The following is a 122488-nucleotide window of genomic DNA, read 5'->3' as shown; positions in this document are numbered from 1 at the left end:
ATTATGTCTATGCTCCTCTAAACAGTGGATTACATGTGGTATATAGTCTCTCGTAAACACTGTTCATTTGACGAGCAAGATTGTTGTACTCCTTGCCTTAGTCTCTGCCAAAAGATAATACAGTGATCATACAGTGATGTATGTGGTGTGAGAACAGCGGCAGCAGAGAGTAGAGAACTAAACAAGTGAAGGATTTGAGGAGGTGGAGCAAAATAAACAGGATAAAAAGTATTAGCAGAACAAGTTCCTAACACTGCTTTTGAAAAGTTTTCTTCTTATCATTTCTTCCCATCTTCAGTTTTCCCTGTCTGTGACTTGCAGCTTGTTTGCCTGCTGTATAAACTGGCAGTTATCTGTCATTATGTGAATGAGGTGTATGAAGCACAAGAGGATGAGTGGGTGGTTTCCTTGGCATGTCTACAGTATGGAGAAAGATAGAAAAGGGTTGACAAAGTCTTGCAGTCAACTGAGGATCTGGGATATTTAATACTAATAGGGCTTAATTACAAACATTGTATATATACAAACGTCTTTTCAAATACAGTATTACGTGACCAAGTAAACTTATCAAAAGACACAGACATCCAGCACTGGTGGATGACATTTCTAGTAGGCATAACCACCACCCTTCTTTATATAGTATATCAAACTATCAAAGAGGCCCAATCACCAATCCAGTGGCATTAGAGCTGAGCTTTGACATGGGCTCTTTGTTTTATCGAGTCAACTACATTGGCTTTCTTTAGCTGCTTTATCAGAAAAAGAGCTCTAGCCATCAGCAATTTGTCTCCTTTTGTTTTGTCATACCAGCTGAAGCCTGCACTCTTTCACCACGTTGGCTATCCATGTCTGACTCAAAACAGAGCCTCAACTAATGAGCAGAGCTGAAATATTATCCACAAACCCACGCATACAATTATTAAGCAAGGCATTTCTATTTGACGTAGCTGTGCACTGCAATGGAATATCTGACACCGGGCCTGTTTTGATTAGTCCACGCTGAGCTGTTGATGTGAAAGAGACACGTACCTTTTTAGTATGTAGCATCCTCTGCATCTGGCATTTGTCTAGAAATGAAGGGGCAGCTTACATGTTTTCAACAAAAAGAAAATGTTTATGTCTTGCCATAGCATATTAGACCCTGAAGAACAGTGAAGGAGTAATGGTCTAATTGCATTGTTTCTGATGAATTAACAAGCATTTTGAGTACTGTGGTTTAACTAGCAATTTCAATTTTGGCCAGGTATTTGTCAACACTAAAAAGAACTAAATACTTTCATTAATTTGTGTTGGAGTAGGTCTCATGTGCTATCTGTTCCTGATTTGGCAGTTGCTGAATTGATTTGCCAATTGTTTTGCTCTAAATTAAATATTACCTTCATCTCCACAATTCTTCTTGCCACCAGAATCAAGCCTGTACAAATGGCATCAATTTGTTGCAGAAAGACAGCAATCGTTCCAACAGCACTTGCATCCAAGCTTATAATGAAAGAAGAATGGAAATCTGAGCAGTGAGCACTGAAATAGAGGCTGTCAAGGTTTGGCTTGGCAGCACTCAATGAAATATACTTAGTGTGTTAGACAACAACAGGATGAAATTCAGAACCATATTCTGAAATCTTTAACTTTTCTGTCTTTGCCATTCCCAATATGAAGGTGGTACAGGAATGATTGCTTCAAGTTTAAACATAGTGAACAGTTTCACTCTTAGAATCTACAGTGACATCTTTATCCCAAGTGAAAATAAACACTCTGACCATTGTGTAAATAGCTATAATAGTTTAGTAGATAAACATGCAGGCCTAACCAGATTTCACAGAACATTCTGCTTAGGGCACTGGAAGCACAAGAAAGACAAATGTGTGCCTTCCTGAAACTGTAGTATGAAAATCTCTGCTCTGCAATAAAATATGTCAGTTTGGGTATGGAGTGAATAAACTGAATAATGATTTTCTGTCAACCTGTCAGTGTAAGACTGATGATGGCTATCCATGGGACCCATAACCTGTTGCCCAGTCCAGTGATACTGATTGATGGGGTACAAGGTAGTCTACATAAATCCTCCTAAAGGTCAGAGATACACAAAACGTAGAGATTGTTGCTATCTCAATGTATTTTTGCTTTCTCCTGAATGGCTGCTAGATTAGCTGGCAGCTCAGAAAATCTATTTACTGTGCACCAAGAGGAATGCCATGACCCTGCACATTGCCAATCCAAAAATAAAATAAATTTAAAAAAAGCTATGTTTCCAGCACTGTAAGGCAGTAGGGTCCTAGATGGTATACCAGCTTCTTGTATATAATTCAAGAGCTCACAAGCCTTTATTGTCTGCAACTGTTGTCTAGTCATATAAAATATAATGCTAAATGTTTTATTTCAGAATCACACTAAATATGCACTGATTTAGAGCTGCAGTTGGCTACTACAATCAATTAATTCTTACTTTCAGCTTTGATCAATTAATAATTTGTGTATTGTCTTCCTCCATAAAGCTCTCAAAGAATTTACATGATTTACTACATTATTTACTATTATATATATATATATATATATATATATATATATATATATATACACACACACATACATACATACACACACACACATCATGTATACAAATACAAAAGTTCTATGTAGGAGTTGGAACCAGAAATATTTGTACTTGTAAACTGTGACTTGTTGATATACACTGGTTTAAGAATATAAAATTGATTCTCTTTAGGCTAATTCATGTATTACAAAGTAAGAGAGCTTGGGGCTCCCATGTGTTTGCTGATGATTTTCAGTGGTTTAGAGAACTAACAGCATTGATGAATATGCTGTTCTGTCTACTAGCTTTTTTCCACAGGCTGTAATACAGCATAGTGGTACTGCTGTGCTGTGTAAGTTCAGCTTTTTTAAACTGTCTTCTTCAAAGACTTCAATGTCAAGTGTAAGACTTCTCCCATGCACCACTTTGCACAGCCTCTGCCCATCCTACAAATGATTTCCCCCTCTCAGTGAAGTAACAATTCTATGAAGCAACCTAACTGTAAAAAATATTTTAAATAGACATTTGTTGCCAACAATTGTTTTATCATTGTTAGAAATGAATGTTGCTCATTCCCTTCTGAGAGAGAGTTGAAAACATGTCAATGTATGAAGCTGGCTCAATATATGTTCTTCAGAATAATGTGATCATTCATTCACTGTAAGCAAGAAAAACACCGGAAAAAATTACACAATATATTTAAACTCAATAAATCATACAGCAGATGCTTTATTAGTAATCATATGCTGTAAATTCAAGTACTGCAAATTACAATTTCTTCAGTATGCTTAAGCAGAATTTTTCATTCTCTATAAAGTGAAATTAAAACCCTTTTCACAAAGTCTTTACGTAAAATATATTAATTGTCCATCAAATAATATGACCATGTGGTATAGGCTTCTGCCACGTAGATCTGGCAAGTCTGTATGTAGATCTGTGGACTATCAGTCAAACCAAAACAAACCATTGATTTGATCCCTCTGGATTTTTGAGGCACTGCTTTGCATTTACTCAGTGACTGATAAACAGAAGGCCTGCAGTTGCTATATACGTGTTAAAAAAGGTAAAATTGTATATGATAAGTTACTCAAATACAAATTTCGTTTAGGCAATATCTATGGACTCCCAGGAAAAGCAGATGGATTTTAGTTTTGCTTTAATCTAGTTTTAGTTTTTCTCTATATTTTTGTGTATGCAATTTCTTGTTTACTAAATGGATGTTTAAGAAATATTATCTTAGAAAGAGAAAAAAAAATAATCGAAGCGGGCTTTCTTGCTTGAATAAGAATATGGCATTTACTTGGCAAAAAAGTACAGTTGTCATGTCTGAGATTTGGGGTGCATTCGCAGTGCATTTCTGATGCTGTCACTTTCAATCTTGTCCAATATGAAACTGAACAGAGAACATTCCATGGTCTGGACTAATCTACTGTAGGAAACTGAAGCTGTCTCTAAGTTGAAAACTGTTTGCACTGTACCATTAGTTAATTCCCCCAAATGTTGTTTTGATGCTGTGCATAAACTAAGGAAATCTACTGCCATTGTAAAAAGTGCACAATGAGAAAACAACATTTCTTAATCACAACCATGTGGGGAAGTATCCTCACAAGTGTGTTGGGATGACTATGTCAAACATCATGCTATCTCTGAAAATCAACAAAACAAAAATTCCTCCCAAAGGCACCAACAATCACCGTCATTTGTGGTTCAACTTTGCTGTGACACAGCAGGCCTGTGGTCACTGACTCACTTCTTTTGGGAGTCTCCATACAGCATGTTTCACATCCAAACTAAATTTAACACACGTCACCCATCTTAATGAACTGAACAAGAATAATTTAGTAGATCATGTGTGATGGCTTAGGATTGGAGCTAAACACTTTGTAGAACAGAGAAGTAGCCTCTGTAGCAGGCCATACGTTTGAGAGGATAAAAGTGAGTAATTACTAGACCTATGCATGTGTGCCCTCTTCTGGATACACTGAAGTTCTGTGTAAGAATCTCATTGTGGAATCTCCATAAAGCATTTTACAAATACTAACAGCCAGTAAATCATCAATAGGTTGAGTTTCCTGTTTATGTTAAGAAAATTAGTCTTTATAGAGAAAAGAAGTGTGGGCTATGGCTGAGGTGAATCAAACTGCATAATTGTACCCTATAGATGTAGGGCCAGATGAAGCTTTGCTTTGACCACATAACCTTTTAAGACTTAGAAAACTTATATAGCATACACTGTGCACTATCCTTTAAGGTCTGTTTATTTTTAAATTGTCATTTGAAAAAAACTACACTGACATTTTGACACTTAAGTTGATTTCAGTTATATTATCAGTATGTAATTTGCTTTACTAAGTAGTCTTAGGATTCTACAAATACATGTCTGGATGAAAGAACATGGTCTTTTCTAAACCAAAAATCAAGGGGAAAGACCTAAAGAATGCGTAATTACCAATCTTATAATTGCGCTCATTTGCCCAAAGGGATTACTAACGTGCATAAGCACCTAGGCCTACGCTAACTCCTTGGTCCTTGAAATATGCCAAACTGTTTACGTGTAAATGTAGGCCTATTAAATTAGCAATAGCCTACAGTGCACCGATTAAGTGATAACATATGGCATAAAGAAAAAAGAAACAGAACACCTAACCGATTATGTTTTGTCTACGTCTTCTCTTAGCTCGTTCAGTCAATCTAAACTCTAATATTTCGTTTGAAATTGCAAAAACACGAATTTATAGCAACAAAAAAGGCAAGTTTTTTTTTTTTCTATAATAGTCACCAGTCTGATGACGTACTTCCGTGTTGTACGCGGAAGTTGGTAACACGTGGATTTTAACGGGGAGAAGAAAATCTCAATCTGTTCTTTATTTTCATAAAACAAGGACTATCCTTAGTTGAATACGAAAATGACGAAACCAAAATTCAAGGGGAAAAGTTCTATAAATCCGTCAAATTCCAGCAGCAATCCTGGTAAGTTTTTGCCTTCAGTCTGAATGTAAACATCCAATGTTATATCACGTTAACTAGCAAACCGCTATCAAGTCATGGCAAGAACACGCAAATATCAATGCCTAATTGAAGTTGTTTGTATAGCTAAATACAATAGAGTTTACTCATTTTTGAAATGTGTATTTACATTATACAATGAAGGAGCTTATAAGTAAATATTTTTCTTTTAAACTTATGCAGTCGCATTTCAGTATGTAGGCAATTACCGACCCAATAAATGTCCTCGAGTGAAGAATCTGACCATTCACGAAACAAATCAGTGTTGTCTCATTCCATTGGGAAACCAAAGATCACGGCTTGTTTCTATTGTTAATTTTTCCTCCGCGTTCAGACAAACACTCGTCACTCCCGCAGCTAGGACAAGTCGTTTAATGATGCACGGGCACATAGTTCTTAAGCTTTCCTATATAGATTCAAGATACGAGAATAACTGTACAAAGACGCCCCATAGATGCTGTCGGTAAATAAATAAATAACGTAAATGTCATAAAATTAATTACATTGTTTCGATCAGTGTTTACAGAAACGTTTGAAAGTGCCACGTTATTTCTTGCGTTATCTCAACAGCACCTGTGCCAATGAAATGTTAGCTGTGAGCTAGGAAGAGGGTTCTCTTAATGAGCAAAAGGGTATATAAAAGTGCTTGATCTGACTAACATAACCATTGCTCATTATCCGAGAATTTATCAGGGAAAACACATATGGAAAGTTCTTGCCTAGGATATTGATCGATTACTGTTTGTGGTTTGCGTGCAAACACTAACAGAAAAAGAGTAACAGGGCAAGACTAACAGAAAAAGAGAGATGGGCAAGACTTTAATTGTATGCCTTCTGGCTTGTGTGTGCAGCTACAAGGACCAAAGTACGATGCTGTGTGTGTGTGTGTGTGTGTGTGTGTGTGTGTGTGTGTGTATATGTGTATATAATATGTATATGTGTATGTGTGTATATATATATATTTATATGTTTATATATATATATATATATATATATATATATATATATAAACATATAAATACATTTTTTGGTTCAGTCATAACTTGCGACTGTTGGATACTACTTCCATGGTGGTAAAACTGTTATGCCTATTTAATAAGTAAGTACTTGCAACCAGTTAGCCTGCACTGAACTTAGCAGCTACTGAGTGCCTTTTCTTGTTTTTCAAAGATCGAGTAAGGGGCGCCGGAGGGAACAACATGAGGGACCGGGCCACTATCAAGCGTTTGAATATGTACCGACAGAAACAGAGATGGTAATAAGATGGTGCTTATACCTGTATGATTTTAAGCTAGCCTGTAAATTTAATCACAGTTATCACATGTTATTGTTAAAAGAACATGATAAAATATTGCAACTGAAAATGTAAAATATACTGTATTTGTAACATTTAATAGTGAACACAAATATAACATAACCTGATGTTTCTGCAGTAACAGTCGGGGAAAGGTCATCAAGCCATTACAGTACCAGTCCACTGTTGCCCCTGGGACTGTGGCCAGAGTTGAGCCAAACATTAAGTGGTTTGGTAGGTAACTACTCGTGTTTTTGGAAAAATATGCCCAAGTATCTGTATACAGTTATCCTTTTCAGGGTTGGGAGAGAACCCCAATAAAGTGCATGCTGGCTCAGGCTAAATTAGAGGAGAAAGGGCAATGGTAGCTCAGTGGTTAAGGTACTTGAATTTAAGTCGCTTTGGATAAAAGTGTCAGCTAAATGCCATAAATGTAAATGTAAAAAAAAAAAAAAAAAAAAAAAAAAAAAAATTTAAATGTGTGATGCCAAAAGCCATGCTATAGTTCTCATACATTCAGACTTGCCATGATACTATTTTGTCTCCCCTGGTCCCTGTGCAGCCAACACTCGGGTTATCAAGCAGTCATCCCTGCAGAAGTTCCAGGAGGAGATGGGTGCTGTGAAGACAGATCCATACAGAGTGGTAATGCGACAGAGCAAGCTGCCCATGTCCCTCCTGCACGACCGAATTCAAACACACGTATGTATGCACCCAAACACCTTTGTGAAAGGCTTCAGAATGTCACTGCAAGTAGCACATTGTTGGTTGAAACCAGAAGTTCTTTGCGGAGAGGTGTCGCACCTATTCTCCACTGGATAAGAGCCCAGAGGAAACCTTGTGCTTTGGCATCTCAGATTGTGTCTCTGCCAGTTCTAAAAACGGAGAGTAAAATGTGCTTGAAATAACACATTACGTTGTGGTTGATTCCTTGTGTTGCCTCTACAAAGGTTGTTGACTTTCAGTGAGATTTTCTGCCAGCTTAAACACTTCCATGTGTTGGTAAGACTGTTCAAGAGCTCAGTGTCTGCTGCTACACCCAAGACACTCTTTTTCTTTTGGTACACCTTGGGATGTTGCTAGCAGAAAAAAAAACCTCATGTTCCTCCTTTTGTAGTTTCTAATGCTCATGTTTGTTGGTGATGAATATGTTTAAGCTCTCACCAGCTGTCTTAACCTGCTCTGATCCAGAGTGTTTCCATTGTGTTGGCTAGGTGTCAAAGGTGTGTCCGGTGGGTTTGGCATTCTTGGAATATGATGATTTGGGGCAGAGGGGGCGGTTTGTAACTTCCTGCTTGGAGATGTGTATGCATGATTTGGTAGATTTAGCACAAATCGGGCTGTTTATAGCTTTGTTTTTATTGGGTTATTTACATATATTATATGTTTTATATACATATTTAAAATTAAAAAGTGTGTGTGTGTTTATAATTCATATCTGGATTTGGTGAAGTATATTTTTACCTTCTCTTTCAGGCCTCAACATTAAGGCTGGCATGCTGGCCATGTGGTATTTTTTAAAACCACCTGTAATGTTAATTCTGCCCTCTAATAAACAGGTGTTCTTTCAGGTTTTTTTTTTTTTCTTTCAACTGTGGAACAACTTACTCTGCTTTTGTTTACCTTGCCAGATGCCTACAGATGCTGTATGATCTACATGGACCATTAACACAATGGTTTTCTGAGAAGTAATAATAACTTAAAGATCAGTGAATCTGAACAAATGTTCTTATACTTCTATGTATGAGACTACTACATCATTCATGTTTGATTAGTAGGATAGATAAAGGCTATAATGTCAATGAACATTTGATCTTTGTGTCTAAACTCATGACCAAGTTTATTAGAAACAACCACTTACGACTTAGTCCCGGTGACCACCTTGTTAAGGCTTTAGAAATGCATTTTACAGCACACCAGATGCAAATTTTTGGCTGCTCATAAAGAAATTACAATATAGAAATCATAAACAGATCACCAGATGCTGACTGTCTTTCCTGGTGATGTTTTGGCAGGCCTTTAATGGAGTCATTGTTTGTTTTAGGGGCTTTTTGCCTTTTGACTAGAAAAACTTCGTAGTCGTTTTATGTTTCCAGTCTTTGTCCTGCTACAGGTGCCATATTTTGAGTCATTTAATTGTATCTGAACAGTTAATGTGCTTCTGTACACTTACTGCTGCTGTCAGTTGTCACGTCATCAATAAAGGCATGTGCACCAGTTTTCCCTTGGTGGGTCATAGATATTCATGCCCACACTTCACAAATGAAGTGGCATGCTCTGATGCCTATACTTCACAATTGAAGTGGGCTGCTTTGGGTTATAGTCACATCCCTTTCTCCACACTTTGTTCATTCCAGCCCTTTAGTACAGGATAATATTTATCTCATTTATCAGTGAGACTTTCTCAGGCTACATTGTAGGCATTTTTTATGTACTTTTTCACAAACTGCCATGTGGCTTTTCTGTTTTTGAGCCTTACTGGTGGCTTGCATCTTATAAACTCTCTGCAGCCGAGCTTACTTACTTGCCTCCATCAGCATGCATTTGTTTTGTTCATACCCAGTGTTCTGTCTATGTTTGATTGATTCTTTTCAGTTCTGTGATGGTCTGCTATATTGGAAATGGCATGTCTTTTGGTTCTCATGCTGAGAGACAATAGCAACAATAGCAACAGATTGTTTTCTTAAGTCCATCATGCATGCCCAAATGATGTAACAGCATATAACTAGCCAAGAAATGACAGAGAAGCCCAGTGTCCATCTACTTTCGGTCCCCTAAAATAAGAGGAATGTGTATAAAATGGATTGTAATTTCTACACTTTTTACATGACGTGGATGTATGGACCCCAAATTAAAACTGGAAATCTGTACTCTATTCTTCATCAAGTCCGGTGCGCTAGATTTTAAGCCAGAACAACAAAAGTTGTCACTGTCCCATTTCTAATGTCTAACGTAGACAGACAGCATGTACAAAACTACAGATAATGTAACGTAACTATGGCGTACTTCAGTTGTCCCAGAGTGATGTATTACAACTCACCACACATAACCATTTGCTATGTTTTCATATGTCACCCTTTCTCCTAAATCTTTTATGTGGTTCCAATGGTAGGGAAGCTAGATGGATGCTAGCAAAAAAGTCACAATACCATTCACATTTTCATGTTTCTCAGAACTCCAAAGTCCATATTCTGGACACAGAGGCATTTGAGACCACATTTGGGCCTAAAGCTCAAAGGAAGAGACCTAACCTGAGTGTGGGTGAGCTGAAAGAGCTAGCCGAGCAGGCTGAGGATTCAGCACAGAACTACAATGCGGAGAACGACCGTGATTTGGTGACTGAAGATAGTGGGGTGAGGTGAGGAGACTATAAATGTCACTTGTGTACCCCTTGTTTCTAGCAAACAGTAATTCAGATAGCCTTCATGATATAGGAATGGAAATGTATTTAAATCTGTATGTGTGGCTAAATTAAACCTGTGATTCAAACATGTTGCTGTAGGGAAGAAACCCGTGAGGAGATCTTCAAGAAAGGACAGTCAAAGAGAATATGGGGAGAACTCTATAAGGTATTTTTTTGACTAATATTGAGGTATTTAGGGGGCTCAAGGCTCATGGCTCATGGATACAGTGGCCTAGAAGATCTTTATAGCCTCATTTGTTTTCTGGTGGGCTACACAACCTCACTAAAGGCTTTTCTCTTTAGGTGATCGACTCCTCAGATGTTATCATCCAGGTGCTGGATGCTCGGGATCCCTTGGGCACCAGGGCCCAGAACATTGAGACCTATTTAAAGAAGGAGAAGCCCTGGAAGCATCTTATCTTTGTGCTCAACAAGTGTGACCTTGTTCCTACCTGGGTGACGGTAAGCCCTTCACAGGCCTTCTGTGCTTGTGTTTGCAGTCTTTAAATCAGGAATTCTCCCAACCTGTCTTTGCAACTCCCAGCATAAGTACATCAGATAGCTTGCTTGTTAGTGGGTCCCCAAGGGCTTATATTATATTATTCTTTTTGTGAGCTAGGGTCATTGAGTGTTTTTATCAGGCTTAATCATTGTGTTATAGCTTTAAGATGTTGAATTTAGGATCTGGTGTTAAAATAAGTATTTTCCCTGACCAGGTTTTGACTATAAAAGCAGGAGTATTCATGGGTCATTAAAGAACCAAGTAATGCTTAACAGATATGTTTGTTTGCAAGTGACATGCTTTTAAATCCAAGTGTGTGTGTGTGTGTGTGTGTGTGTGTGTGTGTGTGTGTGTGTGTGTGTGTGTGTGTGTGTGTGTGTGTGTGTGTGTGTGTGTGTGTGTGTGTGTGCGCGCACGGGCACGGGCGTTTTCTTCAGAAACGCTGGGTTGCTGTGCTCTCTCAGGAATACCCTGCACTGGCCTTTCATGCCAGTCTCACCAACTCCTTTGGGAAGGGCTCTCTCATACAGCTCCTTCGGCAGTTTGGAAAGGTGAGAGCTTGGTTGTCTCCAAGTAGAAGAGGGTTTCATATATCCATTCTCATTCCAAGGGAGCAAAGGGTAATGGGGAAAGACTGCATGCTGCAGTCTCATCAGACTGGTTTTTGTTTTATTTTTTTTAAGATGCTATCTGTTACATAGCCACAGAATAGTAACAAACCCCAGTCACCCGACCACCCAAGCCTCATCATCACTCTGCACAGACACTGAGTTCTGCTTCTGTCTTCAAATCTGCTTCAGGACTATTTTTGTTACCTTAGCCATAAACAAAGCCTTGGAAACACACAAAATGAGATTTGAAAATTTGGGGTTTGAAAAATATAAATTAATTTAAAAGTTACACAACATGAGTACTTGTTTCTGCTCAGGGAAACAGTGCAAACATATCCTGAGGGGCTTATAAACCAAACAATCTAATGGCTTTTAAGAGGTTTTTGTTGTTTGTTTGTTTGTTTGTTTGTTTGTTTGCTTTGGTATGTCCTGTATAAATGGTTCCATGAATAATGGGGAAAGTATTCAAATGTTGCTGTTTTGATTGACCTTTTGGTTCATTACTTAAGGTGTGGTTTTGGACTGTGCTCACCAAGCAAACCATTACATACTTCCTTCCCTAGTAGAAAAGAACATGCTCCGTTGTGGGTGGGTGTGTGTGTGTGTGTGTGTGTGTGTGTGTGTGTGTGTGTGTGTGCGCGTGTGCGCGCGTGTGCGTGTGCGGTCTCATTTACAAACCTGAACACCACTTAAACCAGTTCAATTAACTTGAGTGTAATGCGTCAGAGGCATAGTTCTCTCCTTATTAACTTGACTTGTTTATCTGCAGCTCCACACGGACAAGAAGCAGATCAGCGTGGGCTTCATCGGCTACCCCAATGTTGGAAAGAGCTCCGTCATCAACACCCTGCGCGCCAAAAAAGTCTGCAGGGTGGCACCTCTTGCTGGTGAAACCAAGGTAGGAACTTCATTGCATGCTTGCATGTTTTTCCTCCTTATGCCTAATTAGACATCATTAGCTAGATCGTGGACATTGAACGAATAATTAACTTTTCTTACATATAACATTAAACAACTTTGACTTTGTTTATTGCAGAGTACACTACTGATCAAAAGGTTACATGCGAGCAAAACTCAGCACAAACTCCTCACACGTGTTAACATTGTGGCTATCTTATCTGTCTAGCAGTCAGATTTTGGCTGTGGCATGCACGTATTTCTGCATGGTGTGACAATGACTTGTTTACACTTCCTCGGTTTGTCATACTTTTGCTTCCACTGTGCAAACAGGGAACTGAGTAATGGTTTAGAGCATTAGGAAAGAGATTATTTCCAAGTTCAGACTGAAAACAGGCATCCTTCTCAGAGTTCCTCATAGTTTGTCCAAATTACATTGTTCTGGATATCATGAGACCACCTTGATCCACCCTTTTTTTGTTCTGTTTTCTGCTATAAAACCAGATGAGTAAGTGTATTCTCATGATTAGCATTAAGTTTTTAATCACAAGTACTGTATGGATGGCATGGCACTGCTATTAAAATTTGCAAGGATAAAGGTCTGATCCAGCCAATCAAACTTTTCTTTAGTAACCTCATTTTAAATGTATCAATGGGGGAAAAATTCTCTTCATTCTCTCAGTAAGCGTGTGACCATACAGCCATGTAATTGTATAAGAGTGTTACCATATAACCCTAAATTCATATCTTGTCCTTTAACCTAGTATATTGATACAAATGGAAAATATCCAAAAGTGGATTGTGTAATGCTGTTAAGTCATTTATTGTTTTTTCCTTTTAGGTGTGGCAGTACATCACATTGATGAGACGTATTTTTCTAATTGACTGCCCTGGTGTTGTCTACCCCTCTGAGGACAGTGAAACTGATATAGTATTGAAGGGAGTGGTAAGACCTTTGTCATTCTGGTCCTGCTTTCTGCTTCTGCACTGTTCCATGCAGCTCCCTCTGACTTTGTGCTTCATCTGTCACACCTGTGTCCCAGGTTCAGGTGGAGAAGATTCGTAACCCAGAGGATCACATCGGAGCTGTGCTAGAGAGAGCTAAGGCTGAATACATACAGAAAACGTATCATGTCCCATCCTGGAACTCTGCCGAGGACTTTCTGGAAAAGCTGGCCTTCCGCACGGGAAAACTACTCAAGGTCTGGCTTCTGATTGTCGAGGAGCGCACAGCATGCCGAAGTGGTGTTACAGCTCAGTGGTTGTTTATTCTGACCTCTCAGTAAACAAGTCCACATATGCTAGAGCATGCCAGGGCAAGAAGTAGAACACAGAACAGGGCTGGAATCAGTTTGAGCATCAAGATGTGGATTTTTACTGCTGATTATGAAAACCTGCTTTTCACTACGTGAATGTTTTCCAGTTAAATGAGCAAGGCATGTGTTAATTAAAATCTGAGTTACAACTTTCGTAGCTCATGCAGGTCTTTGTAACCAGTGTAGGCAATTGTAGCAGGTATTGGTATTTGTAACAAATGACCCTTGTTGCTTAAAAAAAATGTATTTGGCTTGATATCGCACATGGTAAATATAATTCCAAGTTCTCATAAAATATAATGACTGCAGTGACGGTGTTCTGTGAATCATGAATACAAAATCTCTGTTTGGTGTGTAGGGAGGAGAACCTGATTTGTCCACAGTCTCTAAAATGGTCCTAAATGACTGGCAGAGGGGGCGCATTCCCTTTTTTGTGAAGCCACCTGGATTTCAGACGGATGAAGAGGTAAATGGAGAAACATTTATAAATTATATGCAGTCTTTGCAGCAAAGCTTTGCACTGTGATTTCCTTCAAGAACAAACTTATCAAATGCAATTATAAATTTGTGAGCAATCCAGTCTCTTATGTCTGAAACATTTTATATCAGACTGGTTAAAAATTTTAGCTTGATGTATATGGGGCAGTATTTTTTTTTTGTCCTTCTTCTCAGGGTAAGACACAGGTGCCAGTGGAAGTGTCTGGAATGGAAACAGAGGAGCTAGCCAGTGAAGACGGGCCCGAGCAGCAGAGCATTCATGCAGCAGAGTCCACTGACCAGGATTCTACACTACTGCAGAAGCAGAAACAAGAACCGGTGCAAAGGATCCTTTATGCCGTTCGGCAAAACTTTGGCAAAATCAACGTTGCCCCCACGTTCAGCGAGGAGGATCTTGTGCCAGTGGAAATGCCTGATCTCGACTTCCCTGAGTCCATAGAGGATGAAGAGAGGGGAAGTGAGGAGGAGGAGGAGGAGGAGGAGAGTGGAAAGCAAGAAGGAGAAAGTAGAAATGAATTGTCTGCAGATGGTCAATCTGACAAAGAGGCCAAAAGTGCACACGAGGTGAACAAAGAGTTGGACGAGAAGATAACCAAATTAAAGCATTTCCTGGATCGCGCCAAGTCTAAGCGCTTCTCTGCCATCCGGTCTGTGTGCCCCTCTATTTTTCATTTGTGCATTCCTTTCTACAATTTTAATTCTGTCTGAGTGTTCTGACAGCGATCCATGTCTGCCATCTTTGCGTTCAGCAGATCACTGGCTTTGGCCATTGATTTGTGCCCTGTTTTCCAGTACACTCTGCATCACTGCATTATTGCTGTTTTTTGACTTTCAGTGCACAAGTCTGAATCAGATTTTGCTGCACCTCTAAAACCTTAATACGTTAGGTGTCCTGTAAGTAATAAGCACACACTGTTTTAATGTTATGTTCAACAGAATTCCCAAGAGCCTTTCTGAAATGGCTTTTGTTTCAAAGGAAACAAAAATGGAACAGGCGGTCGTGAAGAATTCACAACAAAAAGGTAAACATTCAGTTCCTATCTCCAGGACACTAAATGTTTTATATGCACTGTATATTGGTATATAATATATAATAATACAAGTTAAAATTGTATTTTTTACAAATCATGTAACTTTTAAAATCTGTTTTGGACAAATTCTGCATTTTCAAAATTCTGAGTGTGTTGCCCAGTGTTTTGAGTGTTTTTTGTTTAAAAACTATTAAAATAATTTCCAGAACCAAGTAGCCAACTCTAACAGGAAAAGAGACCAGAAGATGCCACCACATTTTGTATGAATCCTTTAATAGAGCAGTACCGGAGCAGTGCAGACATAGGTTGATGTTATCAGTGATGAGAGGAAAGGTTTTCATCTCCCTTTTGTTTTTCAGCTGTGAGGAATGTCGGGAGAAAGAGAAAAACTCTGGAAGATGAGGAGCCAGTGCGCCCGACCAAGCTCACATCTAAAGAGGTACATGCTGTTCTAGCTCCCATCCAGGCAGGCACACTCATTTATCTAAGCAGACACTTCAGATTGATCTGTGCTCTTACTAGTGTACTAGAGTACAGAGAATGCTTCTGGTGTTCCTCAGCTCAAATAACCTACATTATTCTTCTCTAGCTCATTTTTGTTTTTCTTCCCTCCCCAGAAAAGAAGAAGGGAGCGTGCCCAGAAAGTGAAGAAGATTGGCATGCGCTATTATGATACACACAACGTGAAAAACAAAAATAAAAACAAGAAAACAGCTACTGAAGGGCATAAAGGGAAAAAAGCCAAGTGCTAAGAACATTTGCTTAGTCTGTGGGCTGTATAAGTTTCCATGGACCCATCTAGTTTGGGACATTTGGGGGGTGTGGGTATGTATGTGTGTTTGAGTCATATGTGACTGAATCTCTAAATGACCTTTATTCAGTGCACCATCTTTCAGCATAAAAAATGGTTATGGGTCAGTACAATTTTTAGCCGTAAAACCCTAGTAAGTTACTTAAACTTACCTCTAAAGAATATTTTTGTTAAGCAATACTACAACTGAGTGTTCTGAAGAATAGGAGAAAACCTCAATAAAGTAGACAGGAGTGAACATGTAGATTGGTAGTATTTTGAGAGCTAGAAAATCATTGACCATCATTTATAAGTCTGGAGAATGAATGCATTATTTCTTTGGGGCAATTATTCCTTCCAGCTGGGCCTAAAAAAATAGAAAATGTATTTTTATATTCCTGTTTGTGTCGCACTAAGGCATTTTTTTGATAGTAGTTTGTGGCTTTTTAATTGCAATACCTTGAGTTGCTGGTTGGTGCGTTTGAGGAACTGGGTCTCTTCAGTGTGCTTCTTCTCCTCAACCTGTCGTCGTTCAGTTTCTCGTCTCTCAATCGCCTCACATTTAGCCTTCTGCTCGTTCACCTGCCTTTCCAGGTCCCTCTTCTCATTCTCCAAGTCTGAAATCTGCCCAGTTATATCAGGATGCTAAATTTTACAGCCAAGGTAAAAATTGAAACTTTAACCCATTAAAAATTAGACTAAGGAGAAGGGATGGAGCAGATAGTTTTGTCAGATGTGTTATGCAGCAGTGCCTACCCTCTTGGCCATATCTGGCTTATCTTGCTCAGCCTGCAGGGCTTTCCTCATGCCAAAGGCCATACTGCTCTCGTATAGGGTCTGGTAGGCAGCAATAGTCATGCGAATCTCATCCCTTACTCGTAAAAGCAGTAGCCCCCTCTCAGCACAGTTGATAGTAACTTGCCTGATTAACTCATCTATGGGACAAAAAAAAAAGTGTGTGTGTGTGTGAGAGAGAGAGAGAGAGTATTGCTGGGGTTGTGAACCTTTGGCCTTTCAGTGATCCTATACTATAAATCACAATACTATAAATTGTTCCTTTCTTGACAATACAGACCTATTTCAAATGTATTAACATTGTCAATATTAAGCTGTTGTCCAATTTGTTTTATTGTGTTTTTAATTTTAACAACACAACCTGGACAACAAAACTAACAAAGCATTTATGCCCTTTGTTGGTCGTGGCTTTCGGTACATTTTACATCATTTTTGCTATGGATAATATTTGCAATAACTTTTTTTTTTTTATTATTATTATTTTTTTTTTTTTACTAACCAAAGCACTGTGAATAAAGTTCTCTGCGGACAGGGCAAATGCCAGTTTCTCTGGCCTGCCTCTGCTGCAGTTTAAGATCCAGCTGCTCCTGCAAATGAACCAAGTCCATTCGCGTGCAGGGGGTACTGGACACCTGCTGCACCCACAGCTGGTTGTTCTCCATCCATTCCCTGAAACAGTGCCGCTTGCAAAGTTGATATACAAACGTGCTTAAACGGACATGAATGAGCAGGAATGAAGAGCAGTAAACCGGTACCTTGGTGGTAGGATGGAATTAAGTATCTCCCCGGTTTGTTGTATGATTGCATCGGCTGAGGGCGACTTGGGCTTTGGTGGAGGTGGGACTGGGCCAGTGATGGCTGGATCTTGTGGACTGACTTTCAAAGGCCGAGCCTGAATTTATTGCAGTGTGCGAGACAGTAACAAGTTGGATAGCTAGGTTAGCTAACGCTAGCTAGTTGGCTTAACTCGGGTATAAATTGCATTTCAATCAAATGCATTTAAATCAAATTCCCGAATATGGGTTTGATGTCATCGAATAAGTTAACTTTGGCTAACATTTGTAGGTTAAGTCGCTCTTATCCAGAGCGTCTGCTAAGTGCCATAAATGTAAACGTAAACTAAGCGTACGTAGATACATCGCTACCTTGTAGCTAAATTCGTTACCTTTAGTGGTTTCTTCTCCGTGTTCCTGCTTACCAGCACCGGATTGTCATACTTCAGCAAAGACTCGCCAGGAGGAATCATGTTCACACTGTGAAACTGATAAATTTTTCAAAAATCTCAAGGGATGCGATATCGACAAGAAATTGTTTAAGCTAGCTGTAATCAACCTAGAAAAGCTCGCGAACTTTGTTTATAGTTACTATGACGACCGTTTTTCCCTCATCGCCTACTTTCGACACTTAATTAAATGTGTTCTAAAAAGAAGACCCTCAAATTTTAACAGTGACCATCAGGTTTGTTTAGCAAGGTTTTCAGTAGCCATCCTTTTCAAGTCCATATGTGGTGTTTTGAGCTGTAACGTGGCATGATCCTGGACAATGCATTTGATTCTCTGTCCATGTACCACCATGACCACATATATAAAATAAATAAAACAATATAATTAGATAATTCAGCCATGTATTGCCAGAGATGCTACTCTGTATTATTTTTTAAAAATGAATTGTGTGCATTTCCTTTGTGTGTATTCCCTGTGACAATGTTCTATCTTAAATGTATCGTAAGAATTTCTTCCATGCAGGCAACTAAGCATTATTGTGGATCGCTTTGGGTAAACTCAGGCCAGAGTAAATGCATGTTAACATACAGGGCCACCAGATGGCACTAAGTGTCGACAAAGCGGAACTAAAGTGCTTTCCTTTGTAAGAGGAACGATTTCGCAGGCGTACAGGGCACAGTGGCCAGTATGCATGGACGTTATTTTTGTATGTCGCTAGCTGGCATTTTCAACGTGAGTTTTTTGGCGTTTGTTGATATGAGATAATCTTTAGCACTGGTAGTTGACAATCAATTGGTGTTCGCGATGGATAACAGAAAACGAGACAAAAAGTCTCCTGTTCGTGATAAGATCAAAATAAAGGAAGAAAAACTTAGCCCCGTTAGGCCTCACAGATCACGCCGTTCGAGTTCCGGCTCAAACCATAGCAGTACCAGCCCTCCGCCGAAGAGACGGGGATCTCGGTTTGTATTAAAGAATTACATAATGTTTCAAGATTGGAGATAATAGGCGTACTTTTTCTTTCCCTTTGTATGTGTGCATGTTACCTGTTGTTTTCAGGAACTCGATCGTCGATGTCTCCGTATCTGAAGCGGGTGCAGCACCAGAACTTCTCTAGCAGAAGTTTTCGTGCTGTTCACCTGTTAAAACGTCGCAGCGGTATTGTGTTAAACTTTCTCTGGGGTGTTCTTTTTGTAATTATAGATCGCCCGTCAGAGGAAAAGACAGATCGCTAGAAAGAAAGGCTCGGTCGTCAGGACGACAACGGGACAGGTCCCCGCGAGGCCGGAGAAGTCCGAGTCCTAATCACAGCACTGATGTTCGGATAAAGCGGGTGACGTGAACCACAAATGATAGCTCTATTTCCAAATAACTAATTCTAATTTATAGCGAATAATGGATAAACTATATTATACATTTTAAATGTTTTTAATCATTTATTTTTTTGTTAAAACGTATTTGAATCTAACTATTTACGTAGTTTGTTACACAATTTGTTACACGTTTTGCAACACGTTAAGTATGAATAATCATTATGAATGCTAATCATAATCTGATGTTTCTCTTTCAGGAAAAAGATGACCAGCGTGAACGACGGAATAAGCCCAATGAGCGGCGGGCCAAAAGAGAAGGAGACTCGCCTCATCAGAGACAACGTGAAGGAGTGCAGCAGCGGCATAGAGAGAGGTCACGTGAGCGGCAATCACAACTCCAGCAGGAAGCTGAAAGGGAACAGCACAATGAGCGTCGCAGAGAAAACCGTCTTAGGCAGGAGGAAAACAGTGGAAATGAGTCGCATGCCTTTGGTGGTGAACAGAGCGAAGAGTCTGCTCCTGCTGCTGAGAAAGAAAAACCCAACTTTGAACTCTCAGGTGCCCTGGTGGAGGACACCAACACATTCCGAGGAGTGGTTATTAAGTACAATGAGCCACCTGAGGCTCGAATCCCTAAGAGGAGGTGGCGATTGTACCCCTTCAAAAATGATGAGCCACTGCCAGTGATGTACATCCACCGGCAGAGTGCCTACTTGCTTGGAAGACAAAGGAAGATAGCTGATATACCTATTGACCACCCTTCTTGTTCCAAACAGCATGCTGTCTTTCAGTACAGGTGAGAGAATAATTTAGTGATCCATATATTACTGTACATGTGTGGTTAATTTTAATGTCTGAGAGCATTAAGGCTTATAGTTCCAGTATTGGATTGTTTCCTGCTTAGAGAATTACTAGCCTCCATCAACTTTCATGTTGCTTCCAGCTCTCGACAAATCTGTTGGGTGTCTTGATGGAAAACACTATTTTCTAAAAAGCATCACACTTCTTCACACGGCCTTAAATTGCTTTACATATACACAAAGACAGCGTACTGTGGTAGGCAAATGGAGGTATTGGCTAAACTTAAATCAGTTTAAAAAAAAAAAAAATTTCTACAAGCTGGCTTTGCTTTGTTTATTCAATAATAAATTGCATAGTAATATACTTGTTTTAGTCAATAAAACTAAACATATGTTCCGAATGGCAGAATCGGAAAATATTTGTAGTTATATTTTGTAACCCAATGCCAGGATAATAAATGCGCTGTAACTGACATTTGTGTCATAAAACGAAACAATTTTATGATCAAAATAAACAAATAACAATTGTACAATTTTAAACCAACAATCTTGGTACCAGCACTGATTTCACTGGTCAATAACGCTTCTTGCGAAGAAAACAACTTTTTTTTTTTTTTTTTTGGTGTGTGTGTGTGTTTTTGCATGCTAAATCCAAATGTTTTCAGAAATTCTCCCATAGTTTCTCCAGTCACTCATTGTTTATCTGCATACGGTATACTTGCTTGTTATTATGTATAGTATGGAAAAGCGGTACCAAGAAAAATGTAGACCCTCTGTTGGCCATCTGTTATTGGACATCAAAGAGGGATACTCCTGAGGCCAAGTATAGGCAGCTGTCATACATTGTACATAAGTATAATAAGTCTTATTTATGAATAAGTAATATATACTTAATGTAAAGCTTAGGTGCCCTGTCACTTAAAACCATGCACAATAGAAAAATTCTAAAAACAGATTTGAATTCAACATAAATTTTACTGTTATGTTAAACTGTTTTAGTTTTGGAAGTAAAAAGTAAAAAGATCAGATTTTGTTTTTCATTGAATGTGAGAGTATGTGGATTTAAAGGGAATGCGAATTTGAGGGGCACTGCACTACAGTGCAAGATGGCCCCTGTGACCTATAAACAAACAAAATAGCTAATGTTATTTGAATTTAAACAATTTTGCTGTTTAACTGTGTGAATGAACACATTGTATTTAATTCAAATGGGGAATTAAATTTTTTATTTTAATAAAACATGCTTTAATGTGATTGTCATTTTCTTCAATCATTAGAACTACTGAAAATGCCTATGTTTGTAAAAATTTTGTTTGAGACAGTTGACGGCACAATACACAGGATAATACCACCTCGTATGCAATCAGGAAAAACGATGCCAATACTGACTGTTTGCAGATAAATTTAAAGAATTTAATCAGCGTGATTACTCCGGCAAATAGAAAAATAGACAGTTTATATTTACATTTATGTCATTTAGCAAGCGCTTTTATGCAGAGTGACTTACACAAGTGCTTTAGTTTAAAGCTTTCTGCTTTAGTTACTTACTGAGACATTTTCTTGTTTACTCTTCAGCACTTTGTAATGTAATGTTTTTGGTATTATTTTTCAGGCTTGCAGAGTTCACCCGAGCAGATGGCACCACAGGCCGGAGAGTGAAGCCCTACATTATTGACTTGGGCTCAGGCAATGGCACGTACCTAAATAATCAGCGCATAGATCCACAGCGGTACTACGAGCTGAAAGAGAAGGATGTGCTGAAGTTTGGCTTCAGCAGTCGCGAGTATGTGCTCCTGCATGAATTTTCTGACACAGCTGAGGTTGATGCTAAGAGAGAAGAAGAGGATGAGGATGAAGGCCTTGATGAGTAGTCACCATTGAAAGGGCAGCAAAGTACTGGACTCTTAAAGTATTGGACTCTTAAAGAGAGCTATGTCTGTTTAGTTAAGATCAGTGATTTGACCAGATGTTTGCTGATGGAGGGTATTTTTGTTTGTTTTGAGAGGACCTTTGTGTTGTGGATGAGGTTTGTCAAAAAATATACTGATAAGCTTCAGCCTGACAAGTTTCTGTGCATAACATTCTCAGGTGGACAGCATAAGCATGGTATCGGCTATGTATTGTCTGGTACTGCCCCATGTTGTCCCTTCAAACCAAGAACCAAGTGCTCAATGCCAGAACAATTTACTTTTTATATATTTATATATATATATATATATATATATATATATATATATATATATATATATATATATATATATATATATATATATAAAATTAAAAATGTGTATATTTAGCATAACCTGGCAGTTCTGTTACTGTAAATATGCTGGATATAGTCAGTGAGTGTTGGACTACTTATGTTTTAGTTTGCAGTTTTTGTTGATTGAAGTTTGGTGTTTTTAGTTTTTAGAAATTTATTTTACTAAATGCCACATAGCAGTTAATTGTCTTCACTGTAAAAATTAGCAAGTATTCTAGTCCACTATTGACATTATTGCTTGGAAAATTGGGTTGCAGAGTTGCATAATCTGTATACATTTTAGATGTTTTGTACTGTTAAATAAAAATAGACATATGAGTATTTTACTTTAACATTGGGAATGTGTTTGAATTATAGAAAATAATTGTTTATTATGTGAAAAGCAATCACTGGTAATTCTACAGCTCAAATGCAAGTACAAAATATTCTGGTCAGAATGCTGACAGTTTATTATTCCACAAACATATTTAAACATTTTTGACCACTGCTATACATGGTCTGTTGTCAATATTTGCTAATACATCACCACTTATAAGCTGTTCAGTCAAAATATAAACTGAACTTCATAAAACATTTGGTATATTTATCCCCTCATCATTAAATTTTCACTCTTATGGGGGATCAAATGTTTCAGGCAAAACCCATTGTATGTTTTTACCTGTGAGGTAGACTGCCAAGTAATTTTGAACATTGAGATAAAATGAAACTTGTAATTTTGCTATGTTATGTTAATGTCTCCATTCTAAATGGCCACACAGGTTTAAATCTTGAGTACAACTGCAGTTTAAGATTATTCTGTGATTTAGGTGCTGTTCATTTTCATTGTTCATGACTCAGGCTAAAATAAAGCTAGCCTATTTCCAGAGGTGAACTTTAACATGTATGACCAACGTTGTTTAATACCTCTGCATTACCTACTTACGTACAGTTCTTATATACACTTCCTATCATTTAACTTTAATTTAAGTCAGAATTCATGTCCAATATATCGGCCCTTTTAAGGGGACTTTTAATTTAATGCCGAGTAATGACCCGGATGTAATCTTTGTTGCGTTTACTCATGTTGTAACTGTTGAAAGTGATAGCCAGCTAGCTGGTATCTTGGTTTATCGTCGTTATATGTTTCTTTTTTCTTTTTAGTTAACTTCATTGTGAAGTGAGCTTGCTATTCTTCGCGGCCGATATTTGATATTGTAATGTTTCACAAATGCTGAATAGATTCGTGTTCGTTGTTTGTAAAGCGCCTTAATGTTTCTAATGACACGTTTTTTTCCGTGAACTCTATAAATGTGTGAATTAGTTTTTAGATTTCTTCTGTGTGATTGTGAATCTACGGTTTAGCATGTGCTCTCGACGGCCACAGTCATCTCTGTGCTTTGGTCAAGTTGTTATTGGGCCACCCGGCTCAGGTAAAACAACCTACTGCCGTGGCGTGCAAGAGTTCTTGAACCATCTTGGACGTAAAGTTGTAGTGATAAACCTCGACCCTGCAAACGAAAAACTTCCATACCAGTGTGCAGTGGACATATCGGAGCTTGTTACCCTTGATGATGTGATGGAGGGTCTGAAACTAGGTCCTAATGGTGGCCTTATTTATTGTATGGAATACTTAACGACCAATTTGGACTGGTTAGAGAGTAAACTGAATGAACATCGTGACTGCTATTTCCTTTTCGACTGTCCTGGTCAGGTGGAGCTTTATACTCACCATAGCTCAATCAGAAGTATATTTGCCCAGCTAACAAAATGGAATTTCAGGGTGAGTATCTAGTGACATTTATGCTGCTCAGGTAAATCTCCTAATCAGTGTGTTAAAATATGTAACAAAATCATTGATAGATAGTTCACTGGCTCTCATTCATGTCTCTAGTTGACTGCAGTGCATCTGGTGGACTCTCATTACTGTGCTGATCCAGCAAAGTTCATATCTGTGCTCTGCACATCCCTGTCCACTATGCTTCATGTAGAACTGCCTCATGTCAATGTTCTCTCCAAGATGGATCTTATTGAGCAGTATGGAAAGCTTGGTGAGTAAACGTCTGATCTAATGAAATATGGAATTGCATTTTGTGTGCCAACATGGGAATAGTTAATGGCAGCATGATTTAAAACAGTCTGATTTGGTAAATCTATTTATAGAGATAGAAGCTAGGCCCTCAACATTTGAGGGATTGTGTGGATCTGCACGTGTTGAATGTTGATTATATGGTAATTAAAAAATTATAGACATGATTCTTCTGGTTGCCGCCAATCTATAGCCATACATCTACGAATGTGACATGATCGATATAACTCCACCTGCTATCTTCAGCCTTAGCCTATATCAAAGCAATTGGACTAGGTCACATTACTCACAGTTCTCATAGTAATGTTTACTATACTTTTAGCAGGAATATCATAATCTTGTTACCTTTGAACAGCATGTACTTCCTAAAGGAGGATTTTGTGAGCCAGCTTAATCAAATGTCTGTTTCCTGCTTTATTAAACTTCAAAGCCTTCAACCTTGATTTCTACACGGAAGTTATGGACCTGTCATACTTAGTGGAACATCTAGCATTTGACCCATTTTTTAAGAAGTTCCACCATCTAAACAAAAAGCTGGCTGAGGTGATTCAGGACTACAGTCTGGTGTCCTTCGTGCCTCTCAATGTGCAGGCAGGTGCTCTCCTTCTCTTTCTCTCTTCCACTGATTCAGTAGCATGAGGACTGGCAGACAAAAGGTTAAATTATAACCCTTGACTTTTTCACAACAGGACAAGGGAAGCATGATGCAAGTCCTGCGCACAGTGGACAAGGCAAACGGCTACTGTTTTGGTGACTTGGAGGAAAGGAATCTGCAGGCCATGATGTCTGCTGCTGTCGGTGCAGATTTTCAGTTCAACTCGTATCCTTATTAGATAAGCTATTGTTTTGACATTTTGTATGGTGTTTTTTTTCCCCTCCTTTGCTTAACTGATTACATTTCCTGCAGTTCATTTGGGGTCGGGGATGGTATGCACTTTATTTTTTTTAAGTCAAAACACATTTCCGTAGAGTTGTTAATACACTTTTATAGCCAAAACATCTTTATAGTTTTCTTAATGATTTATTCCAGAACCCTTGGGGTACAAGAGAGATATGTGGAATCCAACAAAAAGACTTTGGAAGAAGAGGTCATGGAATTGTAATTGTGTCTGTATGGAGAACAAAAACTTGTCTTGGTACCAGAAAGATGCCCAATAAAGGACCCGTTCTGATAACACTTTAGCTGTTTGTAAATATTTACACTTTTATTTGCTGTTTAAAATGCATTCATAGGTCACTCAGGATGCTAGCCACAAGGCTTATATAACATAATAAAATGCTTTTTTTGTTTATTTTCATGTTTTATGGCTCATTTTCAAACACTTATGGAAGGGGTGAGATTAAAAGGTATATATGGTAAAATTATAAATATATAAACAAGATAGCTATAGCCTTTAAGCATTGTGAAATTCTAAGGTGGGTTGCCAACTAGGTTAGCCAAATGATAAAAATTCTCCACAAAAAAAATGTTTATTATTTCAACAAAAAAACAAATTCTGCTGCCCAACCCTATGGTACTCTTTATAACAGATTTTTAAAAGCCATTCATCAATTCTTTTAAGAACACTTGCAGGCATTTATAGTCACAAGGAATTCTTGCTACGGACAGTTTCATTTTAACAGCCGTATGAGTAATATGATTGCTGCAGTTAACACATTTTCAATAGCTGTGTCCCTTTGCATCAGCAGTCATCAGTGAGCTAGTTAAGTGAGGCTTTTATCTCAACTACAGGCTCTCTCTCGCCTCATATTTGAGTCCGTAAAAAATGAAATGGGCCAACGGAGAGGGGAAAAAATGGCAAAGACGCACGATGTTCACCCATTGTGGAAGTGAGGTTTTACCGCGGTTAAGGACAAAACTTTGTGTTATAGCCTAGTAGTTTGACAGACAGGTCACATGGGGCACTATCACTCAACCATGCATACGACGTTCAATGACATATCCTCCGAAAAGTCGATTTTAACAAGCATAAATGAATGTTGCTTAACATTTGGGTTGGTAGCTCTTTATTATGGACTGATTTCTAAAGGACATCTTATTCTTAAAGAGGCTGGTGACCACAGTTGTAAAGAATACTTTCTATAAAGGTCTGTTTTGTGGTGGGCGTAATGTAAGCCCTTATAAAGTTTAGCTACCAGAGGGCGCTGTCAGACCAAATACGTTTGTGCAAAGACTGGGTCGACAGGATGTAGAGATGTATAGTTATTTTAGGTAGATCCATAGAAATTCTAGGATATATGATTTATAGTGTGCTCTGAATTAAAGGCTCAATGGATCGTGTTTCTGAGCGTCTGAAACATCAGTCAGTGGTCAAATGTTGTATGCGTTGCTAGGCTGTAGCTTTCCTGTTTGTGTGTGTGTGTGTGTGCAAAATGTATACATATACCTACTGTCTGAACCTATGACAGTTCCTCAAGTTAGTACGTGGCCTTGCATACTTGGAATACGGTGTTCATTCCAATTTCTCGCAGACTGAGCACTGCAACTGGGACACCTTCCCTATCATATGTAGCCTGGACCTTGGAAAGGCCCTATCACAAGCGGAATAACACAGGAATGCATTGTACACGCGAGGGAGAGATGACAACTATGTTACATAGTGCCTTTTGGTTTTAGAACTTGCCTTTTCGTTTTTTATGTTTAAAGGTTCGTGCTTTTTAAGCTGTTCTTATCGAGTCGGGGTACTCTGTAAACCTCTGTCACGCTGTACATTATTAAAGCTTTTGCGCAAATAATCACCTTAACGCATACTTGTGTGATTCGCGGAAGTATTTGTGGGACTAAAGAGTTGTGCTTCGCTTCTTAGCGCACTCTGTGCATCTGAGTCTTGGTAAAACACGTAGTGGAGCAGAGTGGTAATGGAATCCAAACAGTAGTTACATTGCTTAAACATTATAGTACCTTAATGAAATGCCAGACGACTTTTGTGTATTAACACGGATATGTACAAAGATGTATTAACCGACTTTATAGGCCTAGTTTAAAGAAATGGCAAAACAACAACATTATTTCTATCAGGATTGCACAAAATTCTCTGAGAGAAAAGGTGTTTATCCTTCTTCTAAAGATGTAATATATTATTTATTATTTAGAACATTGCTTATACCATTGCATTTTAGGAGTGGTTGAATGAAACAGCTCATATTTGACAACTATACATATGCATATTTACAATTTGAACTTCTTGCTGTGACTACTCCATATGTATTAGTCCTATACACCATAGACTGTTGTTTAGTCATAGTTATCACATTGTTGGCAATAATATCACTGCATTATACAAACATGTCCTCTAAGAAATCACTTTTTTTGTGTGTGACTAATCTCAGATGTTCCACATAAGTAGGTGTTGATGAATCACAGCATTCACGTGATACAACAAACCTAAATAATTTTGTTAAATATAATTTAGGACAATCAGCTATCTAGACATTTTACAAATGGATAGGTTTTGTAATAGCAAAAATAATTACAATGGTTTGTTTGTGTCATTCTCTATACATATGTAAAAAGAGCTAAAATAGATATCTGCATGCATTTAAAAGTCGAACTTAGATATGTAGAAGTCAGTTATGTACAATAAATAGTTTAACCTTGTACAGCTTTTCTACAAATTCTACATTTTCTTAATAGATTAATTTAGTCACTTAACATATTTCCGAGAGGATTAAATACAGTAGGGTACAGATGGGTACCCATGCATGGACAACAACATAGCTAACTGTGGACAACAACATCTATATATATATATATATATATATATATATATATATATATATATATATATATATATATATATATATATATATATATATATATATATGCGCCCTGTAAAACCACATCTTAGACTTAGTTTGGGCCTTACATGTTTTTCTGGTTACAATGTGTTTGGTCCCTAATCTTAGCCACAGCTCTAAGATATCACTGATGATGATTATTGTAAAAGCAAGTTCTGCAACGAGTGTCAAGTTTAGATGTGACTAAAGCAGGTAGGACATGACTAAAAAATACTAAATTGCTGTGGCTATGCATACCAGCTATTGTCTCAATCCAGAATCCAGTTCACATTTTAGCAAGATCTACACAGTAAAAACAGAGGCCAGACAGGCAGAAGGAGTTAGCAATGTGAAATTTGTTTCTGCTATTATAGGCTTAGGAAGGCACTAGTTTAACAAATAGTGCTGTTGTCGTTTTTATTTTTGATTGAATTTTACTGTGCTTTCTATACACACACACACACACACACACACACACACACACACACACACACACACACACATATATATATATATATATATATATATATATATATATATATATATATATATATATATATATATATATATATATATATATATATCTCCAAGATTTATTTTCTCTTTTCTCTTTTAAATATATTATGCTGTAATAATATATTGTAAATTAAGAGAATATTTGTGCTCATAAAATAAGCATTAGGCTGATAATGTAGTGTGAAAATAACATCCAAACATATCCAGATATTATTGTTTTAAATGATTATATATTAGCTAGAAATATATATTATTTTAGAGAACTATTTAGGCCTGTAAAATGATAGTGTTCTCATGTTTTTTTTTTTACAGGTTTGTTGTGTGTGTTAGGGGGTGGTTGGGAAAGGGGTGTGTTCACGCATGCACATTTATCCTTCGCAACTATGGCTCCCCAGAGCGCTCCTTCTTTGCTTAGCACACTTCAGCGAATGAGTCTGTGTGTGTGACTGCTGCCCAGCAACCTGCTGGCCAAGGCCCAACTTCCCTGCGTCTGCTCTGGTTACTTTGTGGATTCCCATGTGGGGGTGTGCCTGAAAGCAAGCGATTGAATGAACCACTGATTGAATGGTGCGCTCCACAGAGCAGTCTCTTCCCTCTGCCTTGGGTCTAGTTTGTGTGTTGCCTATTGGCATATTTAGGATCATGGGAGAGTTTGGCGTATGAAGTTTACATGTTATACCATATATTCTGAGAGTTCTTTAACTAGTGGTTACTTTTTTCAAAGTTTTTGTTTTATTACCTTTACATATATCTCTCATAAATTATTAGGAATCAGCATTCAAGGTTTTCTAACTCATGAAGTATAACAGAAAACAGGACTGTTTCTGATTTTGACCTAAACAAATCCTTTAATATGCTTTTAATTTCATTTGTCATATATGGCATATTATTACTGTATTGTATTTAGAATTTGGAAGATTAAATTTCACTGTTAAATCAGCACCAGTGTTACTACAACAATCCAGAAGAGATATGTTGGTTTAATACTTAAAATAATGCATTCTTTAATTGCATTAACATTGTATAAATAAGAAAAATGTTGGTTTTTTTGAAAAAATAGAAATAAAACGAAGTTTGTGTATTGAATTGCATAGTTGCTTTTACACTACACCAAAAATTGTATTTATTAACATTGGATTGTGACCAGAACTTGGATTAAAAGAAAAAAAAAATTTATTTGTTGTATCTAAAAATAATTTGTTATTCAATTAAAGTGTCAGGATGCAAGAGTAGAATTATCTGTAGCAAGCTTTTTTTTATGGTATAGAATAATATTTGCTCACATTTCAAATTAAACCTAGCTCCCTTCTGCAGTTACAGGTCTTCTGCAACTAAAGTTAATTATCTATGGTTGAACAAATTTACAGGAAAATAGGTTTTTAGAAATGATTGCAATTATGTGTTTAAATAGGACCAAGAAATATTTTACTGTATTGTTATATAGCTGTGAAAAGTATTCAGATATATAAAAGTACAAATTCAATTCCTAAAGCCTATCCTCAAATGTAGCTTTAAAATAGCTGTGTAAGATCTCCCTATTTCATAGAGCACAGCTAGAGTAGGCCAGCACTAGGCTGCTAGCAGCACTGCACTGCATTAAGGCTGTTCTATGCTGCCCATCCCCCATGCTCACTACCAGAGTTGTGCTTCTTTTTCAGCCAGCAAGGCTTCAGCTAGAGAGGCAGGCAGAGAGGGGAGAGACGAGGGGGGTGGGGAGATGTGAGGACATGAGACCATGTTATTCTTAAGAGGAATATTTTCTTCTGTGAGATCCCTGCTCTGTTTCTTTCAGGGTCCAAACTGCACCACAGTGTAAAACACAGAGGTTATTTTGTGATGATAATGTATTCTCCCTTTCAACTGCTTGCCGTGGGTTATCTGATTTTCTTCTCACCCGTCTACCTCTACCTCCCTCTCTTTTTTTTTTTTCAATTTTCACTTCCTGCTTGCAGACTAGCCCAGCCCACCACTAACCCTATGTTTCCTATGTTTCACTCAACGAGCAAAGCTCTGGCTCTCTCTAGTTTTATTATTCTCTCTGTGGCACCCAGTCTTTTTTTTTTTAAATCAGCATTTCAGACTCTTATGTGGTATTCTCAGCTGACATTTTATAATAATACAAATAAAAGTGTGTGTGTGTGTGTGTGTGTGTGTGCGTGCGTGTGCGTGCATGCATACCTTAATAGCAAGTGCAATACACTTAATGTCTTTCAATGGCAACACTTTATTAGATGGCAGGACAACACTTAGCCACTACAAACCCCACTGGAGTGATGGAGGCAGTCAACAAATTAGTAAACCTTAATATAAATCCACTGCACTCATGCTTCATGTCAGTATATTTTATTACAAAAACTGCTTTACTTGCTGTTATGCAACGTCAAGAACCACCCCCCCGCGCGCGCACACACACACACACACACACACTGCCAGCCAAATCCATTCCGTACTTTGGTGAGAATCCAATCCGTGTTTCTCATGTTCCAGTGTATCTCGGTAAAATGGCTGTATGAGCCTCGTGCTGGTGTGATCCGTTCCTCCGCTGTAGTCTAGTTCTGTAATAGAACCCCCACAAATTCTGTGTTGGTTAAATTCATTAAGAGGAACTGAATTTAAATTAATAGTTATTGTAAAAACTGTGCTGACGGTGCAGTCCGGATTCGGTCCGGCGTAAGGGGTGGGGATGACTCGGGTCACGGGTAAATTGGTGTAAAACTATTGTATTTACATTCAATGTTGAGCGTTTGATTGTGAGTGACTTGCCGAGAGGGAGAGAGGGGTATCATGGCCGCTCAGGTCGCCAGCGCTACCTCTCTCAACACCAGCCCGCCTTCCGAGCTAAAAAAACCGGATCGAGACCCAAAGGAGGAGTCGGTACCGGGGGAGAAGCAGCAGGAAAATAAGGAGCCGGGACTGGAGAGCGGATCTCCGGGCCGTGGAGAACTGCACGACCGGGCCGATGTTGGAAATGCTGGGGGAGGAGGGGAATCGGAGATGAAGAACGGGAACGGGAATCCTAGGGTAAATAATAATCAAAATGATACCACGGGATCCGAGGGGAATAACCACCCCGGGATGGTACATCATCACGCGTCTGCTTTTCCACCACCTTCCTACGGTTACAGTCAGCACTATGGACGGGCCCCTTTTCATCAACATGGCGGACAACAAAGCCCTGGCATGGCAGCTGCAGCGGGGCCAGCCGCGCTGTCGAGCAACATGATGGACCCGTATCAGCCAAACTCCCACGAACACGGCTTCACTAACCATCAGTTCAACAGCTACAACCCATTCTCCAACCGAGCACCATACCCAGGCCAAGGATACGCCATGAACTCCCCGCGTAATACTCAAGCTCAGGCGGTAGGGGGGCAGTCAGCCAAGCAACAGCCAGCGGGAGGATCTACAGCTATGGCTGCATCGTATAATAATCAGAGGTATAATATGGGAAATCCACAGCCAACATCCACACCAACTCTAAACCAGCTTCTAACTTCCACAAGCTCGACCAGGGGATACGCTAACTACCCACCGAACGACTACAACAACCAGGAAGGTGCTAACAAGGGACCAGCAGATATTGGCAGTAGTGGCCAGTATGGTGGGGGCCATCCGGGTTGGCAACAAAGAACCCATCACCCGCCGCCCATGAGCCCGGGAAGTACAGTGCAGCCCCTTGGTAGAAACCAGGTAAATTGACAATTATGTTTTTAAAAGTGAATTTCCATTTGCCTTATTTCTGTCAAACGTGAGCCGAACACGCCAGGCTAGCTATTGTCTAACCAAGACATACTCTAAAATGGCTGCCTCCTTAGTTCTTCATACACCACCTCATTTAACATCTTATATTTATGTGGAATAGTACGTATTTGCGACTTTAATAGATGTTTGTATATTTTTAAGGGGACGTACGGTCCACCGCAGAGTTACAGTAGTGCAAGACTTGTGGAAAAGCGCGAAAATGTGTATTTGTAGCCACTTGCTTTTCCAGGACCAGGGGGCTAAAACGTAATTAGCCGAATGTTAGCTAGCTAGCTAACTAAGGCTGGCTAGCTAGCTGTCTGTTCGGTTTGATGCTTTTGCGACGTTGAATAAACTATTGGCGGTCCAAGGAAAGCGGTGTGGTGTGGATATCAGATAACCATATTCAAGTGTCAGTTGACCAGATTTTGCTAGTTTATTTTGGAGGCTAAACGGATGTTTCACGCCTACGTTGTTTTAAGGACTTAGCTAGCTAGCTATTCGTTTCATAACGTTAATAGTTAGCTAGCAAGCGTAAGTCCAGAACACACAAATAGGATAACCTAGATAGTTATTATACACATTGAAGAGGTTTCTTTTATTCTGGGGGAAATGCCCTCAGAATTCTCTGACATGCTCGGAAAAAATGGAGATTGAAACACAGGCCTGACTGGATGATTAGTCTCTGCATGTAAACGCAAGCCAAGTGGTTTGCGTAAGTGTGGATTGCTTTGCTTTGGGATTTGAATTGTGGAGGTAAAATCCTTCTGTCAAAGCCAGGAGACAGTTGGTCTTGGGTTGACATGCTCGCCGAGATCTGATTGGCTCTTCATCCTGTGCTCTTGGCCATTTATAATTGCATATGATGTAACGCAGAAACAATGCCTAATTAGTTAATGTTGCTTGCCCTCCCATGCTTTAAGTGGAACGTGCAATTTCTGAGAGTGGTAAATAAAACTGACACCTGCCTATATATGTGCATTTTGGATGTGTGATTGCAATATTTTGAATCATTAAATTTTCGGTTGTATGGTGAAATAATTTGGCATAATTCATTTTCAAACAGTCGGCCTTATCTTGTAGTGAAAATGGACATTAGAATACTATTTGACTAATTGCTATTATGCATACTTATTTTGTTAGGCTGCAGCTCTATATTGCATTCCAACATACAAATTAGGAGTTTATATACAGACCTTTTCCTGAAGAAAAGAGATAAATATTAACTTTAATACCCATAATGGTTCATTGGTAAAGCAGTGTGCTGTTAAACACTAAACAGTGGTTCTATGAAGCCATCCATTAAATCCACCATTATCCTCAGTCCAGATTGCTGCTTGTATACTTAACATGAGCTAAATGCAACAAATGTGGAGTATTCTTCTATATGAAAATAAAGTTAAAACATGGGCAGAATGTCTTGTTATAATTGGTCTGTGACTTGCAGTATGATGAAACATTTTTACGGCGTTTGGCCAACACCATAATTTAATACATTTTTATGGCAATTGACAGTTGCGTGATAATTTTTGGGTCTGTTTTCAGACTGCAAAAAAATGCTAACTTTTTTTACATTTTATTTTTATCTTGAGGTACATCTGACATTGTTTTCATACAGCTTGCATTGGTTGTTTGTGTGTTGAGCTCTCCTGTGAACATTGTGGCCTTCTGCAAATGCCTCTGATAAAGCCCACAGTGCTATAATGACTGGTAAATGGTGATTTGGTTTAGGCCTTTGCAGTCAGTTGTGCGGATGATTGCTAATATTTTTGTGAACTCTTAGGCAAAAGTAGGCAATTCTTTCTCTTTTATGGTAAAAGTACAGTGATGGTATTTATATATATATATATATATATATATATATATATATATATATATATATATATATATACACACACACACCCCACAGTTTGTTTGGTTTTTTTGTTTTTTTTACATTGATTACACTAAATCACAATATTTCAAAGGATGACTGTATAATTTCATATCAATAACACTGGTACAGACCAGTGAACAGCCATACTAACTGGACCCCACTAGTGGACAAAATGACAATTTTAATCTAATATCAGTTTAATTATTGTACTAGCATAGTTTTAAAACCAAGAATAATAACAAATGACAGCATAAGGCAATGGCACCATGGCCGTAATGCCTAAGGGAAGTGATGCATGTCTGTGAAAAACAAAATATTTAAAATGATACTTGCTTCCTATATACTGTCGCATGGTTAAGAATATATTTGGAGAACATTATCTGAATCCCTTATAGCACTAAAATGATATAGGCTACCTTAAACATATTAAGTGTTTTATATTGTTTTCTTATGGCTCTGTGACCATTGGTTAAATCTAAATTCTTTTGCATTAGTTTTTTTTTTTTTCTTTTTTCTTTTGTTCTATTTAAAAACTGATCATTCAGGTTTTTAGAATTTTAATCATGTTAATTACATGTCAAAAAGTTAATTGCACTAGTGTATGTTTGTTTACTATCTGGTGTGTTGTCCATGCCATTTAATGAGTTTGTCATTCCTTCTTACCACAGATATGTTTATGAGGAACAAAAAAATAGGCTAATTTCTCAAGGGCACAGATATTGGGCATATAACAGCGGCAAACAGTGCAAATACAGAAAATGGTACAATTAGACATTAAATACGTGCTATAAACTGTACCAACACTATTAAAAACTCACAAGGGACAGGATGGGCATAACAGTAGAAGGAACAGAAGGTAGTGGGTAACGGGGTGGTTGGACTGCTGTTTTACAGCAGACAGTGTGTACATGTTTTAAAGTGAGCAAAGTTTCATTTCAAGTATAATTTCTTTTTTTGCATCCCTACATTTGCTACATGAGTGAACAAGGGAGTTACTCACCTGCTGCAGTGTAGCTTGGAATTCAAATCCTCATCTCTGTATTCAGCCAGTGCTTTGGCCTAGAGTCCAGTACAGATGCAGTGGGCTGCAGGTTGCTGCCTGTTGTTGCTAGTTGTATTTGTTTCACTATGACTTGCATACTCAGCACACCCATGTCCACTAGGTCCAGCTTCATTTATGGGATACAGAAAAGCAGTTTCATCGGGCCAGTTCCAGGCTCTATGGCATAAAGTACTATTGACTGATTGTCATTGACTGATTGAGTGTACTACTGCAGACTATAAATGTTTTCTCTTTGTAGATTTAATCAAATGAGCCATCTTAATTCATATAATGAGCTGTAGGAAGACTCCACGTGTCTGACATATTTTGAAAAGGCTTTACATTTTCTGCCTAATGAGGATTACTGGAGGCAGTTAAGTTACTGTTATCCTATTGTTGCTAGATTTTGAAATCTTTGCAATGGCTTGTAAGGATATCATGAAATGCACGATTTGCTAATCGTTATTGCCGTGTTCTTGGAATATTGAAATGAGCATACAACAAATCTTTTTTTTTTTTTGGTTGAGAGATGAGCATCCTGATGAATATTAGCATATCAGATTTTGCAGATGAATTATTAGTTGTTTTAAGGAACAACATTCACATGATCCAGCAAATATATTTTAAGCTTTTTTTTGTCCAGAAATGCTGGTGAGCTTTTCATGATATCACACTGAGTTCACTATTGTGATTTAGTGGCAGCCGCAGTAGATGGCAACATAATCAGTGCAATTGTTATTTATATATTTGTTTATTTTGTGGAAGTGTTCAGCCCAGTCTTGACAACACATTATCATGGTTCCTCTTTAAAAAGATCTGATTTATTCATTCTAAATGTCCTTCAGTAACAGTCAAGTCCTGTTTGCTGGACTGATCAAGGTCGATAGTTGGTCTAATTGTGTATTACATTTTTTTTCATTCATTCCAATGCTCAGTGTCTTTACAAAGTTATTTGCCTGTTATAATTACCAGTAAGAGGAATATTGCTATACTTACTTAAGCATTGTCATGTACCTGTTTTTGAAGTTGTGGTGTGGATTATGTTGAATAGAGCTTTTGGTGTAGAGCTGAATGGTTTCATCCCTGCATTCAGTTTATCTGCTGGAATTTCCACCCCATCCCCCACAGCCAATCAAAGAGCTAGTCCAGTGGCGGCTCCTGCCAGGGGAGCATTTGCTTTATCTTATGCAGATTAGCCATGTGCTGCTTTGACTTATTTTATTTTTTCATTTGGACACAGGAAAATGTCAAGCACTGCTTTGGATCACCCACTTTTAACTAGAGCTTGTTTACCAAAGGGGACCCCCTCCCCCCAACAAGTTGGTATTTAAATCAGAACTTGTATGGATAAACAGATTCAGATATTTGTAGAATCTTGTTGTTTGTTTGTTTAGTACTCGCCTATGTTTTGTAAATCACGGTAAATAGGTTTTGACTTCCAGTGGGGGTGGTTCTTTGGCCAGATCTGTTGTGATTGTAAAATGATGCTGGAAAGTCATCTTGGATGTCAAATGTTAAAGGTGGCACAATACCAATTGTTCTGTCCCGAAACAGAAACATTGCATTTGAATATTGCACAGTGTTGATGCAGATCTTTTTATTTTTTCATTAAAAACCACTGTGGAGCTGTGAAACTGTGTGAAATTTAAGATTGTTGGAATTTGTTGTGTTGTTATATGCTATATTTTTACAGATATTGCACATGGATATGACACAAATACCAAAATATGAAATTATATAAAAACATACTTTGTTTACAATTGTTTATGATGTTTAAATACTTTGTTTACAAGCATTAGTTTACAATGCAACTAAGGCATTCAATTTTTTTCCCTTACATTGCTATACAGCACTTGTTAGTGAGATGCAATTTAATGCCTTGGACATACCCATTTGGTTCTCAGCTGTACTGTACTCACCGCCAGCACCAGTATGTGCGTGTGTATACACACACACACACACACACACACACACACACTCACACAGTGCTGCCTCACTCACTGACTCCTGAAATGTCTATTACGCTATAGTTTGTCTGCATTTTTCCTTGATATTGAATGCTACTGCAATTCCACATCACCACCTTAATGTTGACCATATATAATTATTCTTCTTGGGAATTTCAGCAGTAAATTGCTGTTCTACCCGCTCCACATGCCCACACACACACCAGGCACTAAATGAGCAGACAGAAAGAGGCTACCAAAAGTATGAGTCTGTCTTCAGCTTTCTGATTTTTCATGTACTGTGAATATACTAATGCCATAAAATGATTAACTTCATGAGTTTAGAGAAGGAATGTGCTTGCTGAGATATTCTTTCTCCTCTGTGTGGCTCTGTCAGTTTTATGCCTTTTTGTCTCCTTTCCCTGACCCAAATTGGAAACAATGTGTTGTTGTTGTTGTTTTGTTGTTGTTGTTGTTGTTTTAAAAATAACGGCTTAATAAATAAATTCCTGTTCATCACCGATCCATGGTGGTGAACAGTGCTGAAACACTACTTTGTCTTGTTTAATTAAATGCTCTCAGTAGAAAATGGATGACCCATACACTGGGTTATCAAAACTAGCTTCTTAGTTGCAATGTAAGTCATCACATACGTGCAAATTCATGGGTATTTACATTTGAACATAGTTTTAATCGTTACTCTAAAGAAAACTCCACCGCTGTAGTGTATAAACTGTGCTCAAACTAACCTAGCTGTTATCACATGACCCACTGTTGCCACATGACCTGCAGAGCACTGCTGTTGTATTTTCAGGCATTGTTTTCCTATTCTCTCAATATCCGACCAAGCATTTTTTGCTGATATTGACCCTATTCCAATACATGGTATCGGCTCAAAGCCATTTCTATCTAATTTTGTATGAAAATTGTGAGGTTGTGTATAGGTTATTTTATTTGTTTTGTTTATTTTTTTATTTATTACCCCCACTGTTATGGTGTATGGACTTTTAAATATTTTGTAATGGCACAATTTAAATGGAGAGCAGGGCTAGTGTCCTTTTAAGTTTGTTCTGCCGTAATGCTTTGTTTGTTCTGATCAGGGGTGTTAAATTTTTCATTTTCTAATTCTTTCTCAGTTTGAAAGTTGCTAGGTCAGGTTTTATATTATCTATATGGATGTCCTTATTCAGAGTGAATTTATCTCAAGTATATTGGTAGTTGTCGATTTTTGCTCTGCTGTTACTTTCAAGACTCGCAGAATGAAGACCAGAACTTCCATTTGCACTGTTCAGCATCTGTAACATGCTTGTAAGCACAGAAATTACCTGTTTAGTTGACACTGTGAGTTTTTCCTTATCATAGAATATTGAAGGAAAGTGTTTAATCATTATACCATCAGTTGTGCACAAGGCGCTTTCTGCACTTGTCTGCTAATACTGCTATGGTTTGTTCATTCATTCAGTGCCAAACTTTGTTTCTTTTTTCCCTTTTTTAAAAAGGATTAGCTGCCTTGGCTCAGTCTCAATTACAAGTACAGCTGGGATGTGTTAAATATTCGGCAGACTGCCCTCCATTTGAAATAAGTTATATATAGCTAACATGCTCGATGTCCTTAACTAAGGCAGAAAAGGGTACAATGCAGGTTAATAACTGTGGGAAACGAGGGTGTTTTCTACTGACTGTCCAACCCCTCCCCCCACACTTTTTTTTTTTTTTTTTTTTTTTTTTTTTTTTTGGCTGTGGTCATGTTTCTCCTCTTCTCATACATGCCTTGGCTTTGCTGTTTGTTTGTTTTGTTTGTTTGTTTGTTTTTTTAAATACAATATGGAACATTTTCTGGAGCCCAATTAACCTGTGTCAATACAAATTACATTTGAAATCCAACCTGTCTAGACTATGTCTCTCACTCTGTTACTTTCTTAAATCATTGAAATAAAACTATTGCTTGGTTCAGATCCATGGTTCTCAAAGAAATTCTGGTTTTGGTTGAAATGGTGCAGATCAGTCTTTAATAATGCTGTATCAAGGGTTCTCTGGGAGTTTTTAATGTATTGTAAAGTAGTTCACAGTTACAATATATAGCAGTATGATCACAGTGTAGTATTTTTGAGTGCACTAATACTTGGTAGCGGTATACATTGTGCATAATAAATGCTGACTTATCTTTAACAGTTCATTCTGAAAAGATGTGTGCATCAATTGTGTGGTATTGAGGTCAGGGTATGATGCAGTATTTAACATGGTCTTCATTGTGTAGCCCTGCTGTCTGCTTTTAGTTTAATGTCAGGACTATGTTAACAGTATCCAATCACATTACAAAGTATTCAGTAAAATGGTCAAATTAAAATAGTCAAATATTTTATGTCACAGGACTTGCTATGCCTGGTTGTGTTGATGCGCAACACCCTACCTACAAATGCCCATGACCATAACAAAATATGTTGAATGCATACTCAGAACTTATTTTTCTCTCTGGTTACACAGGCGCCAGGCTCTATGGATCAGATTGGAAAAATGCGCGGTCCGCTATATGGAGCAGGAAACCCTTACTCCCAGCAGCCTCACCAAGGCCCTCCAGGTGGTCAGCAGGGACCTGGTTATCAAGGCCAGAGCTATGGGCAACCTGGCCCTCAGAGATACCCCATGGGCATGCAGGGGCGCATGCAGTATGGACAGCAGGTCAGTGCTGGCTCCTGCCCGTATTAAACCATGCTTCTTCAATGTAAATGGGCACATATGTTGTGTACGGGAGAAATTCCAGATTCAGGTTTGCAGAATTTAGTTACACTTTCGCTGATCATGTAGATTGGTCACAGCAGAGCACATGGGTTTGATTTCAGTTTTCTGATGTTACTCTTTGCTGCAAAGCAATCCTACCATGGCATGGTGAAGAAAAGAGAACATTAGACAATTGCAAAAAAATTGAGAGTTCTGGTGTAAAACAAAAAGCTTCTGTTGCTGTCTCCTCAAACTCATTGTGATTTAACTTGGCATAATCAGTGATTTTAAAAGTTATTTTAATGTAATAGTACATTTTGACTATAAATGTATTGGAACTTTCTATAGTTTCTGTAAATCAAACAGCTTGGCTTTATAGCTAATGAGTGTTCCTCTGTTTTTCTGTGCAGATGGCACCATATGGACAACAGGCACCAGGGGGCTATGGACAACAGGGACAGCAGCCCTATTACGGTCAGCAGGCCCAGGGTCCTCACTCTGCCCAGCAGCAGACACCGTACCCTCAGCCTCCCCCTAGCCAACCAGTCAGCACAGCCCCCTACTCCCAGCAGCCTCACCCACCCCAGCCATCTGCCCCTCACGGACAGGGTGGCCCTACCTACCAACAGCCTCACATGCCACAGCAGTCCCAGGGGCCAATGTCAGGCCCACCACAGGGCCAAACCCAGTCGCAGCCCCCATACTCTCAGCCCCCTTCAGCACCGCCCAGCCAGTCTCCTTACCCCCAACAGCAGGCACCCTCGTCTCAGCCTACACCACAGGGTGCCTCCCAGGTGCCACCGGTTTCACAGGGCCAACCCAGCTACCCACCCGGACAAGGTCCCCAACAGCCATCTTCACAGCAGCCTCCGCAAGCCCCTGCTCCTGCTTCACAGCAGCCCCCCGGGCATGGCCAGCCCACGTCATACCCCCAGAGTGCTTCGCAGCAGCAACAGTCTGCTTACCAGCGCTTTCCTCCTCCTCCTCAGGTGACTTGGGAGCTTCTATAGAGTACTTGATGGGGCTGAAATATTACTGGTGTTCAGACACAATACATGTAGCTGAGTGAGGTGTATATACTTGCACTTGCAAGTGATGAGTAGACTCATCCTGCCCTTCTGTGTACTGTAGGAGATTTCCCAGGAGTCCTTCAGCTCTCAGTCCAGTGCTCCTCCCTCTAGCCAACCTGTGGCCTCCACCAAGAGTGGCTCTGACGACATGCAGGGCAGGCCTTCCAGTCTACCTGTGAGTCCTCTGTCTTTTCTTATTTTTTCATGGCAATCCCAAAGATCTGTTACTCACCAAGGGGAGTCACATGTTTGACTTAATATGAATTGAGCTGCAAATTGGTACAATTAATTGGATAATTTCTATTTCTGTATAATTACTTAAAAAGTGAGAGATATCATTAAAGAGCCCCCTCATTAACTACAGTGTCAACTGAGGGGATTCCTAATGACTGAAAAATGAGTACGTCAGGTGAGTGTTTTACTGACTCTTCAGAAGCAAACCTGAGAAAGGGACCTGTCCTGGACCTCTTTCTCATGGCATCTTTACTAGGCACATGACATGGGTCTGAATTTTGAATGCTTTGAGCTGCTGACGCAGTGAATGCATTGACCTCCAAGCCTCTAAAGCAGATGGAGAAACTTGTGTGTGCTGAATTAGCACACGTGCAGTCACTATGGCTACAGTGGTTGACTTGTGCGACGCTTTGTGATCCACACTCCCCCGTCCCGGATGAGATGAATAAAGGCCAGTGGAGTGGGGAATGTCTGTGGCTCAACACCCAGTGCTAGAATTGTGTGCCTGTGGTAGAGATGTTGATTTGGAAATAAAGTACAGTTGAATATTCACTTTTTCTAATATTGACAAGTCTTTTTGTATGGGTTGAATAGACATTCCAGGTTAATTCACCATCACAGAATCTCAGTGCCTTTCAATATAAAATTATTATTTAGGAATTTTTGGTTTAAAAACCAGTAGTGGCTTTTTAACTATAATAAAAATTATTTTCCTTAGTCTGTTCATTTTCAAACGTATGGCTTGTTCATGCTAGATATACAGTAGATAGATTTTTTTTTTTTTTTTTTTACTTCTTTAGGTAATTTAGCTGGATGGCTTGGCATGATACATTTGAATAAACTCAACTATATCAGTATTTTTGGAAGTTGCAAAATCCGCACAACATCTTTCTCTGGTGTTTGTGTGCGAACAGTGGGAAGTAAACTTTTAAAATTGACTTGATATGAGGAAGCGCTGTCTCTGCACCTGTTATTTTTCCATGTGTATATATGTGGTGAATATGGCAAGATGTCTTTAGTCCTCATGTCTGTATACCTGGCTATCTTCTTTCCGTAGGACCTGTCGGGGTCTATCGATGACCTGCCCACAGGTACAGAGGGAGCTCTTAGTCCTGGTGTCAGCACGTCTGGAGTGTCGAGCAGTCAGGGCGAGCAGAGCAATCCAGCCCAGTCACCCTTCTCCCCCCACACCTCCCCTCACCTGCCTGGCATCCGAGGCCCTTCGCCCTCTCCCGTCGGCTCACCCGCTAGTGCCACAGCCTCTCGCTCCGGCCCCCTCTCTCCAGCCACCATGCCAGGTAAGGTCATGGAACAACAGTGACCTGGGAAAAACGATGAAAAGTTTTCTTTTTATATTTCCATTTTGTTTGAAGTGAGCTTTACCTTGTTACAGATAAACTGCTATTTTTTCCATTTGCTCTGTGGCAGATATAAAATTAACTCGATGTGCTTTTTTTGTTTGTTCCCCCCACCCCCTAAATAGGAAACCAGATGCCTCCTCGCCCCCCTAGTGGTCAGTCTGATGGCATCTTGCACCCTTCTATGAATCAGCCTGGCATGGGCCAGGAGAGAGGTAAAACCAACCAGAAAAAAAGTGCGGTAATGACATTTTCCAATTTCCTCACTCTTAGCTGATGCTTTTGTTTTGTTTATTTTTTTGTTTCTACCAGGATTTATGCAAAGGAACCCTCAGATGGCACCTTACAGCTCTCCCCAGTCTGGCTCTGCCCTGTCCCCCCGCCAGTCGCCTGCGACTCAGATGCATGCTGGGATGGGGCCTTATCAGCAGAATAGCTCAATGGGTAGCTATGGGCCTCAGGGTGCCCAGTATGGTCCACAAGGTGAGCAGGTCAAAACTAAGGCTTTCTGTGTGTGTTCCTGTTTTCAACACATTATACTGAAAACAGAAGAGATTGTCTGGCATAGATAGAAGAAGAAACATTCTCTGTGAAACCTGACAATGTAAATTCATAATGGCATACAAAATAAAATTATTGTAATCCTTCAATTGGATGTGTTTCCATGTATTAAAATTAAAATCTCACAGCTAACAGAAAAATATTAAAGCAAAGAAGGGATTATATAGGTCACCCAATTCTGCCTTTTATTTTAAGAGCAAATAACTTGTTTGACTATGATACAGATTTCTCACACGTGCCACTCCCTACCCTGAAGCTTGAACACTCATTTTGGTTTCTGTCTGACATTTCATTGTTTCAAATTGTATATGGGAGTAGCTGGTAGATATAAAGCAAAATTTGTTTTGTGGTTTAGTTTCAAATCTGCTTCAATAACTGTTGTTAAGTTTGTTTATAACAATCTGTTTGGTCAATATTTGCTTCACTTCTTTGTGATGAATAAAAGGTTTAAGCTAGTCAGTGCCACGAAGTTCAACACCTAGAGCTCATCTCATTTGGATTGGGCTTTAGTTTGCTTTCTCACTCCCTCAGTCTCGCTCTTTGAGAGCCCAGTGGATCACAGTGCAGCTATTTTTAGCCTGGGTGAAAAGAGGCAGCTGACGTAGCACAGCCCACGTCAGTTGAGCTGCCGCTATGACTGTGCTGCAGCGCTCCTGCCTGCAGCGCTCCTGCCTGCTAGTGTGCTCTGGGGACTCTGAGCCTTTGCACAGGACTGCTAGTGAGGAAGCATTTACAGTGGGATGCTTAATGTCTTAATGAAATGTGTATTAGGAATATAAATATACTATAAAATGTGTCAAGGGTATGGTAGAAAGAAGATGTAGTGGGATTAAGAAATCAAATGGAGTCAGGTCTGTGTGTGTGTGTGTGTGTGTGTGTGTGTGTGTGTGTGTGTGTGTGTGTGTGTGTGTGTGTGTGTGTGTGTGTGTGTGTGTGTGTGTGTGTGTATTTATAAATAAAATTAACATTACACATCCATGTAGAAGTGTAGTTAGGTTGTCTTCACTACTGATACTACAACCTGATTAGTTTAAGGAAGTATTATTTGTAGTCTGAGTTTATCTGAAACAGCTTTGGTATTATCTGTGCATTCATTTGTGTTTGCTGCTGGCATTTTAAACATAGCAGTATACAAATGTGAGGAACAACTTGTCTGTATAAAATATACTGAATGTGTAATATCTACATGAAAATACAAATACAATGCATACGATATACTAAGTACAGCCTACCATAGCGTATTAAGATGCCTTTCTCTGCTGTCTCTACAGGTTACTCCAGGCAGCAAGGATACAGTGGCATGCCCAATGCCAACTATCCAGGCCCTGGCATGGGTGGCTCAATGAATCCTGTTCCTGGACAAGGAGGAGGGGCAACGTTTAGTGGCATGCCACCTGGTAGGATGCCCCCTGGACAGATGGGTGCCCGTCCCTATGGTCCCAACATGGGTCCCAACATGGGTCCCAACATGGGTCCCAACATGGGTCCCAACATGGGTCCCAACATGGGCAATATGCCCCCACAGGTGGGTTCTGGGATGTGCCCACCACCAGGCCTCAACAGGAAGCCCCAGGAAGCAGCTGTTGCCATGCAGCATGGAGCTACTAATTCTATACACAACAGGTATGTTGATCAAAAATAGCCCAACGCACATAGAGAAATAATCATATCCAAGTAACAGTAGTGCTAAACGCGAGGCCTCATCAGCAGATCTGTGGGCATATGTATTTGTTCTTAACCATAACTAGATGACCATACACTGGCCATGCAAGTAGAAGCTGAGGTTCTGTGAATCTCTGCAAATTATTAATTGATAGTATTACTTCCCATCACAGAATGCACGGATTGTTACATAGTGTTCTCTCGGGTTGTATTGTGTGTTGGTTTTGTGACAGTGGCCTATAGTTAGAGCAGATGAGCAGAGGCAGAGCTGCAGCTCTCAGGCATAGCAGGTCAGCTCAGAGGTAGAGACAGACAGCTGAGGGACAGAGCGCTCTGCACTGTGTACCATTGGACATTCTAGACACGCTTCTCAATGCTGTTGGAAAGAAACGGATACAGGTACTTTTCACTAGCACTAAACTCTGCAGCTAGCAGTTCAACAGTTAATAACCCCAGCTATCTAATGCGGTTACTTGATAGTTTAACTAGTGTAGAAAGTGTTCAAGAAGGGCCAGGCCTTAATCTTGTGTTGATAAAGGCATACCAGTTTCTCAATGTAATTCTTGCCCAATAAATAGTGTTTACAGACTGTTATGTTTTGCATTGCAGACTGCCTGGTTACCCCAACATGTCTCCTAGCATGATGGGGTCAGGGCCTCCATATGGGCCCTCCATGAACAATATGGCAGGAATGATGAACACCCAGGGAACGCCCTACCCCATGGGTGGAAACATGCCCAATAATAATAGTGGTGAGCACCAAGTGTGTTTATCTCTTCCATGGATGATAAAGCAGTATTCCTGTGCTAGCACTAACATCCTGTTGATTTATGAATAAATAAAAAATTACATTTATTTGTCCTGCTTATTGAATTAGTTGTTTTGGGTTCTTTTATTTGTTTATAGGCATGTCCCCTGGTCCAGAATTTGGTATGGATGGGAAACTGAACCAGGCACAGAAAATGAATAACAAAGTCGAGGGGACACCTAAGGCAGATTCGAAATCCAAGGTTTGCAACCTGTTTTCTATGCAATTGAGCCTAAGGATGATCTTGGTGATTCCTGTTAAGAAAGAACAATGTTTTTGAATAATTGTAGTGCAGCCAGGCATGGGCTCAGTATTAATGGCAACCCAGATCAATGTTGATGCCAGAATACTGTAATTTTGTTCCCCTGCACAGTGTAGTGCCAGTTCTGCTGAGGTTTACTGGCATTTTGGTGAGTGCCACCTGTACCGTGTGGTATCGGGCATCTCCCAGGGTTGCAAGTTAGTTTAGTATTTGGCTGAATGCAGGTTTCATGCACATCAGTGGAGGTGCGTTTAGGACGTGTCCCTCTGAAACAGTGGGAGTCAGTATTGCAGACAAAAGGGGGGGGGATTACAGTGACAACGTGGGGCAGTATACTTGTCTGATGGCTTCATATCCTAATATGGTATCAACACAGCACTGAAAAGAGGGAAAGTAAATCTTCCAGCAATATTAATCAATCTTTTACCTGCTTTAGCCAGCTTGCTACCTGCAAATGTAAGGCAACCAGCAGCTGTTTAAGGAGAATGATGAGTTACTGTACAATTTAAAGGTGAAAACCATCATTTAGTACACATTTAGTTCAGCAAATTTTGAAGTAGTTTGCTATTTTTCAAGAGTAGCCAGCCTGCCATTGGTTTTGTGGGTGTGTTGGCATTGGAATGGGACTTAACGGTGAGCAATACAAAGAGCTTGTAAATTTTTATTATTGATTGCATAGCAATTGCATGTTTGTTTTTTTTTCTTCCGGGTAAGGATTAATGTAATAATGCAATGTGAAATAAAAAGGCCAAGAGTTCATTAGAACAGTGGGAAAAAATTACACACATTTGATTCTTGTTAAGACCATAGCTTTAGGTATGGTTGGGTGTTGAGTTTTGTGTTTTGATCGGCTGAGAGGACTGGAGAAGAAAATGTTTGGCCAAGCAGAAGTGCAGTGGAAACAGGGGAACAAGGAGAACGTAACATTGTATCTTATTGACTTATTAACAAAGTAGCCAATGAACACCAGGCCAGGAATGGCCTAAATAGCTGACAGAGAGCTCTTGTGGAACTTGCTGCTTTTCCATGAGCATTGTAGGCTGTCCCAAAACTTTAAATAAAGTGAAAGCATATACAGTGAGAGTAAAATAATAAATAGATAATGTGATCTCCCATTTAAATTATTTTCAGCCTTCAGCACATAAGTGACACAGAGCATATTAAATGTCTCTGTTAGAGAGGCTGGATTATTGCAACCTCCCCAGCTCTGAAAGTGTTTAAGCCTCCAGTGCTCCTCAAAATGGATCCTATATATAATGTTCTCTAAAAATAATAAGGTGCAGTAAACAAGTACATCAATCATTTTTGCTTTGAGCTACTTGTGTAATTCCTTTCAAAAAATGTGCTTGTGCCTAGAAGTCAAGTTCATCCACAACAACCAATGAGAAGATCACACGTCTGTATGAGCTGGGCTCTGAGCCAGAGCGAAAGATGTGGGTGGACCGTTATCTAGCATTCATCGAGGAGAAGGCCATGGGCATGAACAACCTGCCTGCCGTGGGCCGCAGGCCCCTGGATCTCTTCCGCCTCTATGTGTCTGTCAAGGAGATTGGAGGCCTCACACAGGTTAGTGTCCTAGATGGGGAGGTTGTACACATGTTTACATATACACCAGCATAGATTGTAAAGTATGGTAGCGGTTCGCCACATCAAAATAGCTGTTCATTTACATGTGATATAGGACTTTAACCTGATGAGTACCAATCATCAGTCAAGTAATAGTTTTCTCTGATATTTCCTGCTTGCAGGTGAACAAGAATAAAAAGTGGAGGGAGCTTGCTACAAGCCTGAATGTTGGTACTTCCAGCAGTGCAGCCAGCTCGCTAAAGAAGCAGTACATTCAGTGTCTGTACGCTTTTGAATGCAAGATTGAGCGCGGTGAAGATCCACCGCCTGACATCTTGTCTACAGAGAGCAAAAAGAACCAGGCAAAAGTTCAGCCACCCTCCCCAGGTAAAGACTTGGCCTCCTTAGCTAGTCATGCTATTTAACTTGGTCTATTATTACCCTTCTTCATCCTTACTTTCTTTCTAACTGGCTTTCCCCCTTCTCTCTCTGTGGTCCAGCCGGATCTGGTTCCCTGCAGGGACCTCAGACGCCTCAGTCTACAAGCAGCTCCATGGCTGAGAGTGGAGACCTGAAGCCCCCTACGCCTGCTTCAACACCACACAACCAGATGCCCGCGATGCCAAGCGGCAGGTGAGTTTGGCTCATTCTGCAGTGGTCGTGTGTCATTTGACTATGAACAACTCCTTATCTAGCCTGTTTCATAGGAGCAGTGTGAACCTTCAGGATCCATTTGCAGAGAGCAATGATCCAGCCTTCTCTAGGAGAAACACTATGACCCCCAACTCTGGCTACCAGTCTGGCATGAGCACTCCTGAGATGCCTGGTCGCATGGGCCCTTATGAGCCCAACAAGGACCCATTCAGTGGCATGCGCAAAGGTAAAGACTTTATATGGCGCTGTATGAATTGTTCTTGAAAATTGCCAGATTTGATTTCTTTTGGGTATTTTGGGATACTGCAATGTCCTTGTCAAAGAGAATAAAATCCCTTATGGTAATGATGTGCACAGATTGTTGGAAAAGTCAGTTTAATTGTTAAATTGTGGAATTAGTAATCAAACCACATTGGTGTAAATTATATATTAGAATAAAGCAAAACCAAATAAAATAAAACAGTTATAGAAAACTAATTTTGACTACTAAGGTTTATTGCTTCTCATTTTGTTTTTCTAGTGCTGGTCCTTTGGTAAACACTCCAGACTTGAGATTTTGTACATTTCCTAACATGCCTGTAACACTTGGTAAAGGTTAAGGTGTGTATTTGTACTTGTAGTTGGGGAGCCGTTCATATCTGGTGGACAGGGTCCCAACAGCAACAACAACCTTGGAGAGCAGTTTAACCGTGGACCGGGTGGTGCCATTGGGAATATGCCCATGGGCCAGAGACCACAATATCCATATGGGCCAGGTTTTGACAGAAGGTAAAACCACAGAAGATCTTCACCTCGTCACACACACACGGTGTGTGTGTGTGTGTGTGTGTGTGTGTGTGTGTGTGTGTGTGTGTGTGTGTGTGTGTGTGTGTGTGTGTGTGTGTGTGTGCTTGCATATATGCGTGTTGGGTTTGTGAAGCGAATGCAGTAGATTTATTTCCAGGTGATTTTGTATGGGATATGTTACTTGTTCTTTCTGTGGGGTTATAGGCCAGAGTCAGGAATGGGCCCAGAAGGCAATATGGGGTCTGCAGTAACACAGCCAAACATGATACCTTCCAACACTGACACTGGGATGTATTCACCAAATCGCTACCCTGGACAGCAACAGCGGTCAGTTTAGTTGGATGTGGTGTTGATTCTCTCCCCCCCCTGCCCTTTTTTTTTGTAACAGTTGTATGTTTATATTAATTATTTATTTTTAATCAAGACTCTGCTTAATGTTCGTGAATGTTCAGTTTGATGCATGGTGTCATTTGCAGGATTGATTCCTATGGTAATCAGTATCCCGGTCAGAGTGCGCCTCCTGGTGGTTCATACCCAAATCAGCAACCGGGAATGTTTCCACAGCAGCAACCGGTAAATGATGATGATCATAATAACTCTATAATTTGGTAAATGTCCAGTGAGTTTGTTTATTAATATATTTACTTATTGTTAGCATGTAATGTATTTGTCTGTATGCATAAGTGTGCATGTATGCATTTGCATATCTGTCTTGGAACAGTTTTCTTAAATAACTGGACAGAAAACTAGAGCAAACTAAGATAGTGTTAGAGACTTGGAAATAATAGCCATCCTATTGCACAGTAAACCACTCAAAATGGACCCATTTTACTCAGTATGATTCATTTTCCATTTTGTTATGATAAACACTTAATTATTTTAACAATTTGTTTCCAATCAGAACTACAAGCGACCAGGGGAGGGAGCCTACCCTGCTGCCAAGCGACATCACGACAGTGAGATGTACAGTGGGCCGTTCAGTGGCCAGCAGCAACAGCAGCAACCTCAGGTTCCTCCTACCGGTCCCTCATCAGCTCAGCAGGAGATGTTCAACCAGTATAGCGGATCATACCCCGGATCAGAACGCCGCCCTACTGGACCACAGAACCAGTTCCCCTTTCCCTTTGGGAGGGATCGTATGCAAGCTGCATCAGTCCCTAACTCCCAGGGCACCATGCCCCCTCAGATGATTGGCAGCTCCATGCAGCCTGGCCCCGACGGCCCCCAGGCTGGGATGTGGCAAGGCCGAGGCGAGATGGCATTCCCCAACTATCCTAACCGACAGGGTCCCCCAGGTGGCCCCACACAAGGCCCTGGCTACCATGGCATGAATCGTTCTGAAGAGATATTGTCATCTGAACAGCGTGTTAATCACGAGGGGCAGTGGGCAGGGCCGCGGCAGCCTCCCTACGGCCCAGCCGGGGCAGGCCCGCCCATGAGTCGTCCCTTGCAGTCCAACTATCAACCTCCCCAACCCATGCAGAACCACATTCCGCAGGTGTCCAGCCCAACACCAATGCCCCGGCCAATGGAGAGCAGGACTTCCCCCAGTAAATCCCCTTACATGCACAGCAACATTAAGATGCAGAAGGCAGGTCCCCCAGTCCCTGCCTCCCACATCATCCCCTCCCCTGTCCAGCCCCCGCTAATGAGAAGAGACCCTCCATTCCCACAAGGCTCTGTGGAGGCTACACAGCCTGTTCTCAAGCCACGCAGGCGGCTTACCATGAAGGATATTGGTAAGTATTTTTCCATTTCAGAGTGTAGAAACATGTCGAGGGGAGTTTAAAACATTGTGAAATAAGAACAGTATCAGAATAAGTCTACTACAGGCTGTTGAGTTGTGTGTTCTTGTCTAATGGTAGATTACAAGATTTTAGCTCCATTTGTTTTAAGTATTCCAGCATTTGCTATGTTCACACAAGTAACGTACATTTCTTGAAACTGATGTCTAGTGATAAATACAGTACAGCCTTATGTCTCCATGTTTTATATTCGTTCTACATTAAGATTCTCTTAGTATCTTTCCTGAAAAAAAAATGGAGAGAGAGCTTCATGTCTGTGCATAATCATTTTCACAACCTTTATGAAGTTTGTTTTGTGAAAATAGATTGTAAAATTATTATTGCTAATATCATTACATCTTTTTTATTCTTTAAAACTATAGCTTACCCACCACTTAATAATTCATAGCCATGGAAAGCAAGGTGCTCAGTGTAATTTCTGTCTTGTGTTGGTGATTTTCCTGTACTGATTTGCTTAAGGCTATTTTAATCTTTGCCTTGCTGAGATACTTTTTTATATTTTTCTAGGTACACCAGAGGCATGGAGAGTTATGATGTCACTAAAATCTGGTCTGCTGGCTGAGAGCACATGGGCTCTTGACACTATTAACATCCTTCTGTATGATGACAACAGTATCTCCAATTTTAACCTTATTCAGGTGATTATTTTTCTGAAATTTATATACAATATCAGTATTATCACAAAGACATCTATAGACATGTTATCCTAATCACACATCTGTCTCTTTCACAGCTCCCTGGCTTCTTGGAATTGATAGTGGAGTATTTCAGGCGTTGCCTAATTGAGATCTTTGGCATTCTGGGGGAATATGAAGTTGGTGACCCAGGACAGAGAACTCTGTTGGACCCCAGTGCGCTCCAAAAAGAAGTGAATGGTGAGGATGAAGAGGAGCAAGTGATGGAGGCTATGGAAGACAATGGTGAAACAGAAGAGGAAGATGAAGACGACTCATCACCACAGCCAGAAGAACGTTTGTCAGTACCACAGCCTCAAGTACAACTAGAGCAGAGGATGGATGAGTCAAAGAAAAATGAGGATGGTAAAATGACTGTCAAGGTCTTGCCTACAGAGTTGAAAACATTAGAGCCACCCTCCCTGGATCCAGCTGTAGCACAAGAGAAGCCAAAACAGGCCAGCAAGTTTGACAAGCTTCCACTAAAGGTGGTGAAAAAGAAAGATCCATTTGTGGTGGACTGCTCTAACAAGCTGGGCCGGCTTCAGGAGTTTGATAGTGGCCTAGTGCATTGGAGTATTGGTGGGGGTGACACTACAGAGCACATTCAGACCCATTTTGAGAGAAAGACAGATTTGTCGCAGCCACACATGCAGCTGCTGCCCACCAAAACATCTGGAAGGAGGGTGTCTGAAAATAGGGAGAGTGAGGTGCTTGGAGTGCCCTCTGTTAGTGCAGAGCGAAGGAAAGAAGAAGAGCAGAGGTCCTCTCAGCAGTCTTCCTCAGGGAAGCTGACAGATGGCATTTCAGATGCAAGGGAAGAGAAGCCGTCTAATGGTCCTGAGACTGCCCTGGAGGCACTATTGCTGAAGGATAAAGAGAAAGAGGGACCAGAGAGAACAATCCGGGAAATCAGCAAGCTGTCTCTCCCCCACTCCAGCTCTCCCTCACCAAATCAGTACTTGGTCACCATTTTGGAGGATGAGCCCCACAGCAAGGATGAGGCGCCGCTGATCATGCTCTCCAGTTGGCAGGACTCACTCACCCGCCGCTGCGTCTGTGTCTCCAACATCGTTCGCAGTCTCTCCTTTGTTCCGGGCAACGACTTGGAGATGTCCAAGCATCCGGGACTGCTGCTGCTCCTGGGCCGTCTTGTTCTGCTTCACCACTGGCACCCCGAGCGCAAGCAGGCGCCACTGACCTATGAGAAAGAGGAGGAAGCCGACGAGGACGTGGGCCGCTTCAAGGAGGAGTGGTGGTGGGACTGCCTGGAGCTTCTAAGAGAGAACTGCTTGGTCACGCTGGCGAACATCTCAGGCCAGCTGGACTTCTCCATCTACCCGGAGAGCATCTGCCTGCCGCTGCTCGACGGCCTGCTCCACTGGGCGGTCTGCCCGTCGGCCGAGGCCCAGGACCCCTTCCCTACTCTTGGGCTCAATGGGGCTTTGTCTCCACAGAGACTGGTCCTAGAGACCCTCAGTAAACTCAGCATCCAGGACAATAATGTGGACCTTATTCTAGCAACGCCTCCCTTCAGTCGACTAGAGAAGCTTTTTGGGAACCTTGTACGCCTGGTTGGGGAACGAAAGGTACCCGTATGCCGAGAGATGGCCGTAGTGCTGCTGGCCAACCTCGCCCAGGGTGACAACATGGCAGCCCGAGCCATTGCGGTACAAAAGGGCAGTATAGGGAACCTTTTAGGCTTTCTTGAGGACAGTTTAGCAGCCACACAGTTTCAACAAAGCCAGGGGTCCCTGCTGCACATGCAGGGTGCGCACTTTGAACCTACTAGTGTGGACATGATGCGTCGGGCTGCTCGGGCCTTGCACGCCCTCGCTAAGGTGGAGGAGAACCACTCTGAATTTACGCTCTACGAGTCACGGCTACTGGACCTCTCTGTCTCTCCTCTTATGAACTCTTTAGTGTCCCATGTCATCTGTGATGTACTCTTTCTGATTGGCCAGTCATGACAGCTGTGGGGAGCGGTGGCTCCACATTCTCTGATTTTCGTTCTCTCCTCTCAGCCGTTCTCCCTTGGTGTGCAGGGAATGAAAAGCAGAGAAAAATGACTGTTTCCCTTTTTTAATTTATGCAAGCCCCTTCGGATTCCACCCTTTTGTTCCCCTTTTTGCTGTGTCTCACTTTGGGGAGGATATCACAAATTAGCTGTGGATCATGAACCAGAGCCTCAAAAAGCCGACACAAACTGTAACCCTGATGCCAACTAAATGTTATGGACAGGGACCCAAGTTTTATGTGCTGCCCAAGGGGTGGGAGGGTGGGTTACTTTTTATAGCTAAATAAATGAATGAATAAAACAAATAGCATAAAATGTCTTGACCAAAGTTGCTGTCTCGTTTACAGTGAGTTTGGGGTAAATTGTGCCCTTGCTCTCCCCTGGAGGGTACTATGATCACACGTATCTGGTTCGTATTTGGAGTCCGATTAGACAAGTGAGGTCTCTGTGGGGTGGTAACTATGTGTGATACTGCACATTCAGCCCCACAGGAGCCACTTTATCAGCCGTGAGCAGGATACTCTTACGTTGGGGGCCTGTGCAGTAGATTGTAGACATTTTCTGTACAGCTCTGTGCTCCATTTTCCTTATGACTGTAAACATACTGCAGCACTGTTTCACATGGAGAAATGTTGGCTCAGCAGCTCCACTAGTTTTTAAAAAGTTTTTAAAATTTAGTTTGATGGTAAAGAGAGAAAGGCTTTCTCCCCAAAGTATCGAGAACCTCGGACATCCTTACCTCCTCTCTCTAACCCCTTGATTGTATGACTTGACCCTTAATGAAATCACTTCCTAGGACTGATTTTCAACTTAAGATACAGCCCAGGCTGTGATGTATATAAGATGTTGTACATTACACTTCTTTTTTCTCTGTCTCTTTCTTGCCCTCTGTCTTTCACTCTTATGCTTCACACTTTTTATCTATGAAGAATGAAAGTGAACACTCAAGTTGGGTTCATTGCATAAAATCCTTGGGTATATAAAAGGAACCACCTTTTGGCCTCCCCACAGTTTTACCATAGTACAGCAAACACAAATATTTTAATTTCATCTCCTGGTACAACAAAAATAAACTCTAGATGAAGAAACACAGTTCAGTTTGTTTTTTTGTTTTTTTTGTTTTTTGTTTGTTTTTTTTTTTCCTCCAGTGATATGATTTCTGCATATTTGTATTTCAGACTATGTAGCTAAAACTTAATGTAAATTCCTCCTTTCCCCCCTTTTGGCTCAATGAATATCATTTATTCAGTATGAAATCTTTATACTATATGTTCCATGTGGTAAGAATAAATGTACATTAAATCTTCGTAAGATGTTTGTGATTGTTTTATTCATTTTAATGGGTGGTCACTGGTGAACAAGTATGAGTTCTTATGAAATTTCAATACTGCTTCATTTATTATAAAAGGAAAGCAAAAAGTCAATAATGAAAATATTTATACTAGGTTTTCTATGTTGAATTCTTTTTAAACTGGCCTTAAATCCAGCAAATCAGTGGTAGTCACCAGTGGTCATGTCTGAGTCCAGGTAATCAAATGCAGTGCAGTCTAAAAGAAAATGAACAAACTGAATTTTATTTTTATTTTTATTTTTTAAGATCTGTATTCTCATTTGAATTTAAAATGGTTGTGAAGTTACAGATACCACCTATAATTCATAGCCACTTATATTGGGTCAAATAAGAATTATAGCCTTTTTATATAGTTCCACAGTTCAAGATACAAAGTAAATTAACCATTTTAAATAAAATTGGCATGTTGGTACTTTATTGCAAATCATCTGTTGTTAATGGAAGTCTGCAACCCATAAACCTCGGTACATGTTGGCTTCTATGGTGATACTGTGAAGGCTTTAATGCAGCCATTTTCAGTTTATACTAGTTTTGGAGGTTTTTGCCTTCTGTCTTCAGTGTTATTCGGTTTGGTTGACAGCCACCAACATGCCACATTTTGTTTCTAAAATTAATTGCTTTGGTAGTTCAACTTGATTTACAGATTGTAAACGAAAGAGACTTTTATTTTGACGTTGTCGTAATAGACGCGCCGGAAGTACAGACCACTTGCTTTCAAATGGTCTTTTTTACCGTTTTGAATTAATGTAGTGTTTCATGCTCGTGTGCTGTGGTACATATTTATATATTAGTGCGATTATTTTAATCTAAATATATAAATTTCTAAAAGTAACATGTTATTTCTTTAAGTGAAGGTAGCTAACTAGCTAGGTTGGCTAGCAAATCTCTCATAGCTAGCTGGGTAAGGTAGTTAGGTTACCTGGAACACAGTTCGGAGGACGTCAGTTATGCTGTCTTTAAGAAGTCATACAAGGGTGGACATACGGATAGTTGTACAATTTGCTATTTTTACACGAGCGTTATCACTTGTTTTACAGGTATGAGCGTTGGGACATAGAAAAAAATGCACAAGTAGTTTTCTCTTTTGAAGATGGCTTAATTAGATATTAAACTAGCTATCTTAGCTAACTAACTATAACCTGCATGAATGTTCATGTACTGGTATGCCTCCTTGTACTCAGACTAATTACTTCATTTATGAGGTGTATAAATGTTACGAGTATGTTACAATATGCAAGTGACAAAGAACCTTTGTATTTATTTATTTTTTGTTTCCCATCTAGGCAGCGCTAAATGCAATTATTCCTGACCATGAAGCAGATGCCTTCAGTCCTCCCCGCACAGTGAAGCCACGCCTCTTGGACTATACAACAGATGTGCTACTTGGTGGCTTAGGACGCTGGGATGCAGAACATTTTCTCTTCATTGCAGAGCATGGTTATGTGTATGAGCACAATTTTGCTTTTTTCCCACTGTTTCCTCTGGTCCTGTATTCTGTAGCATCTACCTTGTTGTGGCCTCTGAGTCCCTTTCTCACACTTCATGGACGTTTACTTCTTGCAGTGGCCATAGCTAATACCACGTTATTTGTGCTAAGTGCAGTGGCACTGTTTGGACTGAGTTGTGCAGTTCTACAGGACCGAAGTCTTGCCCTTCTCTCAAGCCTTATCTACTGCCTTACACCAGCCAATGTTTTTATGTTATCAGGCTATTCAGAAACCCTCTTTGCAGCTCTCACTTTTGGGGGTTTGTGGTTTTTGGAGAAGGGCTTCACACTTAGAGCATGTCTTTTTCTATGTTTAGCTACTGGTGCACGTGCTAATGGACTTGTGAATGCCGGTTTCCTGCTGTACCTTCCCCTGCAGAGGAGTCTTGCCCAGGCCTGTGTCCTCAGCAAAGGGTCTGTTTGGCACAGTAGATGCCATTACTACATTGTGGCAGCTCTTAGATATTCCCTCACATCAGCCCTTTGCATCACAGTTGTTGTGCTGCCATTTGGACTCTTCCAGCTCTATGGGTACTACACATTCTGCAGACCAACTGTGACTCAGGAGCAGGTTCCTGATGTGCTGCTTAACCTTGCTGACAAGAAAGGATACCGAGTCCCAGACGAAGCTGCACCCACACCAAGCTGGTGCCTGATGCGCATCCCAATTCTGTACTCTTACATCCAAGACGTTTACTGGGATGTGGGATTTCTCCGGTATTTCAAATTAAAGCAGATACCCAACTTTCTTTTGGCACTACCTATCGCTACACTGAGTGTCATGGCATTATACATGTATATAAAGGCTAATCCGCTATTTTGTTTGCATCTTGGTTTGGGGAAGAGTGCAAAGAAAGGGAAAGAAGGAAAACCACCAGCAAACTTCTACAGCTCAAAGGTGTTCGTGTACATTGTACATTGCTTTTCCTTGCTTATATTTGGCATATTTTGTATGCATGTACAGGTAAGTTTCCTTAAATCAATATGAGAATGTAGAGTTTAGATTATCTAGCCTAAAAATAATATCATCATAATATTATTTCCATGTCAGTTGGCTCTGCAACATTAACCTTTGTAGTACACACACATTGTTTTTTAAGTATGATGATATTGACAGCTACTGCTAAGGAGTTCTACAGTTAAAGAACAATTTGAACTATTCATAGCACAGGAAGATGAATTTTGAGTGAATATAGGCCATCTGTGTGACAGGTAATACTAAACTCTCCTGTGTCAATGTTTCCATAGGTCCTTACCCGTTTTCTAGCCTCCTCTTCACCTGTGGTCTACTGGATCAGTGGCCACGTTCTTCTATGCAATGAACCCTCATTACTAGAAGAAAAACACTTTGCTTATGGCAAGCCACAGGACAACCTCAAACAATGCTGTATTCATTCTTACTTGGTATCCATTAACAATCCTATCACTCAACTACTTATGCACTGGAACACATGCTCCTTTCGCACACGTTGCATACTCGGATATTTTGTTTCATATTGGCTGCTGGGCCTGGTTCTTCATTGCAACTTCTTGCCTTGGACTTAATGTAAATTCTTTAATTGGACTCAATATTCTTCCACAAAACACTCCAGCAGCTGGAGTATCTTGTCTGCAATTTGTAATTGTTTTTTGGATGCTCATGGGGGTTTGTGTATTTTATAGAAGTGAGTTGGCCTACAAATAAAGATATTTTAAAGAACTGCAAAATGTAAACTGGTCAGCACGAGGGGACCATTTCTTTGGCTACTTGAAAGTATTCTTTAATATTCAAAATATTTGTTAGAAATATGCTTAACATTGGGTAGCACTCTATAGGCATCCTTATGCTCAGATTCACAGTATTAATATTAATTTGATTGAGAACCTGTGGTGGAACAAATCAAATCAAAATTCTGTATAGTTGTGTCATGCTGCTGTAAAGCTGTCGGGTATTGTGCCGGTTACTAAGGCTGTCATCTTAAGATAACTTTCAGTTTCTTTCATATGAATTATATTAACCAGGTTAAGCAAACTACCTATGAGACTAGGTCTGTCGATTGTAACGTATTGTTTTGGCGCCATCTTGTGTAACAAAGAATTTATACGTGTAGTTTATATTTTCATTTAGCAGATGCGCTTGTCCAGAGCGTCTTTACAGAAGTTCTTTGTAATCTCTATTAAAATATATCTTCAAGAATACAATCAAGCTAAAGCCCTGACTATAATGGGGAAAGGAAAACAAAGAAGTGCATATTTAATTTCCCCGTGATACTGAATATGTGACTTATCATTTGAGGACAGGGAAGTTCATCAGTGTAAACAGAGCATGTTTAATATTTTACAGTTATGGATGTAAGATCACTTCTCTTATTGCTGAAAGAGAGAAAGATGTTCTTTGGGGCTGTATGGTTCCCCCCAACACAACGAGTTGGTGTTTATTGTTATCCAAGGAGCTCCCAATGTTTAAAATTACTACATAAAATGTTAGACTCTAATAATTTAAGAAAATAAATGATAACCCAGCTCCACTGAAATTCTCTTCCATTCTTCATAGTATTTTGTAATGTTTTGTCTCAGTTCAGCAAAAATGTGACTTTGAGTTAACAGATCCATGTATATAAAGCAGAGCTCCTATATAACTGCCTTTATTACACACAATAGGGGCTGCTTGTACCTGAAAGATGTTCATAGATACCGGATCAAGGATAATGGTGTCAGTGTTAATTTTTTAGGGAAAATTCACTTACATAGAAAAAATCCTGAAAATATTTAAATGTTTAGATTAAACTAACATGTCAAGATGTTTTTTAAAATTTCTAATTATTTGCTATCTTAACATGCAATTTTGGGTTTGGGCATTTTTTTCCAATCAGAATTGTGACAAAGTATGTTGCTAATCAGAGTATGAACTAATTACTGATTTTTTAATACTGATTTCTACTTAATTATAACCAAACATACAGCCTTTTACATATGAGTGACAAGGGATGGTCTGAGCCTGTGTTCAAAGCAGACACACACCAATGTAAGGAGACCCTCTGCAGGTTTGGTGGCAGCCAGAATGAGGAAGTCCATCTGGTCTTACTTGGTGAATTCCAGTGGGTATGGTATTGTTAAAGTCTAAGAACAACGTGATATAAATTGTATCATTTCTGGTTCTAATTTGAGATGAACTTAATTGTAAATGAAATTGTAGCCCATCACAATCACTGATTACTATAAATTAACTCAAACTGTACTAATTGCAGAATATGCTAAGATAGGCCAGCTATCTGAAACATGTGCCATGCTCGCACTCCTGTGCTACAGATATATATGAGATAAAATAATGGTATCCAGATTATGTAAAAGTGTGGATAATTTTTAGTACATGCAGGTTTGGAGTGGACTAAACAGCTCTCCTTATTAACCACCTGTTAAGCATTTAACCCACTGTATTTATCAATGGTTTCAGCTTTGTAAGAACTATGCTAATAAAGTACAAAGAAACAATACTATGTGGTATATATTAATACTTAAATAAATAAATCATCTAATATGAGTTATTAGGCATTTAAACCATGCTAGGAATATTTTTAGAAATTGCCGTTTTCTATGGCAAATAGGCCAAGTTTAAAAAATGAAAAAGTAGTAATAGTCCATTTTGTAAAAATTAGAAAATTAAGAGTTTGGCTCTTGTGAAAATATATAAATTCTAACCTAGACGCAGTTAATTTGTTGCAGTACCTGTTTAAAATTTACACGGCGATTTCGACAATCCAAGAATGCCGAAACGTAATTTGTAATTGGGCCCAATGACTTATCAGATGCCTCCTGAGGAAGTGTCGTAAGACGTGTTAATTAACAAGTAGTTTGTTGGCTAGGTAACACCCGTTGACAGTCTAAACCACATAAATATTTTATAGACAAACTAGCTCATTCAGATCACCTATACGACACAAAGCATTACTTTTCTCGTTGTAAATTAAGCGACGAATGATTAAAGGAGGTTTACGACGTCTGGTAACAAAAGGTCGGTAGAAAGAAGCCAGATCCGGTAGCTGTAGCTTAGCTGCAGTCCGAATGGAATCGGCTGTCAGATAATTCCGTCTGTGATGGATAGCAGGTGACTTTTGGCCATCTAGCTAACGTTAGCTAGCTAGCCAGCCGGATATGGTCTGGTTTGTAATGATGATGAAAACATGTCTTGACTATAACTAGCTAGCTAACTGTCGCCGTAGACTGTTGGCTTATGGTTGTCCGGTTAGCTGTAGTAATTAAATACAAGACGCTGTCTTATTTAGCGTTATGCCTTGGGCCACCCTTACTATCTTATGTTATTGTTGTTAGCTAAGTTTGCTTGTGTAATACTATGACAAGCTAATTTAGCTGGCTAGGATAGCTACCCAGGTAGCTAAATTGTGTACAAGTGTCTATAGAGATTAATTAAACGGGACAAGGGACCCAGTTCCTTTAATGAAGAGCATCACGCTTGAAGAAAACGCATTGCTTTCTAGTGTAAATGATAAAGCTCGCAAAAACGCCCCTGGCGTTTAATTGTGCTAGCTGTGAACAGGTAATCCTAGTTAACTACACGAGTAAGTTTGCTTCTATACGATTCTGAAGCAGGTAGCTAAGCTAATGATTTTGGTCCTAAACGAGTGGGGGGGATTTTCGTATTTGTAAGATCACGACAGCATTGTTGCATTTCACAAGTTACCTAGGTTAACTTGCTAGCTAGACGTCTACCTCCATTACGGTTGGTCACAGTCGCTTACAATGAAAAACTGTGAATATCAACAAATCGACCCCCTAGCACTGGGAACACCAGCCTCAACACCAACGTCCACTCAGTGTGCGAAAAACAAATCACATCGCCCACGAAGAAAATGGGAAGTATTTCCTGGGAGAAATCGTTTCTACTGTGATGGACGTATCATCGTTGCCCGGCAGTGCGGTGTGCTGCCATTGACACTCGGCCTTATTGTGGTCACGAGTGTGTTATTCTTTATATTTGAGTGAGTACTTGACTCCTCGATAATATTGAGCGTGTTTCTGTTCATAGTAGCAGTACAGCAACAATGACGTTACATTGTCTGTGTTTACTGAGATTTTAAGATGGTGCAAGATTTGATCAGCTTAAACGAATATTTAAAAACGTCCTTGTCGTGTTGGGATGTTAACAGTCCAATGGTTTGTCGAGATATTGTCCAGTTACCTACTTTGATAAACAGTGACAGTTTTGATAATTTAACATCTTTCCCCCCCCCATCCCCCCTCCCCCCAACAGTTGCCCCTTTTTGGTGACTCACCTTACTATCTGCATCCCAGTGGTTGCTGGAGTGCTGTTTTTGTTTGTGGTCATTACCCTTCTTCAGACCAGTTTTACAGATCCAGGGATATTACCAAGGGCTTTACCCGAGGAGGTCACCAACACTGAACGGCAAATCGGTAAGACTTTTGAGATGTCTAAACTGTTTTAAATTTTTGTTGTTCTTTAAAAATGTTTAACTTGGTGCATGTAATTTTAAAGGTAATGCATAAGGTAAATAAGTTTACATCCCTATGTATTCTTTTTAAAAACTCTTAGATAACTCTGGGTCAGTTACATACCGCCCCCCACCTCGGACTAAGGAAATCATTATAAATGGGGAGGTAGTCAAGCTCAAATATTGCTTTACCTGCAAGATGTTTCGTCCCCCCCGTACTTCACACTGTAGTCTGTGTGACAATTGTGTAGGTAAGACCATATTTAACAATTTGTGAGTTCCAATTTTAAACATGGAATTGCATTGAAAGTGGTTACCCAGACATGCACAATATTAAAATTTTTACCCATGTCTTTTTACTTTTTGTTTAGTAAAACGATCAAAAAATTTAACTTGCTGTATTTATGGCATTAAAAATTGTAATGCAATAAGTTATGCATGTGTGTTCTCAAAAACAGAGCGTTTTGACCACCACTGCCCATGGGTGGGGAATTGTGTTGGGAAGCGCAATTATCGCTTTTTCTACACCTTCATAGTCTCATTGTCCTTTCTCACCTCCTTCATTCTGGGCTGTGTGATCACACACCTTACTTTACGTAAGTCATCTTAAAATACCATGTCTGTACACTGCCTAAACGAATGCAAACACAAACGCCAAAAAGGTTTGTGCTAGAGTTGGAGCAATTTTTGTGTATCTTTTGGATAATTCTAATGTTAAATTACTATACTGGAAAGTCATGTCACTGACCATGGTCTCAAGTAACTAAGAAAGTTGTTCAAATGACAAAATCCAGTGCACATTGGAACAGCTAATTATATCGCACAGTCACCTTAGTAGTGGTGGTTGTAGGGTTAAACTCTTCTTAAACATGTCTGGTATAATATAACTGTCAACAGTTACTTTCCTGATCATAAATCTGCAGCTTTGCTGTATATAGATGAATTATTGAATAATAATTTCTACTACCCATCTACAGGATCACAAGGTGATAAAGGTTTCTTACAAGCCTTACAGGAGAGCCCAGCAAGATATCCTTTCTGTCCATGTCTACTACCTCACGTCTGGCATAAACCATTCACTACTGCCCTGCATATTCATCCTGTGACCATGCTGAAGAAGCTTGGATGTCTGGTTGCAGGACTGCAGATCACTGCTGCTTCTAATCCCATTCATTCTTAGACTCATTTCATCTCAGTCATTTCTCTGGCATATAGGCGGCTGCTGCTCGAGACAGGATGCCAAACGGCACACAGTAGAGTGGGTGTTTAAGTGGTTGAACTTATCCATAGCACAATATGCTATTGGTCTGTATGTTTTAGCAGAGTTTGAGTTTTGGTCCTCCCAAGGTTTCTTCCTTAAATCCTCCCAGGGAGTTTTTGCTTGCCACCATCACCTTTGGCTCGCTAATCAGAGATCTGGACCCATACATTTTGTAAAGCAGCTTTGTGACATGTAAAAAGAGCTATATCAATACATTTGACTTAACTTTAGCAGAGGCCCCTTGAGTTGTTGGCTTGAGGACATGGATAGTCTTGAGCACAGCTTTCACAAATGTTTAATTATGTTGGTACTGCATTAAAGTTTAGACTTAAATGTGTCATGATGAATATCACAGATTAATTCTTACCCTCTAGTGTTTGATATCGAGAGTCATTCACTTGTAACCATATTTCAACCTTAACCCCTCCAGTAATGTTGTGGAGCTGGTTGTTTGTTTCTTCTCTATCTGGTCTACTCTGGGCCTTTCTGGCTTTCATACTTACTTGGTGGCCTCCAACCTCACAACTAATGAAGATGTAAGCATTACCACATAATAAAATGCTATATTTGTGAAAAGATGTGCAATACATTCAAGTAGGAATTGTGATTTATTTAGATAAGTGAAACAGTTATGAAGCATGTAATGTCGAACTTGTCATTTAAAATCGATATTTGTCATTAGAACTCAGACATCTTTTGTTAATAATTCGTTTCAGATAAAAGGCTCTTGGTCAACCAAAAGAGGAGAAGAATCAGGAAACCCTTACAGCTACAACGGCATCTTCCGTAACTGTTGTGCAGTGCTGTGTGGACCCATGCCCCCGAGGTCAGTACTAGTATGAAGGGTGGTAGAATATCTTGGGGATGTCATGGCCAGGTTCTCAGACGCAGCTTGTAACTAACCCTTGGCTGAAAGAGACTTTCAATGTTGAATTATATCTGGCATTCCACTTTGGGACTAGACTTAATCATGTCTCGGAAGTTTAGTTCTGAGGGTTTATGGGGTAGAAAAGCCACACAAATGGAATGCTGCAAACACGAACCAGTTGATTTGTTGTGTTTTTTCTGTAGCGCTAATAAACATTAGTTACACACTGTTATTCTAAATGTTTTTCGTTCAGTTTAATTGACAGAAGAGGTTTTTTACCTCCTGATGTGATCCCTCGAACGGTCGCCTCTGGGTCTGAGCTCCATCCTTTCATGGCCAAAAATGACACCAACATGGTAAGGGTGTTTGCCTCTGCTCCTTCATTCTTGCACCCTAGATATCCCAAAATCAACATTTAAACCTGTGTATCAGGATTATCAAAGTCAAACTGGTTATTTGATTAGTATTTAATAATTAAGCTATTTAACAGGGTAGTTCATCTTATCTTGATCCTTTGTGTAGGTTCCTTTGGCATATATTAATCACTTGCTGGTGATTATTGTAAAATTGATTCTCTATAGCCAAGAAAAAATCCCATTTCTGAAACATTTTTTACTAATGAAAGTAAGAGCGTTTCCACATGCACAATACGACGGAAACTCAAGGGATTGGGACTAAACAGCTGTGTAGCCTTAAGAAAACCCCTCGTCATTGAGGATAACTAGCAAAAACGGCTTCAATTTGCTAGGGAGCATAAAGATTGGACTCTGGAGCAATGGAAGAAGGTCATGTGGTCTGAGTCCAGATTTACCTGTTCCAGAGTGATGGGTACATCACTTCAGACTCCTCTCTTCTTACCCTGATGGGCCCATCATGCATAGTACCTACCGTACAAGCCTATGGGGGCAGTGCTATGATCTGGGGTTGCTGCAGTTGGTCAAGTCTAGGTTCAGCAACATTGTGCCCAAAGAATGAGGTCAGCTGACTTACTCAATGACCAGGTTATTGCATCAATGGTTTTTTTTTTTTTTTTTTCTTCCCTGATGGCACGGGTATATTTCATAATTCATCAGGCTCAAATTGTGAAAGAGTGGTTCAGGGAGCATGAGACATCATTTTCACACTTGGATTGGCCACCAGAGTCCAGACCTGAACCCCACTGAGAATCTTTGGGATGTGCTGGAGAAGACTTTGCGCAGTGGTCCAAATCACCCATCATCAATACAAGATCTTGGGGGGGGGGGGGATTAATGCAACTCTGGACAGAAATAAATGTTGTCATTGCAGAAGCTTGTGGAAACCATACCACAGCGAACACATGCCATAATCAAAACTAAAGGCGGTCCAAAGAAATATTGGTGTGTGACCTTTTTTTTTTTTTTTTTTTGGTGTGCGTGCGTGTCTTTTTTACCACAAAAAAAAAAAAAAAAAAAAAATGCTGTTGGCCGGATTAAAAATTTTTTTTTTTTTAATTAATTTTTTTAAGGCAGTTATAGTAGCAGAGGGTGTAAATGCACGTTGAACACAATAGTAAAATGTATCTGAATGGGAAATTTGAGCCTACAGTGTAGGTGTTTCTATGTATTATGATATGATGGGAGCTCAGTAATGCTGCAGTCATCTGGTTTTTCCTGAAACTGCCATACTGCTATGAATTTGAATCATTAACAGGAAACATTTTTGATCAGAGTAGTAAAAGATAATTGTATTTTTAAATGCAATATAAAATGCATCTTCAGGGAATCCTGGCTAGATAATTGAACAGTGCAGTTTGCAATATGATGTAATGAGCTGATTTTAACAGGAGGACAACTGTCAGGACTTTGCTTTCTCCTGCACTGCCTGAAGGTTCTGGCAGGTCTCATTATTTTTGGTAAGAGTGTTGGATGGTTTGCATGCTACCTCATCACCCTCTTCTCCACTCATGGCATAACTACCATTTCCATTAGCTCAGACTCTGTATTTTCTTTTCATTTGCCAATTCTCTTCTACATGCTTAACTGTGATTTCAACTAAATGTCTGAATCTCTACCCTAAATATGTAATGTGTGTATCTATGTATACATCTAAAGTAGCTACTTTCCAGGAAAAGAATAAAATGTTCATGGTTTAGACCTAATTGGATTTCTAAGTAGACTCCTGCAACAGTGACACAAGCCTGTTTTCAGTTTGATTATTTGTATATATAGTCCCACACATTATATTACTTGTTCTGATACTCTTACAGCCTTGCCCAGCTTCATAACCTTTTCATGTAAATACATACTTTTTTTTTTTTCTCCTCAGTTTCTGTCATTCCAGAGGGTTCTACCTGCAGGCATTTTTGAACTCGCTCTTGTGTGGTATTCATTCACTTGTAATTCTTTTCTAATATAATGTATAGGTCATCTCTTCACCCCCAGTGATGCTGGGGAAGCCATTCACCATGAAACATGCTGCCTCCTCCTTTCTCTACTGCTCAATAAAAAGCCCCTAAGTTCTTTGGAAGGATTTCTTTACAGTGTATTTTGAAGTGAACCTAACCCTACTGTATTGATTAATGTTTTGACTCATTTGTTCTGTATGTGGGTTTTTGTTTCTTTGTTTTGGTTTGCCCATTTTAGTGCACCCATGTGCATGGCAGCTATACATTGCAGTCTTCACTTATTTTAATTTTTGTTCTCTCCCTTCCCCTATTGTGTGCAGTGCACACAGGCCCCTAAGAAGCTTTTGGAGACAGTTGCTCATTCATCACTGGTCCACAGCACCTGTACCTCAGCCACACCTAAGACTGCCCTAGTGACCCAGGAATTTCCCTTCAATAGTGTTTCGAGCATGCTGTCACCATCTAACACAACACAAGTTCCCCTGCCAGCCGCTCGGGACAACAGACGGAGCACCCCATGGACAAGGCCTGCTGTCAGAGAGGGAATAACTCAAAAGGGCATGCTGGATGCCTATAAATATCAGGTGTCTTGAGTCCACCTTACTCCCTTAGCCATAGCCCTCTCATATGTAGTAAGGTTCCTGACGTGAGCTTTGTCCCACTGCTACTCCTCTGCTAACCCTGTCAGAGATGGCACGGTACCTGAGATTACATTTATCCTTCTAAAAGTAGCAGTAAAAGTATGTGTATATATATTTTTTTTAAAAACTCAGGATTGTCTCAGGAGCCATACCACCTTGGAGAAGTAGGTAACAGCTACTGGACCTAAGCTTTTTAATGTCCATTGTTATGGATAGCAAACTGGTTTTAGGATTAAACTACTCTTTTGTGATCTTTCTCAAACTGGATACTGATGACCACAAAGCATGTTTCTTGAGTTAGTTTTGTTTCTTATTTTATCTACAGTGATCGCAAGTGATGTTTGATGTTTGGCCTGAGCCATATTTTAATCTTAGTCATAGCAATAATCGTATTTGTAAAACGACTTGTTTTAGGGAAGTGTCACTTGACATGTACAAACAAAAACGGGCCTCCACCGCACAACCACCAGAGGAGAGGGAGAATGAAATGCAAAAAGGAATAAGGAAGTAATTGGTTAATAATCAGTATTACAGAAGGGGTGTTCAAGCATGGGGCATGATGTCTGTTTATTAGGATTATTTAAACTTGTGCTCACTGGACATCCCATGTGAAGTGGTTATAAAACTAATCTCAGCAGTAAAAATTCCACATGCAAATATGAACTCTCCAAGTCTTAATGTCACTAAACTCATGCTGAGATGTAGCCTTCTAAGCTTGTGGGGTGTGGAGGATGGATAGGTGATGCAAAGCCTTGTGGGTCATGGTATTTAAGTAATCTTAGTACCAAAAAAACAACGACCAGGTTTCTACATTAGGCATGGCTACTGTATACAAGTACAGTGACCCTGCATCCTAGAAATAGAAATCTGCATCCTGTGGAAATTACTTATACTGGCTGTACAAGTGTTTAGTGGGGTTTTGCTGGGGATTTACTCAATTCTCAATATTTGTGTATTTGTACTTAAACATCCTCACCTGAGTCTTAGAATTGCTGTTTAGAACAATAATTAAGAAGATTCTTATATATTTATTTTTGTATGGTTAGAGGTTAATGTTAGGCCCTTTTTGAGTAATTGAGCAGGAAATGGTGAGCCCAGTGTTTAGGCTGGTAAATTTAGGAAAGTAATAATCCTGAAATATTTTCCAGAAGATGGATGTTGGTGGGTGCAAATTAAATAATGTCTTAAGATGACTATTGTCAGCAGTGTCATTGTTTTGTAAATTCTACTGAGGAATTTTTTCAGAAAGACAAATTTCATAATGTGGGAACAAATTTTCAGTGCTTCCTTTGGCTTTTTCTGAACTGTGGATGTGTTGTATGATTTCTAAGGTACATACATGGGGGCTGTTTGGTAAATTAATCATTAATATTACTTTTGAGAAGGTAACTGCACGGTTTTGCTAGGATTGGGACAGAGAGATTTAAATTTAATTGTGGTCTTTTTTTAATGTCATTTTGTTTTGTCAAATATTAGCATTAGAGTAAAGAATAATCTAATGTCATTGCTTTGTAAGTTTTGGTTTGAAGAGTGTATATGATGAACTCCCTATATAGAGGTGTTTCTGTTATTTTGTCCCCCCCAGGTAGGGGGGGGTGAGGTGATTTATTACATAGGGTAGCCATGATTGAACGTCAAGTTTGTGCATGTATTTGTTTTTTAAGTGTAAACCCAGACCCTGTGATGTTTTGTATGGTGATCTACTATGTTAAAATCCAGTTTACTGCCAACCTTAAGTAAATGACTGAGCCTACTAAAAGTCCTTTTTTAAAAAAAAAAGATGTTGCTAAAAGGCTGTTGTTCATGTTTTCTAGGTGTAAGCAAACATGACAACTTTGTGCTCTACTCCTAAGCATAGGCATTTAGTCATATAGAACATTTAGTCATACGGACTCTTTGTTTAAGCTATGTAAATGTATGCAGATAGTTATGAACTCTTAAAGCAAATAGCATATCAAACAGTGGGCCAAGATTTCCAATTGGTCCAGATTTGTTCCTTTTTTTGTAGTGCAAATTGGTTAATATAAAAGCACATTTTGAAAGTGAGACTCCAGACGTGACCATATTCACCACACAATAAGGAACAATCTGTCATATTGTTACTTTATGAATACATTCCTGATGGACATCAATCATTGTGTGCCATCATTAGATCTGAATTTGAAAGTGGTGTGTACACCAATATTTAATCTGAATTTGAAAGTGGAGCTAATATGGTCTTCAACACTAGGTGGCATGTAGGTCCTTCTAACCAAGATAAAGTTATCAAGTATAGTGAGTAGTTTTGCCCTTTCTCAGGCCTGGAGCACTCCTGTCCTGCACACATTAGTAAGGTCTTTAGTAAAGACTTTGAATTGACATGGGCATCTTGGAACAAAATGCAATGCAAGAACCAAGACTGACAGAAAAGATAATCTGATATGTACTTGATATTTTTGCTCATATGCACCAAGCTCTTATCCTTAATCTTAACTGATGCTGATTTGGCCTGGTTTGGACCATGGTGTATTTGCATTTGCTTTCCATCAAATAGGTTATGACATCCACCATTAGGAAAACAATGAACAATAATCACAAGCCCTGCCAAGTCCTGATTTATGCTGGGTGTATCTCGTTACCTGTTTTAATTTATTTTTCACCTCTTTGAGGAAAATTTAATTTAAGCTTCTATGCAGTTCACTCAGGTCCTGTCATTTCCTGCCATTCTTTACATAGGTAAAGTTTTAGACCAGTTATAATCTAAATTGTTCTAATTAGTGGCAAAAAGTGATACTCTACTGATAAGACCACATCCTCATCTGTATAGGGATGCAATTAACAAAAGAAATGCTGTTATATCTTACTTTTCTCTCATGATTAATATTTTGAATTATACTCATCACAAATCTTACAAATAACCTACTTTTGTACTCTCATCTTATAATTATATATCACTACACCTTAATAATGGAGAAAAGTACCTTTAAGTAAGCAAAATAACCTAATTTTTAAGAGCTGTTTATAGTTCCTCAGATACGATGATACTGACATTTTTAACATTTATCATTTTTGACTGGACCAGTCTAACTAAAATTCAGGGTAGTGACATGACGGGCACATTTTATTCTAATGCCCATTGAACCAAACAGCTTTAAAAGAGGAATATTGTTGAGTCCAAGTCAGCTATCAGATATCTCAGAAGTACTAGAGCAATTAATTCAGTCACAGTATGAATTAGCCAAGTATCATACATTATCCATGTGGTGTACATTTGTTTTCATACTTAGTTTTCTTTCTCAGAATAAAGACATTTAAAGAGACACTTGAAACCTCTATGTTACAATATAAAACAAAGGTCTATTTGATATCCTGTTTATTACAAGGATTCTAAACCTGAAAAGAAATGTAGACTTTCTAAAAGTACTACACATTTTCAGGAAATCTTAAGAAGCATCTCTAATATAAAAAAGAAGTTCAGGGTGCTTTAGCCATGAGAGCTTTGGATGTGTTTCTCAGACTTTGCCATGAGTCATGTATTCTCTGAATCAGAGTTACATATGACCTTGCTGAAAACCCATTACTCTAGAGTTGTTGTTTCTCCTTCCTTTTGTAGTATAAATCACAAATCTATGAAGGGTTGTCTTTTGCCTATGTGCACCATCTGTTCATATGCTGGTTTCTCCAGGTCTCAGGAGCATCGTCTCCATTAGTTTGCAGAACAGACAAGACATTGCATTTGCAGCCATACTGTTGATATTTCATATATCATGACATGACAGCAAGAATCCTTTCACATTTCTTTCCTCCTTCTTTTTGATTTTAATTTAAAACAACAAAAAAAAGAAACAGTGGCAAAATCAATTGAAATCTATCCAGTGGGATCCACAGAGGCATAGAAAGTGAAAGGTAAACATTTTAGGCAAGGTACTGGCCAACATTAGTTAACTTTATTGCACATAACACCATGAAATGCACAACATTTCAACCCCTGTCAGCACACTGATATGTTGAGGTGTAAGTGGAGTATTCTTTTACACTGACAGCCACTAAGGTTTTCTGTGGAACTGCCATACAAGTATAGCCCTTTAAGCTGGTCATATTTATGTATTTGCTTCTGCTGCAAACAATTTGGTACTTCAAAACAATATATGGCAAAGCAATACATTTGACATTGTCTGATATGAGGTGGTCCACAGTCTTTCGCTGGCCACAACCAATGAATGAAGGCGTATGTGGGCCAAAGGTAAGCCACATAGCAGGCTTTGTGTCTAATAGATTTGCCTCCCCTAACGCTCAGTTCACTTGTAATTGGATCTGAAGCCTTGCATGTATGGGATTAGACCAAATGGAAAGTATTAGTTATCCTCTGAGTTGCATTCACTCCTTGTATAAGTCTCCCTGTGCTTCACAAAAGAGTGATACATGTAATGGTACAGCTCAGATATGTCAACAATTGGGTTATGATAACCAACAAATCCAAAAATAGATAGATCAAGTTTATATATTGCAGGTATAAGACCCATAATCCAAGACTTCTTCTGTTTAGAGCACATAACATACATTATAAATCCAGGTTTTCCATACTGAGGACCCAGGAACATCACAAGCAAAGGTTTTAGTTAGCATTGTACACCTCAGCTTAACATTTTTCACCATGTAATGATGAGAAATACTGTTATGCATATACATGATGTAGTTGTCAGTCATGTATTTGCCATTTGATCGTTGTTTCTTTTGCTCTCAATCTACATTCAGTATATACTTTATGTGTAATTCTGGTTCTGAATTAGGCCTATCTTCTGATCAGTAAAGACCACCCACACATTCTGCAAAACACCGTCCAAAGGTGAAAGTTTCAGTCTTTTTTTAAGTCAAATAATTACTCTTTGGATGTAACTCGGCTGTCAGCAGTTTTTGAAGTTAAAGCCCTTCTGAGCAAATCTTGTTCACAACTGTCTTCACATCCCAGTTTACCCAACCTTGTCCTCCAACTTGCATATCCATTCTGATTTTTATATCTGGAATTTCATGTTCTGTAATCACTGAATTGACATTTTAGGATAAATATGTGAAGTTCTGTTACAAGGAATAAAATGTTTTTAAAGAGCCTTTTACGTCAATCCTCATTCCGTTATTGCGGCTACTTAGAATAGAATGTGCAGGCCCCATAGGGTCAGACCTTATTGCAGTCATTCTGCTTTACAGTATCCTACTAAATTATTGACACTTTTGATAAAGATATGCAGAAGAGACATTGAAAACATGCTTTGTTTATCAACTATACTTACGTGAAAATCTGTGAATGTATAGATGATGGATAGTGAATACATATAGATAACATTGACCTTCATAAATGAGACAAAGGCTATTAAAAATTGTTTCAGACATAAGCATGCTTATTTCCACTATCAGGGTAATAATTAAGTTTTAAACAATTAGAACTTAACCTGCCTGAAACATGAGGATGGTTCAAGAGGCAACATTTTCTCCAGAGTTTGCAGCTGGACAGCTGCGGGAGTCGATTGCATTCCAGGGTGTTGCAATCCAAGTTTCCATCACTACAATTACACTCCATAGTTCAGAGTCTTTCTGTTAAACCTTAACAGAGGTAATAATTCTTGAGGGAACTGTATAGAAACACTTTTTACACTTGAAATATAGAATGTAAATGGCATCACATTAAACTTGTTGTCTTCCAGATTGCATGGAAGGAGAGCCTTCTCAAGTATAGAAAGGCAATTATTACCTCTCCAATAGCTAATCTCTCGACCCTAATGGAAAATAACAAAAATAATCATAGAGTTCTATTTAGTACAATCACACGTCTAAGTAGGAATAAAACTGACACCAATGCTCAGATTACAATTTCACATAGTAGTATTGAATTCGTGAATTTCTTCAATGAGAAAATTTAGCACATTAGAGACCAAGCCAAAGCAAGACCAAGCCAAAGCAAAACCAAGCCAAAAAATACACTAGAATCCTATCTGCCCAAGCGCATGAACCTACTGTCACGGGACACTCCCCCCACACGAGTCACGTGGTACGACCTGCCGCTTGCAGGGGGGGTTCACCTTCGTTTGTAGCCACGCCGTCCGTGATGGTACGCACCTGCACGGGGTTTGAGTGTTTGTCTATTTAAACCTCCGTCAGTGCATGCCTCATTGTTGGTCATTGTTGATGTCAATGTCGTTTGCTTATGTCAAGTTGATGGTTATATAGTCTCCGTTGTTAGTGTTCAACTGTTTGTGTTCATGTTCAATGTCGTCACTCTGTGAGTGCCACCATTGTCGTTCGTGTTTAATGTCAAATGTTTCACCACTTCAAGGGAGTCTGTGCGTCCTGCTCCTTGCACTGCGGCACTCGAGCCGTTACACTTACATATCTGATCTTGTGCACAAAATCCCCCATTTGCTTACTATATTCGGTACCCATGCACTTTCTTAAGAAAATTCTACCTGAAGTAATGGAACCTTTACTAAATTTAAAAAACTCCTCCTTGAACATTGGCTATGTAACTAAATCATTCAAATTAGCAGTAATCAGACGACTTATCAAAAGATCTAACCTTGACCCATGTCAGCTGTCAAACTACAGGCTGTCATTTATTTCCAAGGTCCTTGAAAAAGCTGTTGCTCAGCAGCTAAGCTCATACATGAATCAGAATCAGATACATGAAGTCTTTCAGCCAGGGTTTAGGCCTCATCATAGTTCAGAGACAGCACTGATTAAAGTAGTTAACGACCTGTTGTTGGCTTCTGACCAGGGTTATGTTTCTTTGCTTATATCACTTAAAGTGCAGCATTTGACACTGTAGATCACAACATTTTACTAGATAGACCTGAAAATGTTGGGATTAAGGGAATAGCCCTTTCCTGGTTTAAATCTTATCTAGCCAGTCACTACCAATTTGTTAACAAAAATGGAGACTTTTCAGTGTACAACAAGGATCTGTTCTAGGGCCTCTGCTTTTTTCTTTATATATGCTACCTCTAGGTGACATTATATGTAAACACTGTGCTAGTTTCCATTGCTACACTGATAATACTCAGTTATATGTCTCAGTCAAACCAGAGGACATATATCAGCTTAGTATTATTGAGGAATGCATAAAGGATGTCAGACACTAGATGTTGACAAACTTTCTCTCACTTAATCCTGACAAAACAGAAGTGCTTCTATTAGGCCCACAGACAGCTAGGACCCCACTCTCTAATTACTTAATGAACCTCAATGGTCGCCCAATCACATTATCTTTAACAGTTAAAGGTCTTGGAGTGATTATAGATCCCAGTCTCTCCTTCTAAGATCATGTAAATAATATTTCTAGGACCACCTTTCTCCACCTCAGTAACATTGCAAAGATTAGGAACATACTCTCCTGAAATGATGCAGAAAAGCTAGACCATGCATTTATCACTTTAAGATTGGACTTCTGTAGTGCCTTACTCTCTGGCTGTACCACTCAGTGCCTAAACAAGCTCCAGCTAGTTAAAAATGCAGCAGCCAGTTCTTACTAGAACTAGAACATTCACATTCAGACACAATGTCAACATTTAATGCTAAGATGAAAACCCATCTGTACAGTCAGGCATTTTATTAAATACTTCCCATCTTAGGTAAATATCTGGGGTATAGGTCTGGGGGTCCATGGGCATTGAAGGTTATGGTAAACTGGGATGTTATGATGCTGTCACTTCATCTCTCTTTTGGCACTCAGGTTTGTTGACTGAGAGTGGCAAAGTGTTCCAGGGTTTCCTTCTGGCTCTATCCTTTTAGCTGTGCAGCCATAGCTAGATCTGCCATAGTCCATCATTCCACATTATAGTTCCCCAACTTATACACCCTCATAACTGGACATGTCTAACGATCTATTCTCTCTTTCTGCCAAAGTACACCTACCCCTGATGTCATGATGTTACTGAGCTTCAACCCATCTCAGCTGCCATGGCTCCTCCCACCACCCTCTGATGCCCCCTGCTGTACCCCTCCATACCTCCCCAGACAATTAATTCTCCATTGCCCTTGATGGACATTTTCATGCGGAATGGGTTCGGACACATGCACACTTTCATGACCAAACTAGGACTTCTAGAAAACTGGACTAGACATTGATTGTTTATTTTTTCTTTTTAAATTATTATTTATTTATTTTTCTCTCTGTTTTACTACTTATTGTTTATATTGTTACTATTGTATTGCCTGTTGTCGGTCAGATGGGGCCCCCCTTTGAGTCTTGGTTCCTTCCTCATGCTCTAGGGAGTTTTTCCTTGCTACTGTCACCCTTGGCTTGCTTACTGGGGGCTTGGACTTGGACATTTGTAAAGCTGCTTTGTGACAACAACTGTTGTAAAAAGCGCTAGATAAATAAATTTGACTTGACAGACTGACTCTTATGTTTGACTCAAACTTGAAAATTCTCTTGGGTAAATAAGTGTTATTTTCTTTCTCCTTAGCTATCTTGGTATAGTGTTAAATTATCTGTGCAGTTCTTGAGCACTGTTAGAACTGGATGGAAATGCCTTATAATGATGAATGATAAAACTTAAATGATATATCTGGATTTTTATCTGGAAACTCTTTTCACCTGAGAAGTCATAATAGCTTAGTAAAAAAAGTTTACAAAATTTATTATGTTCCTATGTGTCTGTCATGTAATCTCTAAGTAACTGTCCATGGCTACGTGTAAAGTCAAACTCCACCTTTGTGATTTATGTCAAAGTTTGTGCTCACCTTTCTACATTATGGCCTCATTGTTTAATTTTACTTTGATTCACCCATCTATATAGTGTTCATAGACAATAACTGTTTTGAGGTGACTTTTATTTACAAGGACAGTTAACCAGCAAAAGCTTTTTACTTAGTCGAAACAGTGTGAAATCCAGCCAAGCTGCTATATAATAAATAAAGTAGCAACCATTGAGAAATCACTTGATTATGGTTTCTTTCTGGAGCAATAACAGTAAAAAGAACACTGATAAGCCGTTGCCCATAAAATTTGTTGATCATTTTTCCTGATGTTGGTTGCTGTACTACAGATGATGAGATGAAAACAGAATATCGTGTAGTTTTCAGTTATTCATAAACAACAACAACAACAACAGATGACTAACGCGGTTGAATATGAAATGGCCCCAAAGGCAGGTTGCTAGTCACTTATTAGCAATAATATAAGAATAATAATAGTATATGACTTAGGGTCATATGTATCAAGTTAAGATTAGTGATCTAGGATCAGATTTGCTTTTCATGAACCAGTTTCACACCATTCCTGTGGAACAGTCACTAGGTTGTAGGGGCTCACCCTACCCTTCATTCTGAGAAGTATAGCATTCACATACATACATTTGGCCTTGACAGCAAAACTCTCATGTCATCATCTACAAATTCTGAGCAGCTGATGTTAACTGCCAAAGGCATTAATATTGGGTCACATTCACTACTGTTGGTTCTGAGTGAACCAAAGGATGAAAATGATTTTATAAACAATTAATTTATAATTGTCACCACATAATACATGCCTAACTATATGGTGTGGTGACAACAAGTGGAAATTTTACGTATTACCTGCATTGCAGGACTCAAATGGCTCCCAATGGAACTGAGAAATGACTTTCCAATGTGTGCCTTTGACAACCCACAGTATTCCAAGCAGTTCTCCCCATCCCCATGTAAATATGGGCTGCTGACCCCAGTTTTTCTGTGGAAGTGGTTGTTGGGTTCATTCACCTCATTTACTAACAGCAGCATAGACAGCCTCTGGGCACCAAAACTGGAATTGGCTACACTCTTGTGGTTTGCATGCAAGAAAGCTATAAGCTTCAGGCTCTGGTGCATTGAAAATGGGTCACACTTATGACTTAATAACTATGTCAGTAGGCTGGTGAGGATTTTATTACCTGATATCACTACTATAATTCCCAAGAAAAGTATGGAAGCAAACTCATATCTTCGTAGTGATCAAGATCAAGTCTTGATTTTGGTAGAGGAACACTCAGCTTCATGATTTAGTTGTGCTTGCAGTGCAAATAATGTCTCTCAATTAATTCCTTATTTAAAGCATTTGTTTAACCCTGATTTATACATTAAAAGCTTTAAACTGATATTTAACTTAAAATAAGTTTTGAATAGAAGAAAATGCTCATGTGATGTATAGTGAATATGAAAATTGTCTGAGCTTTTTGTGAGGTGGGAAAGGGTTCTTATTCTGTGACCACCTAGATAAGGTAGGTAGATGTGGGATGAATATTTAATACTTGTTTGGACAGTGTTAAGAAACATTTCTGAAGGACCTTTTTATGGTTTTTATTCCTTTGAGACACTCCATTTGAAGGGTTGCCCTCATTTTGCCTCATGCTCTTTCTCTGGCTTTTCAGATGTGCTGTAAAAAAAACTTTGTTTGAGTATCAGATGAACTGGCTACTTTGAATGCATGACTGGGCTGGAAGTTATGATGGGAACAACCCCCCACCCACCTTTACAGCTGTTTCAAATAAACAATGTGGTGTAGCATTGATTTGAAAATTCACTCATTTGCAAATCTAAGAAAGAATATGAGATCTCCATCAATGTTCTACATAAATGGAAATAAGTTTTAAAATGTAATTGTTTTAAAATGTTTTGTAACTATATGAAACCACATAGATTGGTAGGATATAAATTCATATAAAAGAAAAAACAAGTTCGTTTTAAGAACAAATGTTTTATATTTATACCATTTTACTTATCATTGCTTCATTATCACTCTTTGAAACAGCTGACTATTCAAAGATTTTTATGTTGGCATGTGTCTTTTTGTTTGCATGGCTCCTTTTGTAGCTGTCCAAACCCTGTTGAATGTGGCATAACACCCTAATCCTTCAGGCTTTCACAAGAAACTGTGCTGCTAGTTTGTATGTGCTAACTACCAGTAATTCATAGGTGAAACTCACATAATCAAGTATTATATTGCCCTGCTTGACACACCTTGCTGCCAGTGACACAGGACACAAACAAAACAAAAAAAGCAGTTGAAAGAGACAGTCTTAGGACCTTGGGAATGATGAAATGGGTGGTTTTGAATATGGTTTAGATTGTATATGCTATGAATAGACAAAAATTAGATGCTTCCTTTTTTAAAAAATCTTTTCTGTAATGTCAAAAGAACTTTGGGATACTTCTCTTTTTTTTTAAATGCTTATAAATAGTACTCTCATAAAGATTTCCTGTTGTCCTGTTGTTTTACAATGGCCTTTCACCAAGTTTTGCAATCTTTGTGTAGTTTGGACAATGTAAAATTAGATAGATTCCAAGTTACTGAATGTTACTGAACTCAATTGTTATCAAAAGTCATCAATGTCCAGTTTCCATTGTTTACTTACAACTCTAAAGGCTTGTCACAGAGCAATCACTCAAGAGCAGTCCATGTAACTGATATAGCTCAGCTTATATAACTCTGCTCCAGAGGTTGAACTGCTGCTGGAGGACTGCAAATAAGGACTCCTGCATCTTATCAAACACTAACTAGAACAGTAGACTCTATGACCTACAGTAAGGAAAATCCTGACCTACTAACATCATATAAACAAAAATTTTGCCATAGCTGCCAAACATCTAAGCCTATTTCTTGTATGATTTATGGACACTATATTTTTTTCTGAAACTTTAAATGTGGGTCTAGCCAAATGATATGTGACACTATTGTGTAAATGTTACATTCCACAGTGTTAAGAATGACCATGATCTCCATGTAAGGTATTTAATGTTTATGAACTATGAGGACCATTGTAAATATACCCAGTAAAGATACAATTATTAAAAAAGCCTTTGTAAGCAGTTTCAGTTAAGGCAAAGAGAAACAGCTAACTAATGCAGCTCGCCTGCATCTAAGTATGCATTGCTGTTTTTCTTGCTTGCAGTCTTGTGGCAATGAGTCATAAGACCATTGCACATGTGATGAACTCATTGAAGAAACAAATACAATAGCTCTTCTTTAGATTCGATATATAATATAATTATTCTCAGCTGAGCTGTGCAATGAAGACTGTGAAAAGTGAGGTCTTTGTCTCTTCACAAGGCATGACACAACCAACAACTCTAATTGAAAACCATTTGTGGCTTTGTGAAACAGAGCAGTCAGCATCATAACATCCATCTCTGTTTAGTCATGGCTATTTCCAGCTTTATTTTATGCCATGATGTCAATCTTGTGACATTTTCCTGCACTCCAGTGAAACAGCTGTGAATTCTTACCATTGGACTGCACCTTCTCTTAAACGATAACTCATATAATGCATCATAAGTGAAATATAAATACATATAAATAATACCTTGTTGCAAACTGACCTTTTATGTTTCTTTTAAAGAGTTTATTTATGTTTTTTTTTTATCACACTATCAACATTTGGATGAATTCTACAATCTCTGATGAGTTTGCCATATTCAATCAATTTTAGAACACTCTTCCACTATAAGATCACTAGCAACTTAATAGAATCCTTGCGGTGCTTGCTACTCCTCTGTTATTAAAGCTTCTTTGTCTACTTGAGCTGTGTGGGTTTAGAATAAGTAAGGTATGATCAAACAGTGGAAAATCCAACCCCACCCACTATACTTACAGCACCAGCTCACCTGCTACACAAAGATCCACAATCTGCTGAAACAAAGAATACTAACAAAGACATAATAGTAATGTATACCTTTAAACTTCCATTTATTTTTGGATTCAGGTATGTTGCACTGTTTACTGGGTGTGGATTCCTACTCCCAAAGTGTTCACAAACAATGTGCTCTGCATTCAGTCAAAACAGATTGAACTGACCACTTAGTCACATAAGGTCCCTCCAGTCAGTGAGACCTCCTTACTTAGCAGTGCTGTATTCTATGACACGGTTATGAATTTCACGTGTGTCTTTTGTTACCTCTCAAATGTATTCATTACCCACTCTGTCTAGTTGGCTCTCTGCAAATTTTGTATTTACACTATGGTAAGTGAGGAGAATCTCCCCTCTTCAGATAAAATATTTATAAAATAGTCTCTCCATTGATAAGACAATTATTTATTTTCTTTAAACAGCCAGATTGAATGCCATTATTTTCCAGTTACTCGATTTAGTTAATTATTCCACTTGAGTCCAAGCAAGATTTACAGTCTGTAGAGCTGTAGTAAACACTGCATGTTTCATCCATTGATGATTTCCGTGTAATACAAAAACTGAAAATTTGATTAATTATTCCATAATTGACCATGTCTACATATTGCAGTATAAATCCAGGGCAGCTGCTGTCTCAGTGGGAGTCATCAGCTTGTATTACACTTGACATGTGTTCACTTGGATTCAGCTAATTCAGTGTGGGAAACTTACAGAGGGCTCTCGTCAAATCATTTTCTGTGATTATGTTATTCATTTGGGACATCCCATTAGCTGTAATCTGCATATGGTTGGTCTTGCCACTACCCAAGATGTGCTTTCTGTTACAGAGCCACATAACACAGCCATTTACAGAGGCTGCTTATTTAACATGCTGTCAATTGAGAGTGATTTACAGTCCAGGTCAGTTCCTTAAGGCTAAAAGAAATTCCCTTTACAATCAGACAAAAACCATAAGTAAATGCACTTACATAAATGGCTTTTGAATTTTGTAGCAATGTGGATTTGCCAGTTTCACTGCTACATAAAGGCTGTACGTAAATTTCTAATGGAAACATATGTGATCATTTATCTTGGTGGAAAAAACAACTAAAGACTTTCCACTTAAGGCTTATCACTCTCTAATAATCTTAATCAAATTAACTTAAAGCACACTCAAGACCACCCCCCCCCCCCCAACCACCCCATCCATGTTACTGAAATCTTTTATGATTTATAAAAGTGATTTAAATAATCATTTGTTCCACCTGCAAACACTATATTCTGGTTCCACTTGAGAGATATATGACTGCATTGCTGTAGAAGTAGCCTACAGGAGTGCATCCAAAAGATATTTATAAGTAATTCAGATTTTTTTTAATATGAAAAGAACAATTATTTTAACTTTAACAGCAGTTAAATGTCACTTAACTAGGTGGACGTTCAGATTTTTAGAATAAGCTTTTAACTGAGAGTACATATTAGGTTAAGTAATAGCTACGTTAAGTACATTCAGAATTAATATAACACTACATATAAAAATTGTAACGTACTACAACAGGTTATTACATAGTCATGCAGGGTTTTCTTTCTTTTTTCACTCTTTTTCACTTTTTTTTACTTTTCTTTAAAATGGTTTGAGTTAGGGTTCAGAATGCGCCTCATTTAAACTACTGTATTTGAAAATAAGAGAAATCAGAACGTCCGTCCCCATAACTTTCACAACAGCGAAGCTGGACCAAACCAAACGAGCTTCCTTTAGGACTAGTAGTTTATAAATAATCCATGAGCCAACTATCCAATCAGCGCACATATGTAAATACAGGGAGTATAAAACCATTCAGCCGGCTGGAACTAAGCGGTTCAGAAATGTGAGAGACGGAACACGGTTCGTGTGGATTGGTAAAGTAGATTTCTGTAGCGGAAAGTTGTCAGGAAGACGTCAAAACTACCAGATTGTATTCTACAAGCAACCGGTCCAGAATAAAACAACAACAACAAAAACCTTGGACATAAACCCTTGATCGGTAGCTTAATTATTTCGGCTATAGACAATATACACAGAGACGGCGACGTATCTTAGAAAGTAGAGCATTTTTTCTCCGGACCATTTTTTTCTCACATCGTCATGACATCCGGTGATGGGTCGGAACAGAGTCGGCGGTTTTGTGTGTTATCTTGGGAGCAGGTGCAACGTTTGGACTCTATTCTTGGCGAGACGGTTCCCATTCACGGGCGTGGAAACTTTCCGACGCTTTCAGTTCAGCCCCGACAAATTGTACAGGTAAAACGAGAGGTTAAGAGTCGACAGTCATGGTGTTTTTCTTGGGCTTATTAATCGCTTTTTAATATCTGCAGCCTGAGACGTTATTTCGCCGGTTGCAATTATTTGTTGATGCTTTAAATTAAAAGATACCGTTTGCGTGACGTTTAATTTGAATCCGTCGTCTTCTCATCAAACACTTATTTTATAGTTGTCTAAAGCTGCTATTCATGTTATATATTCTCCCGTATAGCTTTATTGTACACACAGCTGTGAAGAACACTGCAAAGGCTGCTTGCCTGCATGTTTCTTGCAGATAGTCTGTGATAAGTAAAACATTTTTAGCCTTTGCCCCTTGAGTCAGTAGACATAGAATGTGCCATGCTTAGCTAATTGAACTGCCATGTTAATGACGCAGACATTCTTGTAAATGCTAACCTACACTTTTCTTCAGCCCGGGACATTGAATCTGACAGCCTGCATCACAAGAGCCCTCACAAGATTTATGTTTCCAGAAAAGTCCCGATAAATCCAGTGTAGTCCCCTGTATTAACACCTTATGCTTATAAGTAAATCATCCTGTCTTCCAAACTAAATATTCCCTTAGGGTGCACAAACTATCATATACTTATATTTTGATGTACTGTGCAGTGATGGTTATGTGCAATACACTCCCAAAAATAATCATCCTTAATCAGCACAGAATTATCATTTCCCACAACCCCTGCCCCCTCTTTAATGGTTATGTGTTCATCCATAAGACTTCTGTCTTGTGGAAGGAACAGCTGTGTGTGACTGTCACTGTTTCATAACACCCCTATGATCTCAGTCTCGGTTTCAGACCTGTGGCCAGGACTTGAATAAAAGCAGATGAGGAAAAAACTAATTTTGTGGCAATCATGAACATACAGCAGTACAGACCACAGAAAGTTTTGATAAGAAGCAATATAGTGTTTTTATTTTACAACTGTAGTTTTGTACAGTATGACTTGGTAGCACCTAAGAATCAAACTCATCCTTAAATAGCATATAACTCTCTGAGGGTTTAGACCTGCTTCAGAAAGAATGTTCTGCTTTTGTCTTAAAATCATGTTTAACCAGGATGAAGATGTACTGTTAAGCTACTATAACAGAATATGCGTCCATCATATATATGTGCAATATATGATGTAAACACACGAGATAACTTCATATTGCCCTATTTCTAGTGTAAAAATGATCCAACATGGTAAGTTACCCACAGGTTAATGTAATCCATCATGTAATGATAATGTCAAACCTAAACACAATTTATTAGCAAAAATACAATTGTACCTACAATTTGATGTGTGAAAGTAAATTTGAAAGAGTATAAAAAGTGCCTATAAGAACAAATGTCACACTGAGATGTGTACCCTTCAAGTATGTGTGACACGGAGATGTGTCCTCAACCTTTTACTTTTCACAGTCACATCCTTAAATATTTTGGAAGATAACATCCTGCTCAAGCCACAAACATGACATGATTAGCTAAATTAAGTCTAACTGTATTAAGCATTTATCTGTTACATATCCTGTGGTCTACAGTAATGTTTTAGGGGTATGTGTGTGTGTGTGTTAAAGCATGTGTATGTTTCAATAAGCATGAATGTGGCTTGATACTCTTTTTGTATGTAGCAGAATTACATCCATCCAACTCCAATTTTGAGTTAATAGTAAACTTTATGTGGTTAATTACATTTGTTGTATTTGTAGGATAACTTAATTTGATGCTGTTGATTTAGTCTAACTAATCTGATCATATTAGTATTGATTAGAATAAACAGTAGGCAAACCTTTTGATTAGCTGAGGTTGCTTTCTGAAGGCATTCCAGGAAATGTCTGATTGGTTGCTAAAAGCAAACCTGGAACTCCTAGTTTAAAATATCTTGGTGTGTGGTTATGTCTGCAAGATCACTATGTGAGCCTATTTATTTACAATTTACCTCACACATATGCAGGCTAATCTCTGATTGTAGGCCAATTTGCAGTGGCGGCTGGTGAAATATATTTTAGGTAAGGCTGTTTTTGACATGGTCTGATTCAGCAGCCATCCCAATACAACTTAACACAAATTAACAGTGGTCAGTGGAATAGCCAGCAAATATTTAATTGGCCTTACAAATCAACAGACTAATAATAAATGAGTTATTATCTGCAGCTCTCATTAGTTGTGCTCATATAGAACGCACAGTAGGCATTAGATTACAGACTGAGTCATGTTCAGTAACATACAGTAATATTAGCAAATATACTATCAAAACAAAAATAACCAATTTCCAGAGATCCAAATATTGCTGGATGACGTCTTATGCTACAAAGAAAACACATTGTGTCATGCGACTTTATGCATGTGTAGTGTGTGACTTACACGTTTGTTCGAGAAACTTTAAAAAACTATGTGGAAGTTAGTTAAGAATTGTAACGCTAGTTTTTACATCTTTTTATTTTGAGATGTGAAGTTCTTATTAACGTTAGCTAACAATGAAAAACACTTGAATGTTAACTAAAGGAAAAACTGTTAAATATAGTTAAGGCTTGCATATTAAATGTTTTGCCATCTAGATATAAATTTTGGTATCAAAAGGAAAGCTCCCACTTACACATTACTGCCTAATCTGCCTAATCTTCGCAGTTTTGGTTAGCCAGCTCATCTTCATTCAGTTCGCCAGAACCGCCACTAAAACACACAGCTAGCGTTAGTTACGTTAGCAAGCTACTATCTTAGCTAATCAAGTTAGGTTAGCTAACCTAACAGTTAGCGAACGCTACCTGGCAGAATTTGCCAGAACAATCACTAAATTATATACATAACAATCTGTTAGCTAGCGAACTACGTTAACGTTAGCTAAGACTAGCACAAACCTAAGCTACGTTTCATTAGTTTGTTGGTACTATAAATGAAAAACGACTGTAAAATATACAATACACAACTTGACTAGCTAGCTACTCAGCAACAGGTAGTTGCTCCACTTCGGTTCTCTCAAATGGATTTTGCAGACGAAAAAATTCGTAGTGGATTTGGGGGTATGTCTGCAAGGCCCTGTCTTACGTAATCATGTTCATCATTGTTAATTACGTCAGACGTCCCTACTCTACCGAATCCGCGTGGGGCGCTAAATGAAGAGCCCTTTAATCATCAGATGGACGCTGATTGGCTATGCTACAAGCGTATTGTGCTCTGACTGATGTATTTATGTCGCCCCAGAAGAGAGGGAATGAAATAGAAAGCAAATTTCCCGCATATTACACGTTTAGCTCACTCATACTTAAAATAGATAGTTCCTGAGTATTTAAAAAATGTTTATTGTAAAAATGAAAATAACAATTTCCACCAGGCTCCCTGTCGTTTTCTACTGGCCAGCTGACCTGGGCAATTTGCAAAATTCTTGGTGTCAGCTGTTCCGTAAAAATTAATCCAGATCCACTCTTTATAGAGATCATGCTCATGATCCTGATCATGAAATTCCCAGAATAGTTAGCCTGTGAGTGTAAAAAACACATGATTTGCTTGGCTATCGAGGCCAGGAAAAAAGTTTTGCCCTCCCCAGCAACCTGCTCCCCCAAATTCATTTGAACCACCAAATAGTAATCCGACATATAAGACCTGTTTTAAAAGCAAAAATGACTTTCTATATCTGTATGTGTTTAAATATTTGCTGTCTTATTTTAATTTTTTTGAAAATGTTTGTCTTTTTAGGTTGTCCGAGCACGGCTTGAGGAACAGGGGGTGGCTGTACGGGACGTAAGGTTGAATGGCTCTGCTGCCAGTCACGTTCTGCACCAGGACACAGGGCTGGGTTACAAGGACTTGGACCTGATCTTTGGAGTTTCGTTGTCAGATGACCAAGCCTTCCATCTGATTAAAGATGTGGTTCTAGACAGCCTGCTGGACTTTCTCCCAGCGGGGGTGAGTAAGGAGCGCATCACAGCACTGACGCTGAAGGAGGCATACGTGCAGAAGCTGGTGAAGGTCTGTAAGGACACAGACCGCTGGAGCCTCATCTCCCTCTCCAACAACACAGGCAAGAACGTGGAGCTCAAGTTCGTGGACTCTCTGAGACGGCAGTTTGAATTCAGTGTGGACTCTTTTCAGATAAGTTTGGACTCACTGCTGCTTTTCGACCGCTGCTCAGGGACGCCCATGTCCGAGAACTTCCACCCCACCGTGATGGGCGAGAGTGTATACGGGGACTTTGAGGAGGCTCTCAGTCACTTGTGCCACAAAATCATCGCTACACGCAGCCCTGAAGAGATCCGGGGCGGCGGGCTCCTGAAGTACTGCCACCTTTTAGTGCGAGGTTTCCAGCCCAGATCAGAGACCGAGATGAAATCGCTTCAGCGCTACATGTGCTCACGGTTTTTCATTGACTTCCCAGACATTGGTGAGCAGCAGAGGAAGCTGGAGGCCTACTTGCAGAACCATTTTGCCGGCATGGAGCACAAGCGTTATAACTGTCTAGCAACACTACACCACGTAGTCAATGAGAGTACGGTGTGCTTGATGGGACATGAGCGACGTCAGACATTAAACCTAATTGCCATGCTGGCACTTCAGGTGCTCGCTGAGCAGAACGCCCTGCCCACTGTTACCAATGTTACATGCTACTACCAGCCCGCACCGTATGTACGGGATGTTAACTTCAGTAACTACTATGTAGCTCATGTGCAGCCAATGATCCACACATGCAGTAACACCTATCAGACATGGCTGCCCTGTAACTGATTCACAAAACTCTAGCCATTGTACCCACTTTCCTGTGGGGTGATGTGCAAGCACAGTGAATAACCTGATTGTTTTGGTCTCTATAGTGTAAAATGAGATTATTAACAAAGGCAAACTGAGGTTAGTTCATTTATTTTGGTACAAATGAATTGGACTGATCATTTACTGCTGTATCTCTGATATGAGCCAATTCTAATGCATATCCTGTTGCATTCTCTTTTAATTTTTTTGCTGATCAGATATATGACAGTTGATCTTTCAATTGTAGCAGCTGTTATGGCTTGGATTTACATTTTTTGTCTATTTTTTGTCTACATTGCCATTTGCCAGGATTAGGGATATGTGTGTTGGAAGAAAAGGCTGCATTTTTGAGGTAATGAGTTAAAAAGTTATAGTTTTTTCTCTTGCCCTACTGTGGTTTTAATCACACTGTTTTTCTCTCTCAGTTCTTTAAGGGACCAAAGTCATTTTATTTTTGTTAAGAAGGGAATGTTTATTGTAATTTCAAGTGCCTGCAACCAAACCCATGTACAAAAAAGCAAGAACCACATGTCCTCAAGATCCTTGGTCTCCCAAATTAAATGTAAATCTTTATTTTTCAGGGATGGATACATGTATTTTTATGGAATAAACCCCCCCCCCCCCCCAAACCCATCTTAAAGATATGTTTCATTCTTCTAAACATTCTGAGATGTATTAGCATATCTCAACATAGATGTTGAGTGTAAACAATACACAAGACATATTAAACGGTGCAAATGGGGAAATGCTTTCTCTATGTTTAACTTTTCACCAAAAATCTGACACAGTTATGGTCTGAATGTGTGTCATGCTTTAGCTGAGGCGTTGGATCCATTACTGTTGTAGGCAATGAAGCGTAAGAACCCTTTCTAATGGACAATGGCTTCTCTTTCTGGTGTGACACTAAAGCCACTGACAAAGGCCTTTTTGTTCACCACCCATGTTGGCAAAGAAATCAGAACCCACTTTGCTTCAGACTGATGCCATACTCACTTTTGTTAGCATCATATCAACAAGATGACAGGTTCAAGAAAGATTATGTAGCAGATGACATTCTTTTGGCTTAGCCAATCTATTTCTGGTCTGCAAAGTTTGGTTACAGATGACACCATATTCATAGCATTTGTGGTTTTAGGGACAGAATCTGAAAATATTTGAATAAAGATTTAAAGGAACAAGTGTTCAGCTGTTAAGGAGATACATTTTACAGGCACGTAGTATGTTCCTCTGTTATTTATACTCATTACTGAATATTGCACAACATGTAAAATAAGTTATTTTTTATCTAATTTATTAAAAGTATTTTGATGAAAATATTTGCCTACAAGGAAGCCTCAATGAGGAAGACTCAGGAATCTGATTAGGGATGTACATATTTCATTTGAATAAGAAAATACCTTTGATATTTAATTCATTATATTAATTTCAGTAATCTTTAATTATCACCGCACAGCATTTTTAAGTTAGGCATAAGACTCATAAATAGTTTAGTACCAGTGCATCAATTCTAATACATAGCATTTTGAGGATAAGGGGGGAACTACAGTCGAAAAGTAAAAGTAAAAGAAAAGAAAAAAACAGGCAAACTTGTTACCGAAAGAAGTTAAACTAAGTTAAAATATTCTAGTAGTCTCTAGGAATATGCCAGTATATGATAGTGGAGGCTGCTGATGAAGTACTATAGTTCAGGAGTTACATTTTCTCAGGGACATCAGAGGCAGCAAAGGTGTGAGCCCTTAAAAGCAGCATGCAAGATATGGGAAGAATGATCTAAGATGGCATTTGTTTTGCAAGAGTTAAGCCAAGCCTAACACAAAGTACTTTCAAAATCCCAGAAATGCTCTCATACATTATGAGAGTAAGAGCTAAAGTTTAACTGTTTAGTATCAATTAAGGAACAATTGTTTATTATATTCTAAATATAATTCTGCTTGTTTCTGAGAGTGAAAAAAATGACTAGGTGAAAAAGGTTTCTCTCAGCGAATGTCAAATGTACCAGGTATATGAATTCTCACTCCAGAGATGAATTCATGTCCCCAAGTCTACCTAAATGGGTTAGTACATGCATCAAGCATGCTCTTTGATTTTTTTTTGTCACACCTCTGTACATTCTGGGACAGTTCATTTCCTATAAAGGGCAGGGCCAGTACTAGTTGCCAAATTTAGACTAATGGTAACACTAATGGGAACTACCTAGATGGCTACTCAAGCAGGCATCCATGAGTATGCTCCATTTACACGTCATTTCTGCTGAGTGAACTCCAGATTTGTGTTAATTGTAAAATGAATTTTTGAGTGTAGACTTGTGACTTTCCTGTTTTCATAAAACTGCCATATGCATCATTTAAACCCCTGGCTTTTGTTCGCTTGAGTTTCTTATTTTGTTAAGTGTCTGCAATAATTTAGAAGAGCATTAATAACAGCCCGAATCATCACCCCTTTGGCTATTGGTCATAATAAATGCTACTACATTTTTGCATCAAATCTTTCAAGACATGAATAATGCCTAGAAATTACATAGGCTATGTAATATTTTATTAAACTGAAAAATGGGAACAAAAGTGAAATCTCTCTTCCACAGACGTTACAACATAATACAGATGTTGGCAATTGGTAGTGTATCCTAACTTTTATGTAAGTCAACCCAGATAAGATCAACTGCCAAATACTGACAGTGTTAATTTTGTATGCTGTGCCTTTATTTGGCCATATAAAATCAGGTTTAAATGATTGCCCAAATGATGAAAGTAGATTTAGAAATCTGGGCCAAATTTAAAAGGATGCTCTCAAAGTTTTGCTGGTATGTTTTCACTTTAAATGGGCTGCATTGACACTATGAATGCTATTATATTTTATGTTGAACTCAGCCAACTGGTTTCAGATGCTTTCAGTGTTTAGTGAAGTGTATGCTGTATGCCTCTCTCTAGAGTTCCGCATTGCTATGAAATGACAATATAATTAAAAGAAACTCTGTGTCCTTACAAGGAAGAAACATCACTTTCAAAATGAGGCAATTAAAAAAACTAAACATACTTGGTGCATCCTGAGGCAAAATATTAATTAGTCAGAAATCATGTTAAATATCACTGGACTTAATTATTTTGAATTAATTTGAATTCATTTTGAATTAATTTATTTTTGACAGATATATTGTCACAGTTACATATCAAAAATATTGACAGTCACAGAAATGGTAATAGCAGTTAATAGCTTTATAGATCTTGACTTATCATAAAGAATACCTTTACATGTGAAGGAGTTACAGGAGTTTCATTTAGGTCATACATGGAAAGTATAACATTTATTACAGTTATAACATTACATGGTGGATATGTCTTTCTGAAGAGTGAGAGGGCAACAGGTGCTCTCATATAGCTGTGCTGGAGAGGCTAGACTTCACTTGCCGTCATATTCTTGGTGCTAGACACCTTGTTATTAGATAAAGTCTAAATATACTCACACAGTTAGCAGACTGTTCAAGGCCACAGGTTGCTTGAAAAATACAGCTGTTGCTGTGTCTGATGTTTTTGGTATTTGCACTAAGTTTGCTGCATAATTTTGCTTCGGCAAACCATCCAGTGGTTTCTAAAATGGGCCACTGGCAGACACTAAGACATGTTTGGACATGAAGAAACAAAATGGTGCATTTTCCAGTGTCTTGGGTACATAATCTCAACTTTATTTATTGATTTCTGTTATTATCAGTGGTGATTATATATGTGAGGTATAAGAAAGCTTTTTCAAATAAAAAATATGAAATGGTGAATTTTATAGGTAGGCACATTTTTAACAGAGCTGGCAAACAGTTCACTAATTTCCACAACCTGCCGGACTCCTATTAGTCAGTGCTGTTTCCTGTTGATTAGTGGTACCACTGAGAGGCATAAGCTAGGCCAGCATGAGACAACCAGAATAAAAAACAATTTTGAGATAAAGAATTTTTATCAACAAACAGGTAGCTGCTGAGTAAGTCATGTTTTGACTTAAAACAAGTTTAGGCACATTCTTTTTAAAATGAGCCTTATAAACCTGTTCATCTACTGTTTTCCGTATGGTGAGTACAACCAGGCTATTTTGATGACATTTCAGACATACATTACAGAAACAGGGTAATTGCCTTACTGCTTATTTCACTGAAAAAAAAAACTGTGCCAGACTGCTTATAACTGCTCATAACTCAATACACTGTGCTTGAACAATTAAAACAAAAAATAACAACCAAAAAAATAATTTTATAGTATAATAAATGCCAATAAGAACAACAGAAAATGAAACTAAATAAGTGGATCTTCTCAGAGGAATGTTGCAATATAAGGTGTTAGGACCTAGAGCATTCAATATGGTGATTGAAGCTCACTGCATTACTACAGCGCCATATGTTGCTTCATTGGTGGATGTTGCTTTATTCCTTCATAACACTTTTTCCTAAATTCATTGGGCTAAGAGCACATAGTACATAGTCTCTATCCTGCATGTGTCATGAATTCCTGCAGCTGAATAAGGACAATACTATGTTGTTAGGCAGAGTTAGAGTCCCTATCTGTATTGCCTGAAAACTGGGTCACGAACCTATGACTTTCGACAGTGAGCTTTGAAACCATATGTAATGTGAGCAAAATGGCACTCTAGTACCTGATAAATGTTCTAGATCTGAGACATCCTTTTAACAGCTGACAGTGAAAATGAATACATGCTTTTGTGTGAAACCATCTGGATACTGTGTGTAACATGCTTTTATACATGCTTTTGTGTGAACCCGTGTGGACTACTGTGTGTAACACTCTTTTTTCTGGTGTCTAGCAGAGAGTGCAAATTACTCCAGCAAGAATTTTGACGTGCACAAGAATGAGGAAGTGTACTTCATTAGTTCTCATACTGTTTCACTGGCTTTTAGAATTTATTTTAAGATACTTCAAATGTTTAATGGGTTTGTTCCACTATACCTCAGAGAACTGATCTTTTCTATTTAATTAATCTGGAATTAATTATGTCCTTGTTACATTTTAATTTTCATCTGTTCTATATTATTCTTTGTTTTATCTTTAATCCTACTTTATTTACTTTATACTGTTTCTTACTGAAAATCTTGTTTTAAAAGGTGCTATATAAAATATAGTGTTATAGTTTGCACTTTAGTCATACAGTATATGTTCTCCATTACTTTACATTTCAGTGTTACTATGTGCTACCATCTGGACTGTATCCAATTAAGGAAAGGCCACACAGCAGGAAAACCAGAAATTATGCACCAAGGATACTATGGAGAAACACAAAAACGTTTCAAGGAATCTCTGAAACTAACTCCAACAGTAAAGCAATATAGTTCAGCACTGACAATAGTTTCAGATTTAACTGATACATTGAAAACTGGGTGTTCAGGTGAATATCAACTAATATCAACTTCACTGTTTGAGTGTTCAAAAATGGATGTATAAGAGAGAGAATTTTCAGGCTATGTTAGGCATTGCACTTGGCCCATAATGTTTGGGATACTAGTTCAAAAAGAATGTGAGTATAAACATAAAGCATGCAGTGTACTAAAACTACCTTAAATAATGGTGTAAATCTCAGTTTAATATTTTTACCCTGGCAGACATGTGTTAGCAGTTCTGAGCAGCGCCTGACCTCCCAGCGCTCGTTTTCCAGACCCATGTGAAAGGGAACTCTAGATCTGATAAACAGATGGAGCATGAATATTGTAGATGTTTTTAATTAAAGTTTGTTTTGGTGATCATATGATTTTTATGAGGTGACATATTTCAGCAGGAGATAAGGGGAAACGCATGCTACTTCTCCCCTATATTATGGGATTGATCTATTTAATCTATAGAGCTGGGTGGTGTTGTTTTCTGGTGGAATGCTATGTGCCTTAAGATCTATACATGGTGTGTGTGTGTGTGTGTGTGTTCATATGTGTGGTGTGATGTGGTGTGTGTGTGTGTGTGTGTGTGTGTGTGTGTGTGTGTGTGTGTGTGTTTGTGTGAAAGCTGATGTCACAGAGTGTGATGGAGTGTCTTTCACTGAGTGGTGGATATGAAATCCACACAAGGGCCTCTTGAATACAGGGAGAAATCTGATCTGTTATTGGTTTCTAGTCTCAACTTCAGATTGAAGGTATCACTGGACATGGATCATTATGAAGAATATAGACCATCTGATGAAAAGAAAGGAAAAATAGTAGAAGGTAAGAATGAATGGTGACAGGAGACACAATGACAGAGTGCGTGAGAGGGAAGGACAGACTGAGTGTCTCCCCCTCTCATGCTCCCTTCCCAGAGGGGAACTGGACCTCTGCATTCCACACATTGCAGCACGCTGACAAACAATCCCAACTTTATCCCCTGCACGTGGACTGGCTGAATGGGTGCAGTGTCTGGGCTGCAGGGTGCAGTTTACCCAGCGAGGAGGGCAGAGCCACTGGCTGTCCGGTCAAGCCCCAATGCTCCAATGAGCTTCTGCACTCCTAAACCAAACATATGCCTGTGTTAGGTGGTCTAGTAGGTCTGATTGCCAAGAAAACACACTGGCTTCAGATGGGCCACCAGGGGCCAAGGGCAAACCTCTAGTGGAGAAGAGTGAGTGAGGTGCATCGGTGAAGAGACAACAGGTAAAAGTATGGATCACTTAGTGAGTTCTTATGATTATGATTTGCCTTTTAATTAAGGAAAATTATGGGAATCTTATAAGCATATCCATATCCTAATTTATGTTTGCAATGGAATATTAATTAAGCGCAGTTGTTTTTCCTTTTATTGTGTTCTTTGTAATATGTATCTCAGATTAGGTCTTTGGACTATTTCATTAGGTTTGGAATATATAGCATGCTATTTTTTGTATCCAGTGTCAGTAAAGTTTTGCAGTTTTAATAACTACTTTTTATTAGGGGAAGATAGTTCTATGTATGTATTGGACAAACATAGTGAGTTCCAACTGTAGTGCCAAATGTCACTGTCCATCCTGCTCTAAACACAGAAATGAAGAATAATTCTTTATTTCTGATAAACCCACGATAGTGAGAAATGCTCTTTTACTGCGGACGTGGCATACATGTATGCCGATGAGGCAGAAAGGAAACAGAACTTTCTCTCACTCTGTATTTACAGTATCTGAGGATCCACCCATTCCTCATCCCCCATCTTGCCCAAGGTTAGATGAAAACTGTGGCCTGTTCTGCCCATGGCCAGATGTTCAGGTGGGGCTTTTGGCCAGAGAGGTGCTCTCCTGGTTGTCATCTCATCCTGCACATGTGGTCATTGTGGGAAGTCTGCAGGGGGAATTAGCATAGGATGTTATCGCAGCTTGTTTCTTGACTTAAGAACAGAGGCCTGTGTGGGGGATGCAGTGTTATCTGTGGGGCTATGATCTCAGACACAGGCTTTTCCAAGTGAAGGGAGTGGAGATCATGGTCCGGCTCACAGAGTCTCTCTCTGTCTGCTCAAACAGCGTGCCATTGTCTGGACCTACTCCTCACTGTCTCCAAGGCCAAGGACTTCATAGATCCTCTGGAGGCGAAAGTTTTTTCTTCACTGACAAACAAAATAAACCCAACACCCCAGGAACACACACACACACACACACAAGGCTAGGCTTCTATAAATAACCTCCCTGTAACCCACATAAAATAGTTTCAAAGCACACAAATATTCAACAACATCCACATCATTTGGCAATTAAGTTTTTATGGGATGTTTCAGTCCTACATCAAAAGTCTCAAATCAAACACATGAATGATGTTTGACCATATGTAAGTAGGCTTTCCCATTTTTATCTTTTTGAAACTATTCTTCAATAGTTTGCTGGTGTGGTTTATTGACTAGTGTGCTGAATTGACTTGCTTTTCTGTTGGTTTATGGCCTCTGCCTTCATCATGCTTCTACTTCCTCTCTTTGTTTTCTCTTCATTTGTTTGTCATTTTCTCTCAATTTGTTTGTCTTTTTTATATTATTTGATCTGGGTTTGTGGTTTGTTTTGTTCAGTTAAATCAAATGTTCCAATATTTATTTCATACCAAAACAAAAACAAAATTCTCAACAACAATGCCTCTACTTTTCAAACGATGGGCATGTCTGTGGACACTTTTGTCTTAGTTATCCAGCACTGTAGGATCATACAATATGGCAAATAACTAAATGTAAAGTTATTGGATATAATTTGCAGCACTAATGTAGGTTGAAACTGATAGACTAGATTTACTTCACCCTCTTTTTAATCACTTTATGAAAATGAGAAAATGTTTAGTGCTGAAAACGTCATTACTACACTTAGGCATGCTCTAATAAAATTTAACTGTTACACTCAAAACAGCTATAAAGATGTGGATATCACAGATTGAACGGAACTGCTGGGGCTTTACGCTAAACACTCAATGTGCCAATTCAGTACAATGACATGAACTTATATTTTTGTAATAGCAGTATTTTGTAATAGCAGTGTAAGGACATAAGTGTTTAAAGTCTAACTGTCCTTACACAGTTACTGTTCACTTAATGACTCTTTGAGCCAATTTATTTATATGGGTTTATTCGCATTTCACAGATCCTGCATTATTACACCACTTAGGTTAATATGAGACTGCTGTATCATTTATTGGATAACTGTGATGGATAGGTTATACTGGAGTAAAGGTCCTATTAGTTTTGCAGTGCATTTGGTAATAAGATGGAAACTGAGACAACAAATGTTTGTAATCAGACCTCCCCTGCATGTACCTCCTTTAAAAACAAGAGCAATCTTGGTGCGCTGCCTTAGGCAGAGATGAAGATGGTCAGTTCAGCCCTGCTCTGTCCTTGATGAGAGAAACAGAACTGCTTAAGATATCACTTTACACCAATGATGGGAAGTTAATCTTGGTACAAAAGGCCCTTTGTGAGATAATATTGTTTGGGGTGGTCCACAGTTTAACTAAGGAAATAAAGTTTCATTTGTTCTAGCTAACTTGTTCTCACATAGTTGTTCTAACTAAGTAATGTGTCATTTAGTTATAACAAACTAAACAAATGGGTGCTAATTTGAAAGTGAATATGGAATTCAGAATGTGCAATGCTGAATCATCCATTAAACTGCCCAGAACAATGCATACTTTTAACATTAATAGAAATAAGAGGAGAGCATGAATAGTATTAATGGATAATTAGAACATTTTAAAGACTCATATAATACACCATGTAGAAAATGATGGGAACATACAGAACAAAAATGTCAAAAATGGCTGTCTGTTGTGCAAACACAAACACACACACCATGCCCACAGACAAGCACACACACACACACACACACACACACACACACACACACACACACACACACACACACACACACGTTTTATTACATTAGCCAAAACAACAATGTCCTTTATAAATGTCACATTATTTAATACAGATAAACTGTAGTAGTACAAGAGGACAAAAACAATTTGTTGCAGCAAAGCTCAGTCTGTATCAATTCATAATAAACAAATTCATAATAAATTCATAATCATTCATAATAAACATGTCTTTTCTACAGATACATTTTCCTCATCAGATGCAGGCTTAACTTGTACTAAAAAGGAGAATTTGGAAAACTACTGCGATATTTTCTCTGGCAATTGGTTAGATTTTCCAGAGCCCTGATCTAAAGTCCTGCATGTAGCAGAACCAAATGGGAATACCAGAATGAATGGGAATACCAGGATTAATGCTCTGTAGATTTGTTGCTTTTGTGAGCAGAGGAAAGAAATACAGCAAACAAAAAATTTCTGTACAACTGATTCAAGCCACAATGTCTGATCTACCATAAGATAACAAGACAGGTAAGAATGTCCTGATAAAGTATCTCTACAACCTGAACTGCTAAACCAGGATTTTTAGGTGTGATCAAGTAATTCAGTGTTTGCAGGGTGGCGTGAAGGGATTTACTCTGAAAGTAAAGCATACTTTAAACTGCATATTTTTGCACAAAAGAAACTTTACAGTTGTTCATGTCAAAGGTTCGTTGTCAGACTGGGTTAGAGAAAGCAGAAATATTTTAGTTCAGGATTCATGAAATGTGACGAATTCGACCCAGCCCACTAGTTTTACCACACCCAGGCCTAGATCCCCTTCTCCTGAAAGCTAATGGGCTACACCTGTGTATCTCTCTCTGTTCCCTTTTAAAACTCCCATTCTCCCATACCACTTTGTGAAGTATTGCCATCCCAATATGCATACCAAGCAATCTCTTCCACTACTGATTCTTCTGGCTACTGACATCTGCTTTCTCCCTAGCCCTTCAGCACTCTCTGGACTCTGCCTACCGATTCTGACCCTGCCAGTATAAATACATTTATCAAAAGGTTTAAGTGAAAAACTGCCTAGCACATTCTATTCCCTATAAAGCATAAGCATACACTGAGAAAGATGATCAAGTGGCAGGCAATAAACACAAAAACATATATAAGCATATACAAGTATACATAGTAGAACCACAAAGAATGATGGAGAAAAAATCAAAGCCAAGATTATATAGGACTTTCAGATCAACACAGACAAGCAAATAACAGAGAATCCACCAGACATAGTAGACATAGTGATAACAGATCAGATGTAGAAAAAGCGGAAGGAATATGAAACATAGGAGTAGTACTAGGGCCTGAAAAAGGAAATTGAGAGACTGTGAAAGGATAACACTAACATTGTTCCTGTAATTCTAGGGAAATTTGGGGTATAAAAATAGGTAGACTAACCGATAAATTATATAGCACTCGTTTCTCTGCAATGTGTATAATAATTATACAAAACTGACAGGCTTTATACTATATACTATCCAGCCAGTTCAGTAATAGGCTCTAAGTGCTGCTCTAATGTTGTCATCTCTAGAAATGGCCTTAAGGACCATTCAGGATTCACCTTCGTATGAGTAAAAGACTGACTCACATATGGTAGATTATCTTTTTTTGAGGCATAGTCATGGCTAAAAATTTTGAGACTAGCACAAATTTTGGTTTTCACAAAGTTTGCTGCTTCAGTTTTTATGGTGGCAATTTGTATTAACTCTAGATTGTGAAGAGAGATCAGATGAATTGCAATTAATTGCAAAGTCATTCCTCGCCATGAAAATGAATTTAATCACAAAAATGACTGCATTCCAGCCACTGCATTTCAGCCCTGCCACAAAATGGTCTGCTAACATCATTTTAGTGATCTTCTTGTTAGAGCAGGGGAAAGTGTTAAAAAGGACAAGGCATCTGATTTAATTAAACCACTTATCAAATCATCAAGAACTTCAAGGAGGTTCTATTGCAGTGAAGAGGGCTTCAGGCACCCAAGAGAGTCAAGGAAGCACCAGGACTGTCTCCTAAAGAGGATGCAGCTACGGGATGCCATTGCTCAGGAATGGCAGATGGCAGGTGTGAGTGCATCTGCAGGCACAGTGAGGCGAAGGCTTTTGGAGGATGGCTTGGTGTCAAGAAAGGCAGCAAAGAAGCCACTTCTCTCCAAGAAAAACATCAAGGACAGACTGACATTTTGCAGGAAGTATAGGGAATGGACTGCAGAGGACTGGGGTGAAGTTATTTTCTCTGATGAAGCTCCCTTCAGTCTGTTTGGAACATCTGGACAAATTATTGTCTGAAGAAGAAAATGTGAGCGCTACCGTGAGTCCTGTGTCATACCAACAGTGAGGCATCCAGAGACCATTCATGCATAGGGTTGCTTCCCATCCAAGGAAGTGGGTTTGCTCAAAATTTTGCTTAAGAACACTGCCATGAATAAGGAATGGTATCAAAACATCTTCCAAGTGCAACTTCTCCCAATGATCCAGAAGCAATTTGGTGATGAACAATGCTTCTTAGAGCATGACGGAGCATCATTTCACAAGGCAAAAGTGATAACTGAATGGCTCAGTAAACAAAACATTGAAATTTTGAGTCCATGACCAGGAAACCTCCCAGAACTCCATCCCACTGAGAACCTGTGGTCAATCCTCAAAAAGTGGATGGACAAACAAAAGCAATAAAAATTGTGATCAACTCCATCACTGATTAGGCAAGAATGGATTGCCATCAGTCAAGATTTTGCCTAGAAGCTGATATCCAGCATGCCAAGGTGAATTGCAGAAGTCTTAAAAAAGAAGGGTCAACACTGTAAATATGAAGTCTTTGCTTTAACTGGATGTATTTGTCAATAAATTGTTTAAAAACATATGAAATGCTTATAATTGTACTTCACTATGACATGTAAACATTTGACAAATGGATCTGAGGCAGTAAACTTTGTGAAAACCAAAGTTTATGTCAGTCTCAAAACTTTTGGCCGTGATTGTAGTCTATCCTAGCACCCTAGTACACTGAATGAAGGTTTGATCATCTACATTTCTGTTTATAATTTTTGTTGTTGTTGTTAATGTTGAAGGGCAAGTTTGACTGGCTGGTACTCCGGTATGAAAGTTGTTTTGGCATTCTCTTTGTGATTTTTTATGATTCTGCTTTATATTACATTTGATAAACTTACAGCTAATATACACCTAAGGTTTAAGTACTTTTATTATTTTTTTGAATGTCTTTGTGGCTATTTTCTGTGCCTTGTGCCTCTGTGGGAGCAGACACTAAGGTCAGGATGTGTTAACACACTCTGAGTTGAGGCTTTCAAGGCCTCGTCCCTCCCTTCTCTCCTCTTCTTCCCTCAAGTCTGATCTTACTCCTGTGTTAGCCTGACCGCATGATGTTAGACTAGCACCCTCATGTCTATGATAAAAACTGATCTGAACATAAAGAAATAAACATTGAGAATATGAACATCAATTCAGTATACTGATTCTTTATTGCTGAATTTTTAGCAGGTTGTTCCTATGGTGATAGGGGCATTTGGTTCTGTGACCTCTAAGCTGCAGGAGTGGCACAAACATCCCAGCAAAGGCAACAGCAGTCTCAGTCAAGAAGAGTGCAATCTTATGAAAAGAGGAATACTGCAGTGCATCCCTAAATTCCTCATGTAGAAGGCTTGAATGAGAGGGAAAAAAGATATAACCACCAATTTTATTTTTAAAGTAACTAAGTTAAAAAGAATCAAGGTGGAAATAGCATCCTCTGTATTTTATGCAAGATTTTATTTTCTTTATACATAACCTAAGGAGAAAAACTAGTCTAAATTCCTAGCAAGTGCCATTAAAGTCAGCCAAGTATTTCCATTTGTGTTTATTGCTTATTTGGTTATTTAAACCTATAATGTTATTAAAAAAAAGTATGAACCTATAATGTGAACAATTCCATTAGGTACACTATGTTAATACCATCCAAAAAAGTAATAAATCATTGCATTACAAATCTCCAAACATAAACGAATAGTGCTCTTTGCTAGTTGCTTCATCCAGGGGCAGTTTGTCTAATTTGGCAAACAGCCTCAGCAAATTGACCATGAATGCAAGTCACATGTCCTCTTCTCCCAAACCTCATCTCCTTTTGGCTTCTGAGAAAGAGGAGGCAGGGTGGACAAAAAGATCTTTCATGAATGGAGGAAACCCCAGGATTACTTCAAGGCCCCTATGGACTGACTCTCCTCTTGGGGGCTGAGCACGTCTAGGTTTATTAATGATCCTGCCAACAGGCTCACTGCTTTTCATGACATCACCTTCTGTGAGCCTCTCTCTGATGACATCAGCTCTATACCCTCACTTTACTGGCCATTTCCTCCTGACCTTTCAATGACCTTGGAACCTTCTATTTTCCATTTGTTAGGTAAGATTTTCTTGTTTCACATTTTCTCAGTAAGGTCTCACAAATGGAAAGAAATGCAAGTATACCTGTATTTCACTGAATTATGCAATAATGATTAGAGCACTTACTTTATTCCATCTGTTAACTGAGTCTTCAGGGTAAAGTATATTATGGCCATTACAGCCTGACAAAAGTTGGAATTTTTGAGCATAAACCTTGCCACAGCTATATAAACTTCTACACTTGTTTCAGTTATCATAAGTCAAGCCTTTTCCAATCACCATGTTGATAAATGTAACTCTTATAAGCCTCTATATTGCACAACACAAACAAAGGAATTCTCTTCACAATATAAAAATGCTCTGTGGACATGGTATGATTGTGACTTTTATTGAAAAAGGAGTTTATTTATAGGACCATAAACACTGGGAAGAGAGACGGTTGGGATTAGGTAATCTAAATACAATAGTGTCAATCTGATTACAATATTGTCACAAGTCTGTTTGAAGATACTCAGGTTTGGATGAGTAAGGGAAGACGCTCTCACGAGAAAAGTCACATGTCCACAACACATGCCTGATGGTATGATAAGAATGGAGTTGATGGTATCCAGTGGTGTGATTATCCCATTGGAGTGGAGATATGACTTTGTGATTAGAGGGAAATGTGTGTCTGTAGAGCTGCTCCTACGGCAGACAGCTCGTTGACTGATGTTCCAGTTCATTGACATTCTTGTTTTATACTTTGTATCTTTACTGATACAAAGAATATCAAAATTGTTCAGCACCACAACACACTTAGTTAAAAAATTAAGATTACTGGTTACAAACAATGACTCTGGAAGTACCTATAATGTGAGATTAGAGATTATACAAGGCTCTAAATGTATTATGTTATTTGGGAATCTGGTAGTTTCTTTTATTGTCAGCCTAAATGTTTTAATTAATATTGTTTCTTGCAGTCTAATTAGGGAATGAGAAGAACTGGGTTTGTATGTAGGTAAGCAATTTGAAACTGATTGTAGAAAAAGTGTCATGTATAATAACCATGAAGTCCAAGGAACTGTTTGTGGCTCTTCCTGATCAAATTGTGTCAAAAAATAGATCAGGGCAAGGATATAAAACAATTTCTAAGGTTTTGAGTATTCCCATTACTGGCTCAAGCAGCCATAATCCTGTATGCACAGTGCTCATATTTCTTTATGGTTTTGTTAATCTTTTAACATTTTATCTTTGAAAAAAATGACAACAGCTGATCATGGGGTGGGGGTGGGGAGTGGGAGTCGTTCTTGTTCATACTATGAAATATAATCTTGCCAGCGCCACAGGTTCCCATGACCATAGTGGCCTCGATAATTCTCAAATGGAATAAGCTTGGCACAACCTTGAATCTTCCCAGAATTGGCCATCCAGCCAAATTGGGCATCTGGGCGAGAAGGGCCTTGGTCATGGTGGTAAGAAAGAACCCAATGTTCACTCTAAAAGAGCAGGAAAAGTCATGGACAGAGATGACAGAACATAGTGCATCTTTGCAGCACTCTATAAATCAGGCCTTTATAGCAAAGTGACAGGACAGAATCCACTGTTGTGTAAAAGGCATGTAAAGGCAATATACGGAAAAAGATTCTCTGGCTTGAAGAGATGAAAATTAAACTCTTTGGACAGAACAGCAAGCACTATGTCTGGTGAATACCAAGCATGGAAAAACACATGGCTAATACTATCCCTACAGTGAAACATGGTGGTGGCATCATCATCTTATGGGGGTGCTTCTCATCTGGGACAGGAGACTGGTAACAATTCAGGAAAGGGTGGATGCATATAGATTCATCTTTGAAGAAAACCTCCTCCTGAGCATGTGCAAACTCATACTGCTGACCCAAAGTATACAATCAAAACAACATTGGAGTGGCTTTGGAGGTCCTTAAGAGGCCTAGCCAAAGCTCATTGATTATCTGTGGAGAGATCTAAAGATGGCAGTTCACAGATGCTCACCATCCAATCTGGTGGGGTTTGCGTGGATCTGCCATGAAGAATAAATTGCAAAGCTTGTAACCTAGGGGTATAACGATAGGCGTATTGGTCCAGAACCGTCAGGGTACAGATATTACAATTCGGTGTTTGCAGTCATAAGGAAAATATGCCGTATCCTTCTTGCGAATATTAATGAACGTAATGAAATTCATATTTCACAAGCACGCTCTCCACTCCTTCACACTGTACTACTAGGTGTCAGCATTTTAGAACCAGATGTCAGCATTTAAAAGACAAAAGCATTTAAAGCTCTAAAAGATACATTCTATCATTACATAAAATGGTTATATGTTGCTTGATGCCCGAGACATTGTTTTATGATAGTTTTGTTATAAGGTTTTGATTTAAAATTTAGTTTTATTGTAAGCTATTACTCACGGATTACTTCCGTGTTTCTTCTCAAAACTGCATTTTCAACTGATGTGTGCAACCTTTGTTGTTACTAGCTGTAACGGTGAGCGGTAAGGAGGCGGACGCATGTGAGATTTATTCAGGGCAAATCCAGAATCAGGAGTCGTTAGAACAGTCCAGGGTCATAGAGCCGACACGAAGAGTACGGGGATACGTGACTAAACAAACACAAGAGTACACGAAAGCAAACAGGGGAATCAGGCTATAATAAAAGACCAGGGGCTAAGGCTAGGAGAACAAACTTACACAATGATTCAAATATACATACACGGAGTCAAGAAAAAAAGCACAGCCACATAAATACATTCAACCACCAATGAACAGCAAAACACTGGGCTCAAGACAGGGTTTAAATACGTGAACAAGACTAGAAACGACGGACAGGTGTGTAAAATTAAACGAAGGTCGGAGAAAACGAAACTAGGGAATGGAACTTAAAAACACGGAACCTGGGAGGGACTGATCGTGACACTAGCCTGTAGCTACAACATTTCAACCGAGCTAACGCGAGCCACTTTGGTTTAGTTTTTTAAAACCTATTATCTTTACCTATTTTGGAAGATGGTAGACTATGCGAACAACATTGAGAAAGTCTATTTCCCAAATGTCGTACTGTACTATACGTACCTTACTTTTCGACATTTATTTTTGCGACCTAGTACATTGCAGTTCACTGCCATTCTGCACAAGGTACAATTGTAATGCCTAACTTTAATGCCAATTTTTCACACCAAAACAATCAATGGCTTTGTTTCAATCTAAACCATTGACCATTGAACTTTTGCAAAATTGCTGGAATTCCCATTTAAGATTTAAATGTTTAAATATAGGTTAATTGGAAAAAAATATATACATTTTTATTATTCTATTTATTACAACATTTACAGAATAAGAGATGCTTTTCATGACTGTGACCTATTGCCTTTTGCTTTTCTTTTTTTTTATCAGCCCTACATGTAAGTATGACATATGCGAGTGTATGTTCACTGTTTACATTTTACTGCACACAAGGTTGGACAAACTGCAACTTACATTCTGTCTGTTCAAAAATAAATAAAAATAAACATTATGAACTTAGTTTTTGTTGCTTTTTTCCACTGTACCAAACTCATAACAAACCTTGATGTCCAAAGCTTGGTTTGAACTGAGCCGTGATTGCATAGTTCCACCCTTCTAGTAGCCGTATCCAAGAAGATTTGCAACTATAATTGCTGCAAAGGGACTTCTCTGAACTACTGAAAAAAGGGTCTGAATACTGTTTTAAAATATGGGATTTAATTTCTTGGGGACTAAAATGGAAATGTATTTATTTATTGTTTTGTTTTCTAAACTCTGTAAATATATATATATATATATATATATATATATATATATATATATATATATATATATATATATATATATATATATGTTTTTGCTTTGTTACTGTGTGTGATTAAGTGTAGACTGATGTTTACCTTTCAATTTATCACTTAATCACCGACAGAAACAAAGCAAAGATTATGAATGGCCATTGAAAGTCAAATCCACAACACTGTAAAGTATGTAAAAGTAAAGTAAGTAAACAGCATGAATACTTTCTGAATCCGCTATATATACAATATACATGCAAATCTCTAGTTTTTTTTTTCAGCTCTGTGGGGTTAGGATATTCATTATTTTTTTCATTTGCTTTACTTTCCTCTGCCAACTAGAAATTTATTTGAGAATCCAGTATCAAGATGTCTGTACAGATATAGCTATTGTTAGGAGTTGGTTTCTGAGTGAAGGCTCTTTGAGCATAATGGTAGAATAGGTGCCATGTGGAGGTATGTTTTGATCCATGGGTGGTCTATGTCCTCAACAAATATCACTTCCTACAGACATTTGTTATCCAAACATGTGCGATGACAAACTAACTAAAATGATTCTTACCACAGATCCTGTAAATACTGCATAAACCAATAGTTAATGTGCATTCCATGGCAATCTAACCCCAGCCATTTTGCAGTGTTTTATTAGAGAGATGCACAGTGCCTTTAAAAAAACAGCATTACAGTGAAATCATTCATTTTCTGGTCTGATGTCATCTCAAAGCTTTCATAACTGCCTGAGCATGCCAGCTTTGATCTGTAATTGTAGAAACACCACAGGCTCCTGAGAAGTTGTAGGTTGGTGCTTGCAAATGGTAGATGCATTATCTTCCCATAAAAACTCTAGTGGGAGGTAACAAGAACCAAGCTTTCTCTGTATTCTGTGGCTTAGAAAACCAGACCTTCAAGGCAAATTTTACTTGTTGACTGTCTGCTGCTGTCAAGAGCTCATTGAAGCAGCTGACTGATGTGGGCTGCTCCTAGTGTGTAATGAGAGATCTGTTTCCCAAAACCTAAATCTTGCTGTAATTCAGCACTTTTTCAATGTGTCCTGATGCATTTATATAACAGGAGTTATGCAAGCCAAGAACTTTTGAAGTGAGCATAATCATGGTTAAGGAAGCAGTGGAAAGTAGGGTATAATAATCTGCAGAACAGAAACAAGCTGTAGTAAATGAACATAGATAGTCCCAAGATTGTCCCATCCATAGTATAAAAGAGCTTTAACATGTTGGCTAACTGGGTTCACTTAGAAATAAGAAATGCACAATTATGTTTGGTGTTAAATACAACCATGGCTCGGTATAGTCATCCCAGCAGTCCTATGTTAGCCTTTCAGATGTGTACTGAACACAGTATGTAATAATTCTGATGTATATTTCAACCCTTATTTAGAATTTCCAAAAGGCATTGGTGAGTTTACTGAGTGTTGTACTGCACACTATAACAAATGCACATACACAATTAATTAATATGTAATATGTTTCAGTCATGACTGAAATTAAGGTATATGTAGTCCAAAAGATCAGTGGTATATTCAGCGCAAACTACAGTATCTAATTCTTGGATTCTTATATGTAAATACATTTAAATAATATTATTCATGGCAGGATTTTTCATAGTTCCCTCAAATGTAAAGATTAACAATGAACAAAGTGTCGTACTATCTAGTGGGATAGTCAAAGCAGAATATATTTCTGGAATAAAAGTTACAAGTCCTCAAAATTGTTTAAGATACATGCGCGAATACTCAAACCTTGTTAGCGAATCGTTATAGTGGATCGAGTGGGCCTGCACTGTGGCTTCAAACCCTTGAAGACTACGTTGATATTCGACACCACGCCGCCGTCTGCTGGCCACTTTACGGAACACCTGTTGAACTATGGTGGAACTGTCCTCCAACTTTAAATAACATACTACGACTTTCCTGATACGAATGTTTGCCAGAAGCGGAAACTGTATGTTTGTGGGTCAGTCACTGAAGGCGGGATTATAGTTTCACTGGCCTGGCCGGAAATGGTTCAATGTTTAAGAAAACCAAATTCTTCCCCAAGACGATAAATAAAATATCTTCACCTGCACTCATTGAAGATAGTGAGAAAGTCAAACATATCACAGTGTAGCTTTCAGTGGTGACTTATCAAAGACACCTTAGATGGGCAAGATGTTTTATACTATAAACTGTTTTCGCAAACAATGATTTTCTCTTTTCTCCTTTCAGTATTCGTTTAAAATCCGCATCCACCCTGTTGCTGTCTATTCTTAGCAGTTGTCATGAGTCCGGAGTATTTTGACCAGATGGTTTGACGGCTCCGACAGTCTTTCTGGCTCTTGCCGCTAAGTCCCGCCCCCTGGTCGAACGGACAGTGCAGAAACAAGTTCAAGTTGGGAACAAAACTTCTTACATTTCGTGTATTTGTAATTTTTTTATATGCCATAAGTCCTCAAATTTCACTCAGTCTTGTATTTAAGCATAACTCATGCGTAAATAATGACACGAGAGGAAGACCTAGTACGGATCGCTAAAAAGCTAGACAAGATGGTGTCTAGAAATAACACGGTAAGAAATTTATTTTGACGATAGCTTCACTTTTTTCCCTTGAGGGTTTCCACAAATTTATTGTTCTACTGACTATTTGGTGCGAGATCGTCGTGCACACTGGTCAGTCTAAATGGGTGAACACATTTTCTCTGTTCGTGCTGTAAAAGAAGTATGCTTACATGGGCCCTCGACGCTATTTGGGAAACGCAAATGCTGAACAGGTGTCTGACCAGACTAGAGATTTTATTATTTCCTTTTGGGGGTTGGGTGCACGCTAACAAACGGTATTGTATAACTAGACTGATTTCATTTGAAATGCAGCTGAAATGTTTGTGTACATGTTGCGCATTGTCTGCTGAAAGATTTGCGCATGATTCCTGAAGGTACACGCCACACAAGGTCGCGGAGGCGGTAACATGTCGACTGGCTGCCAACATGTTCACGAGCTTTTTGGGTGTCCCGAAATATTTACTCAGTCATGCCCGCCACTGAGTGTCAAAAAGTAAACAAGGGAAAAGAATGCATGTTTTTTAATATATATATATATATATATATATATATATATATATATATATATATATATATATATATATATATAAAACTTACTGAGATATTCAGGATAATGAATACTTTTGACTTTCCATTTGTAATTTTTTTTTATATACGCAGGAAGGTGCTCTTGATTTGTTGAGGGAATTGAAAAACTTCAATATGACTCTTAAGTTACTTCAGGTAAGTTTAGTCAAGCTATCTTGGGCAAAAAAAAAAAAAGTGGAAAATAGTCAATAGTTATGATAGTTATGATTTGTAACTGGCTTTATATTTCTGTATGTTCTTACTTATCCCAGGAAACAAGAATTGGCATGTCTGTCAATGGTGTAAGAAAGCATTGCACAGATGAGGATGTCGTCTCCCTTGCAAAGATACTTATCAAAAACTGGAAGAGGCTATTGGGTGGGATTTAGTAGCCTACTAGTTATACTGTGTTAAAAAATCTATATTGCATAAAGGATTTATCAAGATATATAAGTAAAATAAAGTAGCTGGTAAAATGTCTACATTATATCTCTGACAGAATCTACCCATTCTCAAAAAGCTGAAAGACCAAATGATTTGAAGAATGAAAATGAAGCCAGTAAGCAAATGGAATTACCCAGTGGGCTTTCTCCTGACAGAGAGTCAAGGTAAACCTAGAGCAGCACAGAAAGCATGTGCATATCACTGTCATGCAGATTTTAAGTGAAAATAAAACTTTAGCACTCTGTAGATAAAATACGGATGTATATTTTAGACCAACTTGTATGAATAGTAAACGGAGGGAAGACTTTGATGAGCATGCTGCAGTATCTAACCCGTTTTTTGTGTCAGCCCAAAATCCTTTCTAGATCCTCATAAGAAGCTTACTGACAAACACACAAAAGAGAAAAGAGGGGAGCAACTACAGAAAGAAAAACAAGAAAGTGACCACAGAAAGGAGAAACATCTCAGTAATCATACAAAGGATAAGGGGAGGTGAAAGGGCTACTGGTTTATGTAGTTTTTGGTTCATGAACAGTGAAACACAGTCACAGTCTTAAGCGCTCTTATGGTCTCTTTAGGATTGATGCTTTGGACTCCACTGTTTTTCCTCCTCTACCTTCTCATCCTTCTTCTCTCAAGTGTCCTGCAGAAGTGAAGAAAGAGAGGTTAGGGCTGGTGTTAAGAGCATGTGCATGAAATGAAGTTTCAGTTCCTCCAGTTCTGCTAATACAAAGCATTTTCATTTGAATGAGATTCTTAATCACATTCAAATAGTCTGATATTGGTCGAGCAGCTGACCTTCAATCACATATAGCAGTTTTAAGGCAGTGGAGTTTTGCTCAGTGTATGCAATGTTTGTTTGTAAATAATTATGCCCTGATAAAAATGTAATCTTAAATATGCCATAGCCCTTTTCATATCTAATTTCAAGGTTTGTGCCATTTGGAGTTTCTCATATGTGGCTTCTCATATGTGGAACAAACTAGGGTAATATACAGCTCTGATTCACTGGTCATTGACCTTCCAGCATGTAACATGATGACACACTCCCATAGCCGTGTGAGTGGATTTAAACTGGGTGGTTACACTTTTGTTTAGGAGGGATGCTCCCGTTGATTTTTTCCCGGCTCCTCCACTCCACCCTCCAGCTCATCCAAGGCGTCCATCCACAGAAGTAAAGAAAGAGAGGTTAGACAATTTCTAAATTCCTATGCAAGACTGGGTTAACATAGCTGACTCAAAGTCAGATAAACACTTAAAAAGTACAGCTGGTAGCATAAAGATAGTAAAAGTAACATAAAGAGTCTCTTCTAACTTAGCAATTTAAGAGAGTTTGTATTACAGTGGTATAAAAAATTGCTTCAAGAATTGCTTCATTTTGCTACCATTAGTGTGTTTTTTAACATTATGTACACAGGAGAGAGGCTTCTGATCTTCAAAATCCTTATCTTCTCCACCTTCATCATCCTATTCCTCCTCATATTCGTATTTCTAAACGTCAACCTGAAGTGAAAAAAGACAGGTCAGCATAGGTGATAAGTCCATATTTGATGAAGTACCTTTCTAAAAGCTGATCAGAATTATTTAAAGAAACCTATTTTTGAACAGCTGAAGGTTGATATGGGGCTTTTTTCAGAGGCGTGTTTCAAATTTTACTCATTTTCAGGAGAGATTCAGCAGAAACCTTGACTGCTACCCCCTCTCAACATTCTCACGCCCCACGTTCCTCTCCTCCACATAAAAGGCCATGTCTAGAGGTTCCTAAAGAGAGGTCAGAATTGGCTTCTGCATGTTCTTGGAAATGAATGTCCATCTTTGTTTGAAAAAAAATGTTTTGGACAGGGATGAGGGCTCTGTAAGAGAATCTTAATAACATGTTGTTCTTAAGAAACCAAATGATGCTGAACAACAGCTCAAGTATGCTTCATTCGGATTTAGGAAATAGAACTAATGACTGTTGATGTCTGTTGTCATTGCCATTCACTTACAGCACTTTTCCCTTATTGGTCAAGAGAATCATACAGTTTATTTCCCACATAGGAAAAAGGCTCTAGATCCAAATTCCCCAGTTCGTCCTTTGCCTCTTCACCTGCATCCTTCTTCTCAGAAACCATCTGCTTTAGACATAAAGAAAGAGAGGTCAAGGCTTGTCTGGAATGCTGCATTATTTGTTAGCATCTTATCACTTATTTAGCCAACGTTGCACAATTATGCAAAATTGCATATTATAAAGACATGTTAGTAGAATTCACAGTAACCATCTGGCAATCACCTACTGTTAAGTTCCTTTATTTGCGCTCACAGTATCACTCTCCATACTGTAATTCTAACCACAGCATGTGGACTTTTGATGCATGCCTGCATGCCTAAGGCTCAAGCTGCTTTGCTACAATTACTACAATGGGAATTGCTGCAAATTCCCATTGTCAGCATTAACTGTAATATTTCTTTGTTCAAGGTTGTTCATTATACCAATTACAGCAATATGCTTCCACTAGTTTGCCAGCTCTGCTTTGTAGTAGTTTCTGTGTAATCAGTAATTAGTTTTGTTTCTTTTTTTTTGGGGGGGGGGGGGGGGGGGGTGCAGCAGTATTGTTGATAAAATACTTTAAGTTTCAGTTAAGATTCTATTGACCCATATTTAATCTATTTTTCCCTATTGCGGTGTAGTTTTTGTTGTGTTATCCTCTGCAGGAGCAAGTTTGTCATCATGTACCTCACCAAATTTCAAATGACTAATTTCAGATATTACCAAATCTTTATGGTGTAGTAGTACTGGAAGGATCATTATTGCATATAGTGTAATTCTCTAGGGATGGCTTTGGCAAATACTGTTCAGTATCCATCTAGGTTATTTCTAATGAGGAACCTAGCATAATGTGGCCATGGCCATGCTTCAAAGCACTTTGTAAATACACCAGTTCTTACTTAATTTTTTTGATTAAAAACCACATTCTAGCCACTTTCCTGTATAAGCTAGGGGTGCTGTTGTCCAGTTTAAGCTAGGGGTGCTGCACAACAACAGCCATAAAAGCTTACAGCTCCATCAAAGTTGTGGTCGACCCCCTTGCTACGCTGTCTCTGACCAGACAGAACTTTAGAGAGACTGTACTGGATAAGGTATTTGTAGTGGTTAATATATTATATATTTATTAGACATCTTCATTGTCTTAATTGTTTTGATAGTGGGGTCATTTTCAAAGCACAATGTCCAATAAAAGATGAAGTGTTAACACTTATTCAATAGCCAATTCCACACACTGGTTAGAGAACTTGACTATCCTCTAAGGGGTCAAGGATTTGGTTCTGACCGACAGCAAACTGTTTCTGTTTTTGTGCCCTTGAGAAACATTGCAAATGCTCAGTGAGTTGTTGACGTAGCCATTTCCATACTGTCTGTTTTCTCTTCTTTCCTCCTCAGTTATTGTTAATGCTGATGAATTTCCTACAATTCATCTTTAGTCAAAACTATTTACCACACCCATGAGGCAGTTATTGTTTGCCTGTTTTTTTCTACCAAAATACTAAAAAGATTGCTATGTTTAGTGTGTCATATTACATTAAACACCCAAATGTACTGTTTTACCCCCCCCCCCCAACAATTTCCTAACACAGACACTAATTACTATATTCACATTCACATTCACATTTGTGTAACATTAATAGCACAGTAAAATTCTTTAAAAATCCCATACTTTATCATTGGTAAGCAGGTTGTAAACACAGTTAGGCCTGGATTATTGTACAACTGAATAAAATTGGATATTGGCATAGAACACCCAAGTTATGTAATTATGCAGTTATGTATTAGCTCTAAAACTGGTAACACAATAAGGTAATTATGCTCATTGTCCATTTTAGCTAGGGTTCACAATCCTTTGATGCTGCAATACTAAATTTGGCTTGCAAGTTTGCTCCTTGCAGTGATGTCTAATGATGCTTTGCTACAATTGATAAGTGGTATAGGACTGTAAACTCAGTGAGTGGTACACTGTGATAGTTATGTATTTTTTATGTCACACTAGTCACTCGATTTACATATCTGAGAACATAGTGCATGCAGGATGTGTGGGTTTATTTGAGTGCACTGTTATGAATAGTTCATTTTTGGTAATCTTTAGAAAAGAAGCTGTGCATCCTGATGCTGCTCCTCTTCCTCTCCACCTTCATCCCCCCATTCCTACAAAACGTCTCTCCTTAGAAATGAAGAAAGACAAAGAGAAAGAAAGGTCAGGACCTGAGTTGATGTTGCATTTGATAGATTTTTAAATATTCATGCTTTTTTTGTTGTTGTATCTGATTGTAGATTTATTCCTCTTTATAATACTTTCAGAAAAGACACATCAGCAACCCCCAAACAAGCTGTTCAGCAAAGGACATCTGAACACAAGAAAGACAGGTTCATTGCATGATTCATTAGTTTGTCTTTTCTATTAATTGGAGCACTGCTGACCAGCAATAGTTGTCCAGTGTTTAATGTATTTAATGCTGTTTAGAGACAAAGTTGTCTTTCTGCATGGGTCAAGTGGGTTGAAATAGACATATCCACTAAAATAAACTAACTGATATTAAAAGGTGTGGTTTCCCCTTTTTCAAGAAAGAGAATATATTGATCAGCATGTGGTGCTAAAGATGAAGGCTGGTTCTTCTTCTGAGTACTGAGATAATGCTCATCTCTCATCAGAGATGTGGGGGGCAGTAAACCACCCAAAACATCACCTGTGGAAGCAAAGAGAGAAAGGTTGGAATGGATGTGTGTCACTGTGGGTGAAAGGCAGAGGGCAGCATCAGTGCATGGATCAGCTCTTGCTTGTTGTTAGATTGTATTAGATTGGATTTACAATGTGTAGATGGTTTGCTTCATTTTTCTTTTTCCCAGAAAAGATTCCCCAGATCTCAGACAACAGCCTTCTAAAAAGCTGAGCCAGGATGGCAAAAAAGAAAGGTCTGCTCAGAAAGCTGAAATAAAGTTTGATTTGGGGCTCATATTAGTTTGTAATCAGAGGAGAAACATCAACAGATTTAAAACAGTATTGGTCAGACATTTTATACTGTTGGCTTTACTGTTTAAATCCAGGAAAGACTCCACTGATTCTAAGTCTGGCCAGAGGCGACAATCGAGTGACAGCAAGCCTCAGAGGTATAATATTAGTTTCTAAGTAATGGTTCTTGGCTACTGGTCATCTCATTGTACCTTTTAGAGCAGACACCCATTTTAATACAAAACATTTCTTTTTTGCTTTAGAAGAGATTCTGTTAACTCAAAGTCTGGCAGCTCACCACCACCAGCTAAGAAGCTCTCATGTGAAAGGCAAGGCATTACACACCCTTCTATAGTGCTTTTAGTCACTAATTTACAGGTTTCTGAGTACAGAGACTTCTGACCTCACAGATTTAGAGCATAACCAATATGAAAGGTGAGGAATGAGAGTCTGGACCCATCAGCAGGCCCTTGGAGTGCAAAAGGCTAAAACTGTATAATAATATGCACTAATGAATAAAAATATGATTGATCAGTCTTTGCTGATCTTTGTTTCTGTTATACTTGTGTTTTCAGGAGAGAGTCTCATGGCTCAAAGTCATCTCACCCTGGAGCACAGCCGAGAAAACTGTCCACAGACAGCAATGATGGATGGTACTGTTCTTATCTATTCAGTCTGTTCCAGGCTTCCTTCCTTTCACACTGCCAGGCTCTTTTAAGTTCTCACAGCTTCCCAGTGGAGTTTTATTGCAGTAGGTGGAGATACTTGGAGGTTACAGCCCAAAGCCAGTCAGTTTCAAGCATTTTTTAAAAACCTTGTTAAGGCAAATATGAGGTGGACAGTGCTTGTGGAAATTCAAAACCCCAATTATTCCCAGTCCCCATTCTCATTTTAACTGACTGAATACAAATTATTGTGTGTAATTAGCTGATGATTGGGATCAGTTGTGTAATATTGGGAAAAACATGATAATTGCAGATAATTGCAATTGGAATTGACAGGACTGGAATTTGGACTCACTTTGTATGGATACATTAACCAGCTACTATATTTTCTAGATTTACATTTTGTATTTTACAGTTACAGACTTGAGTGCATTTGTCAGCATACACAATTTGTCAGCCACCCTTAATACTGTTTCTGGTCAGTTTCTGAGTACAGGACCATTGCTGACTGGACGTTTTGGAGATGGACTTTGCATAACATAGCATTCTCACTGACACAGTGGTGATATAATTCCAGGTATTAAACTGACAAAAGTTTATAAAAAATAGTAATGTTACTTGGGCCTCACTTTTATTTCACTGGTAGTTTCAGAGTTGTTGGCAGCCCCAAAATTGCACATGGCAACATATGGGCTGTACACTCTAAATGTACACCTAAAAGATGTTTCTAGTAAAGTGGGTGTGAGTAAGTGTGCAATTTGTTGGGAATGATTTTTGCTCAGTTGCATCTTGTATTCTCTGTTGGAGAAAATAATTCCATTTTAATACCTTTAAACAATTTTTGTGTCAAATAGGAGCCAAGACCCCGTGTGTAGGTGTTAAGTAATATCTGATTTTTCACTCATAATTGACACATATTCCCAGTTGAGCAGGGAAAACTCAAAACTGCAGGATGCTATGATCCTTCAACAAAAGATTTTCACTCCTTTACATGTAAACAGTGGAAATCAAATTAATTAATGTAATGACTATTACCCCAAAACTGTACTATTTTGGATAATATCAACATAATTTCCAGTCTGCATTTTGTCTGCCACCACAGTAGAATTTTAGAGAGGCAAGAGATTATATCTAATGGAGGTTTATTTCCTTCTAATGAATGGTGAATTATTAGCAGTTCAGGAATGAAACTTACACCTGACTGGTACTGTCAGCCATCTTTCAGAACAATCATGTACATCTCCACAAAGGTTTAGTCATTTTGTATTAGATGCACATTGTGGCATCTAGAAATGAGGTTACCTGTATCTTAAGGCCATTGTCTGTTGGCATACCATCCTGCCTTTTTATGTCTGTTGAATAGGAAAAGTAAAGCTGAGACTCCAAAGACGCCCAGCACACCCAGCAGCCCTTTGTCTCCTACCTTCAGCTGTGGTGGGGGGCCTCTATCCCCTCGACTACTCACAGGGGACTCCATTAGGGACAAGTGCATTGATATGCTGTCTGCTGCACTGCGTACAGATGGTAAATGGGCACAAACACCAGTTATCCACACAGATGTGATGAACCTGTTTTGTGAAGATTATTTTCACTAATAACAGCACTTAAATGACAAAATCTTGTACTCCTTCCCAGATGATTATAAGGATTATGGTGCAAACTGTGATGCTATGGCATCTGAAATTGAAGATCATATCCTTTATGTCCTGTCTGGTGATTTGAATTGGTTTCATTTGCACAAAAAAAAGTAAATATTCGTATAAACCTTCATATTCTATTTTAAGTAAGTGTGCATTTATGTGTATGTGTGTGAAGACTTTTATTGGCTTTCAAATACAGTCAAAAATATGCACAGTAGATTCGTTTATTAAAATCTCATGTTTGTAGGAGTTGATTATTAATTTTATTAGTGCTAATTTTTACTATGTAAATTCCTAAGAAATCTCTTAATCTTAATTAGGACTCACATTTGACCATAATCTAGTGAATTTAACGGTTTTGTTACTTCTCTTTGGTACTGGCAGATCTTTCATCCAAATCAATAATAAGTTTTTTAAAGTTCTAGTAAGTGTGGGTATTACATCATGCCTGTGGTATACTGTGTAATATGGAAATTTACCTAGTATACCTCCTTAACTGCACTCTTTGGCTTAAATATTTACCAGGAGATTAAAGCCACAGATATGAAATATAAAAACAGGGTGCGTAGTCGTATTAGCAACCTGAAGGACCCCAAGAATCCCAACCTGCGCAAGAACGTCCTGGGTGGAGCTATTGAGCTGAGCCGCATAGCCACCATGACTGCTGAGGTAGAGTGCACAGCATAGCAGTGTAGATTAAGGCCTTATATAAACAGTGGAAAATACTTCCAAAAGTCATTTAGCTTTAGATATAAACACATTAAATGTGTATGTATTCAAACACAAGTGACATAAACAGATGAATTTAAGTTGTGATCATTTATTTCTTAGGCCAGAGATTTTTAAGACAGTCAACAAATCTCACATGAGCCATTTTTTTCTGTTCCACCCTTCCACACACTTGAATCAAATGTTTTGTTTTTATAACCCTTAATTAGCTCAACCAAGTGTGTCGGGAACTGGAATGGAGCAAAAATGCAGATAGGCTTGGGGTTTCCAGCTACGAGCTTGGTAGTCTACATCTTAGGTTTTATGTCTCAGTCATCAAAATACAAACACTAAGTGGTCTTAGCATACTCCCAGGTCCTAGCATAATGACAGGTCCTAGCACAGTGAAAAGCTGTAATCAAAATTAGTGCCAGCAGCAGCTACATTGTTTGCAATGTAGGAAATGGCCAGTGATGAGCTGAAACAGCTGCGGAGTGTTCTGACCCAAGAAGCCATCCGTGAGCACCAGATGGCAAAGACTGGCGGCACCACTACTGACCTGCTGCAGTGTAGCAAGTGCAAGAAGAAGAACTGCACTTACAACCAGGTACATTCCTCAAAGACAAAAGTTGTAACCCAAATACTTTTACAGACAAACAAATCAAACATGTATAACATAACAGGTCATTATAGTTGGTGTATTGGTTTTATCTGTCAGATATTGCTCCTGGCATTATAAATCAGAAGCTGTTTTTATGCATGCTGTGTTCTTGTGCAGGTGCAAACTCGCAGTGCTGATGAGCCCATGACCACATTTGTGCTGTGCAACGAGTGTGGAAACCGCTGGAAGGTAACAAGCACTTCTCTCCAAAACTCTACTAATTAATTTTATATTTTTAAACACACCATCATTCTTAAGCATTATTAGGTATCATACTTTTTATCTCCTTTTAATTCCCTAAATACAAAATTGCTTTACAATAAGCTTTCGTTTTTTTATGTTTATCTGTGTCAGTTTTCTGTGATGCCTTTCCAAAAATTTGTTTTTAAACAGTGCACTTTGATCAGATATAGGCTGATTAATATAATGATACACAAATGCTGAGATCTATTTGCCATTTGCCCATGGATTGCATCTATATAGTATCTTAGCTGCCACTATTTATATGTAATAATCATTTACACAGTTTTTCATTTTTCCAGTTTTGCTAATTTCCGGTGTGAAGTCTCACCCTCCCATCTTTTCATTCTGGATGATGGAAAATCCACATGACCCATGTGATGTCACAATTTGTCCCCAATATTTTGCCTTTTTTTTTTCTATTGAATTCTGCACTGAATACAGAAATTCAAAATCTTTGATAAATAATTAAATATGTTCAAAACATTCAATTTTTATATCATTTTAAATAATAATTTAAATTAATTTTGTCTTCATTGTAATTGTTTAATTAGATTTTTGTTTTGTTTTCTACAACACTAGTAAACTGCATGGTCTAAAATGAAAACTACAATTACTAGCTTGGAAGAAATCTATGTGTAAGATGTAAATTAGACTCATGTTTTTCTTTGAATGTTAATTACACCCAAAAACTCTCATACTATAGCATTTCTATGGTACTAATTAAAACAAAGAACCAGATTAGTTGCGCGCCATTACAGTTAATATGTAGGTTTGACTTGTGATTAAAAATTGTGATGAAAAATTTCAGAGATTTTTAAATATTTGTCCCTAAAGACTGTACAATAATTTTGCTACCTCTGAAATTCCATTCATAGTAATAATTACACCTTATTATTACCTTTAATGCCATGCTTATGATAAACCCATTTTGCATTATTTTAGTAATAAACAGAAGACAGTAGTGCCATTTTCTTTCTATTCCTTTTTCACTAAAGCCAGTAGCACATGTGATCTTTTCCCATTTGCGCTCATGGTTTCTTAATGATGCAGATCAGAGCTAATGATGCCCTTGCCTCTGTATTTGAGCCTTAATAAGCACCATGCTCTCTAGCTCATCCTCTAGTCTTTGCCCTCTTGCAATCCTTAAAACAATTGATTCAGTGTGAAATTATGCCCTTTAGGCTTTGAAGCCTTACGTTTTATTATTAATCTTACCATTGCCATAACACCCAGTAGATAGTGAAATGAAATGGAGGATCGCTAAATGATGGCCTTCCTCCCTCTACATTTTATTGCATTTTTAAGAGGATACTCTTGTAGCACTTAATGACATAGCTAGATGACTGTGTCAGCCTAGATTTAGTCACAGGTACAGTTATCCTCACAGCTCAAAAGTTATTTCTATACTCTGTGGGGTAAAGGAACAGCTAGTAAATACTGTGTTTACTGTAAATACTGCATTTACTGTACTTCAGCAGGAGTTTTCCCCTGGACAAACCTTTCAACATTTCTTTAAGGTTATATTTCACTAGGTACCTTGTAAAAATGCTTGCAATTTATCAATCCTTACATGTTGGTGATGACATGTTTCTGAAGCTTCAGATGCATACTGAAATGGACAACCATTATTATCTTCCAGTCATTTGGTGTTCTACAAATGGTCATAAAGTTAAGTGACATTCACTCTTGGCCATGTACTCACTGGATCTGAAATAAAACTGATCGTGAGGTTAAAGTGTAGAATCTTTAGTAAAAGAACTTGAAATAAAAGTATAAAACAGTTATCTTAACGGTTATCCTGTCATCATTTTCTCAAAACTCTAAACACAAAACACAAACACAAGCTACAAACTGTCAAATCTCTTACAAAATGAATACTATACTCATGTGTCTTATGTTTTCTTAAAATGGTATTTTATATATATATATATATATATAGAGAGAGAGAGAGAGAGAGAGAGAGAGAGAGAGAGAGAGAGAGAGAGAGAGAGAAAGTATGTTAGCACAATGTAGAGAATAGATTACTTGATTGTTCTACATTACAGTGTCTTGAAGCAACAGTAAAGTGACCCTGCTCAGCTGCCTTCATGCTTAGATCATGGTTGATCATGAGTTTCACAGTGAATTAGAGCTCCTCTTGCTATCTCTGGTCCTCATTATCTTATTTTATTTACTTCATAGTAGAGCCCGTCTATGGCCAACACATTAGGCTCAAATGCTGATTTTCAAGCAAACAATTAAACTATTGGTGTTCACTCAGGAGGACTGGGTGTGGCCAACTGATATATACTGTAAGTGTAGTATTTTGAATGTCTGCTTTCCAAATGAATGCAAGAGATTTTATTTTTAATGTTGAACATAAAATAAAGAACTATGTAGTGTTCTGAAAAAATGTGGTTTATAAATGAGTGAAAGATTGAAAATGAATTTGTGGTTTTGCTGAATTGGTTCAGAGATTCTAGTTGCAGTCTGTAAATCATCGCTAAAAACTAATAGTTGGGAGAAAAGTTTTGTAATTCATTTAAATTATCTGCATTAATAGCTCTTATAATGTGATCTGATCTTTGTCTAGCTCACAATAATAAGAAGAGTCATCTATAAAAAACAGCACTTGTCTTATTTACAGTGGAATGAACAAATGGTCATTGATAGAAACGTATGATAACCTATAGGATAACAGTGTCATAAAATGAAAGGAATTGCAGCTAGTTGATCTAGTATGGATGTGTGAGGTTCTGTTCCACTGCATTATGGTCCATTCAAAATTATTTCGAAGGACCTTTGAAAAGGAGGAGAAAAGTCTTAATTCCAAAGGGTTTACAAACATAGCATTATGATTACAGCCATTGTCCTGCTGCAAAGTTGAGTACCATCCATTGGGTTCTGGATCATAGACCTGATCAGTGATGCTTCTGAACCTGATAGAATTCACCTCAGTTCTGCCCTGATATATGGTAGTCATCCGGCAGTAGTCACATCAATAAATGCAAGGGTGGTCTTCAGCCAGAGCCCAATGAGTACATTACCAAGACATCTTGTTAAGTATAGAAGAATAATATATGTTCATTTGGGCAATAGCAGGGATAGTTTCTAATAAAGGAAAGTATTGCAGCCTCCTTTGGGATTGCTTTTCTTAGATATCTACTGAAAGACATACACTCATTTTCTTTAAAGTGTACTATACTAATTTTAACTTTTAAAATGTTATATTATTTGGTAAAACACCCACATGTAATGCAGTAAGTAAAAACATTAACTGCCACATGCATTTGGTGTATTCATGGTCGTCTGATTCAGTTTAAGTGGTATGATTTATATTCTTATGAGCTAACTAACAATTTGAAACTGTAAACAATCTGTTTGAGCATCTGTATTCTATCAATTTGTCCAATGGAAGATCTAACTAAGCGTCATCTCACCCATCAAAAAAGATTTTACTATTACAGATTCTCTAGAACCATATTGTAATATATCACATAGTTGTGGGACTAAATCTGCACCCATCTCTAATTATTTAAAAGTAGAAATGCAGTGCAAGATAAAGTAAATGATCTGTACATGTATGAAGAATATTTGTGTGCAGTGTCAAATTTAGCTGGGCAGACATTAATGTACCCTAGAGGTTTTGTATTTACAGTACTGCTTTTGTAAAGGTGAGAGTCATTACATCCAAAGGCTGTTCTGCATGACCATATAATGAATATGGAACCATTTTATAGAGGACCAGGTGCAGCCAGGGTCCCTCATAATTTACTCATTTTGCAATAGGATACATGCATGAATAGTTTCATGAACACCAGCATGACATAAAATAATTATATATAAAATGTATAACAAATCACAGAATGTGAGCTTTTCCAATCTGTAACTTTTTCAATATGTGATGTATGTGCCAAGGGAACAACCATGCTGTTTGCAATACTTTTACTCCACTGTATTAAACTGTAATTAAAGTTGTACACAAAGAAAATCCCTTATAGACTTTATTTTGGTTTACATCTCTTCAGTATCTGAGTTTCTTTTCCTTCATTGGAAATTGAATAACCGCAGAGGTGTGGCAAATCAAGACTGACTGCAGCTATTTAAGTATTTACATGGGATTCATAGTGTGGAAACCCAATTAAGATCACTTTTCTCAATTTCACAGTAATACTAATCTGCTCCCAAATGTCCTTGATGAGTTCAAGATGATTTGTATTGAGGCAAAGCCTGGACTAAAAAAGCCTGTGTAGATGTGAGTAGGTGAAACAAGTAAACATTGCAGAAAGTTCACATTTTGCTCACCCTGTGGATTTTGTCTTATCTCCAAAGCTCACTGACACTAAATCCATTATAACAGTGTTGACATGCATTTTCAGCGACACTGCACTGACCTCACTGAGGTTGTCTCAGACGAAGCAATTACCATTCAGAGTGGATGAATGCCGAGAGCAATTATAAAGTAAGTTAACAGTACTTGAAGGAGATGAAATTGGGGTGGGGGGTGGAGGGTGAAGCAAAGTGATCAAAGCCTGTAATTGTTTGAGTATGAGAGGGATGCATACAACATTGTGTTGAAAAATGCTTTACATACTTGATGCTGGATGAGGATATTCTGTGTCGTTCCATGTTTAATATTAGAGAATAGTGGGATAGTTGGGGTGACCTGCTGTGACAGCACAACACACTCATGCTTGACTAAGCACAAGTTGATGTGAAATTGCAGTGTATTTCTTTGTTGTTGTGTTCTCTCAGACAGCAGTTTCTCTGGAAGCACTGGCACCCCAGAAGGACAAACCTTGTGAAATTACAGATATGGTACAGATATAGGAGTAACAGTATGCCTCCATGTTTTTTTTATGATACACATACCATGCTTTGCATACCACTGCAGCCAGTACAATGCAAAAATTAAAAATCATAATTCATAAATACAATGGAAAAAGGAAAAACCCTACCCACCTCAAGAAAATATTCCAGATTAAACAAACATACGGCATCAGATGTATGGTGATTAGTCTGATGGGCATTTCTTTACTCATATGCTGAGCGAGTCCCTTCTCTGCTTTGTTACTGCTGCCCCCGGTGGCTTGACAACTGCAGAGCCGCATGCTGCTCTGGCATATGTTCCCAGCCTTTTTAAGGCTTCTGTACCATGAACTTGACTTCTGTGATATTAATAAAATGAAACTTGTAAAATGAACATGTTGTTGTAGCCTGCTGTCTGAGAATGTGAAATACTATGTATGTTTGTGGTATCATGTGAAAGCCTTTGGTTTATTGCCTTTGTATCCATTAAACTATATGTGGGCCGTTTTGTCATCAAACCATTCCATTCAGTCAGGACATATGTAAGTGAGTATGCTCCTTTCTTCACCCCTGTTACGAAGACATTTGCTTCAGTATACTGTTTGTGATAACAAATGGAAACCATGCAGCACCGTTGCTGATAACCTAAACTAATCAACCACCATCCCATTAAAAATAATAACTTGTGGAAATAAAAATACCACTCTTGAAATCTAACAGAATGAGAGGCAGATTAGAGGCAGTTTGTACTAAGTGAAACAAGGACACAGTAGAGCCTAATAAAAACCCATGATGACTCCCACATTTTGCCTGTAGCTCTCACGCAGAGTGCATTATCAGAGTGGAGAGAGTACTATTAATTTGAATAGGCTGCTGCTTGAGCTTTAATGATTTTGCTGTCTGACCACTGAAAATTATCATGTTTCCTTCCTGTTCTGATATTCTGTTAGGCTTGGTCAGGTCTTTGTCATTGTAGCTTTTACCAGTCTTCTAACAGCAACATCTGTTTACATATCAGGTGCAACAACTAGAGATTGTAATATAAGTAATCTATATAAATTAAATGTCCTCAATTCTGTTCTCACTTCAAGAATTCGAAAAGAACCTAAGATTTCTGGTTAGAATGAGTCCACATATGCAGCTGCATCCACAGAAACCAATGAGAGTGAAGTGTCACCATGGACACGCTTGTGTCAGGAAGTGACTGGAGTGCTCTGTGTGCTGCATGATGCTGAGAGCACTGTTCTAATAAAAGAACAGGGAGCTAATCACTACCCACAGGCAGGTCTCCTTCATCTCTGGATCTAATGCTGTGTTCCCTCCTGGGATA

The 122488-nt window shown here is 38.6% G+C and overlaps 9 protein-coding genes across 22 annotated transcripts; 8 read left to right on the top strand and 1 right to left on the bottom strand.

The window, feature by feature from the left end:
* Nucleotides 1-5344: 5344 nt before the first annotated feature.
* Nucleotides 5345-16137, top strand: gnl2 (guanine nucleotide binding protein-like 2 (nucleolar)). Of its 2 annotated transcripts, XM_027001545.2 has the most exons (16): nt 5345-5500; nt 6707-6791; nt 6970-7064; nt 7393-7532; nt 10004-10188; nt 10333-10399; nt 10537-10695; nt 11173-11286; nt 12116-12244; nt 13085-13189; nt 13287-13445; nt 13918-14025; nt 14232-14704; nt 14994-15079; nt 15448-15527; nt 15706-16137. In XM_027001545.2, the coding sequence occupies exons 1-16, from the start codon at nt 5437-5439 to the stop codon at nt 15838-15840; spliced, it is 2184 nt and encodes a 727-aa protein (XP_026857346.2). In that variant the 5' UTR covers nt 5345-5436; the 3' UTR covers nt 15841-16137. The 2 variants fall into 2 exon arrangements, with proteins under 2 accessions (XP_026857346.2, XP_026857345.2); XM_027001544.2 differs by having other exon boundaries at nt 15448-15799.
* A 17-nt stretch (nt 16138-16154) lies between these two features.
* Nucleotides 16155-19089, bottom strand: dnali1 (dynein, axonemal, light intermediate chain 1). Of its 2 annotated transcripts, none has more exons than XM_027001549.2 (6): nt 17839-18242; nt 17429-17565; nt 17173-17342; nt 16635-16813; nt 16338-16502; nt 16155-16245 (listed from the first exon to the last, which is right to left on the bottom strand). In XM_027001549.2, exons 1-6 carry the CDS (start codon nt 17917-17919, stop codon nt 16210-16212), a joined length of 768 nt encoding a protein of 255 aa, XP_026857350.1. In that variant the 5' UTR covers nt 17920-18242; the 3' UTR covers nt 16155-16209. The 2 variants fall into 2 exon arrangements, with proteins under 2 accessions (XP_026857350.1, XP_026857349.1); XM_027001548.2 differs by adding an exon at nt 18943-19089 and having other exon boundaries at nt 16205-16502; nt 17839-17934.
* snip1 (Smad nuclear interacting protein) lies at nt 18566-22187 on the top strand. Its single transcript, XM_027001546.2, has 4 exons — nt 18566-18858; nt 19100-19229; nt 19467-20005; nt 21622-22187. Exons 1-4 carry the CDS (start codon nt 18701-18703, stop codon nt 21878-21880), a joined length of 1086 nt encoding a protein of 361 aa, XP_026857347.2. The 5' UTR covers nt 18566-18700; the 3' UTR covers nt 21881-22187.
* Nucleotides 22188-23304: 1117 nt separating this feature from the next.
* Nucleotides 23305-25629, top strand: gpn2 (GPN-loop GTPase 2). The gene is made up of 5 exons (XM_027001547.2): nt 23305-24031; nt 24143-24299; nt 24768-24928; nt 25027-25157; nt 25368-25629. The coding sequence occupies exons 1-5, from the start codon at nt 23615-23617 to the stop codon at nt 25438-25440; spliced, it is 939 nt and encodes a 312-aa protein (XP_026857348.1). The 5' UTR covers nt 23305-23614; the 3' UTR covers nt 25441-25629.
* Nucleotides 25630-31115: 5486 nt separating this feature from the next.
* On the top strand, nt 31116-54725 carry arid1aa (AT rich interactive domain 1Aa (SWI-like)). Of its 3 annotated transcripts, none has more exons than XM_027001531.2 (20): nt 31116-32320; nt 39720-39914; nt 40364-40942; nt 41085-41198; nt 42315-42555; nt 42741-42830; nt 42928-43098; nt 44448-44799; nt 45448-45590; nt 45745-45848; nt 47268-47474; nt 47657-47861; nt 47975-48107; nt 48182-48354; nt 48749-48896; nt 49119-49241; nt 49391-49487; nt 49816-50653; nt 51227-51357; nt 51453-54725. In XM_027001531.2, the coding sequence occupies exons 1-20, from the start codon at nt 31415-31417 to the stop codon at nt 53361-53363; spliced, it is 6861 nt and encodes a 2286-aa protein (XP_026857332.2). In that variant the 5' UTR covers nt 31116-31414; the 3' UTR covers nt 53364-54725. The 3 variants fall into 3 exon arrangements, with proteins under 3 accessions (XP_026857332.2, XP_026857333.2, XP_026857331.2); XM_027001532.2 differs by having other exon boundaries at nt 47265-47474; nt 48188-48354; XM_027001530.2 differs by having other exon boundaries at nt 47265-47474.
* A 739-nt stretch (nt 54726-55464) lies between these two features.
* pigv (phosphatidylinositol glycan anchor biosynthesis, class V) lies at nt 55465-58754 on the top strand. 4 transcript variants are annotated; one of them, XM_027001636.2, is made up of 4 exons: nt 55465-55798; nt 56045-56964; nt 57092-57145; nt 57496-57600. In XM_027001636.2, exons 1-4 carry the CDS (start codon nt 55709-55711, stop codon nt 57512-57514), a joined length of 1083 nt encoding a protein of 360 aa, XP_026857437.2. In that variant the 5' UTR covers nt 55465-55708; the 3' UTR covers nt 57515-57600. The 4 variants fall into 4 exon arrangements, with proteins under 4 accessions (XP_026857437.2, XP_026857436.2, XP_026857435.2 ...); XM_027001635.2 differs by having other exon boundaries at nt 57092-57211; XM_027001634.2 differs by having other exon boundaries at nt 56045-57145; nt 57496-58754.
* Nucleotides 58755-60072: 1318 nt separating this feature from the next.
* On the top strand, nt 60073-68068 carry zdhhc18a (zinc finger DHHC-type palmitoyltransferase 18a). Of its 2 annotated transcripts, XM_027001571.2 has the most exons (10): nt 60073-61223; nt 61496-61656; nt 61796-61945; nt 62153-62290; nt 62672-62723; nt 63389-63491; nt 63672-63781; nt 64077-64179; nt 65628-65696; nt 66509-66597. In XM_027001571.2, exons 1-9 carry the CDS (start codon nt 60985-60987, stop codon nt 65667-65669), a joined length of 1098 nt encoding a protein of 365 aa, XP_026857372.2. In that variant the 5' UTR covers nt 60073-60984; the 3' UTR covers nt 65670-65696; nt 66509-66597. The 2 variants fall into 2 exon arrangements, with proteins under 2 accessions (XP_026857372.2, XP_026857371.2); XM_027001570.2 differs by lacking the exon at nt 65628-65696 and having other exon boundaries at nt 66509-68068.
* Nucleotides 68069-81295: 13227 nt separating this feature from the next.
* tent5ba (terminal nucleotidyltransferase 5ba) lies at nt 81296-87057 on the top strand. Its single transcript, XM_027001527.2, has 2 exons — nt 81296-81700; nt 85398-87057. The coding sequence occupies exons 1-2, from the start codon at nt 81545-81547 to the stop codon at nt 86421-86423; spliced, it is 1182 nt and encodes a 393-aa protein (XP_026857328.1). The 5' UTR covers nt 81296-81544; the 3' UTR covers nt 86424-87057.
* Nucleotides 87058-106258: 19201 nt separating this feature from the next.
* On the top strand, nt 106259-118160 carry tcea3 (transcription elongation factor A (SII), 3). Of its 6 annotated transcripts, XM_027001561.2 has the most exons (22): nt 106259-106469; nt 107121-107183; nt 107300-107405; nt 107527-107635; nt 107820-107963; nt 108050-108136; nt 108570-108659; nt 108889-108993; nt 109138-109242; nt 111593-111700; nt 111805-111870; nt 112156-112212; nt 112351-112416; nt 112549-112611; nt 112717-112782; nt 113029-113106; nt 114482-114642; nt 114754-114810; nt 115273-115427; nt 115927-116073; nt 116245-116316; nt 116670-118160. In XM_027001561.2, exons 1-22 carry the CDS (start codon nt 106401-106403, stop codon nt 116676-116678), a joined length of 1983 nt encoding a protein of 660 aa, XP_026857362.2. In that variant the 5' UTR covers nt 106259-106400; the 3' UTR covers nt 116679-118160. The 6 variants fall into 6 exon arrangements, with proteins under 6 accessions (XP_026857362.2, XP_026857363.2, XP_026857365.2 ...); XM_027001562.2 differs by lacking the exon at nt 112156-112212; XM_027001564.2 differs by lacking the exons at nt 107820-107963; nt 108050-108136.
* The last annotated feature ends 4328 nt before the right edge of the window (nt 118161-122488 follow it).

This window comes from Electrophorus electricus, chromosome 10 (assembly GCF_013358815.1).
Source record: "Electrophorus electricus isolate fEleEle1 chromosome 10, fEleEle1.pri, whole genome shotgun sequence".
Taxonomy (NCBI): Eukaryota; Metazoa; Chordata; class Actinopteri; order Gymnotiformes; family Gymnotidae; genus Electrophorus; species Electrophorus electricus.
The sequence above is the reverse complement of the archived record's forward strand: the minus strand, read 5'-3'. Positions and strand labels throughout refer to the sequence as shown.

Bases quoted from the DNA above. Each gene is read 5' to 3' on its own strand.
- gnl2 (XM_027001544.2), top strand. From the start codon at position 5,437: ATGACGAAACCAAAATTCAAGGGGAAAAGTTCTATAAATCCGTCAAAT. The intron at 7,533-10,003 runs GTATGTATGCAC...CATGTTTCTCAG, and splicing joins ACGACCGAATTCAAACACAC to AACTCCAAAGTCCATATTCT. The intron at 14,705-14,993 runs GTCTGTGTGCCC...TATGTTCAACAG, and splicing joins AAGCGCTTCTCTGCCATCCG to AATTCCCAAGAGCCTTTCTG.
- dnali1 (XM_027001548.2), bottom strand. From the start codon at position 17,919: ATGATTCCTCCTGGCGAGTCTTTGCTGAAGTATGACAATCCGGTGCTG. The intron at 17,566-17,838 runs GTAACGAATTTA...CAATAAATTCAG, and splicing joins CGGAGAAGAAACCACTAAAG to GCTCGGCCTTTGAAAGTCAG. The intron at 16,814-17,172 runs GTTAGTAAAAAA...TTTGTCCCATAG, and splicing joins ACTTTATTCACAGTGCTTTG to ATGAGTTAATCAGGCAAGTT.
- snip1 (XM_027001546.2), top strand. From the start codon at position 18,701: ATGGATAACAGAAAACGAGACAAAAAGTCTCCTGTTCGTGATAAGATC. The intron at 18,859-19,099 runs GTTTGTATTAAA...TTGTAATTATAG, and splicing joins CCGAAGAGACGGGGATCTCG to ATCGCCCGTCAGAGGAAAAG. The intron at 20,006-21,621 runs GTGAGAGAATAA...ATTATTTTTCAG, and splicing joins CATGCTGTCTTTCAGTACAG to GCTTGCAGAGTTCACCCGAG.
- gpn2 (XM_027001547.2), top strand. From the start codon at position 23,615: ATGTGCTCTCGACGGCCACAGTCATCTCTGTGCTTTGGTCAAGTTGTT. The intron at 24,300-24,767 runs GTGAGTAAACGT...TAAACTTCAAAG, and splicing joins TGAGCAGTATGGAAAGCTTG to CCTTCAACCTTGATTTCTAC. The intron at 25,158-25,367 runs GTATCCTTATTA...GATTTATTCCAG, and splicing joins GCAGATTTTCAGTTCAACTC to AACCCTTGGGGTACAAGAGA.
- arid1aa (XM_027001530.2), top strand. From the start codon at position 31,415: ATGGCCGCTCAGGTCGCCAGCGCTACCTCTCTCAACACCAGCCCGCCT. The intron at 44,800-45,447 runs GTATGTTGATCA...TTTGCATTGCAG, and splicing joins ACTAATTCTATACACAACAG to ACTGCCTGGTTACCCCAACA. The intron at 45,591-45,744 runs GTGAGCACCAAG...ATTTGTTTATAG, and splicing joins CATGCCCAATAATAATAGTG to GCATGTCCCCTGGTCCAGAA.
- pigv (XM_027001633.2), top strand. From the start codon at position 55,709: ATGCTGTCTTTAAGAAGTCATACAAGGGTGGACATACGGATAGTTGTA. The intron at 55,799-56,044 runs GTATGAGCGTTG...TTTCCCATCTAG, and splicing joins CGTTATCACTTGTTTTACAG to GCAGCGCTAAATGCAATTAT. The intron at 57,212-57,495 runs GTAAGTTTCCTT...ATGTTTCCATAG, and splicing joins TATTTTGTATGCATGTACAG to GTCCTTACCCGTTTTCTAGC.
- zdhhc18a (XM_027001570.2), top strand. From the start codon at position 60,985: ATGAAAAACTGTGAATATCAACAAATCGACCCCCTAGCACTGGGAACA. The intron at 61,657-61,795 runs GTAAGACTTTTG...AAAAACTCTTAG, and splicing joins CAACACTGAACGGCAAATCG to ATAACTCTGGGTCAGTTACA. The intron at 64,180-66,508 runs GTAAGGGTGTTT...TATTGTGTGCAG, and splicing joins CCAAAAATGACACCAACATG to TGCACACAGGCCCCTAAGAA.
- tent5ba (XM_027001527.2), top strand. From the start codon at position 81,545: ATGACATCCGGTGATGGGTCGGAACAGAGTCGGCGGTTTTGTGTGTTA. The intron at 81,701-85,397 runs GTAAAACGAGAG...TTGTCTTTTTAG, and splicing joins AGCCCCGACAAATTGTACAG to GTTGTCCGAGCACGGCTTGA.
- tcea3 (XM_027001561.2), top strand. From the start codon at position 106,401: ATGACACGAGAGGAAGACCTAGTACGGATCGCTAAAAAGCTAGACAAG. The intron at 107,184-107,299 runs GTAAGTTTAGTC...TACTTATCCCAG, and splicing joins TGACTCTTAAGTTACTTCAG to GAAACAAGAATTGGCATGTC. The intron at 107,964-108,049 runs GTGAAAGGGCTA...TGGTCTCTTTAG, and splicing joins CATACAAAGGATAAGGGGAG to GATTGATGCTTTGGACTCCA.